At 40.9% G+C, this 144,179-nt stretch overlaps 2 protein-coding genes across 4 annotated transcripts; both read right to left on the reverse strand.

Annotated features, from left to right (window-relative positions):
* Positions 1 to 270: 270 nt before the first annotated feature.
* Positions 271 to 64,381, reverse strand: LOC115129312 (protein FAM13B-like). 3 transcript variants are annotated; one of them, XM_029659522.2, is made up of 20 exons: positions 64,157 to 64,381; positions 44,575 to 44,736; positions 43,611 to 43,791; positions 40,338 to 40,550; positions 39,951 to 40,128; positions 37,322 to 37,466; positions 25,238 to 25,365; positions 16,714 to 16,834; positions 15,710 to 15,810; positions 15,023 to 15,074; positions 14,867 to 14,948; positions 14,353 to 14,418; positions 11,369 to 11,579; positions 11,046 to 11,187; positions 7,544 to 7,625; positions 6,971 to 7,123; positions 6,077 to 6,288; positions 5,441 to 5,937; positions 2,566 to 2,667; positions 271 to 1,014 (listed from the first exon to the last, which is right to left on the reverse strand). In XM_029659522.2, the coding sequence occupies exons 3-20, from the start codon at positions 43,759 to 43,761 to the stop codon at positions 891 to 893; spliced, it is 2,760 nt and encodes a 919-aa protein (XP_029515382.2). In that variant the 5' UTR covers positions 43,762 to 43,791; positions 44,575 to 44,736; positions 64,157 to 64,381; the 3' UTR covers positions 271 to 890. The 3 variants fall into 3 exon arrangements, with proteins under 3 accessions (XP_029515382.2, XP_064874577.1, XP_064874578.1); XM_065018505.1 differs by lacking the exon at positions 14,353 to 14,418; XM_065018506.1 differs by lacking the exon at positions 6,971 to 7,123.
* Positions 64,382 to 66,254: 1,873 nt separating this feature from the next.
* On the reverse strand, positions 66,255 to 70,579 carry LOC115129313 (C-X-C motif chemokine 14-like). Its single transcript, XM_029659523.2, has 4 exons — positions 70,254 to 70,579; positions 69,132 to 69,237; positions 67,511 to 67,624; positions 66,255 to 67,041 (listed from the first exon to the last, which is right to left on the reverse strand). Exons 1-4 carry the CDS (start codon positions 70,318 to 70,320, stop codon positions 67,026 to 67,028), a joined length of 303 nt encoding a protein of 100 aa, XP_029515383.1. The 5' UTR covers positions 70,321 to 70,579; the 3' UTR covers positions 66,255 to 67,025.
* Positions 70,580 to 144,179: the final 73,600 nt, after the last annotated feature.

Consider the following 144,179-nt stretch of genomic DNA (forward strand, 5'->3'; position numbering starts at 1 on the left):
TATTGCCAAAATGCAGACGGTTAAGGTAACAATGCTAAGTGATGAACCTAACTGGCTGTCCTGCCCACCTGGTGTCAAACTCCTTTCAGTGATGACTGAATATTAAAACAGAAAGGATGAGCACAACCAGTCCCAACTGATAAAACTCGCTCAGTTTCCATAGTGGCAATTGTGTAATAATAGAACAATTGGAATAGCATAAGACACTTAAAACTAAGTTCGTTTTCAAACTTGAGAGAATCTCTTCATTAAAGAAAAATGACATACAAACACGTGTAAATATTTATGTACAAGAAAACATACATTAATTACTTTTTCCAAAAAGATCTCACTCAAGACGACACAAAAAACATCCTAGTGTTGAATGATGACAGTGGAGTTGGTTAACTGAATCAATATCGGAAATAGAATGAGCAGTGTCCTTGCTCTGGGGGAGGGAGAGTTAATTTTGTGGCCAGGCGACTACAACACACTACACGCTCCTGTTAAATAGGATTTCTCAGTATGAGAAACTAACATACATGAAGTTAATGAAAAAACTTAAGTTTAAACAAACACTAAACTCTAAAGAGGAAGAGGGAATTCCTCTGAATGAAACAGGTAGAAAGAAATCAAAAGGGTGTGTAGAGTCTTGACTGGTGGGATGAAGAGGTCTCTTCATCAGAGTCCTTAGAAAGGAGCCTACACTGAACATTAGCTGGGGATGGCAGAATCTGATGGGTGGTTTTGGGGAGACAGTAGTGAGATACGGTGGATGCTGTGCCGTCTCTCGGGTGCAGGTAGGAGGATGGTTGATAATGGAGGGGTGACATGTCAGTCCGTGGTGAGATGGGGGACCTTCAGTCAGGTGGATGGAGGGAAGCAGGGTGGCCTCCCTCCGTCTTCTCGCTCTAGATAGACTTCGAGGAATCCTGCTTGCTGATGAGCACCTCCAGCAGGCGCAGTTTGGCTTTGAGCCGTTTATACTCTTTGTACTCGTCCATCATGGGTAGCCTGTCCTCCTTCTGGACGTTCCTGTCGAGGGAAAGGGAGAAGGCCTGAGACACCAGTTTGATACGTGCCGGTTGTCTAATGCGTCGGAAGGCTGAACAATCATAAACAAAGAAACTGTTGTAGTAAATAAGACAGGAGCACTGTCTGAGACAACTCAACTAGTCATCCCAAGCGCTTCATCTGTCACGGTGGGGGGTTGACACAGGTACTAAAGCTTCAGCATCCCTGTAGAGTGCATTCCTAAAGCATTCAGACCCCTTTACTTTTTCCACACTACAGCCTTATTCTAAAATAGTTTCAATTATTTTCCCTCATCAATTTACACATAATACCCCATAATGACAAAGCAAACAGGTTTTTAAGAAATGTTTGCAAATGTATAAAAAAAAACTACTGAAATATCACATTTACATAAGTATTCAGACCCTTTACTCAGTACTCTGTTGAAGCACCTTTGGCAGAGATGACAGCCTCAAGTCTTCTTAGGTGTGAAGCTACAAGCTTGGCACACCTGTGTTTGGTGAGTTTCTCTGCAGATCCTCTCAAGGGATGGGGAGCATCGCTGCATAGCTATTTTCAGGTCTCTCCAGAGACGTTAGATCAGGTTCAAGTCCGGGCTCTGGCTGGGCCACTCAAGGACATTCAGAGACTTGTCCCAAATCCACTCCTGTGTTGTCTTGGCTATGTGCTTTGGGTCGTTGTTCTGTTGGAATGTGAACCTTCGCCCCCAGTATGAGGTCCTAAGCGCTCGGGAGCAGGTTTTCATCAAGGATCCCTCTGTACTTTGCTCTGTTCATCTTTCCCTCGATCCTGAGTAGTCTCCCAGTCTCTACAGCTGAAAAATATCCCCACAGCATGAAGCTGCCACCACCATGCTTCACTGTAGGAATGGTGCCAGGATTCCTCCAGACGTGACACTTGGCATTCAGGCCAAAGAGCTGATCTTGGTTTTATCAGACCAGACAATCTTTTTTCTCATGGTCAGAGTCCTTTAGGTGCCATTTGGAAAACTGGAGCTCTGTCAGAGTGACCATCGAGTTATTGGTCACCTCCCTGATCAAAGCCCTTCTTCCCTGATTGCTCAGTTATGCCGGGCGGCCAGCACTAGGAAGAGTCTTGGTGGTTCCAAACTTCTTCCATTTAAGAATGATGGAGACCACTGTGTTCTTGGGGACCTTCAATGCTGCAGACATTTTTTGTGCTTTGACAATCCTGTCTAGGAGCTCTACAATTACTTCAACCTCATGGCTTGGTTTTTGCTCTGACATGCACTATCAACTGTGGGACCTTATATTATATAAATTATATTAATATAATTTACCACAATTTCGAGTCTCATAGAAAAGGATCTGAATACTTATGTAAATAAGGTAATTCTGTTTTAATGTTTAATACATTTGCAAACATTTATAAAAACCTGTTTTCGCTTTGTCATTATGGGGTATCGTGTGTAGATTGATGAGGGACAAACATTTAAATATGGATAAAAGTAAGGCTAACAAAATGTGGAAAATGTCAAGGGGTCTAAATAATTTCCGAATGCACTGTATGTAGGTGTGTGTGTGTACCGACCTGCCGTTCTGCTGGTAGAACTCATCCTCAAACTGCCGGATGGTGTTCCTTAGCTTCTTCTTTTCAGCCCGGGCCTTCCACAGCTGCTCCAGGAGCTCAGGCCTGTACAGGAGGGGTCATCATGACAATCTCAACCAGGGGTTTCATCACAGAATGAAATGCAGAACACAGTGTGTGTGTGTGTGTGTAACAGTCAAACAGACACCTACTCATTCAAGGGTTTTTATTTTTATTTTTTACATTGTAGAATAATAATGAAGACATCAAAACTATGAAATAACACACGTGGAATCATGTAGTAACCAAAAAAAAAAGAAAAAAAAAAAGGTGTTAAACACATCAATTTTGAGATTATTCAAAGTAGCCAGCCACCCTTTTCCTTGATGACAGCTTTGCACACTCTTGGCATTCTCTCAACCAGCTTCATGAAGTAGTCACCTGGAATGCATTTCAATTAACAGGTGTGCCTTGTTAAAAGTTAATTTGTGGAATTTCTTTCCTTAATGCGTTTGAGCCAATCAGTGACAAGGTAGGGGTGGTATACAGAAGATGGCCCTATTTGGTAAAAGAACAGCTCAAATAAACAAAGAGAAACAACAGTCCATCATTACTTTAAGACATGAAGGTGAGTCAATCCGGAAAATGTCAAGAAATTTAAACGTTTCTTCAAGTGCAGTCACAAAAACCATCAAGCGCTATGATGAAACTGGCTCTCATGAGGACCGCCACAGGAAAGGAAGACCCAGAGTTACCTCTGCTGCAGAGGATAAATTCATTATCGTTAACTGCACCTCAGATTGCAGCCCAAATAAATGCTAACTACTACAGAACACCAATAAGAAGAAGAGACTTGTTTGGGCCAAGAAACACGAGCAAAGGACATTAGACCGGTGGAAACTTTGGTTCCAACCGCCGTGTCTTTATGAGACGCAGAGGAGATGAACAGATGATCTCTGCATGTGTGGTCACACCATGAAGCAGGTGGTGTGATGGTGCTTTGCTGGGGACACTGATTTATTTAAAACTCAAGGCACACTTAACCAGCATGGCTACCACAGCATTCTGCAGTGAAACACCATCCCATCTGGTTTGCGCTTGCGCTTAGTGGTACTATCATTTGTTTTTCAACAGGACAATGACCCAAAACACACCCCCACGCTGTTTAAGGGCTATTTGACCAAGAAGGAGAGTGATGGAGTGCTACATCAGATGACCTGGTGTCCACAATCCACAGACCTCAACCCAGTTGCAATGGTTTGGGATGAGTTGGACAGCAGAGTGAAGGAAAAGCAGGGAACTCGTTCAAGACTGTTGGAAAAGCATTCCTCATGAAGCTGGTTGAGAGAATGCCAAAAGTGTGCAAAGTTGTCAAGGCAAGGCTACTTTGAAAAATAAATTTGAAAATGTTTTAGATTTAACACTTTTTTGGTTCCTACATGATTCTATATGTGTCATTTCATAGTTTTGATGTAATGTAGAAAATAGTAAAAATAAAGAAAAACCCTTGAATGAGTAGGTGTGTCAACTTTTGACTGGTACTGTATAGATATCTATCTATATGTAGTCGACCGATTAATCGGCAGGGCCTATTTCAAGTTTTCATAATCGGTAATCTGCATTTTTTGGACTCCACGAGGAAACTGCATGGCAGGCTGACCACCTGTTACGCGAGTGCAGCAAGGAGCCAAGGTAAGTTGCTAGTTAACATTAAACTTATTTTATAAAAAAACAATCAAATCTTAACATAATCACACATTGTCGATGATATTACTAGGTCATCTAGCTTGTCCTGCGTTGCATATAATCTATGCGGTGCCTGTTAATTTATCATCGAATCGCAGCCTACTTCGCCAAACGGGTGATGATTTAACAAGCGCATTCGCAAAGAAAACACTGTTGTTGCACCAAAGTGTACCTAACCATAAACATCAATGCCTTAAAATCAATACACAAGTGTATTTAAAAAAATCAATACACAAGTATATTTTTTAAAAATCTGCATATTTAGTCAACATTGCCTGCTAACATGAATTTCTTTTAACTAGGGAAATTGTGTCACTTCTCTTGCGTTCAGTGCAAGCAGAGTCAGGGTATATGCAGCAGTTTGGGCCGCTTGGCTCGTTGCGAACTGTGTGAAGACCATTTCTTCCTAACAAAGATCGTAATTAATTTGCCAGAATTTTACATAATTATGAAATAACATTGAAGGTTGTGCAATGTAACAGCAATATTCAGACTTAGGGATGCCACTCGTTAGATAAAATCCGGAACAGTTCAGTATTTCACTGAAAGAATAAACGTTTGGTTTTAGAAATGATAGTTCCCAGATTTGACCATATTAATGACCCACGGCTCATAATTCTGTGTTTATTATATTATAATTAAGTCTATGATTTGATATTTGACAGAGCAGACTAAATTGATTCTATTTATGTATGGGTTAACTGCCTTGTTCAGGGGCAGAACGAATGATTTTTACCTTGTCAGCTTGGGGATTCGATCCAGCAACCTTTCGCTTACTGGCCCAACGCCCTAACCACTAGGCTACCCTGCCGGCCGGGGCTATGTGCTCCCTCACGCCCCTAGCTAGATTTACTGCCTTATCCAGTTTACACTCCTCAGACCAGCTCCTCTAATAGCCATCAACCCTGTTCCAGGTGCTTTAAATACACGTCATATGACAGCCAGAGCTGGAGCCCATTTAACCTCCACGGCCGACGTTTTCGGAATTGGATGTGCAGTTGTGTGTAGTAAACTACATGGCATTACACTGGTGACTGTACCAGATTATTGAGGAATGAGGAGGCTGTTGTGAATGGAGTGTAGTGGCATGCAGATGTGATGTGTGTGTGCGCGTGTAGGTGTGCATGCTCACATTGACGAGGCATTGGCGCTGGACAGGCGCAGGTCCAGGGCCAGTTTCCCGGAAGTTTCCTCCATCTTGGGCATGAGCAGGCTGTCTCTGTGTCTCTGGGAGCTGGTCTGGGGCTGGAACACTGGGTCTAGAGCCATGATCACCTCTGACCCCAAGCTCTGGAGCTCCACACTGCTCTCTTCCTCCTCCTTGGATGTGGCCTCCTCTTCCTCCACTTCACCCTCCTCCTCCTCTTTGATCTCGTCACAGAAGTGGGCAGTCTCTCCCTCGATGATGGGTTGCAGGGTGTGGTTGCGTCGCTTGCTGGAGGGGGAAGCGATGATGGGGGTGATGCTGGCGCGGGTGAGCATCTGCTTGACCAGACGGTAGCGGTCGTACAGCGGTTTGACCACCAGCCTCTCCTCTCTGGTCACAGGTCGACCATGGAGTCCCTCATAGTGCAGGAGGTTCTTCTGTAGGACCGTCTTCTCACACGACAGCTGCTCCTTGGTCATTTTCTACAGGGAAAGAACCATTTTTTACATTCATTCCATAAATTGTCTGCTATGGCTTTCCAGCTATCACAGGGACCATTACGTTTTAGGACAGAACTGTTCACTATCTGGTTGTAGACAGTGTATTTTTCCCCTGTCTCACCTTGGTGTCCTCTGGCCAGCCGTCGTCCTCTCTCTTGCCTTTGACGCGGCTCTGGATGAGGTTCAGGGTCTCCTCTCTGGTGGGTTGGTGGCCCTTGGCCTCTCCACCAACATCGTGGCCTGCCTGGTCCAGGGTGGAACCAAAGCTCTTGGGCAAGGTGTTGCTGCGTGGCCGCGTCTGAGGGGTCAGCTCAGCCTCCTTGTGTTTGGCATCTGAGTGGGAGAGAGAGGTAAAGAGAAGAAACGTGAGGGTGACTGAGGAACAGAGGGGTTAATTAACATTAGTAACAGTGGACATACAGGAGCTTGATGGGCTGTTATTGCAGCTACCATGAGTCCTCCTGTCTGTCAACCAGAGACAGAGAAAGAGGATAGCCCTGACAATCAACCATATGTCCACAGACACAAACACACCAGACTAGCCACTGCTAAAGGTCTGTCTAAAGCCACAGGAGCATACGGATGAATGAGCAGCAAATCAAATAAACCAGTCAGTCTGCACTAAATTAATTTTACAATGTTCCAAAAGGCATGTTCTCAAGGACCATATCCATTCAAAATAATAACTGTTGGAATCCAGCTTCCACACTCTGGCTAGAGACTCCCACCCTGTTCGCCGCAGGATTTACACCCAAATTACTCCACTACATGACATACTGCCAAACCCCAGACTGGGGGATGTGCTTGTGTTACGTTACCAGTGGATTTTGTCACTTTTGTTTATTTCACTTGCGTTGCAATTTAAACATATGTTTCCCATGCCAATAAAGCCCTTTGAATTTAATTGAGAGGGAGAGCAAGCGAGAGAGAGAGAGCTAAGAGAAGAGAGAAAGAACAGAGAGTCTACCTTCAGTTGGAAGTATTGGTTTCTACTTACTGCTGTTAATGTACTTACATAGGTAGGGTGTCTGTTTAGAGGCAGTGAGGGGACGTGCAAGTGTAAAATGGGGTGTGTTCGGGGCGGAGGTGGAGGAGGTTTGGTGGCGTCTGTATGACTGAAGCACCGCCTGGTGCCTCAGGGACCCTTTGAGAAAGAGATGCTGTCTTCCTGCAGTTGGGGGACGTCCGGTTTTAGAATTTTAAAGAAGAGAGAGACACTTATTCGGCTTTGCATCTCCCGATTGGGGGGGGGGGGGGGGGTGTTCAAATGGAATTGATATAGATGGATGAGGGGGGACTTTCACAATGGACCAACACAGTGAGGGAAGGCCATTATGTTAGAGCCACAGTTGGTGTGCACTGTAATACCCATGCATTGATGAGACTGACCCAGCTCCGCCACCACTGGACTGGGCAGTCAGGCAGGCGGGTCAGGGCAGGACCAGGTTGCCCAGGGGAGGAACAGGATGGCACACAAAAGTTTACCCGCCAAGCTGAGTCCAACCCAACCAACCCCACACCCCTGCCATGGAACCAAGCACCCTCCCACTCCCCCCAACACAACCATGCAGACAGAGACTGCTCTCACCTTTTAACTGTTTGCGGATTTTGGTGAGGTCGGTCATCCACTTGAGGACCTTTGGGTTAGCTGCACTATCACCATGGGACGGCTGTGGGGAGAACAGTGAATACTGATGAATGGCATCCTGCCAGCTGATTGCATACTGTGCATTTATTCGAAGCATGAACTTGTTCCTCATATTGCAATACACACACACACACTTGTATTTTCACTCTCTCAAACTGTTCCTCATATCACAGTATCTACTGTGCATTTGGAAAGAATTCAGCCCAGTTGACTTTTTCCACATTTTGTTACGTTAGCCTTTTTCTAAAATTGATAAAATGGTTTCCCCTCAATCTACACCCCATAATGACAAAGTGAAAACAGGTTTTCATAATTTGTTGCACATAAATAAAACATTTAGAACAAACTTTATTTACATACAGTACCTGTCAAAAATGTGGACACACCTACTCATTCAAGGGTTTCTTTATTTGTACTACTTTCTACATGAACACTATGAAATAACACATGGAATCATGTAGTAACCAAAAAAGTGATTATTCAAAGTAGCCACCCTTTGCCTTGATGACAGATTTGCACATTCTTGGCATTCTCTCAAACAGCTTCACCTGGAATGCTATTTCAACAGCCTTGATGGAGTTCCCAGATATGCTGAGCAATAGGCTGCTTTTCATTCACTCTGCGGTTCAACTCATCCCAAACCATCACAAATTGGGTTGAGGTCAGGTCATTGTGTAGGCCAGGTCATCTGATGCAGCACGCCATCACTCTCCTTCTTGGTCAAATAGCCCTTACACAGCCTGGAGGTGTGTTGGCAAACCAGATGGGATATCGCTGCAGAATGCTGTGGTAGCCACGCTTGCTAAGAGTGCCTTGAATTCTAAATAAATCAGAGTGTCACCAGCAAAGCACCCCCACACCACCTCCATGCTTCACAGTGGGAACACCACATGCGTAGATCATCCGTTCACCTACTCTGCGTCTCAAAAAAACATTGCGGTTGGAACCAAAAATCCCCCGGTCTATTGTCCATTGCTCGTGTTACTTGGCAAAAGCAAGGCTCTTCTTATTATCAGTGTCCTTCAGTAGTAGACCGTGGAAATCTGTGTAGGCCTTCATTGTTAATAAGAATTTGTTCTTAACTGACTTACCAAGTTCAATAAATGTTAAATAAAAAGTAGTGGTTTCTTTTCAGCAATTTGACCATGAAGGCCTGACCATTCGACCTCTGAACAGTTCATGTTGAGATGTGTCTGTTGCTTGAACTCTGAAGCATTTATTTGGGCTGCAATTTCTGAGGCTGGTAACTAATGAACTTATCCTCTGCAGCAGAGGTAACTCTGGGCCATCTCAACTGGGTTGAGGCCGGTGGATTGTGGACGCCAGGTCATCTGATGTAGCACTCCACCACTCTCCTTCTTGGTCAAATAGCCCTTACACAGCCTGTAGGTGTGTTGGGTCATTGTCCTGTTGAAAAACAAATGACAGTACCACTAAGAACAAACCAGATGGGATGGTGTATCGCTGCAGAGTGCTGTGGTAGCCATGCTGGTTAAGTGTGCCTTGAATTCTAAATAAATCAGTGTCCCCAGCAAAGCACCATCACACCACCTCCTCCATGCTTCATGGTGGGATCACACATGCAGAGATCATCCGTTCATTTACTCTGTGTCTCAAAGACACGGCGGTTGGAACCAAAATTTCCACCGGTCTAATGTCCATTGCTCGTGTTTCTTAGCCCAAACAAGTCTCTTCTTATTATTGGTGTTCTGTAGTAGTTAGCATTTATTTGGGCTCCAATCTGAGGTGCAGTTAACGCTAATGAATTTATCTTCTGCAGCAGAGGTAACTCCGGTCTTCATGAGAGACAGTTTCATCATAGCGCTTGATGGTTTTTGCAACTGCACTTGAAGAAACTTTCAAAGTTCTTGAAATTTTCCGGATTGACTGACCATGTCTTAAAGTAATGGACTGTCGTTTCTCTTTGTTTATTTGAGCTGTTCTTTTACCAAATAGGGCCATCTTCTGTATACCAACCCTACCATGTCACAACACAACTGATTGGCTCAAACGCATTAAGGAAAGAAATTCCACAAATTAACTTTTAACAAGGCACACCTGTTAATTGAAATGCATTCCAAGTGACTAACTTATGAAGCTGGTTGAGAGAATGCCAAGAGCGTGAAAAGTTGTCAAGGGAAATGGTGGCTACTTTAAGGAATCAAATATAGAAAATATTTGGATTTGTTTAACACGTTTTTGGTTACTACATGATTCCATAGGTGTTATTTCATAGTTTTGATGTCTTCACTATTATTTTGTGGAAAAGGCACACCTGTCTATTTAAGGTCCCACAGTTGACAATGCATGTCAGAGCAAAAACCAAGCCATGAGGTTGAAGGAACTGTCCGTAGAGCTCCGAGACAGGATTGTGTCAAGACTCAGATCTGCGGAAGGGTACCAAAACATTTCTGCAGCATTGAAGGTCCCCAAGAACACAGTTGCCTCTATTATTCTTAAATTGAAGCAGTTTGGATCCACCAAGATCCTAGAGCTGGCTCCCCAGCCAAACTGAGCAATTGGGGAGAAGGGCCTTGGTCAGGGTGGTGACCAAGAACCTGATGGTCACTCTGAAAGAGCACCAGAGTTCATCTGTGGAGTGGAAGAACCTTCCAGAAGGACAACCATCTTTGCAGCACTCCACCAAGCAGGCCTTTATGGTAGAGTGGCCAGATGGAAAAGGCACATGACAGCCTGCTTGGAGTTTGCCAAAAGGCACTTAAACCTGGCACCCTCTTTACGGTAAAGCATGGTTTTGGCAGCGTCATGCTGTGGGGATGCTTTTCAGCAGCAGGTACTGGGCGACTAGTCAGGATTGAGGGAAAGATGAACAGAGCAAAGTACAGAAAGATTATTGATGAAAACCTGCTTCAGTGTGCTCAGGACCTCAGGCTGGGGTGAAGGTTCACCTCCCACAAGGACAATTACTGTAAGCACACAGCCAAGACAATGCAGGAGTGGCTTCGTGACAAGTCTATGCATGTCCTTGAGTGGCCCAGCCAGAGTCCGGACTTGAATCCAATCGAACATCTCTGGAGAGACCTGAAAATAGCTGTGCAGTGACACTCCCCATCCAACCTGACAGAGCTTGAGAGGATTTGCAGAAGAGAATGGGAGAAACTCCCCAAATTATGGTGTGCCAAGCTTGTAGCGTCATACCCAAGAAGACTTGAGGCTGTAATCGCTGCTAAAGGTGCTTCAACAAAGTACTGAGTAAAGGGTCTGAATACTTATGTAACTGTGATATTTATGTTTTTTTTTTTTTTTTTATACATTTGCAAAAATTTCTAAAAACATGTTTTTTCTTTGTCATTATGGAGTATTGTGTGTAAATTGACGAGGGATAAAAACAATTTAATCAATTTTATAATAAGGCTGTAACGTAACAAAATGTGGAAAAAGTCAAGGGGTCTGAATACTTTCCGAATGCACTGTATCTAACCTTGTAGTTCCTCTCTTTCTCAAACTGTTCCTCAAATTGTTTGATCTTCTTCTTGAGGTTCTGAAGCTTTTTGGTGAGCTGGTGGGGGACTGAGTCGTTCCTCACAGCACTCTCTTTGGAAGTGAAGGAGGCACGGTGAGGCCTAGATGAGACAAGTGAGTGAGAGTGTGAGAGGCGGTGACCATGCACCTGAAGCCTCAATGCAAAATCCTGGCTTGCAAACACGGTTTATAAGATCGAATAACTAAACAGGAAAACATCAAAGTCGCCCATCATGTCTATAGAAATAACCATTCCTGATGAGTGAGCCAGTGTGTTCTCACCTCCCCAGGGCCTGGTGGGCTTTAGTAGGCGAGGTTGCGTCGGGGTGCTGCAGGAAGTGTTGGCTGTGGCCAAAGTCCAGGAAGCGACGGGCCATGAGGGGATGGGAGTCCTCCTCGTGGGGCAGGGGCACCATGCGCCCGGCCAGGGGGGACAGCTGGGCCTCACCAGAGTCACTCTCATCCTGCCATGACTTGAAGGCTGGCACGGGGTCTGGGTGGGACAAAAAGAAACGCACAGATGAGTCTCAGTGTGTAACAAGGGTCATCTACAGCACTGCAGTTCAAGGACCTACTGAGACAGGACACCAACACATTGGTGTCCTAGTCTCCTCCTGTAAAGTGAACTAAAATCAATCACTGCCATTTTTGTTGAGTGCTCAAACTCCTTTCTGCCTCTAATAAGTCCTTTGTCTTTTAGCACCCCTCCTTTCCTTTGGTTGCTGAAGGGCTAAGAGTCACCTGAACTATTGATAAAGTATATTTTGGAGCCTATTCCTCTCTGGTGGAGCTGTGGCACTAAAGACATGTGTAGTTGTCTAGGATGTGTGGGCATGTCTGTGCCGAAGCGTGCAGATGAATCGAGTGACAGTCAACGAGAATCATCATGGGCTGCAGAGCAACTCTGCTGTCCTCAGAACTGGGTCATTATAAATGATTAGCCGAGGCTACTATGTGTTGAATCTAGGTTGCACAACGCTAGAATAATATGAAAATAGGCCTAGGACAACTACACATGGTTCTTTCCTCAGCTTTCTTTAGACCTCTCATTAGATTTTTCCATCTTGGTATTGTTTGCTCAATTTCACACTTTGTGGCCTGAAATAAATACTGTACAAAAATATCAACGCATCATGCAACAATTTCTAAGCTTTTACTGAGTTACAGTTCATAAGGAAATCAGTCAACTGAAATAAATTCATTAGGCCCTAATCAATGGATTTCACATGAGAATACAGATATGATATCTGTTGGTCACAGATACCTTAAAAAAAGGAAGGGGCCGTGGATCAGAAAACCAGTCAGTATCTGGTGTGACCATTTGCCTCATGCAGCGCGACACATCTCCTTCGCATAAAGTTGATCAGGCTGTTGATTGTAGCCTGTGAAATGTTGTCCCACTTCTCTTCGATGGCTGTGCGAAGTTGCTGGATCTTGGCAGGAACTGGAACAAGCTGTTGTACACAGCGATCCAGATCATCCCAAACTTGCTCAATGGGTGACATGTCTGGTGAGTATGTAGGCCATGGAAAACTGGGAAATGTTCAGCTTCCAGGAATTGTGTACAGATCCTTGCGATATGGGGCTGTGCATTATCATGCTAAAACATAAGGTGATGGCAGCGAATGAAATGCACGACAATGGGCCTCAGGTTCACGTGATGGTATCTTTGTGCATTCAAGTTGCCATTTATAAAATGCAAGTGTCCATTGTCCGTAGCTTATGCCTGCCCATACCATAACCCTACCGCCACCATGTGGCACTCTGTTCACAACAGCAAACCGCTCGCCCACACAACACCATACACGTGGTCTGCAGTCGTGAGGCTGGTTGGACATCCTGACAAATTCTTGAAAACAAGGTTGGATGCACTTTAAGGTAGAGAAATTAAAATTCCATTCTCTGTAAACAGCTCTGGTGGACATTCCTGCAATCAGCATGCCAATCGCACGCACCCTCAAATTTTAACATCTGTGGCATTGTGTTGTGTGAAAAAACTGCATATTTTAGAGTGGCCTTTTATGGTTCCCAGCACAAAGTGCACCTGTGTAACAATCATGCTGTGGCCTCCATCATTCTTAAATGGAAGAAGCTTGGAATCACCAAGACTCTTCCTAGAGCTGTCCGCCTGGCCAAACTGAGCAATCGGGGGAGGGAGGTGACCAAGAACGCGACAGAGCTCCAGAGTTCCTCTGTGGAGATGGGAGAACCTTCCAGAAGGACAACCAACTCTGCAGCACTCCACCAAATCAGCCACTCCTGATGGAAGCCACTCCTCAGTAAAAGGCACATGACAGCCCGCTTTGAGTTTGCCAAAAGGCACCTAAAGGACTCTGACCATGAAAAACAAGATTCTCGGGTCTGATGAAACAAAGATTGAACTCTTTGGCCTAAATGCAAAGTGTCACATCTGGAGGAAACCTGGCACCATCCCTATGGTGAAGCATGGTGGTGGCAGCATCATGCTGTGGGGATGCTTTTCAGAGGCAGAGACTGGGAGACTAGTGCAGAGAGAGATCCTTGATGAAAACATGCTCCCGAGCGCTCAGGACCTCAGACTGTGGCGAAGGTTCACCTTCCAACAGGACAACAACCCTAAGCACACAGCCAAGACAACGCAGGAGTGGCTTTGGGACAAATCTATGTATGTCCTTGAGTGGCCTAGCCAGAGCCCGGACTTGAACCCGTTCGAACATCTCTGGAGACCTGAAAATAGCTGTGCAGCAACGCTCCTCATCCAACCTGATCAAGCTTGAGAGGATCTGCAGAGAAGAATGGGAGAAACTCCCCAAATACAGGTGTGCCAAGCTTGTAGCTTCATACCCAAGAAGACTCGAGGCTGTAATCACTGCCAAAGGTGCGTCAACAAAGTACTGAGTGAAGGGTCTGAATACTTGTGGTATTTCAGTTTTTAGCAACAAAAAAACCCAACCTGTTTTTGCTGTGTCATTATGGGGTATTGTGTGTAGATGGAGGTAAAAAAAAACTATAATACATTTTAGAGTCGTAACAAAATGTGGAAAAAGTAAAGGGGTCTGCCGTTGACTCTTCTCTATGACTCTTAGATACTGAGGAGTAACCATTAGGAGAGGTGTGAGAATGAACTTGCTGAGTGAGCCCTAAGCTGGTCGCCCAGAAGAGACAAGAGAGAGCGAGAGAGGTGAAGGACAAAGAACTCTGGATTAGGCTCACTGACAGGGACCCAGTCCAACAAGGCCTAGGATGATGAGGGAGGAAGTATGGATGGATGGAGAGCTCCTACTTACCATGACCTCTCCCCTGCAGGTGCATACATGTGAAGTCTATGAGGGGGAGATGGTTTGGGGATGGTGCTAAGGGAGGAGGGAGAGAGAGATGGCAGAGAACACCGCGTGAGCTGACGTTTCAGGCAACCAGCTTGAGCAAGCATTCTAAGGTGCTTTCATACCTAGCTAGCACAATACATAATCACTTGCATCCATGTTTACTTGGATATGCATTTTGGTTGGTCTCCGCTGACTTTTTATTTTTAATTTTTATTTAACTAGGCAAGTCAGTTAAGAACAAATTCTTATTTTCAATGATGGCCTAGGAACAGTGGGTTAACTGCCTTGTTCAGGGACAGAACGACAGATTTTTACCATGTCAGCTCGGGGATTCGATCTAGCAACCTTTCGGTTACTGGCCCAATGCTCTAACCACTAGGCTACCTGCCTCCCCCACTTCACTCCATCACTATCCTAACTGTCCCTTAGGGAACATTGTGTATTAAACACACAACAACCATGGTGAGAAAGTTACCTTCCCACTGGCTGTGGAGGTGCTGGGCGCTGGGGCAGCTGGCGTCTGTGTTGGCATTCTGGTCACACTCACACACAGAGACCTGGATGGAGAGACAGGGTTAAACAGTGTACAGTAGACCCTAGTCGTGAAGAAGGCATTGACATAGACACTTACACAGGCGATGAGATCAGCCTGGTCCATCTTCTCACAGGCTTGGTTTTCTTGCCTACAACAAGAGAGAGACACATGAATAATGGTCCATTTGAACTACAGAAAGGCACGTATGATGGTTGACCTCATTGGTGATGCAAATGTTTTAATTTGTTACTGTGGCTATTTTTGCCATTGACTATTGAACTCAATGCCTTATGCACAATGTATTAGAGTGACCGTTGATCAGCTGACAATAACCGAGGACTACCGTCATGGACAGGCGTGTGTGTGTCTGTATGCTTGCTTTATGTTGAGTGGAGGAAGGATCACACTGTATCCAACTGCTTAGAATAGACAGTGACGAGTCGAGTGTCCTCCACTCCGCAGCACAAGACAGACAACATGACAGTCTCATGTCTGTCTATTTACAGTAGAACGTCTCCCTCCAGTCTATTCACAGCGGATGGCTCACATCACATCAGTCTTTTCAAAACCTTCTTAGGGCTGTTTGTTTTCTACGTAATAACTAAACAAAACACTCATACAAATCCCCAAAATCCAGATTAGCATACAACTTGTTTGATTGAATGCCAGCCATCAGCCTTCTCTGGGAAGGCAGGAAGTAAAGTAGACAGCAAAGCCTTGGTGTTTTAAGCCGTTGAGGTAATTGTGGATTTTAGCAATACAATTAAATGCTTCAAAGCCAACCTGGCCGTGTTGATATTGTTCTCTGTGTCTACGAGAGCCTCGGCGTGGTCCAGGTTCAATCCAGAACTCTCCTCCAGGGCACCGTTATGGGAGTCACAATCCTGGGAGAAAACAAAAACAATGTCTCGAGAATTAGACTTCATTTCTCACACACGCACACGCAGGCTCTCTGTCAAACAGAGGCACCATTAACAGCAAACTGTGAGGTTATATTGATGAGATGCTATAGCTTGAATTCCTGGAATGTGGCCTCCTTTCCTTTCTATTAAGTGGGTGAAGATGGCCCTGTATGTATAAATGTATAGAGAGGGGAGGAGTGTGTGGTCTGAACAGGTGTTGTGGTTATTCTTTGGGGGGGCAGGCAGACTATTTAAAGAGGGTGACCCAATCCATGGAGAGAGTCCCACATCTGGGCTGAGGAGCCCAGCCAGCAGCCATCTCTGTGGTGATGGTGGAGAGAGGGAGAAGTTGGGTAGACATCAGCGTAAACGAGCTGCCATTTTATCTAGGCCTCTATCCAAGGCCAGTAGCCAGGAGAGCTAAAATGGTGCCCAGGAACACTGATGGACCAATGACTGCCATTTCAGAAGACGACGAGTCATCTACAAAGATTTCTTCAGATGTCTCCCCCCAAATCCAGGACATCATCTTATGCTATACAGGCGAAATCTGATTCTGTGTAGGATATCTAAAGTGCATCGAATTGGCAGTTCTATAGTGTGTGTGATGGTGATTGTCAGGCAGGACTGGCTGTGCTTGGCAAGAACAGAACAGTATATGTATCTGACAAACCTCATCTCCCAGCACCCCAGTCCTCCCAGGAGAATTACATATTTGTTATGGGCTACACAAAAGGCCATGCTTATAGCAACAAGCATCAACCTTGTAATGAATTGATAGCGACAGGGCTCAGTATGGTAAATATTCTGCTGACAGCCAGAGCATGTGGAGTTGTTTGTCTGCGGTGTGTGTGTTTGAGTGACTGACTCCACAGTATGACTGACCTGTTGGGCCTCAGGGCTGCGCTCTGTCTCTGGGGCTGACAGGGGACTGCTTGTGGGGCCCTCTTCACTCTCACACAGGCCCTCGTATGGCCCCGGCCCTGGCCTCTCACTGGGGCCCGCCCTGTGGGAACCAAAGTCATTAGCCATAATAAGCCCCATGGAGCAACAATCAGCATTGCTGGCTGTCAGCTGTGGTAACACAACCTTTCTGGAGGTGCCTACCACCCAGTTCTGTCCAGAATGTACAGTATGGGTGAACAGGGTGACAGAGGAATGCATGTTAGAGTGAATGGCTAAGTGTGCATGCTTTGATACATGTCATTCTGTACGTGTCGAAATAGTTGCATCATGTATGTTGACATTTTATTTATTTAACTAGGCAAGTCAGTTAAGAACAAATTCTTATTTACATTAACTGCCTACCCTGGCCAAACCCGGATGAGCCAATTGTGCGGCGCCCCTATGGGACTCCCAATCATGGCCGGATGTGATACAGCCTGGATTCATACCAGGGACTTTTGTGACGTCTCATGCACTGAGATGCAGTGCCTTAAACCGCTGACCCACTCGGGAGCCCAATGTGCATTTGTATGTGTGTGAAGTGCAATATATTATGAGTAAGTGTAAGTGTGTGTGTGTTCACTGATCACACTTGGCTCTCATAGATCTCATTGTCGATAGAGCTCTTGAGGTAAGAGAAGTGCTGTCCCACTGCAGCATGGATGGTCCTCTTTATAATGCTGCAGAAACACCACAAGCCTAAAGTATTCACTTCTGTTGCCACAGTACTAACCCTCTGAATCCATCTAATTAGGAGCATGAAAAGCTGAGTTGAACCCTCCACGACCCATTTCCGGATCTCTGGCAGGTATAATAAAGTTAACCAGGGACAAGTCCTGTGATATATAATACAGCACTACATTAACTAAGTACCAAACTCCCTGCTCATTAAGCTGTACTGAACTCTGCTGTATTCCTGACTTCAGAAGTGTGCATAGATGGATAAAGGGTTAGCTTTAGCATAGCCATCTACGAAGGGGCCAGTGGTTGGTCAAGCCCAAGCACCCCCTGGCAAGAACCCAATCCAAGACTGCATAGAGTCCTGGTCACCATTTAGTGGTAGAGTTAAGCCCAATAGATTGGCTGTGCCCAGCTCTGCAACAAACCCTTATCTGTTTTCAGAGGACATTTTGTTTACGTACAGTGCACTTGGAAAGTATTCAAACCCTTTTGTTACCTTACAGCCTAATTCTAAAATATATTATAGTTTTTCCCCTCAATCTACACACAATACCCCATAATGACAAAGAAAAAAGCAGTTCTTTAGAAATGTTTGCAAAAGTTAAAGACAACCCATTAACCCATTAAAAAAAGACATAACCCATTTAAGACATAACCCATTAAATAAGACATAACCCATTAAATAAGACATAACCCATTAAATAAGACATAACCCATTAAATAAGACATAACCCATTAAATAAGACATAACCCATTAAATAAGACATAACCCATTTACAGAGTACAGAGTACATTTACAGAGTACATTTACAGAGTACAGAGTACTCTGTTGAAGCACCTTTGGCAGTGATTACAGCCTCAAGTCTTCTTGGGTGTGATGCTACAAGCTTGGCACACCTGTATTTGGGGGTGTTTCTCCCATTCTTCTCTACAGATCCTCTCAAGCCCTGTCAGGTTGGATGGGGAGCGTTGCTGCACGGCTATTTTCAGGTCTCTTCAGAGATGTTCGATCACGTTCAAGTCCGGGCTCTGGCTGGGCCACCTGCGTGTGCATGGTGTGAGTGTAGCTGTGCATGACGTGAGTGTGTGTGTGTGTGTAGCTGTTTAGCTGTGCGAGACGTGGGTGACGTGAGTGTGTGTGACGCGAGTGTAGGTGTGGGTGTGAGTGACGTGATTGTGCGTGTGAGTGCGAGTATGCGTGACGCGATTGGGCGTGTGGGTATGCGTGACGCGAGTGTGCGTGACGCGAGTGTGTAGTTGTGAGCGTGTGAGTAGCTGTGAGCGTGTGAGTAGCTGTGAGTGTGTGTGACGTGACTAGGTGTGCGCGTGGTGTGCGTGACGTGATTGTGTGTGACGTGATTGTGCGTGTGGGTGTGCGTGACGTGATTGTGCGTGTGAGCGATGTGATTGTGCGTGTGATTGTGCGTGACGTGATTGTGCATGTGGGTGTGCGTGACGTGATTGTGCGTGTGCGTGACGTGATTGTGCGTGTGCTTGACGTGAGTGTGCTTGACGTGGGTGAGCGTATGAGTGTGTGTGTGATTGTTCATGTGCTCCAGTGGAAACTGCAGTGAAGTAACCCATAGGTTACGGATTTATTTCACCTGGGTCCAACTCCACTGAGGGAGGGAAGTACATCCAGAGGACCAGGTATCAAGGCAGTTATCACACCTCTGTGGAGCGCTGCATGAGAGCGCTGCATGTCCTTTCCTTATGTCATTAATTTCACTCTCAATCGCCACTCCCAGAAGCACCAAGGATGGGCAGAGGGCAGGAAGGACGTGCGGACAGGACGTGCGGGCGGGTGGTCAGAGGCCTTTTTACTGTACATAGCAACCCCTTCCTGATGCCACACAAATACGGGGTCCATTCCAATGATGTGGGTAAATGTCAAACAGTACACCGCCTGCCTCTCTGCTCATCAGGCAGTGTTGGGGCAGCTGACAGGAAGAAGGGGCCGGGTTGATTCAGCAGTATGCGCCCTCTGGCTCATAAACAAAGTGTTGCATGCCAGGAATCTGTGCTTGCATAACATCCGCCACTGTTAGCGCCAGTGTCGGGTTGAGCCGGAGTTTCCCTTTTTGGGGGGCAACGAAAGGGGCACCCCAGGGGAAAAGACTCTAAAGTTTGATATTGACAGGGTGGGTCAACTCCTTAAGCATGCATTGCAGAAAAACAGGCAAAGGTTAACAGTAGAATGGTGTTACTATCCTGTCCTGACCTATCCTAGCCTGACCTATCCTAGCCTGACCTATCCTAGCCTATCCTTAGGCTAGATCTGTGAAACCACTGACAGTGGAGACTCTGACCCACCACAGAATATTAAAGGGGTTCACCATCTCCATTATCACTTTTCACAGCCAACAGGACCTCCATATGTCAATAGGATTCAGTGCTCTTTCTCTAGTGTTGAAAATATAACCCCTTGGCTCTCACTTCAGTCTCTGCCCAGCTGCTCAAATATATTCAATAACACCTTAATTATTAACACAAGAGTCACCTGTCACCCCCCCCCCCCCTTTTGTTTACTGAGAAAAAAAGCTGCACTCTGATTCCACACTGACTGTGCAGTAAGAGGCATAAACACTGAAGCCACAAGCTGTCAGAGACTAAACAGGCCAGACACTCAGTCGCCCACCACCGCACCGCACCTCCCCTTCTGACACGTTACGTACAAATTTCAGCACACCTAGACAATGATGCCTTCATTTGGACTTTGGCCAGCGAAGCAGCCAGTATGGCTCAAGAGAGAAAGAGAGAGTATAGTTGAGTATTGGTTTACTGAGTTCAGATGACATAACCAGCACCATTCCATCTCTCTGAATCCCAAGGTAGATCTTATTTTGCAGTCCGCAATGAGAGCGCTGTTGGACAGGGCCAGACACAGGCCAGAGCGCACAGCACTGAGAGATCTGTTTGTGCATCTCCCACTCTGAATCAGATGAGACTGCCTCTCATCAGTCCTGTTTCCCAGACTGTGGAGAAATCAGCATGTGTGACTAGATGGAACACAGGCCAAGGTTTTTGGAGTCAAAGACACAAAGCTTTACTAGCTTTAGAAAGGCCTGGAGCGCCTCATGCATTTGGCTAACGTAATGAGGTGAAATAAGCTCGCCAGCTTTGCCAAAGTGATTTGGGTAAGGAGGACGACTGCCATATCATCGGCCACATAGCTCTTTGACAAAGTAGATTGCTGACCTCCTGATCACAGGGAAAAGGGCTCCAAGTGGTAGGTCAGAACAATCTTCTTCCAAAATACAGGTAGCCTAGGCTTTGACTCTTAAACTCTTCCAGGAGCCAAATGCTAAAATAGTGATGTATGACAGCAGGTACTTCAAGAAAAGCACCCCCCCCACACACACTCTCCCAGGCTTGACCTTTCAGCTCGTAAACACCTCTTTTCCTTATGAAAACTAAACACGTCTGTCAATCGGACCTGCAACCTTGCTGTGGGGGTAGTAGTGGAGGTGTAGAATTAGTCCTCTGATTAACAAGTTCATCATTAACTACCTGTGCAAGACCTCTGTGACATCATGGGGCTGTATTAATCTATCATACACTACAAATCTCAAAACTGTATGTGACAATACACACACGCTGTCACAATCCTCCTCCCCCTCATCCTTCCCACCGGGACTTTACCTGTGCAGCAGAATTTCACACGCCATTTTCACTGGTTCTTGGTTCTGCTTGGTTAGTCGAGTAGTTTTTTTGTGGGTTATCTGGACTGAGCCTTTATTGGTGATAAATTCTGTATGAGCAACTCAAAGAGCAAACCCTGACTATCTGGATACATATTGTGGAGCTTGTCCTTGGCTGGCTGGCTGGCTGCATAGTGTTGGGTTCAGCTGCAGTAAACAATCCAAAACCCTGCTCAAATACAGGGCTGCCTGACACAACCAGGGAACCTGACCCGCTGGCCAATTACCTGGCCTGAGGGGGGCGGGCTTCCCCAACCGACACCCAGTAAACACATAATACAACACAGCAGCCCCCCAAATCACTAAACACACACAAGTACACCCATCACCCTGGCTTTTATATAACGTGCACATTACCCCATGTCCGCTTGGCACCCATATCCTATTTAATCATATCCCACTGGCAGGGCTGGCCCACTTATAGCTTCTGACTGGAGCTCAGCTAGGGGGACAGGATGGCCACACCCAGGCTCTCTTTAGCAATTACCTCATCTGTTTGTCTCGGGAGTGATAAGGAACAAACACACAGAGATACACTCTCCATACATCCTGAGCCAGGTCACCGGCCCGCCTGAACTAACCATGATGGAATCAGTTCAGAGTTCAATGTGTTCTGACAATGCTTCATCATTTTCCACTTGCAGCAAAAGGGTCAGGTTTGTTGTTGTTAACATATGTTATATTTGTTATGTAGGTGGTGTGGATACTATATTCCAAGCCAGGTAGTGCATATCAGAGCCATATATTCTAAACATACGGCTCTGATGCCTATAGCCTTGACATAATCAGGTAGTGAGACAAGGTAAGCTGGGAAAGGACGGTAGTAGGAAGTAACTAAGAGGTGAAGGGGGTGGGATGTACCTGGACATGATGCCCGCAGAGGAACAGCAGTGGACATAAATGATCAGCTACTTAAAAAAACCCAGGAGCAGACCAACACCAGGAGCAGACCAACACCAGGAGCAGACCAACACCAGGAGCAGACCAACACCAGGAGCAGACCAACACCAGGAGCAGACCAACACCAGGAGTGGGTATATGGAATACATTCAGTAGGAGGAACTTGTTTTGATGGGCCCAGGCCACGAGTGGAGCAGGAGTCCACCTTTGGGGTGCTGCTAACCATGTAAACACCTCTCAATGAGTCTACGATGAGTTACTCATCTGTCCTCATGAAAGAGACAGCAAGTGCTCTGTTGACACAGATAAGAACGGCAGGTTTCTGTGGCATGCAGTGGCCTCGGAGCCCTCATAAATAATGTCCACAGGGTCCTCAGGACAGGTCTGGCTGGAGAAAGTAGACCATGAGGAGGAGTTTGGCCCAGGGGCTGTTGATCCTCTGGCTTGGACACTGCCCAAGTCTCAAATGACACTATTATGGGCCCTGGTCAAAAGTGGTGGACAATGTAGGTAATAGGGTGCCATTTCAGATGCAACCACTGGCTTTACAAGCGAGTGGTGTTGGTGTCGTGAAGGAAGGCATGCAGGCAGGCACTGAGTTGGAGAGGTGGAAAGGGTGAGGGAGGTCTGTGACCCTACCACCTCACGCAGACAGTCACTATGGTGCAAACAGCTGTTCCCACATTCCCCTGTCTCGCACCTCAGCCAACAGCATGTCTCAAGAACGCTGTTCCTCATTACCAGAGTTTATTTCTGTGCCCCATAAAAAAAAAATGGAACAGGGAACGGATAGTGGACGGTCCAATGGGCTTATATTTAGATTTGATGGGAGCTGTCGCTGAGATGTTGTCAGGGCACAATGGGGACAAGCTTAATGTCTGTCAGGGCTCGGCACAAACAAGTCAGCAAAGCCTGCAGTTTTTCCCTCCATGACTGAACGACATCTGACATGATCGGTCAAGTTTTACTGTTGATCCATGACCACCATCATAAGCAAAACTTGCCTATCAAGACATTTAAGACAACATTCTTCTTGTTGAGGATGGTGGTCAATTGTCTTGAATAAAAATATGAAAAATGTGGTTAAGACTATGTAATTGCAATTGCATTGCAGTGTTAGAGGAGTCACTTCAGACCCGGGTTTGATCCTGTATCACAACCGGCCGTAATCGGGAGTTTCATAGGGTGGCGCACAATTGGCCCAGCGTCGTGCGGGTTAGGGGAGGGTTTGGCCGGGGGGACTTTACAAGTAGCCCGTCACTGTAAATAAAAGTTTTTTCTTAACGGACTTGCCTAGTTAAATAACGAGGTAAAAAAATTGCAATGCTTGCCCCAACTCCACCATTCCATCTAGCGTCTTCAGAAGGTATTCACACCATGACTTTTCCTGCATTTTGTTGTGTTACAGCCTGAACTTCAAATTGATTACACTAGACACTGGGAGATTAATTCATCTTTCAGCAGCACAATTACCTAAAACACAAGGCCAAATATACACTGGAGTTGCTTACCAAGAAGACAGTGAAAGTTCCTGACTGCATTTATTGTAGCTGGGGATTTTAACAAAGCAAATTTGAGAACAAGGCTACCAAAATTCTATCAGCTTATTGATTGCACGACAAGTAGGGTTAATACTCTCGACCACTGCTACTCTAACTTCCGCGATGCATACAAAGCCCTCGCCCACCCTCCCTTCGGAAAAGCCGACCAAGATGCCATCTTGCTCATTCTGTCTTAAAGGCAGAAACTCTAAATGGATGTACCAGTGACGAGAACCATTCAACGCTGATCTGACCAATCGGAAGCCACGCCATTTGGAGATGTTGTACTCACTGTGACTATTAAAACCTACCCTAACCAGAAACCGGATGGATGGCGGAATTCGAGCAAAACTGAAAGCGCGATCCACCGCATTTAACCATGGAAAGAGGTCTGGAAATATGGCTAAATATAAACAGTGTAGTTATTCCCTCGACAAGGCAATCAAACAAGCGAAATGCCAGTCCAGGGACAAGGTGGAGTAGCAATTCAACGGCCCAGACACGAGACGTATGTGGCAGGGTCAACAGGACTCTCTGTCGTCACTTTAATAACTACCTACATGTACATACTACCTCCAATAACCGGTGCCCCCGCACATTGACTATCGGTACCCCCCTATATATAGTCTCGCTATTGTCATTTTACTGCTGCTCTTCAATTGTTGCTTTTATCTCGTTTTTTATTTTTTAACTGCATTGTTGGTTAGGGGCTCGTAAGTAAGCATTTCACAGTAGGGTCTAAACCTGTTGTATTCGGCCCATGTGACTAATACAATTTGATTTGATTAATATAAATGAACCGGCCTGTCATTCCAGACCAGCCTGACATTTAGCTGCTGTATGGTGGCCCTGTGGTGGAGCTCTCAACAGCCCTGTTGGCGCTTCGCTCAGATCAAAGTCGGTGGAGGTGCACTGGAACTAAACAGAGAGAGGAGATCAGCACAAATACTTCCAAGGAAGAGGAATTTCTCTCAGAACTAGACGTCAGGACTTTTGAAAGGAGACACACATCCATTTAGCACTGTGGAGACTTGAGATCACAGCAGCTTTGACCTGGCAGAGACGCTGCTACCCCGGTTCTGGGAAAAGTCTGTTGTTTGGACTAGCACTATAATGCTCCATGCATTGAATGAGAAAAATGTGATAATGATCTAAGTCACTACTTTTCTCAGTGTATTGAAGCTTGGGGTCAGGAGCCCATGTGGGGTCACATGATTGAAAAATGGGATCACGATTCCAATTATGTAAGACTGCATCATGTGGGAGCTGAGCTGACCCTTTAACATTATGCTTTAAGAGCTCTTTATGGCTTCCCCCACCAGATTCAAGAACATAGCTGTGGTGAAGCAGGCAGCTGGACTGGAATGTGACACCACGCTCATATACAGCCTGAACATGTCCACACACACACACTGAAACATGAGGTGGGTGCATGTATACCAGGGAGGCTACAAGAGTACACGGAGGGGTCTATGTGTTTATACAGTGTAGATGTGTATAGTGTACAGATTAATCATAAGAGTTAGAGACACTTTTCTATTCTCAGTGTATTTATGGTCTGTAATTGTCCAGGTCCTTTGTCTACGATTGATATGTTTGTAATATATACACAAAGCCAAGTCATTATTTATCTGATCTTACCTTGAAGAGGGGGTGACCTGGGTGTTACTGTGTTGGGGGGATTCAGAGGCGGAAGGGGGGCCATCCTCGCCATCTTGGGGCAGCTCCTCAAACGCCTCTAATTTGTCATCGTCCAGGAGTTCTGTGATCTGCAGGAGAGAGAAGGGTAGGGGGACATTTTAGACAGAGGCACTCCAACAGATGGCATCTTATTGAAGTAGGTGAGAAGGTTTAAGTATCATCATACATAACACCTCTGACGGAGCTGTACCACAACAAACTTTCAGCCAGACATTATGCAGGTTACAGGGGGCTGGGAAATATGGCCAAAATATAATTTCACAATATTTTTCTCATTTCTGATGGCAATGTTTTCCACTAGTGATGGCTGTTGGCTATACAGCCGACTACAGCATAATGTTCAGCCAAGTACTTCCCCACTTAAATTAACTAAAGTCAGCCGAACCCTCTCCAGGTAGAATGAATGATATGTATCTTCTAGTGATCTATTGATAGGACAAAGTGAGCAGTGACAGGGAAACCCTGCTGGTTTGACAGTCTGCTGTCGGTGCCGATTCTCGGTACCTCGAGTGTGTGCGCTGTGGTTGCAGTCTAATTTCTACACGGCGGGAGAGAGCATGAATTTGCTTTCACCATTCAGAATGTTTTATACTCAACCAAAATAAGACAAATCTACTTTTTATTTAGCGGTATCAAAATATTGTTAGACGGTATTGTAAAAATCCATACTGGTACCTACCCCATTATTGACCTCCTAATGAATCAATATGCAATTTGCACCACTATCAACAAATAACATACATATAGACAGGCTGCAAACAAAGCATCTCCCATACAGGGCCGGTCATGTGGGCTCCAATGTTTTCTGTGTACAGTTCACAACATAGAACGACTAGAAACACAAAGCGAACATCTGTTACCAATTAGTGATTGCTGCTGTACATTTTCAGCCAGGCTTGGCTGTTTAGTGATTGCTGCTGTACATTTTCAGCCAGGCTTGGCTGTTTAGTGATTGCTGCTGTACATTTTCAGCCAGGCTTGGCTGTTTAGTGATTGCTGCTGTACATTTTCAGCCAGGCTTGGCTGTTTAGTGATTGCTGCTGTACATTTTCAGCCAGGCTTGGCTGTTCCTTAAATAGGTCCTGACTGACTCGGTGAGGTTGACATCTCTTGAAATGTACCTAGATAATGACACTGCAGTCGGTGCAGTGAGTGTAGAGCCTGCTGCTAATATGGGCAGTACATTACATTGTACAATATGTTCCATAAAGATACTATAGATCATACCACTCACCACCTTAGGGCACGGAACAATTTACAGCTATATTTAATCTCATTGCAAGGAGAGAGACTTGTTGGGGTAACCTAACTGAGAATAGGAATTACTAATAGACATGTCTTTGCATCTATGTCTGTGTTTACACAGACAGTAAAATTCAGATATTTTGCAAATAATTGGTATTTTGACCAATCAAATTAAAGGGCAAGGCCTGGCCAGACTGATCCGTGGAGAATTGATACATTCTGGTCCGTGGTCTGTGTGGCGTTTTAAATGCTTGAATGTGTGGGTAAATTGGCTAAACGGATTGTTACGTATCCATCAGCCCATCAAAAGTTCAACTCATCAGAACTTTTGGTGCCTTCAAGACAACTGGTAACTCGGAGGGAAAAAAACTAGGTCAAATCATGACGTCAGTGATCTTCAGGTCAGAAAGTCTGAGGTCTAGAAAGATGTCTGCGTTTCTGACATGGAAAGTTGGATGACTGTTCAAAAATAATTGACCCTGTCGGAGTTAGTTCTCCCCCCAGAGTTGCCAGTTGTTTTGAACGCAGCATTTTTGTCTGTGAAAATGGATGAACATTTTATGGATATAGTCACGTCATCCCTGATGACCGTCAACATTCCACTCCCATTGACAAACTATTGGAAATTAAAATATTGATCAAAATCAATGGTCCAGTCTGGCCTCGCCCTTAAATCAGCTGATACTGTTACATAATATGAACGCATTACTGCCTCCTTACTCATTTAGCAGATAGATGGACGCCATTGACTACCCTATCACTTAATATTTTGGATGAAAAATTACATGTCCATATTTTGAGAAAACAATCAACAGAAATTGAGCAAAATTAAGAATTTATACATCTGATTTTGACGGGAAATTGTTTTAGGTCATTCTCAATGTTTAATTCTCAGTGTCCACACCGGGCAGTTTATGAACTGCATTCCCCCAATGACGGGGAATGTTCAATGGTCTCTCTGTAGTGGGCATTTCCAGCTGTCAGTGCTGTCAGGACCTGGTGTTGTAAAATGTGAAGGTTACTTTGACTCCCCATCCATCCACTAGAGACCTTTTTAGGTGTTTGAGCGCTTTCTCTATTAAGATCTTTTGTTGTCTCCCCCGTCAGCATATTTAAATGCGCAATGTTCTGGTCTTTGTTGAGGTGGATAAACAGGTTTAATCAGGTGGAACAGTGAGAATTCTCGCCCCTCTGGGCCCGGTTTGTTTTTCTGCTGCTACACTACAGCCAACGGCTAGACACCGCTGCCATGAAAACACAAGCATGAGTCATAACCATCTGCATACACGATGAGGGAGGAGGCCCTGAAATCCAATCAGAGGTGTCAGATAGCTGTTACCTTGACAATGCAGCTGTGACACGGCAGCAGATCACAGTTGGCATGGAGGTAGGGAGGGGGAGAGATGTCGAGACACCGAGTATGGTTTCTGAGATATCTCAGAATAGTAGGGGAATGCTCGGTCTTCTAGACTGCAGTCAACCAATTATTGGCAAAATATCAGAATTGTACTGCCTCTGTAAACACAGATGCAAACTGAATATCTATTAGTCACTCCCAATCTGTTAGACCGACTCAGTGGGGTAACCTCTCTCCTTGCAATGAGATTAAACATGGTGCGTGGAACAATTTGTAGCTAAGGTGGTGAATGGTGTGATTTATAGTATCTTTAGATCTTTATGGAACATCTTGTACAATGTAATGTACCTCGTTACAAACTTCACCCGCTTGTCCATTTCAGCAAACAGGCAGTACCTGCTCTATATAAGCAAGGTAAAGCTGAAGTTGCCAACGAATTGGCCAATGCACCCTGTGTTGTGCGCTTACTACCAATGGATGGACCTCCAGGGCTACTTTACAGTGACAGTCATATCACATTACCCCGGACTGGGAAATGACACGCCCCTTTACAGTGCCTTCAGAAAGTACTCACACCCCTTGACTTTTTCCACATTTAATTATGTTACAGTGGGATTCAATTCATTTTTTTGTCAACAATCTACACATCTATACTCATGCTAGAAACAAAAGGTATCTGTACCAAATATTAAGTTTGGCTTTTCTGATGAATCAAATACTTATGTCATGCAATAAAATGCAAATTAATTACTTAAAAATCATACGTGATTTTCTGGATTTTTGTTTTAGATTCTGTCTCTCACAGTTGAAGTGTACCTATGATAAAAAATTACAGACCTCTACATGCTTTGTAAGTAGGAAAACCTGCAAAATCGGCAGTCTATCAAATACTTGTTCTCCCCACTGTATATGGAATTAGGAATACCAACACCTTGGATTTTCATAAACAAAAAAGTAACTGTTGGCATTTAATTTTCCTGCTGTACCGAAATATCACCCAAAACCGCAATACATACCGAACAGTGGGTTTGGTGAACCATTACACCCCTAGTTTCTGACTAGTGAACGTGATAGCCAATATCCCAGGCTGTCACCACGAGTCCAAGTCAAACACAGTGAACCAGCCACAAGCTGACTCTGTATCCCACACCATCAGAGAAACAGAATAGGCCCTCAGTCAGTGGAAAGTTCCAGACCCAACATGCTAGCTAATGGATGACGTTTCAGAAAGAGGGCTCAGTGTGGGTCAGTGGTCAGAGACAAGAATGTGAGGAACTAAAGAGGGCATAACCTTGATTTCTCTGTGTGTGTGAGTATGTGTGTCAGGGTTTCCATTAGCTGGCAATTGACAGATTTTGCCCCCCTAAAAATTATGAAAAGCCAATAAATCAAAAACTGTTGGCGGCCAAAATTACCGGGAAAAAAAATCCCATTGATAAATAATACTTTTTATTCATTGATGGAATGGTTCATTTGACAATTTAGTGGAATTAAATTGGCCTGTGTGTATTTTCATTGGTCATCATGCCTCTTTTTTTCACAACACAACTATCATGCGCACACAGCATATAGAGACTATTTTGAGCTGGACTTCTCCTGCAGCTCCTCAGCTGTTGCTGCTGGAGTAAAACATGCTTTTATACATTCATTTCCATTTACTTCCCTATTGGACCCAGCACTATGCCATTTCTCTCCTGTTCTATTAGTTTTCAAATTTACGTTTTTTTCATTTGTCCAGAAGCCAAAGGCCATGTAATATTAGCAACCCATCCTAGTTGTTGCATCTTTAAATTCCCTCTAAGTTTCTAACATTCTCATCTCTGTCGCATATGGAACCTCTATCAGGTGCACTGTTTTGAATGGTGTTCTCTCACTAATGGCATTTTGGCAAATGTTTGAAAATGACGTTTTACTGGCTGCTTCATCACGAGTTACACGTTCTTTTAAGATGTATTACCGTAACCTAAATGTGGTTTCGGTCATTCTGAGCACCGTGGGTAGATGCCCTAATGGGGTATGCACCCAATGCATATGGGTCCGTAAAATGTATCAAATTGCCAGTAAAGTAAAAATCTTCCCGGTCACATTGTCTGGCACCACATTTTTCTAACGGAAACCCTGGTGTATGTGGCCTCCTTCAGGACATCACAGCTCTGACCACTGAAAGCTCAGCCTGATAAATAGAACATTCATGAGTGAGGCCATAAGGGCGTGTTGAGGAGGAGTGCAGTCAGAGAGAGAGAGAGCTCATAAGGGAGTTCAGAGAGAGAGAGAGCTCATAAGGGAGTTGAGGAGGAGGAGTGCAGTCTCATAGGGAGTTGAGGAGGAGGAGTGCAGTCAGAGTGAGAGAGCTCATAAGGGAGTTGAGGAGGAGGAGTGCAGTCAGAGAGAGAGAGAGAGAGAGCGAGCTCATAAGGGAGTTGAGGAGGAGGAGTGCAGTCAGAGAGAGAGAGCTCATAAGGGAGTTGAGGAGGAGGAGTGCAGTCAGAGAGAGAGAGAGAGCTCATAAGGAGGTTGAAGGAGGAGGAGTGCAGTCAGAGAGAGAGCGAGCTCATAAGGAGGTTGAGGAGGAGGAGTGCAGTCAGAGAGAGAGAGCTCATAAGGGAGTTGAGGAGGAGGAGTGCAGTCAGAGAGAGAGAGAGCTCATAAGGGAGTTGAGGAGGAGGAGTGCAGTCAGATCAGGAGCCAGGGCCTAAAATTAAAATGCCAGCCAGAGACATTTTACCAGCCACGTTGGCAGGTGGTCAGGGCTCCACAGTGCGAGCTTTTCATAATAATAATAATAATAATAATAATAATAATAATGAAGTATGACGACATTTATAGTAAAATAAATTCTGCAGTAGATGTTTTCAAAGTATTTATGCCGTTTTGTTTCATAGCAGGTAAATTAAAATTGCACAAAGAACTATATATATATATATATAGCCTATTCCACCTTGCGCTGCAAGACTGCCTAGCTGGTGACAGACATAAAAGTTGGTCTAATTTACTTGAAACAAAAAAAGTCTACTGAAGTGAGATTTTGTCCTTATGTTTCTTGGCTATTTACATTGTTTTGTTCACAAGCTAGGTTTTCCTATGTTTGAGTTTCAACTGCTGGGGAAGTGAAGACAACGCCTCTACTTGTCAGACTCAATCTGAGGCACAAACATGACGAGTCGTGTTTATGTGGTAACCTCCCACCCTTAAAGGGGTAGGTGAAAATGTTTGGCTCATCTGTGATACTTTGATTAAAAGTAAAATATACCACAATGTTTAAGAAACATTACAAAGCATGCTCATCGTTTTGTGGAGCTGGTAGATGATTAAATCCACCTGCCAGTGGCTGAAGGACCAAAAAGTGCATTTTATGCCCCCCAGAGAGCACATATGAGAGTGTTGAGGAGGAGGGCCCTATCAAATCAAAGTTGATTTGTCACGTGCAGCGAATACAACAGGTGTAGTAGACCTTACAGTGAAATGCTTACTTACAGGCTCTAACCAATAGTGGAGGAAAAAAAGTGTGCGTGTGTGTGAGAAGAAATAAAACAGTAAAAAGACGTTTGAAAATAAGAGTAGCAAGGCTATATACAAGACACCGGTTAGTCAGGCTTATTGATGTGGGTATGGTTAAAGTGACTATGCATATAAGATAAACAGAGGGTAGCAGCAGCGTAAGAGGGGTTGGGGGGGCACACAATGCAAATAGTCCGGGTAACCATTTGGTTACCTGTTCAGGAGTCTTATGGCTTGGGGGTAAAAACTGTTGAGAAGCCTTTTTGTCCTAGACTTGGCACTCCGGTACCGCTTGCCATGCGGTAGTAGAGACAAGTCTATGACTGGGCTGGCTGGGGTCTGGCAATTTTCAGGGCCTTCCTCTGACACCGCCTGGTGTAGAGGTCCTGGATGGTAGGCAACTTTGCCCCAGTGATGTACTGGGCCGTACGCACTACCCTCAAGTGCCTTGCAGTCGGAGGCCGAGCAATTGCCGTACCAGGCAGTGATGCAACCGGTCAGGATGCTCTCGATGTTTCAGCTGTAGAACCTTTTGAGGATCTCAGGACCCATGCCAAATCTTTTTATAGTTAGTTTCCTGAGGGGGAATCAACTCTTGGTGTGTTTGGACCATTCTAGTTTGTTGTTGTGGACACCAAGGAATTTGAAGCTCTCAACCTGCTCCACTACAGCCCCGTCGATGAGAATGGTGATGTGCTCGGTGCTCCTTTTCCTGTAGCACCACAAAGCATTTCAGAGTAGAAGTGCTAATCTAGGATCTGTACCTAATCTTATTCATTATAATCTAAAAGACAAAACTGATCCTAGATCAAATCAAACTCTGTCACATGCGCCAAATACAACAAGTGTAGACCGTGAAATGCTACACTTGCCCCAACAGTGCAGTTTAAGAAGAGTTAAGAAAATATTGACCAAATAAACTAAAGTAAAAAATAAAAAGTAACAATCAAATAACAATATTGAGGCTATATACAGGGGGTAATTTGTACATGTAGATAGGGCTGAAGTGACTATGCATAGATAAACAGCGAGTAGCAGCAGTGTACAAAACAAATGGAGGGGGGGTTTCAATGTAAATAGTCCAGTGGCCATTTGATTAATTGTTCAGCAGTCTAATGGCTTGGGGGTAGAAGCTGTTAAAGGAGCCTTTTGGTCCTAGACTTGGCACTCCGGTATCACTTACCGTGTGGTAGCAGAGAAAACAGTCTATGACTTGGGTGACTGGAGTCTCTGAATTTTATGGGTTTTCCACTGACATTGCCAATTATATAGGTCCTGGATGACAGGAAGCTTGGCCCCAGTGATGTACTGGGCTGTACACACTACCCTCTGTAGTGCCTTACGGTCAGATGCCGAGCAGTTGCCATACCAGGCGGTGATGCAACCGGTCAGGATGCTCCCAATGGTGCAGCTGTAGAACTTTGAGGATCTGGGGACAATTGCCAAATCTTTTCAGTCTCCCGAGGGGGAAAATGTTTTGTCGTGCCCTCTTCACGACTGTCTTGGTGTGTTTGGACCATGATAGTTTGTTGGTGATGTGGACACCAAATAACTTGAAACTCTCGACCCACTCCACTACAGCCCTGTTGATGTAAATGGGGGCGTGTTCGGCCCACCTTTTCCTGTAGTCCATGACCAGCTCCTTTGTCTTGCTCACATTGAGGGAGAGGTTGCTGTCCTGGCACCACACTGCCAGTTCTCTGACCTCCTCCATATAGGCTGTCTCATTGTTGTCGGCCATGACTAGCCCAGCCAGGACTAGCCCAGCCAGGACTAGCCCAGTCCAGCCCCAAGGCTGAAATGCAGTGAAACTAAAGGCAGCACTTCCCACTCCAACCCATGGTCTCTGGCCAGACAGGATGGAATAAGCACTACTGTCTGCCTGTGCTGTGCGAGTTAGCCTGGCCTGGATAGACGGTCTTAATACTCCTTAAGGTCCATTAGGAAACGGAGATGTCCCCAGAGACTGCCGCAGGTGTCAGTTCCACCGTTACATCACCGTGGTTTTGTAAGCACAGCAGTTAAACATTTTCCTTCAGAGAACAGAGGGCCATTTCTGAACAGCCTAATCCTGGGCTACTCAGTCACAATACAGGGGGGGAGAAAGGAGTCACATGGAAGGACTTTGTTGCTTATCATTGTCAGCTTCCTGTGTAAGAGAGCGTCTGCCTCAAATGCAAATATGCTGCTGTTGCCGAGGATTAGATCAAGATTTAGCGGCACATATACAGTACCAGTCAAAAGCATTTTTTTGTTATTGTTTTCATACCATTTTCTACATTGTAGAATTATAGCAAAGACATAAAAACAAACACATGGAATCATGTAGTAACCAAAAAAAAAAAGTTGTTAAAGAAATCAAAATATATTTTATATTCTTCAAAGTAGCCACCCTTTGCCTTGATGACAGCTTTGCACAGTTGGCGTTCTCTCAACCAGCTTCACCTGGAATGCTTTTTCAACAGAGTTGGGAGTTCCCACATATGCTGAGCACTTGTTGGCTGCTTTTCCTTCACTCTGTGGTCCAACTCATCCAAAACCATCTCAATTGGGTTGAGGTCAGGTGATTGTGGAGGCCAGGTCATCTGATGAAACACTCCATCACTCTCCTCCTCGGTCAAATTCCCCTTACACAGCCTGGAGTTGTTGAAAAACAAATGATAGGACCACTAAGCCCAAACCAGATGGGTTGGCATATCGCTGCAGAATGCTGTGGTAGCCATGCTGGTTAAGTGTGCCTTGAATTCAATTTTAAATATATATATTTTTTAAATAAAATCAATCACTGACAGTGTCACCAGCAAAGCACCTCGACACCATCACACCTCCATGCTTCACGGTGGGAACCACACATGCAGAGATGATCCGTTCACCTACTCCGCGTCTCAAAGACACGGCGGTTGACTCAGACTATCGTCCAGATTTCCATCGGTATAATGTCCACTGCTCGTGTTTCTTGGCCCAAGCAAGTCTCTTCTTCTTATTGGTGTCCTTTGGTAGTGGTTTCTTTGCAGCAATTCAACCACGAAGGCCTGACTTATGCAGTCTCCTCTGAATAGTTGATGTTGAGATGTGTCTTGTTACTCTGTGAAGCATTTATTTGGGCTGCAATTTCTGAGGCTGGTTACTCCAATGAACTTATCCTCTTGCAGCAGAGGTAACTGAGTCTTCCTTTCCTGTGGCGGTCCTCATGAGAGCCAGTTTCATCACAGCGCTTGATGGTTTTTGAAACTGCACTTGAAGAAACTTTCAAAGTTCTTGACATTTTCAGAACTGACTGACCTTCAAGTCTTAAAGTAATGATGGACTGTCGTTTCTATTTGCTCATTTGAGCTGTTCTTGCCATAATATGGACTTGGTCTTTTACCAAATAGGGCCGTCTCCTGTATACCACACCTACCTTGTCACAACAACTGATAGGCTCAAACACATTAAGAAGGAAAGAAATTCCACAAATGAACTTAACAAGACACACCTGTTAATTGAAATGCATTCCAGGTGACTACCTCATGAAGCTGATTAAGAGAATGCCAAGAGTGTGCAAAGCTGTCAGCAAAGAAAAAATGAGGCTATTTTGAAGAACCTCAAATATAAAATATATTTTTTGATTTGTTTAACACTTTTTTTGGTTACTACAGTCGTGGCCAAAAGTTGAGAATGACACAAATATACATTTTCACAAAGTCTGCTGCCTCAGTTTGTATGATGGCAATTTGAATATACTCCAGAATGTTATGAAGAGTGATCAGATCAACTGCAATTAATTGCAAAGTCCCTCTTTGCCATGCAAATGAACGGAATCCCCAAAAAAACATTTCTACTGCATTTCAGCCCTGCCACAAATAGACCAGCTGACATGTCAATGATTCTCTCGTTAACACAGGTGTGAATGTTGACGAGGACAAGGCTGGAGATCCCTCTGTCATGCTGATTGAGTTCAAATAACAGACTGGAAGCTTCAAAAGGAGGGTGGTGCTTGGAATCATTGTTCTTCCTCTGTCGACCATGGTTACCTGCAAGAAAACATGTGCCATCATCATTGCTTTGCACAAAAAGTGCTTCGCAGACAAGGATATTGCTGCCAGTAAGATTGCACCTAAATCAACCATTTATCGGATCATCAAGAACTTCAAGGACAGTGGTTCAATTGTGAAGAAGGCTTCAGGGCGTCCAAGAAAGTCCAGCAAGTGCCAGGACCGTCTCCCAAAGTTGATTCAGCTGTGGGATCGGGGCACCACCAGTACAGAGCTTGCTCAGGAATGGCAGCAGGCAGGTGCGAGTGCGTCGGCATGCACAGTGAGGCAAAGACTTTTGGAGGATGGCCTGGTGTCAAGAAGGGCAGCAAAGAAGCCACTTCTCCCCAGGAAAAACATCAGGGACAGACTGATATTCTGCAAAAAGGTACAGGGATTGGACTGTTGAGGACTGTGGTAAAGTCATTTTCTCTGATGAATCCCCTTTCCGATTGTTTGGGGCATCCGGAAAAAAGCTTGTCCGGAGAAGACAAGGTGAGCGCTACCATCAGTCCTGTGTCATGCCAACAGTAAAGCATCCTGAGACCATTCATGTGTGGGGTTGCTTCTCAGCCAAGGGAGTGGGCTCACTCACAATTTTGCCTAAGAACACAGCCATGAATAAAGAATGGTACCAACACATCCTCCGAAAGCAACTTCTCCCAACCATCCAGGATCAGTTTGGTGACAATGCCTTTTCCAGCATGATTGGAGCACTTTGCCATAAGGAAAAAAGTGAAAACTAAGTGGCTCAGGGAACAAAACATCAATATTTTGAGTCCATGGCCAGGAAACTCCCCAGACCTTAATCCTGTTGAGAACTCGTGGTCAATCCTCAAGAGGCGAGTGGACAAACAAAAACCCACAAATTCTGACAAGCTCCAAGCATTGATTATGCAAGAATGGGCTGCCATTAGTCAGGATGTGGCCCAGAAGTTAATTGACAGCATGGCAGGGCGGATTAAAGAAGTCTTGAAAAAGGGTCAACACTGCAAATATTGACTCTTGCATCAACTTCATGTAATTGTCAATAAAAGCCTTGTAATTATACTTCAGTATTCCATAGTAACATCTGACAAAAATATCTAAAAGACACTGAAGCAGCAAACTTTGTGAAAATTAATATTTGTGTCATTCTCAATTTTTGGCCACGACTGTACATGATTCCATGTGTTATTTCATAGTTTTGATGTTTTCACTATTATTCTACAATGTAGAAAATAGTAAAAAGAAAATGAAAAACTCGAATGAGTAGGTGTCCAAACTTTTGACTGGTACTGTCCTCAACGCTGATCTGAAGACTGAGGTGTGTGTGTTCTGTGGATGCTAGGGAGACATGGCCGAGAGGAACTCCTGAACACCCATTTTACCACTAAATGCTGGCTACTTCGAGCAACCATCCCTATTATACAAAGACAGACAGACAGACAGACATGCAGACAGACAGGCATGCAGACAGGCATGCAGACAGGCATGCAGACAGGCATGCAGACAGAACTCCTCAACACCTCTTTACTTTCTCTATTCTCTCATGTTGTCTTTGGCTTGGGGCCAAGAAAAAAATATTCAACATTTAGACTGCCTTCAAAAGCAACACTGCAGTAATCCCAGAATCTGTTTCATAATCTCTCCTTTTCCATGGTAGTGCCAGACTCAAGAGTGGCTGGAATAACGTTAAACCCTTCTACTTCCTCATTACTGAAATACAACAGAACATATTTTCAGCTCAACACATGCAGGGCAGAAGGGAGTTACCCAATTAGGTAATAACAACCAAAGACCATTATGCCTTGACATACGGGCTCCCTACCTCCAAGCTTTTAGCCGTTAACCCATGCAATAGGGTGAGTGAGGTTGAATATTAGTCTCAGAATAGAAGACATTTCGAGCGGAAAACGGAAAGGGCCTTACCTGTTCGTTGATGGAACTGTAGTCGTTGGTGGTAGAAACGTCATCGTCCTCTGAGTCAAAGAACTCCTCCTGATTCTCCAGCAGCTCCGCCAGGATGCGGCTCACTGACTCCTGCTCCTTCAGGTCCTCTACATCTGTGTCTAAACTAGAGTTACAGAAAATATGACCTCAGATCAGCCGTTATCATAAACACACAGTGTCTAAACTACAGTACAGGCAAGAAATGACTTCAGATCAGCTGTGATCAACCTTCATAACTGAAAGGACTTCTACGTCCATGTGTAAACTACAGTACAGAGGGGAAATGACCTCAGATCAGCTGTTATCCCAACCATCACACCGTACAAAAATACAGTAGCTTATTGCATCATTATGTTTGATGTGAAGTCAGATGACTAAGAAATACATGTTAGTAAGTACACAATGATAAAGCTTCGTTATTGTTACTTTTATTTTTTACATTAGTTTATTTAGTAAATATTTTCTTAACTCCATTTCTTGAACTGCATTGCTGGTTGAGGGCTTGTAAGTTAAGCATTTCATGGTAAGGTCTACACCTGCTGTATTCGGCGCATGTGACAAATAACATTTGATTTGGATTTGAAATATGCATTTCAAACACGTATACGACTAGTGGTATTATAATTAGATTCTGGCATTGACAGAACAGCTGTTATCTCCCTGAAGTCAAATCAAATTGTATTTGTCACATACACATGGTTAGCAGATGTTAATGGGAGTGTAGCGAAATGCTTGTGCTTCTAGTTCCGACAATGCAGTAATAACCAACTACTAATAAAAACTACTGTCTTATACACACAAGTGTAGGGGGATAAAGAATATGTACATAAAGATATATGAATGAGTGATGGTACAGAGCGGCATAGGCAAGATACAGTAGATGGTATTGAGTGCAGTATATATATATATATATATATATATATATATATATGAGATGAGATGAGTATGTAAACAAAGTGGCATAGTTTAAAGTGGCTAGTGATACATGTATTACATAAGGATGCAGTAGATGAGTACAGTATATACGTATACATATGAGATGAATAATGTAGGGTATGTAAACATTATATTAGGTAGCATTGTTTAAAGTGGCTAGTGATATATTTTACATCATTTCCCATCAATTCCCATTATTAAAGTGGCTGGAGTTGAGTCAGTGTGTTGGCAGCAGCCACTCAATGTTAGTGGTGGCTGTTTTTCAGTCTCTCGGTCCCAGCTTTGATGCACCTGTACTGACCTCGCCTTCTGGATGATAGCGGGGTGAACAGGCAGTGGCTCGGGTGGTTGTTGTCCTTGATGATCTTTATGGCCCTCTTGTAACATTGGGTGGTGTAGGTGTCCTGGAGGACAGGTAGTTTGCCCCCGGTGATGCGTTGTGCAGACCTCACTACCCTCTGGAGAGCCTTACGGTTGTGGGCGGAGCAGTTGCCGTACCAGGCGGTGATACAGCCCGCCAGGATGCTCTCGATTGTGCATCTGTAGAAGTTTGTGAGTGCTTTTGGTGACAAGCCGAATTTCTTCAACCTCCTGAGGTTGAAGAGGCGCTGCTGCGCCTTCTTCACGATGCTGTCTGTGTGGATGGACCAATTCAGTTTGTCTGTGATGTGTATGCCGAGGAACTTAAAACTTACTACCCTCTCCACTACTGTTCCATCGATGTGGATAGGGGGGTGTTCCCTCTGCTGTTTCCTGAAGTCCACAATCATCTCCTTAGTTTTGTTGACGTTGAGTGTGAGGTTATTTTCCTGACACCACACTCGAGGGCCCTCACCTCCTCCCTGTAGGCAGTCTCGTCATTGTTGGTAATTCAAGCCTACCACTTGTGTCGTCCGCAAACTTGATGATTGAGTTGGAGGCGTGCGTGGCCACGCAGTCGTGGGTGAACAGAACACGGCCGTTTTCAGAACATTGGCTACAGATGATCTCGAGTCTAGAAGATTATTTTATTATTTTGCAGAGCAACTCCTCACGTGTCTCCAAAACATGTCTGGGTGTCATCTGGGTTTGGTTATTTATTTCAGAATGTAAATTAACGTTATGGGTGTGGTATATTGTCAATATACCACGGCTAAGGGCTGTTCTTTTGCTCAACGCAACGCACAGTGCCTGGATACAGACCTTAGCCGTGGTATATTGGCCATACTGTATACCACAAACCCCCGAGGTGCCTTATTGTCATTATTTTTTATTTTACCTTTATTTAACTAGGCAAGTCAGTTAAGAACAAATTCATATTTTCAATGACGGCCTAGGAATAGTGAACTGCCTGTTCACTGTTTGTACCTTGTCAGCTCAGGGGATTTGAACTTGCAACCTTTCAGTTACTAGTCCAACGCTCTAACCACTAGGCTGGTTACAAACATAATTAGAGCAGTAAAACTATTTGTGTCATACGGTCTCATACCACGGCATTCAGCAAATCAGCATTCAGGGCTCGCACCACCCAGTTTATAATTAAATATAATTTGTGCTCTATAACCACTTCTGAGCAAAAGTGGCAGCAAAGTGAAAGAGCCATGGATTTGCAGGTATGAACAAGTACTACAGGCCTTAGGTATGAGGTATTTAGGATGGCTAGTTGATGTGCTGTCACTATTGTTGGTCGTACTGGAAGACGTCGGGTCCGAAGACGGCGGCGAGGGCTCCAACGCTCCAGCTCTCCTCCTGGAGCGAGGCCACGCTGGACAGGAAGCGGCACAGGAAGCGCAGCAGGCTGTAGTTGACCTGAGGCAGCTGCTGGAGGAAGTACTTCATGTTGCGGGCGAGCTCCTCCTCACTGCTGTAGTCTGGACAACACACATCAACAACAAGGGTTTATAGATGATGCTGCCAAGGGAAGAAAGTAAGGTGAGAGGGCAGGTGGAAAACTAGAGAAGGAATAATGTGCATCACCTTTATCGGGAGTACAGGTCAGATCCACAGAACATCAACAGGAGGATGAAGAGGTAGGGGACAGTAGAGAGGTGAATGATGAAGAGGACTAAGATTAACATACCTTGGTAGAGCTGCAGGATGTGGGCCTGCATGCCTGCAGGGATGATGGGTTCTGGGAGCTCCTGCAGGAAGAGACGGAGCAGGCTGACGGCCGAGGCCAGGTCAGCCTCTTTCTCCAGGTCCACCTCCTCCCCAGAGTCATAGCGCTGCCGTAGCCACTCCACCCGCTCCGCATTACCGTTGACCAGGAACAGCCCCTCCAGATCCAGACGCCCTGAGAGCAACACAGAGGCACAGAGGATAGTAGTCAATCACTGGCTCACTCCGCTTAACAGTTCTTGATGAATGAATCCTCTATGGACCATTTCAATGAGGACTGAATACAGCATTAATTTGCTTTGAATGAGTAGAATGGCCTCTTGACTATTTCAAACAGATCCCACAGTGATTTAATTACACAAATAAACTTCTCAACTTGTCATTTCTCAAATGGGTGAAATTGCACCATTTCCTAGATTTGTAGTGGTACTACAATTTGTGCAGATGTACTTCCAGCTCAATCACAGAGCGTATTAATGTTGGGGAGGAAGGAATTTTATTTTACCAACAATCCCTTTCAGTGAGTGTTGGTGGTTGTGTTAGTGGCTTCCTCTGTTTCCAGATGCAGCAGCCAGATGACATCATGGTCTGTCCGTTGAATCAATTACCACTATTGAAGCAGGGGGTGTACACAAGGAAGTCCACAACCAGGAAACAAAGAACGCAATCATTACACTGTCATGTCATTCCACAACTCTGGGTTGTTCCACCACAGTGAATGAGGAGATCTGCCACTAGGCTTTGTTCATAGTGAGCTGCCTGGTTAAAGAAAACAGTGGGCGGTAACTGTAAGGGATAGCGCTCTGGTAGGTGACCTGGCACAGACCAGGCCCCCTGCCCACCTCCCCTCCATACCCAGCCTATAAAACCCCACTGGGACTCCAGCAGCAGGCCACTTGCTCACCTCCCTGCCCAGCCTATAAAACCCCACTGGGACTCCAGCAGCAGGCTCCTTGCTCACCTCCCCTTCCAGCCTATAAAACCCCACTGGGACTCCAGCAGCAGGCCACATGCTCACCTCCCTGCCCAGCCTATAAAACCCCACTGGGACGCCAGCAGCAGGCCCCTTGCTCACCTCCCCTTCCAGCCTATAAAACCCCACTGGGACTCCAGCAGCAGGCCCCTTGCTCACCTCCCCTTTCAGCCTATAAAACCCCACTGGGACTCCAGCAGCAGGCCCCTTGCTCACCTCCCCTTTCAGCCTATAAAACCCCACTGGGACTCCAGCAGCAGGCCCCTTGCTCACCTCCCCTCCCAGCCTATGAAACACCACTGGGACTCCAGCAGCAGGCCCCTTGCTCACCTCCCCTCCCAGCCTATAAAACCCCACTGGGACTCCAGCAGCAGGCTCCTTGCTCACCTCCCCTTCCAGCCTATAAAACCCCACTGGGAGTCCAGCAGCAGGCTCCTTGCTCACCTCCACTTCCAGCCTTTAAAACCCCACTGGGACTCCAGCAGCAGGCCCCTTGCTCACCTCCCTGCCCAGCCTAGAAAACCCCACTGGGACTCCAGCAGCAGGCTCCTTGCTCACCTCCCCTTCCAGCCTATAAAACCCCACTGGGACTCCAGCAGCAGGCTCCTTGCTCACCTCCCCTCCCAGCCTATAAAACACCACTGGGACTCCAGCAGCAGACTCCTTGCTCACCTCCCCTCCCAGCCTATAAAACCCCACTGGGACTCCAGCAGCAGGCTCCTTGCTCACCTCCCCTCCCAGCCTATAAAACCCCACTAGGGCTCCAGCAGCATTTCACTGGCCTGGTCTCCTGACGCTCACAGAGGTCTTACGTTACAGTGATGGCATCCCGTTGTGAGTGCAAACAGACATTCATTTCTGGACTGCACAAGTATCATTAATATGGCGACTGGCAGGTGAATGAAAGGTGTGTGTGATGTATTACACCTGATGTCAAATGGAATTTAGTTGACTGATAAGCTACCTGGAGATAAAACAAGTTGAAATGCATAGGAGGAAGTGAGAATCCCAGTCATGGTAATAGGAACTGAATGGATGTTTATGCCTGTAGAGTTGCAGCAGTATGCCTGCATTGGCTTGACTAGCTCATTTTTTCCCCAACGCCCATCTTTCATAGTTTAAAAGGAGTCGAGGTTGGTAAAATAAAAGCTATGCAAGGGAAGAAGCATGTGAGAAGAGAAGCTCTCTCAACTACATGTTTGGTTTATCGTGTTGCAAGGAGGACAGTCATGACTAAATGTTTATTTTTCAGCCAGTAGTTCGGCTAGGCTATATGGAACATGAGCAGATTCTTCCTAAATAATAAATACACAGATGATAGGGTGCAGGTTATGTCAATCAAGTAGAAGCGTTGCCAGTGGGGATTGATTACAGAAGTTTAAATAACGACAGGTCGAAGTGTCGCTGGTGGGGATTGATTACAGAAGCTGAAATAACGACAGGTCGAAGTGTCGCTGGTGGGGATTGATTACAGAAGCTGAAATGACGACAGGTCGAAGTGTCGCCAATGGGGATTGATTACAGAAGCTGAAATGACAACAGGTCGAAGTGTCGCCAGTGGGATTGATTGAAATTACAGAAGCAGTGGGGATTGATAATGAAAACGACAGGTCGAAGTGTCGCCGGTGGGGATTGATTACAGAGGCTGAAATGACGACAGGTCGAAGTGTCGCCAGTGGGGATTGATTACAGAGGCTGAAATGACAACAGGTCGAAGTGTCGCCAGTGGGGATTGATAGAGGCTGAAATGATAACAGGTCGAAGTGTCGCCAGTGGGGATTGATAGAGGCTGAAATGACAACAGGTCGAAGTGTCGCCAGTGGGGATTGATAGAGGCTGAAATGACGACAGGTCGAAGTGTCGCCAGTGGGGATTGATTACAGAAGCTGAAATAACGACAGGTCGAAGTGTCGCCAGTGGGGATTGATAGAGGCTGAAATGACAACAGGTACATGTTCATCTAAAGTACCGGAGAGAATTGTCAAAACAATCCCCGACGATATAAAACAAGACAGTGGCAGAATAATGGGATTTACAGTGCACATAGAAATATACATTAAGGTAAATGTGATGCTCAATGAGGTGATTCATTTGCCAGAGAGAGAGCATGTATTTTGGAGGTCCAATCTGTGCAGCTCTCTTGTGTTGCTCTCGGTCGATAGACAACCAGGAAATAAACTACTGGACAAAGTACTGGCTCCCGTTTGATGCCTGAGGAATGAGTCTCTAGTTAGAAATACAGCTTGTGAATGTTCCACTCACCATGCTCTTCGACGTACTCTACGATGTGCTTGACCAGTAGGGGGACCTCCTGGCCTGGCTGGCCGCTCTGCTGCACCTCATCTAGGGGAACCCCAAAAACCCTGGCTGGTGTCAGGGAGTTGCTGGGGGAAGGAGAGAGGCTCTTCCTCATCGCTTCCACAGCCGAGCTGCTTCCGAAGGTCTGGATGTCCGCCACCGCCAAACACACCGGAGAGAGAGACAGAGGGAGAGACACTGTCACGGGCTGTGTTCTCCATCCAACATACATATCTAAACACACAGGGCAGCCAGTGTGGTTATCAGACCCAGCTAGCGCTGAGCCAGTGTAGTCGTTATCAGGTTCCAGCTAGCTCGGAGTGAGTGGGTTATTAATTAGTGTCATGTGCATGTGTCTGACAGCCATCAGAACAAGCATAGACAGTTACAATGTTAATGGGAGCAGGTGCTTGGGCTTGGAGCGCTAGCTAGGCCACATTTCAGTGATGGTTTCAGTGTTCTGTGCCCTATTAAACAAACACACACTACCCAGGCCAGCGACCTCCCTAAAGAATGGCTCTACTTAAGCAATAAGGCTCGGGGGTGCGGTATACAGCCAAAATACCACGGCTAAGGGCTGTTCTTACGCACAGTGCCTGGATACAGAACTTAAACGCCAGAGTTGCATATTTGCTATTATAAACTGATTACCAACATAATTACAGCTGTAAAAATAAGTGTTGTCATACCCGTGGTATACGATCAGCGAATCAGCATTCAGGGATCGAACCACCCAGTTTATAATACAGGTCAGCCTAGGGCATATTAGTCTGAAAACAAATCCAGATCTGACCCATTCACACATCAATGACTGACTGCAGCCTCTATTCAACCACATCAGTGTGTTGTGGCTCTCCATTTGTTCTAAACATGTGGACAAAAATGTTAGCTCAATGCTCACACAAACCTATAATGTTGTTGTACTCACCGTTCAGCACTTACAACACCCAGTAGTTCACCTTATCTTCAGCACCACTCACTAGCAGTGAATCGAATGGTCATCTATGGCTGCTTCAGGTTATGGCAAAAGATGAGCCTGTAGTTCCTCATTGACAGACCGCGAATCCTGATCAGGACTTCAGTAGCTAAGCTGCAGGAGAAAATGGAGATTAAAAAATAAAGTGTTTGAAAGAAGCTGCTTCGTTAGGTCCAAGACGTTCTATTATATTGAGAAGATAGTCGAATGGTCGCTCGAACAATGAAAATACATGTCCTCAAAGATGGAAGGCAGGTAGGAGGCAAGATCATGTGGGACCATTATAGGGTTGTCTAGATGGGATACAACTTATGTTAAAATTGAAATTTCCTATCAGGTTAGGAGAATTTACGCAGCAGGTTAGGAGCTTTCATACCCATCAAGCCCACTTTCATATTTGGATTCAAATTTTTAAAAGTACGGACATTTTCTGCTTGTTTGTTTCAACTAATTAATCTAGTCGTTATATCCATAAGCTTTTTATTAAGACAATCAGATGTTTTATTGTTTGTTTTAAGTTGTTGACAATTGTGTAAGTTCCACATTTCAAAGGCTACCCTCATATAAACACATTTCATTTTTTTACCTAAGATAAGTGATAATCTTTTATCTAAAATGAAGAGATGTGCTGATATATGCACAGCATATTTTATGAACATTCATGACTATTTCTTGCCAACATAAAACATGGGTTTTTCATGCCATCAGTCATGCCTGTATGTCACAGTCTCACAGTAGCAACATCATTTGGTTAACAACAACAAGATAATTGATTTCAGGCATTCACAGATTACATATTTAAACAGTCTTATTTTTTTTTTTTACCCCTTTCTCTCCCCAATTGTGGTCTCCAATTAGTGGTAGTTACTGTCTTGTCTCATCGCTGCAACTTTTTAAAACATTTTTTATTTCACCTTTATTTAATCAGGTAGGCTAGTTGAGAACAAGTTCTCATTTGCAACTGCGACCTGGCCAAGATAAAGCATAGCAGTTCGACACATACAACACAGAGTTACACATTGAAAGAACAAAACATAGTCAATAATACAGTAGAAAAAAAAGAAAAAGTCTATATACAGTGAGTGCAAATAAGGTCAAATAAGGGAGTTAAGGCAATAAATAGGCCATGGTGGCGAAGTAAATACAATATGGCAATTAAACACTGGAATGGTAGATGTGCAAAAGATGGATGTGCAAGTAGAGATACTGTGGTGCAAAAGGAGCAAAATAAATAAATACAGTATGGGAATGAGGTAGATAGATGGGCTGTTTACAGATGGGCTATGAACAGGTGCAGTGATCTGTGAGGTGCTGTGACAGCTGGTTCTTAAAGCTAGCGAGGGAGATGGGAATCTCCAGCTTCAGAGATTTTTGCAATTCATTTCAGTCATGGGCAGCAGAGAACTGGAAGGAAAGATGACCAAAGGAGGAATTGGCTTTGGGGGTGACCAGTGAGATATATCTGCTGGAGCGCGTGCTACGAGTGGGTGCTGCTATGGTGACCAGTGAGCTGAGATAAGGCGGGGCTTTACCTAGCAGAGACTTGTAGATAACCTGTAGCCAGTGGGTTTGGCGATGAGTATGAAGCCAGGGCCAGCCAACGAGAGCGTACAGGTCGTAATGGTGGGTAGTGTATGGGGCTTTGGTGACAAAACGGATGGCACTGTGATAGACTGCATCCAGTTTGTTGAGTAGAGTGTTGGAGGCTATTCTATAGATGACATCACCGAAGTCGAGGATCGCTAGGATGGTCAGTTTTACGAGGGTATGTTTGGCAGCATGAGTGAAGGATGCTTTGTTGCGATATAGGAAGCCGATTCTAGATTTAATTTTGGATTGGAGATGCTTAATGTGAGTCTGGAAGGAGAGTTTACAGTCTAACCAGACACCTAGGTATTTGTAGTTGTCCACGTATTCTAAGTCAGAGCCGTCCAGAGTAGTGATGCTGGACGGGCGAGCAGGTGCGGGCAGTGATCGATTGAATAGCATGCATTTAGTTTTACTTGCGTTTAAGAGCAGTTGGAGGCCACGGAAGGAGAGTTGTATGGCATTGAAGCTCGTCTGGAGGTTAGTTAACAGTGTCCAAAGAAGGGCCAGAAGTATACAGAATGGTGTCTTCTGCGTAGAGGTGGATCAGAGAATCACCAGCAGCAAAAGCAACATTGATGTATACAGAAAAGAGAAATCGGCCCGAGAATTGAACCCTGTGGCACACCCATAGAGACTGTCAGAGGTCCAGACAATAGGCCCTCCGATTTGATACACTGAACTCTATCAGAGACGTAGTTGGTAAACCAGGCGAGGCAATCATTTGAAAAACCAAGGCTGTTGAGTCTGCCAATAAGAATGTTGTGATTGACAGAGTCGAAAGCCTTGGCCAGGTCGTTGAATATGGCTGCACAGTCATATCTCTTATCGATGGCGGTTATAATGTCGTTTAGAACCTTGAGCGTGGCTGAGGTGCACCCATGACCAGCTCTGAAACCAGATTGCATAGCGGAGAAGGTATGGTGGGATTCTAAATGGTCAGTAATCTGTTTGTTAACTTGGCTTTCGAAGACCTTAGAAAGACAGGGTAGGATAGATATAGGTCTGTAGCAGGTCTAGAGTGTCACCCCCTTTGAAGAGGGGGATGACCGCGGCAGCTTTCCAATCTTTGGGAATCTCAGACGATATGAAAGAGAGGTTGAACAGGCTAGTAATAGGAGTTGCAACAATTTCGGCAGATAATTTAAGCAAGAGAGGGTCCAGATCGTCTAGCCTGGCTGATTTGTAGGGGTCCAGATTTTGCAGCTCTTTCAGAACATCAGCTACCTGGATTTGGGTCAAGGAGAAATGGTGGGGGCTTTGGAGAGTTGCTGTGGAGGGTGCTGGGCAGTTGACCGGGGTAGGGGTAGCCATGTGGAAAGCATGGCCAGCCATAGAGAAATGCTTATTGAAATTCTCAATTATAGTGGATTTATCGGTGGTGACAGTGTTTCCTAGCCTCAGAGAAGTGGGCAGCTGGGAGAAGGTGCTCTTATTCTCCATGGACTTTACAGTGTCCCAGAACTTTTTTGAGTTAGTACTACAGGATGCAAATTTCTGTTTGAAAAAACGTGCCTTAGCTTTTCTAACTGCCTGTGTATATTTGTTCCTAACTTCCCTGAAAAGTTGCATATCACGGGGGCTATTCGATGCTACTTAATTTGAACTTAATCTGCTGAAATCCTGGGAGTGTGACAGGTTATGGTCATTTGAGAAGCTCACGACTCCATTGAGACTCGAGTTCCAATCCATTACACTATCAATACCTTATTCAAACACCAACATGTGATTTTCTCTTATCTGATCTCCAGAAGTGATGAAGGGGTTGTGTTGAAAACAAGTAGAGAGCACAACGGAGACGAGGTATGATGACTAAAACACACCCAAGTCATTGACTTCCACCTCGCCAGATTACTATTGTAGGGCTGAGGTGACCACAAAGTACTGCCTCACCTAACCTCTCAGTGGTACTGGCATTGAAAGAGAACAGGAGACGTTGACAGAGGTTTCACAACAGGGCAGTGTGGTATTGACTGGAGGGAAGATGGGAGAAGGATATAGGTTAGGAGGACTTTGACAGAGAGACCCTGTCTGCAATGTCAACACTACAAGTTGACCCGAATGCTCTTCCTGAGGTTGAACTCTTATTGCCAATGGACTACTACTTTCTAATTGAGTGTCAATAATATAGGTAGAGCGAGAGATACAACAGGGGGTAGTAGGGATGGGCCAGGGAGACTATGCTACTGTTGCCTGATCCTCCCATAGCGTTAATAACTAGATACTTTAACCTGTTGAGTGTAGGGGGCAGTATTTTGATGTTTGGATGAAAAACGTACCCAAATGAAACTGCCTATTTCTCAGGCCCAGAATATGCATATAATTGTCAGATTAGGATAGAAAACTCTAAAGTTTCCAAAACTGTCAAAATATTGTCTGAGTATAACAGAAATGATCTAAGCAGGAAGTTCTGTTTTTCCTGAATCCTCTATTTATTGTAAAAACAACCTGAGGATTGATTATAAAAACGTTTGACATGCTTCTACGAACTTTACGGATACTATTTGGAATTTTAGTTTGGCAAACGAAAATCCTGTGGATTTCTGGACAAAATACGCCAACCAAATGGAGGTGTTTGGATATAAAAATAATCTTTATCGAACAAAAGGAACATTTGTGTAACTGGGAGTCTCGTGAGTGCAAACATCCGAAGATCAAAGGTAAGCGATTCATTTTATTGCTTTTCTGACTTTCGTGACCAATCTACTTGGCTGCTAGCTGTTTAATATTGTGTGCTGAGAGAGATGTCCTAACATAAACACTTGGATAGCTTTTGCTGTAAAGCTTTTTTGAAATCTGACATGCCAGGTGGATTAACAACAAGCTAACCTGTGTTTTGCTATATTGTACTTGAGATTTCATGAAAATGTAATATTTTTAGTAATTTAATTTGAATTTGGCGCTCTGCAATTCAGCGGATGTTGACGAAAATGATCCCGCTAACGGGATGGGTGCGCCAAGAAGTTAAGGGATAGGAATGAGAAGGGCTTGTTATTTAAACCAGAGGCCATGGTGGCAGAGGCTGCATTTACACAGGCAGCCCAATTCTTATCTTTTTTCCACAAATTGCTCTTTTGACCATTCACATAGTTTCATAGAAGAGCTGATCTGAATGGTCAAAGTACCAATTAGTGAAAAAAAAAGATCAGAATTGGGCTGCCTGTACATAAGTTTCAGGTTACAGTGCTTATATACATGTATACAGGTTGGCAATAGATTGTTCTGTAGATCTTACTGAGTAAGCATATGGAAACAGACAACTGGTTAGAACTAGAGGTCGACAGATTACGATTTTTCAACGCCGAACACCAAAAAAACACAATACCGATTAAAATCGTAATAATGACAATTACAACAATACTGAATGAACACTTATTTTAACTTAATATAACACATCAATAAAATCAATTTAGCCTCAAGTAAATAATGAACCATATTCAATTTGGTTTAAATAATGCAAAAACTAAGTGTTTGGGGAAGAAAGTAAAAGTGCAATATGTGCTATGTAAGAAAGCTAATGTTTAAGTTCCTTGCTCAGAACATGAGAACATATGAAAGCTGGTGGTTCCTTTTAACATGAGTCTTCAATATTCCCAGGTAAGAAGTTTTAGGTTGTAGTTATTATAGGAATTATAGGACTATTTCCCTCTATACCATTTGTATTTCATTAACCTTTGACTATTGGATGTTCTAATAGGCACTTTAGTATTGCCAGTGGAACAGTATGAAACGCTATTAGCACACGCTAACTAGCTAGCCATTTCACTTCGGTTACACCAGCCTCATCTCAGGAGTTGATAGGCTTGAAGTCATAAACAGCGCAATGCTTGAGGCACAACGAAGAGCTGCTGGCAAAACGCACTAAAGTGCTGTTTGAATGAATGTTTATGCGCCTGCTTCTGCCACCACCGATACTTAGATACGTGTATGCTCAGTCAGATTATATGCAACACAGGACACGCTAGATAATATCTAGTAATATCAACCATGTGTAGTTAACTAATGATTATGATTGATTATTTTTTTACAAGATAAGTTTAATGCTAGCAACTTACCTTGGCATACTGCATTCGCGTAACAGGCAGTCTCCTTGTGGAGTGCAACGAGAGAAAGGCAGGTCGTTATTGCGTTGGCTAGTTAACTGTAAGATTGCAAGTTTGGATCCCCCGAGCTGACAAGGTGAAAATCTGTCGTTCTGCCCTTGAACGAGGCAGTTAACCCACCGTTCCTATGCCATCATGGAAAATAAGAATGTGTTCTTAACTGACTTGCCTAGTTAAATAAAGGTGTGTATGTATATATATATATATATTTTAAAAAATTAAATTAAAAATTAAAAAAATATTGGCAAATCGGCGCACAAAAATACAGATTTCTGATTGTTATGAAAACTTGAAAATCGGCCCTAATTAAATCGTCCATTCCGATTAATCGGTCGACCTCTAGTTGGTACCTAGTGTGCCTTCCCGCTACTGCAGTGTCTCATACAGTCACAATGCCATCTTACTGTCTGAGCATGGGCAGAGCGAATCATATTGTTGAATTTGCATACAAATTCCATCTTTGATACGGATGTCAGCCATCTGTGAAGGCTTGAGGTGTGGGTGTAGACATGAAATGCCTGCGCCTTAGCCGTGTTGGTCTGCTTGCCTTAAAACAATGACATTCTGACTATTGATTAAGCATCGACTTTATCACCTCTTGTGCAAATAAAATAAAATCAGCATAAAAAAAACACCATTGTCAAATCAATGATATGGAAAAAGCTTCTGGTGTGCTTGTCTGGGACTACAATAAAACATGTACTGTTGGGGGTACAAGAGGACTGGAGTTGGAAACCACTGCCTTAAAACATAGGCAAAGCTTTTTCAAAACAACAGCTGGATATTTGTGGGTGTGAATTTAATACCTAACGCAAAATGACCCTAACCTCACCTGAACCTACTAAAATCAAGACAATGACAAAACTATACAGAATGACGTTGCAGACAGAAGCTCCCTTTGCCATCTTGCCGAGAGGGCTCAAAGGAAGTAACAACTGAATTGTAATAATGGTAAGTGCCTCACCAAGGCATGAGTCATTGTGACAAGAGGCAGTTAACATAACACTAGGCAGATCAAAGTCTGGAATGTTACAACAGAATCCATCTCCATGAGCAGTAGTGGGATCATTCCATTTTAAATACACTAACTCAAGATAGAACAGGATAATCATTTGAAACAAACTGTAAATACATACAGAATTTTCCAGATGGAACATTTTTAAAGTAATTTCCTGAATTGACAAAACATTTAAATTGAAGTCGCCCTCTAAGAGCATCAAAGAAGCATCCAAAGCTTTGAATCCTACTGGTACAGAAGGCTTGGAAGTCTGCTGTGCTTCATACATAGTGGGATCAAATACAGACTTACATAAGTGAAATGCTTAAATACAAGCCCTTAAACAACAACGCTTTAAGAAGTTAAGAAAAATCCTGTGCCTTCAACTCCACTGCTCTCTCCACTCAATCAACAGGAAAACAAAATGGCCTCAATGTAGCAGTTGTCAGATGGTGCTTCATCCCAACATGTTAATCTTCTGCTGTCAAACACTTCCCTGCCTACAGACAGACTATATCAGGTTCTAACATTTCACTTATAAAGCTAAACAAGTCTAGTTATCACAACAAGATATAAGCCTAAAGACATAGGAACACTTTCACTCAATACAAAGTGATATACAGTCACAACAGCTACAGTATGTGGAGGGGATAATTCATACCGGTGACACCACCTGGTTCACGACTGTCCATCTACGCTGCCAGGGACAGTGATGGAAAGGAGTGGCAAACCAAGACCAGGAGGAGAGCTCAAACCAAGCAGAGAAATCCCCTGGCCTGATAGACAGCTGATTTAGGCTGTGGTCAAAGCAAGGACTGATTTCAAGGTTTTAATGCTAACCTACAAAGCATTACATGGGCTTGCTCCTACCTATCTCTCTGATTTGGTCCTGCCGTACATACCTACACGTACGCTATGGTCACAAGACGCAGGCCTCCCAATTGTCCCTAGAATTTCTAAGCAAACAGCTGGAGGCAGGGCTTTCTCCTATAGAGCTCAATTTTTATGAAACGGTCTGCCTACCCATGTCAGAGACGCAAACTCGGTCTCAACCTTTAAGTCTTTACTGAAGACTCATCTCTTCAGTGGGTCATATGATTGAGTGTAGTCTGGCCCAGGAGTGGGAAGGTGAATGGAAAGGCTCTGGAGCAACGAACCGCCCTTGCTGTCGCTGCCTGGCCGGTTCCCCTCTTTCCACTGGGATTCTCTGCCTCTAACCCTATTACAGGGGCTGAGTCACTGGCTTACTGGGGCTCTCCCATGCCGTCCCTGGAAGGGGTGCGTCACCTGAGTGGGTTGATTCACTGATGTGGTCATCCTGTCTGGGTTGGCGCCCCCCCTTGGGTTGTGCCATGGCGTAGATCTTTGTGGGCTATACTCAGCCTTGTCTCAGGATGGTAAGTTGGTGGTTGATATCCCTCTAGTGGTGTGGGGGCTGTGCTTTGGCAAAGTGGGTGGGGTTATATCCTTCCTGTTTGGCCCTGTCCGGGGGTGTCCTCGGATGGGGCCACAGTGTCTCCTGACCCCTCCTGTCTCAGCCTCCAGTATTTATGCTGCAGTAGTTTATGTGTCGGGGGGCTAGGGTCAGTTTGTTATATCTGGAGTACTTCTCCTGTCCTATTCGGTGTCCTGTGTGAATCTAAGTGTGCGTTCTCTAATTCTCTCCTTCTCTCTCTCGGAGGACCTGAGCCCTAGGACCATGCCCCAGGACTACCTGACATGATGACTCCTTGCTGTCCCCAGTCCACCTGGCCGTGCTGCTGCTCCAGTTTCAACTGTTCTGCCTTATTATTATTCGACCATGCTGGTCATTTATGAACATTTGAACATCTTGGCCATGTTCTGTTATAATCTCCACCCGGCACAGCCAGAAGAGGACTGGCCACCCCACATAGCCTGGTTCCTCTAGGTTTCTTCCTAGGTTTTGGCCTTTCTAGGGAGTTTTTCCTAGCCACCGTGCTTCTACACCTGCATTGCTTGCTGTTTGGAGTTTTAGGCTGATTTTCTGTACAGCACTTTGAGATATCAGCTGATGTACGAAGGGCTATATATAAAAATGTAAAAAATAAATGATAAAAAAAAAAAAATCTGAACAGAGACATTCAGCAGGTTTAAAGTACAGGACACCTCAACGCATCTTCTACAAGCATCTGATCACAAGATAGGCCTGTACCCCTTTGGATATAGGCCTACCCAGGCAAGGGTAGTTATTCTAAGGCTCACCTTTTTCTGTTGAGAGAACCTCTTGGGTTAGCAGGTTAGTTTCACACTCATCGGTTTCAGGCTTTTTGGATGTCCTGTCCTAGGCTCGACAGGGAATCTGACCAGATTTGGTTATGCTTGGCCCGTTTCCATTACAAAACAATCCTCTAGCAACAACAATCTCACATGGCAGGAGGTTGTGCACTTAGTGACTTGATGTTCCTGTCCTGCCATTCTAAAATTTATGGGCGGCAGGTAGCCTAGTGGTTAGAGCGTTGGACCAGTAACCGAAAGATTGCAAGATCGAATCCCCGAGCTGACAAGATAAAAATCTGTTGTTCTGCCCCTGAACAAGGCAGTTAACCCACTATTCCTAAGCAGTCATTGAAAATAAGAATTTGCTCTTAACCGACTTGCCTAGTTAAATAAAAGGTGAATCCAGGTGAAAGCTATGATCCCTTATTGATTGAAACCTCTTAAGGATCCGCCCGTTTAATTTTTTTTTTTGGGGGGGGGGGGGGGGGGGGGGCCTAAAATGACATACCCAAATCTAACTGCCTGTAGCCCAGGACCTGAAGCAAGGATATAAGGATATTCTTCATACCATTTGAAAGGAAACACTGAAGTTTGTGGAAATGGGAAATTAATGTTGGGGAATATAACACATCGGATCTGGTAAAACATAATACAAAGAAGAAAAGAAAAAAAACGTTTTTTTTTTGGTACCATCTTTGAAATGCAAGAGAAAAGCCATAATGTATTATTCCAGCCCAGGGGGGGGATTTCGATTTTGGTCACTAGATGGCAGCAGTGTATGGACATAATTTTAGACTGATCCAATGAACCATTGCATTTCGGATCAAACTTTTGTAAAGACGACTGCCCAAATGTGCCTAATTGGTTTATTAACCTGTTGCTTCTACTCGGGACGCTTGCGTCCCAACTAGAGCTCTGGAAATGCAAATGCGCTACGCTAAATGCTAATAGTATTAGTTAAAACTCAAAAGTTCATTAAAATACACATGCAGGGTATCGAATTAAAGCTACACTCGTTGTGAATCCAGGCAACAAGTCAGATTTTTAAAATGCTTTTCGGCGAAAGCATGAGAAGCTATTATCTGATAGCATGCAACACCCCAAAAGACCCACAGGGGACGTAAACAAAATAATTAGCATTTCGGCGTTACACAAACCGCACAATAAAATAGAAAACATTCATTACCTTTCACCATCTTCTTTGTTGGCACTCCTAGATGTCGGTCCATATAAAGCCTAGATATCGTTATATGTAGACTGTGTGATAAACGAAAAAAACATTGTTTCAAAACGTAACGTCATTTTTTAAAATTCAAAAAGTCGACGATAAACTTTCACAAAACACTTCGAAATACGTTTGTAATGCAACTTTAGGTATTAGTAAACGTTAATAAGCGATAAAATTCATCAGGAGGCGATGTAAAGATCATTAGCTGTCCGTCTGGAAAAATGTCCGGCTAGAAACTCAACGAAAATATCCGGTCCTAGACCGGAGGAGATACGGTGTCCTGTATGTGTTTGACCAAGAAAAAACTCGAAGGGAAATGACAAGACTCTAGACACCGTGTGGAAGCTGTAGGTACTGCAACCTCAGTCAATTAATTGTGGTTCACGTTTATCAATGGGTTCAAGTAGCGCATGGATATATTTTCCCATTTTCAGTGATCAGTTTTTCCTGTGCTTTTCGATGTAAATGCCGTTCTGGTAAAGCCACAGCAGTGATTTAACCAGTTTTTTAAACGTCTGAGTGTTTTCTATCCACACAGACTAAGCAAATGCATATACTATATTCCTGGCATGAGTAGCAGGGCGCTGAAATGTTGCGCGATTTTTAACAGAATGTTCAAAAAAGTAGAGGGTCGACTTAAGAGGTTAACAACTGGAAGTTCATAACTTTGTGCACACTCCCTAAATCCACTTCCATCAGTGTAGATAAAGGGGAGAAGACCGGTTAAATTAGGATTTTTAAGCATTGAGACAAATTGTGTATGTGTGCCCTTCAGAGGGTGAATGGGCAAGACAAAAGAACAGAGGACATGAAAACTTTGCATTTGAAGCAAGAAATTGTTGGATGGGGAGACCTGGCATTGATTACTCTAAAGAAAATGTAATTGCAGAGCACATGACAACAAAGCTTTTTAAGCTAAATATTATTGTTGATGTGGGAGACTTGCCTATGTACTGCAGACTATTCTGAGTGACCATTCCATCATATTTCAGGCATCAACCGTACAATAAAAAATATAAAAAAGTATTTGTGAGGAAACTAAAATGCACGTTGGGGTCATGTCATAGCTATGTCTAATATTAACATTAATACTAAACCAAAATTCAAACGTAGCTAGCGATCTCTTGGAGGGCTGATGGTAGCTTGCTGGTTAGTAGATTTGTGACTTAGGTTGTTAAAGGGTAATGGAAACACTTCAGGAAGTAGATCTAAGCAAAGAAATGTTTTCAATCCACTAATACTAAACATGTGCTTGTAACAGAAAGATCTCTATATTTAGTATTTTGATCTTGAACAATGTTTATTATAAGTCTGGGTAGCGCCATCTTGAATTTCCATACTAACGACTGACGCCAATGCCTCGCTGGTAGGAGTGAGCAAAATGTGAGTTTTAGCGTGGATACTGAAAGTGAATGCTGCCACTGGCAGGCACCTTTCCTCTACTGGACCTGAAAAATTTCTCACAACTGACAGCTCAGTTACTGAGATCAGGTAATCAATAAAGGTGAGAAACAATTTGTTTTTACTTTATTTTTTCAGATTGATTAGTCTGTGAAATGAAATTGATAACAAGGCGAGTAGACAAGCTATAGTAATTATCTAGCTAGCTAACTACATAAAAACAACATAATATATCAAGTTCTGTGATAGGAATCCTTGCTAACAATAGTAAGCCTGCTGGATGTTCATTGCAAGAATGTATGTAGCCTGAAGCAAAACCCTTATGACAGGGGTCCCCAATTACACTTAGCCATGGGACAATTTGTCCTTGAGCGGCTGAATCCCTAACAGATATAGAATTAGACAAAAACAGAATAATTTCAAACCTAGTTTACAATGGGATATGATCACAAATGTGCCTCTATTTATGCATGGGAATACTTGGGAACAGATTTTCCAACAACCATAAAGCTGATTTCTTGGTGATTCTAGTGTTATGTCCAACAACAAAAAGCATATACCCATCTATAACGACTTCTGAAATCTAATGCTGGTAGTCAGCTTTGTAACTAAACTATCCTGGTGTAGCTGGTTCATGACAGCTACTTACATGCGTACATCACATTATTTCAGTTATGGACTATCAGATTACATTGTTATGTTCTCAAATGAAAACCTTTGGATAATAAAATGTAACTTTGCCGCCTTGCAAGCCGATTGATAACTTGTACAATTCCCTTCCATTCATGATTCCCTTTATGTGCTACTTGGGGAAGATGAAGACAAAGAGGATGAGATTGAAATGGAGGAGCTGGAGGAAGTTAGAGCCACCACGTGGTCCCTCTCAGCTCAGCTTTTTGACTAGAAAGTAACTGAATGTACTATTAGGCAGATTATATATATATAAATTTTGTTTTTACTTTTTTATTTTAAATACTCACTCTGTCTGTAGGACCCTGTGATGGATGTCAGCTCCCAGACCTTTGTGAGGAGGACGACACTATAGACATGTCTCCTGTGAGCCAGGCAGTCAATAGCTGCCCCCATGGTGAAAAGGATAGGCAGGGGCTGGAGAGACTGGACAACATGCTGCTGTGGCTGCAAACAGGGCTGAGGGACAATCACACCCTCACATGACACAGACATACATACCATACATAGCTACGAGCAAAGATAAATCCTAGTCTTCACGCAGTAGCTCAGGTTCTCACTGGTCTTTCCCCTTTTCTTGCAAGCTTTTAATTTGTTCCCATTCGGACTGTTCCTGTATTCAAATCAGTTTATTGGTCCATTCACAGTTTAGCAGATTTTATAGCGGGCACAGCCAAATGCTTATTAGGCTATAGACTTAGTGGAATGTATGCAAGAAGAATTGAAGTTGTAAAAGCCAATTGTCTTATTTAAAAAAAAAAATAAATTGTAATTACAGTTGAATTTTGATGACATACCTTAATGAACGTTGTATGTACAGTTGAAGTCGGAAGTTTACATACACTTAGGTTGGGGTCATTAAAACTTATTTTTCAACCACTCCACAATTTTTTTGTTAACAAACTATAGTTTTGGCAAGTCGGTTAGGACATCTACTTTGTGCATGACACAAGTCATTTTTCCAACAATTGTTTACAGACACATTATTTCACTGTATGACAATTCCAGTGGGTCAGAAGTTGACATATACTAAGTTGACTGTTCCTTTAAACAGCTTGGAAAATTCCAGAAAATGTCATGGCATTAGAAGCTTTTGATTGACTAAAATGATGTCAATTAGCCTATTGGAGGTGTACCTGTAGATGTATTTCAAGGCCTACCTTCAAACTCTTTGCTTGACATCATAGGAAAATCAAAAGAAATCAGCAAAGACTTCAGAAAAAGAAATTGTCGACCTCCACAAGTCTGGTTCATCCTTGGGAGTAATTTGCAAATGTCTGGAGGTACCACGTTCATCTGTACAAACAATAGTAAGCAAGTATAAACACCATGGGACCACGCAGCAGTCATACTGCTCAGGAAGGAGACGTGTTCTGTCTCCTAGAGATGAACGTACTTTAGTGCGAAAAGTGCAAATCAATCCCAGAACAACAGCAAAGGACCTTGTGAAGATGCTGGAGGAAACAGGTACAAAATGATCTATATCCACAGTAAAACAAGTCCTATATCGACATAACCTGAAAGGCCGCTCAGCAAGGAAGAAGCCACTGCTCCAAATCCCCCATAAAAAAGCCAGACTACGGTTTGCAACTGCACATGGGGACGAAGATCGTACTTTTTGGAGAAATGTCCTCTGGTCTGATGAAACAAAAATACAACTGTTTGGCCATAATGACCATCGTTATGTTTGGAGGAAAAAGGGGGATGCTTGCAAGCCGAAGAACACCATCCCAACCGTGAAGTGCGAGGGTGGCAGCATCATGTTGTGGGGGTGCTTTGCAATTCACAAAATAGATGGCATCATGAGGAACTATGTGGATATGTTAAAGCAACATATCAAGATATCAGTCAGGAAGTTGGAGCTTGGTCACAATTGAGTCTTCCAAATGGACAATGACCCCAAGCATACTTCCAAAGTTGTGAAAAAAATGGCTTAAGGACAACAAAGTCAAGGTATTGGAGTGGCCCATCACAAAGCCCTGACCTCAATCCTATAGAAAATTTGTGGCAGAACTGAAAAAGCGTGTGCGAGCAAGGAGGCCTACAAACCTAACTTAGTTACACCAGCTGTCAGGGGAAATGGGCCAAAATTCACCCAACTTATTGTGGGAAGCTTGTGGAAGGCTACCCAAAACATTAAACAATTTAAAGGCAATGCTACCAAGTACTAATTGAGTGTATGTAAACTTCTGACCCACTGGGAATGTGACGAAAGAAATAAAAGCTGAAATAAATCATTCTACTATTACTCTGACATTTCACATTCTTAAAATTAAGTGGTGATCCTAACTGACCTAAGACATGGAATTGTTACTAGGATTACATGTCAGGAATTGTTAAAAACTGAGTTTAAATGTATTTGGCTATTTGACTTCAACTGTAGGTTGTTATGGTTATGATAGCATGATGTAACTTTGTTTTCAGGTGTGAATGAATTCCCCTAACCTTATTCATTCAATAAAGTTATTTTATTCTAGTTATATTACTTGTGTATGTCTTTCCTTATCAATGTAAGACTACATTTGTAATATGTTTTGGTGCATATGTGTTTAATATGCTAGCCAGATAACAGCGTGTCAGATCACAGAACATAGCATAGTAGTACATTCCACCAGTCATTAAAACATCTGTACCTCATTCACAGTAAAAGCTAATACCATTCTGATTTCAGATGATCAATCTTTACAAAATAAGGATGACTCAATATGCTCTAAGAGTTTATATATCTTCATTAGGCTGGGGTTCTCAAACTTTTTGTGATAGCAAATACATCAGGGACCCCTCGTGATCAGAACATTAAAAAGAAATCTGACTCGAGTTTATGTCTACAAGGAGTTTTAGTATGACGTCTGCAGTGCATGGCTGGACGAACCAAGTCTCAGGCCCAGGGAAAGACCATTTAAAAAGGCCCGCCTCTTAGAGAAACTTTCAAGCTAAATTCCTGCAATTCTAAATATTTTGTCATGGGGCAGAGAGAAAAAAGCTTTAAAACAGCAAAGTTATGTGCTTTTAAGTACATACGTTTTCAGTTGAAAGTACTGTGGATACCAATATCCCTGTGAGCCTCCCAGGCCCTTGGTTCCCAGGGTTGAGAACAAACTGTAGATTAATAATATTACATTGTATTGTAAACTGAACAAAAAATATAAACACAACATGTAAAGTGTTGGTTCCATGAGCTGAAATAAAAGATCCCAAAAATTCTCAATACGCACAAAAATCTTAATTCTCTCAAATTGTGCACAAATGTGTTTACATCCCTGTTAGTTAGCATTTCTCCTTTGCCAAGATAATCCATCCACCTGACAAGCTTATTAAACAGCATGATCATTACAAAATAAAAAGGCCACTAAAATGTGCAGATTTGTCACACAACACAATGTCACAGATGTCTCAAGTTTTGAGGGAACATGCAATTGGTATGCTGACTGCAGGAATGTTCACCAGAGCTGTTACCAGAAACTTGTTAATTTCTCTACCATAAGCAGACACCAAAGTTGTTTTCGAGAATTTGACAGTACGTCCAACCAGCCTCACAACCGCAGACAATGTGTATGGTGTTGTGTGTGCGAGCGGTTTGCTGATGTCAACGTTGTGAATAGAGTGCCCCATGGTGGCGGTGGGGCTACGGTATGGGCAAGCATACAGCACATTCAGAAAGAATTCAGACCCCTTGATGTTTTCCACATTTTGTTACGTTACTGCCTTATTCTAAAATTGATTTAATCCCTCTACACACAATACCACATAATGACAAAGCAAAAACAGGGTTAGATATGTATATTATTATATATACACACACACACACGTATTCAGACCCTTTACTCAGACCTGTATTTGGAGAGTTTCTCCCATTCTTCTTGCAGATCCTCTCAAGCTCTGTCAGGTCGGATGGGGAGCATCGCTGCATAGCTTTTTTCAGGTCTCGCCAGAGATGTTCGATCCGGTTCAAGTCCGGGCTCTGGCTGGGCCACTCAAGGACATTCAAAGACTTGTCCCAAAGCCACTTCTTTGTTGTCTTGGCTGTGTGCTTAGGGTCATTGTCCTGTTGGAAGATGAACCTTTGCCAGAGTCTGAGTTCCTGTGCACTCTGCAGCAGGTTTTCATCAAGGATCTCTACGTACTTTGCGCCGTTCATCTTTCCCTCGATCCTGACAAGTCTCCCAGTCCCTGCCGCTGAGAAACATCAACACAGCATGATACAGCCATCACCACGCTTCACCGTAGGGAAGGTTTTCTCCAGGTGTGACGCTTGGCATTCATGCCAAAGAGTTCCATCTTGGTTTCATCAGACCAAAGAATATTGTTTCTCATGGTCAGAGTCCTTTAGGTACCTTTTGGCAAACTCCAAGTGGGCTATCCCTAGATCTGTGCCTCGACACAATCCTGTCTCTGAGCTCTAAGGACAATTCCTTTGACCTCAAGGCTTGGTTTTTGCTCTGGCATGCAGTCAACTTTGGGATCTTATATAGACAGGTGTGCGCCTTTCTATATCCCATCCAATCAAGTGCATTTACCACAGGTGGACTCCAATCAAGATGTAGAAACATCTCAAGGATGATCAACAAAAACAGGATGCACCTGAGCTCAATTTGAGTCTCATAGCAAATGGTCTGAATACTTATGTAGAGACGGTATCTATTTTTAATTTATTTGCAAAAATTTATAAAACTAATTTTAGTTGTCATTATGGGATATTGTGTGTAGATTGACAAGTATTTTTTATTCATTTAATCAATTTTAGAATAAGGCTGTAACATAAAATGTTGAAAAAGTCAAGGGGTCCAAATACTTCCCGAATGCACTGTAAGTTAGACAATGAACGCAATTGCATTTTATCGATGGCAATTTCAATGCACAGTGATACCATGACAAGATCCTGAGGCCCATTGTTGTGCCATTCATCCACCGCCATCACCTCATGTTGCATGATAATACACGGCCCCATGTCACAAGGATCTGTACACAATTCCTGGAAGCTGAAAATGTCAAAGTTCTTCCACGGCCTGTATGCTCAGACATGTCACCCGTTGAGCATGTTTGGGATCCTCTGGATTGAAGTGTATGACAGCGTCTTCCAGTTCACACCAATATCCAGCAACGTCGCACAGCCATTGAAGAGGAATGGGACAACATTCCACAATCAACAGCCTGATTATGCAAAGGAGATGTGTCACACCAGATATTGACTGGTTTCCTGATATTTTTTATTTAAGGTATCTGTGACCAACAGATGCATGTGTATTCCCAGTCATGTCAAATCCATAGATTAGGGCCTAATGAATTTAAAATTGACTGATTTCCTAATATGATCTGTAACTCAGTAAAATCTTTTTAATTGTTGCATTTAGATTTTTGTTCAGTATACTGCACATGTTAAACTTATTCCACTGATAGCTTGGCCAAAAGTTGTTTAATCTCTTAGTAATATTCATTTAAAAAAAGGTTATAGATTTTTTAAATCTGGCTGCGGACCCCGTGCACTACCTCGGATCCCACTTTGACAACCCCTGCATTAGAAAGTTGTGTATTTAGGAGTTGTTTGGCGTATAAGACATTTTCACAGGTGTTTTTTCTTCACTGATTACCATTTGATTGATGTGGTGCTATTGTCAGTGTGTGACTTGGGCCAGAGTGTTGTACGGGCCCTTCTAATTTTTGGGGAATTGCGTACCGGTTCCTCTTTAAAACAAACAAACAGTAGCCTATCGCCGGCTACAGATGCAAAAAAGGTTGATCAAAACGGAATTACGGCAGGATCTACATTGAATAACAATGGAAAGTGGGAATTAATTTTCCGATTCTGCTTTGCTCAAGTTTATTTGCCACTAGTCTGTGAATCTGTGCGTGACAGTAGGCTGTTTGAGATTGCGCAGATTGAAAATGTATGTGCATAATGCGCTGTTACAAACCTCATTTGACAACTTGGAAGGTCATGAAAAGTCATGGAAATTAGTTTCATAATTTCTGTTAATGTCATTCATGAAGGAACACTTAAATATTATCAATCGCTTAAAAATCTACAGTATCAGCCATTTTCAGAAACACCCTTGTGCTGCATGTGTGCCAGTGCCCGATGATATTTCAGCAGCAGGTATAAAATAATGACAGGCTAACTATATAGCCAATTTAAAATATAACTTAGAGCAGTTCTTGCTAGTTAACCATAGTTAAGCATTAATGGAGCCTTTCTACAAGCACTGAAACTTTGGAAAGATTGGATTTCCCTATTAAATAGCAGCAATGTAATTGCGACAACATTAAAAATATTCTAATAGTCTAATTGACAAATAACTTACTGTGCATAGACCTCCACCGAAACATGAATATTTGAGCCATAAGATATATATATATATACACATGTCTAGTTAGATACCTTGCTCTGAAGTAGCCTACCTTATTCATTTGATCCCTGATTTATTAATCTAATAAAAGACAAAAGTATTTGGTTGTAAAGTTGCCTGCACAACCAGGAGCTCCCCAGATGGAGGGTTGACCAGATGTTGACAAGCTGTAATTAACAGTACAGTTCTACTTTGTGGGGGGTTAAGTGCCTTGATCAAGGGCACAATGGCAGGTCTACATGGGATCAGACACAGCAGCCTTCCAGTGTCAATAATCTTAACTTTTTCTATGGAGGCTATAATAAGTCATGAAAATGTGGTCAAAATTCATAGAGAAGTCAGTAACAGTGAATAATCAGAGGTCTCTATAGCATAATGTAATTTGTGAATTTCGGTGAACATAGTCTAATGGACGGACTTGGAAAGATGAAAGCTCCTGCACTGTCATCATTTGAAAGGGCCGTTTCTCATCTTTCAAAACATGTATCATGTTTTCATTTATGGTTTGACACCAGCAAAGTATGTTCATTAATGTACGCAGAGGTCATGGTCTCAGTAAATTCAGGAATTCCAAAACTCTCCTAGCGATGATGCAACAATGCCAATATGGCGATTTACAGTTAGCTGGTGTTCTAAAGCCAAACGTTAGTGTTTCAATTCCCCTTTAAGTTAGCAAGCTAACTAGCAAACGCTGCTTTTCCAAGCTTGCCAACGTTTGCTAGCTAGCATGCAATTATTGGCAATGGTTTAAATGAAAACAATGAACATCTTTAGCAAGACGTTTTGCCAAGTTCATAACCATCACACAGCCTGTGAATGTGTCTACAGGACAATGCAATTATTTAGTCAAACAAACAGCAAAAAATACATGTACACATAATTAGGAAATGTAAGCTAGCATGCTAACGATGTTAGCTAAACTGGCTTGCAAATGTTGTGCACCTACCAGGTCAAATCCAGCAGGAACGGAGAGCAAAAACCATCAATTCTCGTTTTGAGTCTTTAATTAACGTGTTAACGGACGACAAATTTGATCAAAATGAAACAGATATTAGCAAACAAACAATGTCGAAAATACAGCTAGCTATTTGAAAACAATTCGGTTCCTGTTTGTTAAAATTCAGATGCCGTTCGCAGCTCACACCCACAAGAAATGAAGCTACCAAATGTTATCCCCGCCTCTCCCATCGAACAGGTTTGTATTCATAAGGCACCAAACGATTTTGTTTTACCAAAACAGGAAGGGACTACATGAACTTGTCCAATAATAACAGCTTGTTTTCGTTTTATAATGCACATTTTATTTAACGTTTTTCTACGTTGTGCTCTAATGAATATTACCCAGATGCACCACCAGACAACCAAATTGAAAACTTCCTCATTCATCCACATCGCATCTCACATCAGTAGCAGCAGGCAAACACCACCATCTGAATGTCAGATACACTAACAGCATTGCAGCCGACTCAAATGCAGAATATATAATATCTAGCTATATTTTGGCATTACACATTTTGAAGAGACAGTCACAGTTTAGACAATCTGAATGTTTACCAGGTGTTTTTCAGGTAAACGTACATACAGTAATGCTGCCTACAAAAATAATTGACCATATGAATAAATATGCAAGTGTCAAATTGTCTATACATACAATTGCACTCGTTCACATATCATTTTTAACAAATTAAATGATATGGCCTGAAAATAATAATTACAACATATAACTAGCTACTGCTTGAACATGCACTGGTCACGGCGGGCTAAAAGGTTTTACTTTTCAGACTGTCCCAACCTGAATATATTCGATCAATAGATTCGACATGATTACAAACCAAAGATACAGACTGTGTATCTTGGATTTGAAATGTAATAATTTGGGACTCTCCACAATGATCAGATAGAAAGAGTTATTGCGCCATCTACTGGGGAAAATACTAGATCGTTTTTGCTGTTGTTGCCCTGCTCAATAAAACAACAACCATAATCTCAATGCGTTCTTCATCAGTGTCCCTACCAGATTTAAATCGCAAACTTGTTCCATTGTTTGTTTATTATTTTAGATTAGTAGCCACACAATTCAATTTTCGAAAACAGTGTTTGAGATGCAGACATCTCTGCATTTCTAGAAAGGCAAATGCAAAATTGCAGTGTGATATAATCGCGTGTGCTGTCTGTGTGTTCGGTCCTGTCTGAGATACACTGAAAATAAGGAAAGACTAATTGTTTCTAATCTGTGTAGTGTCTTTGTTGCTCTGCCAGAGGGTTGGCTCAGTGACCAGTTCATTAAGTACCACAGCATCGTCTAGCGATAACAAATGGACTGATGTTTTGATATTTGGGCTGTGTGAACGCTCATAGATGTGTGGAGTGAAAATACAACGTTGATTTAGCAACTAACATACAATATCAAGGAAACAATAAAAGGGATGTTTTAGACAGTGCTTTTGAAATGTTTTATATAGCTGTGCTTGTTGACATACACTCCTTAGAATGTTTTTAATGTGTGCTTGGTGGGTCAGTCCAAACAGATACTCCAAAATTCTCTTACCGAATGAACATTTAAATAGCAAAACAACAAAAACTCAATAATACAATACATTACACTAGAAAGTCTGAGATGAATTCATTCTCACTAACATAGGCTATTGGTCTATTTACAAAATGTTTCTTGATATATGTATATATAAAATGAGGATGCACCTTCTTTGAAGAAAATGTATATTGAGCATTCTGTTTGGTGAAATAAAAATGTAACCGTCATTGTAACAATGTATATCAATGGCTTACAAAATAACCACACCTTCCTGAAGGTTATCATTCAGAAAGGTATTGGATAATATCACGAAAATGCTTTATAATCAACCACGTGTTAAGTAACAATTTCATGATTCAATGTCTTGATTCTTATGATGTACAATTAGATATATCTTGATAAGATTACTTTTCCATAAGAGTTTCTTCTACAATGGAACATATTGATGAACTCCAGTCTTTGTAAAATACAGCAGAAGAACAACTGAAGACATCAGGAAAATGATACAAAATACGACAAAATGGACAATTTATTATACAATAGCTGTTTACAATAGTTCCTACCAGGTACAGAAAATATATGTCTTACAAGATGTAAATGAACAGGCTGACTTTACATACCCCTCATAATAACCTACAACTGATTTATTGCATAATGGGAATGGCAGCAAGGACATTTAAAATCACATTGACCTAGTCATCTGAATGTGTTTCTTTCTCTTCTACACTATTCTCTTTCAATGGACTCAAATGTACAAAATGAATGATATACATAGTTGTTGTTTTTAAATAATTATCTTCATCACATTCACTAGACACGTATACAGTGTGCTATGTTTGACACTTCTGGAGTGCACAGCAAGATACAGCAGGATTACTCCCAGTTGGTACAATAACAAGAACCCTATGCTCCTTTCATCTTACAAGACATCCACATACTGTAGTCACCAGAATAAACAAATGGTTCAAGGGCGTACAAAACACATTGGGCCAGATTAATGAAGGACCTCTTCCATAGCATTTCCTCCTGTATCATCGTTCACAGCCTTGAACGTTGGCATTGGAGAAATATGACCATTATTACAGTTGAAATGACTTAAGTGAGTAACAATAATTAGCCTGATGGCCAACTTAAACGGTACCAGAAAACTAGACATCACTGCTTGATAAATCTCACTCCAAGACCAAGTACTGATTGCTGGGAGATAATGTCTTGTTCTTCACAAAAACAGTCTTAATGTTTTTTTCCCCCACTTGTTCCCTTTGTATACATCATCTATATGTTAAGCTTCATACACCCTACAAAGGAGACAAGAAAAAAAGTGTTAAATACAGCCAAATATCATACAAAATTACACAGCTATACAGATTCCTATAACCAAACTTTCAATAGCACTATAATACACTATAGTTCGTATTATGAACAATAGGTGCCAGTTCTGTTCCTATAAAGCAGTGTGTAACATAACCGTCTGCAAAATGCTAAATGTGTTTCAACTGCAGTACAGATGTAGGATCTTCATTTGAGCCAGTTTGCTACAGCAGGAAAATGATCCTGCAGCAACAGGAAATGTGAATTATTATGTAGATTATAATTAATGATGAAAACTTCAGAAGCCTTATTAAATCTCAAATAAACGACAAGTTTTACATTTCCTGCCTTGCAGTAAAGTTCTCCTGCAACAGGGTGATTAAAATAAGATCATATATCTGTATGCAACAGCAGTACTCTTACAACTTTAGTTCATGGAGTGGGATGACCTCTCACCTATGCTTATCCTTCCAGATCCGGAACCACTTGACCAGGTTTTTGGTGCTTTGCAGTTTGGGGTGCAGACAGTACTCCTGCCCCTTGAAGCGTGACACATTCTCCATGGTGACACTGACAAACAAAGAAGCGAGGAAAAGTGTAAGAGAAAATAGCTAATCCACCTTACTGCTTTAGAATCATAAGCGATGTTGGTTAATGTTAGCTGCAAAGTAATTATAACAACCCAAGCAATGTGGTAAGAATACTGCAATAACTTTAATACATTCTATCTCTGACATCTTAATTTAAACACTCATGGAGGGGTTCTATGAACAGGTTTTAGAAACAGCACTGGGTGGGCAGGCCTATACATGATCTCTGAGCATGGTCAGATGAACCCATTGATATTCAGAGCAGCAGTTAGAGATACTAGTCTGTCTTTATGGCATATTTCGGCCGGTCATGACATGTGCTGTGTGTTGTGCCCAGAGCTATGCAGGGGCTTCTCAAATCAATCTCTTATTAGTGTGTCTGCTTCTTAGTGAAGGATTAACCTGCCCAGCCAAAAGAGGTCTTGGTTAATTTGGTTAACTCCTAAATTGGAGTTGGAAGCGCTGCTGTGACAGTTTGGGTGCCCCACCCCCCCAGAATGTTAAATTCTGAGATGTGACCCAATGCCAGCCAACAAAGGAGAGAAGACGCACTCTTTCTGGAGCCTGCTGAGTCTCAATTTACACTGAGGTCAGTGGCCCCACCATCTTATGCAAGCAGGCCTGCTTTAACTGGTTGGCATTAATCTGCCTGAATATGAAGTTTATCACATTGACCCCAGGACAGCAGTAAATTAAGCAGTAAATAGCAGTTTAATAGTCCAAGGGCCAACACAACTCTTTGTTGGACGGACTCTAAAGTCTTAAGATCATATTGAGAGCAATGTACTGTACTCCATAACAGCAGGATAAAACAACATTTGTTTTCAAGGTATTTCTATGCTGTTGATGGGAACACATTTATGTGTGATACCTCAAGTGAACAGCAGATGGCGAAAGAGTATGTGACCTTTTGCAAAAGTAAGGTCTGCTTCCACCGAAAATGACTCAAATGTAAGATCAGTGTCTATTTGACAATGGGGTCTGATGCATGCAGTAGTATAGGGCAATACAATTCCCTTTGGACCCCTCAAAAAGAGGTAAACAGTCACTCTTATCTGGAGAGGGAAAGTCCCTATTGGATGCCAAGGCCACTCACACCGACAACAGTAGCTGTCTGTGCCTTGGTCCAGTTGAGCAAGCAATGCTTTAAAAGTAATAGATCAAATGATAGGGAATAATAGGCGACTGGATGGTGCATGTGGACAAAGACCATCATTTACTGTCTAATTTAAGCTAATAGGTTTTCTCAAGAATGTCTAGATTGAAGAGTTATCAGATTCCATTCCAGAGCAATATATTCATAGGTCAATCAGCTGGTAGGAGATTAGAACATCAGAGTGACTATTTAGACAAGACACTGCATTTGGCAAACAAACAGAATAGCACACAATGACATCTCTGAAACAAACAGAACATCGGATTGACAATGGCAATGCAGAAAGAGAGAGAGAGCAAGAGAGAGATAAATGATTCAAAGGAAGACTCACAATATCATCTTCTCTTGGCAGAAAGGATGTTTGGGTTTAATCTCCAGCTTTTGCACATCCTTGTAGCGAATCTTTGGCCCTTTTCTTGTGCACCTGCACTTGTAGGCTGTGAAGAAAATAGATGTATTTTATAAAAGCTTTCAAATAAACACTTTGGTCTGAACGTTTTCAGCCATCTGTAGACTAGCTCTCTGGTATGATTTCCTGACTTCACACAGATTGCCAGGTGCAGCATAGGCCTAGTACTCACTAAACCTGTATGGAATAAAACAAAGAGAACGATTTAAGAGGGCTCAGTAACGGCAGTGTAAAACAGAAAAACGTCATTATTATCTCCACTGTAAATCAAGGCGCGCTGTTTCCCGCGCATGCATGTGGCCAGGCTCGTGCTCACTATGGAACTTGTGACCCACATCTTCAAGGCGACCTCATCAACCATCTCCAATTCCTCAATGCATTACAATTCTCATCATCAACCAGGATCACTGACCAAGACTAATCAGAAAAAAACGATTGCAGTCAGAGTGCAGTATGACTGCAGTACACTGTAGTATAACTTCAGTATGCTACAAATACTTAATTTTAATTTTTTTATTTTGCAGTGTAACTACAGTTACAGTGCAGTATAACTGCAGTTCAACTGCGTACACTGCAGTTATTCTTCAATTACTGCATCCAAAATACAACAGTTGACTGCAGTTACTGCACTTTTACTGCAGTTTCAAAACTGTAATATGTTTTGTTAGGTGAAGACCAGCACCGGCTAACCACCATGAATTGGATAAATGTAAAACTATGAAGAATAAAATTGATACAAAGTAACCTGGCTACAGACTGTGGGTGAGTGGTGAACACAACAAACGAACAAAGCCAACATTTTACAAAACAACCCAAGAAGTACAACACAGTAATAACTCAATGGTTATAAACAACAATAGCCTACTGTTGCCAAAAGTGAGCAAGCAGATTTGGAGATGGTAAATGAATGACAATGGTCAAACATTACAGGTGCAATTTGGCTGCCAAACCAACCAATTGTTTTTAAAAACTCATTACCATCAGTTTAACATGTAAAATGCTTAAAACACGTTTTTCATTACTCAAATAGTAATAGATAATTACCTTCTGCTTGAAGGGAATATAAAGCAATAATTAACAAAAGCAACGCTGCTGTTGTACAACGATGCATCTTGTCTGCTGATGATGAACCTCAGATTCGGACCTCCCGACTGGTTTCGCTTAGTAAAAATCACTCAAACAACACTTTCCTTGTATTCGCTCCTTAACTTTAGAGATGACAGGAGGAACAGTATTTGATCTCTATTCTTCCGAATACTCTCGAGTTTTGACGAACTCTTTAGGTCCCGAGCGCTCAGATCAGATGAAATGTAATCCGCATTTGACCGCACTCGCGTTTCTTGCCTTTTATCCCTACATGTTGTTGAGCAGCTGCTTTTAAAAACCAGCTCTGTCCCATCTCATTAATATGCACAGCCAGCCAACGAATCAAACACTTGAAAAAGAGAAGTGGAATACATAAAAGAGAGTGGAATAGTTATGAAAAAACACTAAAGAAGGAGCGGAAAATGGAAAGTTTAGAATTAGATTAGCCTACTAATTATATATTTGATTGAAGTTATTATGCTGATTTTCAAAGTTGCCTGGGACAGCTAGAGCAACTTTCCACAAACTATTCTAACAGTGTAGGATCATTTGTGCATGGCCCACACTGCCTCTCCATTACAAATATTTATTTTCAGGCTGATTGAATCTACTGACACATGTTTCTAAGGCAAACATGTCTTATAATCACAGTAGTGGTGAAATAGTACTTTGGTGCCGTCTCAAGACTTTTCCAGCAATTTAGAGACGTCAAAGACGTTCCAAAGGGATTCTCCTGTTTAAATTCCAGAGAAAGATTGAAACACTGACACATCTGGAAGTAATTAGATGATCATTGATAAAGGGACGGACATACAGTATAATTGCAATTGATGAGAAAACATTTGTACTCAATTAATTGTCCCCATTCCTTGATCATATACCATAGAACAACAGAGTGCTATTTTATTTGAAAAGGTATCAAAACCAAATAAAAGTTCAAAATAGCAATTTATAGTCAGCCAACTGAAGTCATGCTTCTTATAACATCCTATTGAAAAGTAATTGACTGTAGACGTGTTGGCATATTGTGTCTTCGTCATAATAAAACAGTTATTTGGAACATTTGTGGATGAACAATGTAAATAGGGGTACATGGGAATACATGTACCCATTGTTTCTTAGCAGATTACCATGCAGAGTTGTTCCGTGTAAAAGAAAAACCTTTTGACCCTCCCATTTGCGCTACAATAATTTGGTGAACAGAAAGCCTTCACCAGAATATACCCTTCTTTTCCTGGCTTGGATTTTCAGCCAATCCTCTTATCCCATCTGTCATCACTCACTCATACCAGCCTCCATGAAATGTCTCTTTCTGCAGCCTCTCAGAAGCTGTGTGGAAAATGAAAAGTGAGCTAATTAAATTTGAAGCTAAGCATAAGTCATTCTTTGCCATCCAACTGTAACATTTGCCCTGTTTGACTTGAAGCTATTCACAACGAGAAGAGATTGATGAAGCTGGATTCCAGTCAATTGGATCAGTGCAAATCAATGATAGTTTATGTTTGTTGACCTGGTTTATACATACCCACAGAAGGCAGTGATACCTTCTTCATCCATTCAGGATTTTAAGAGAAAATTAGGACCTAGTTTGGTTGGTTGGTTGTTATGCAGTTCAAGCATTGGAAACTTTTAATGCTATCCAAAAAGTGTACAATTGTATAACAAAGTTTAACATTCAGCAGATCATCAGTTGAGCACTTTAGTTCATTTAACCTGAAGTATTTATATTTAAAAAAAATAGCTGTGCTTACGTTTATGGGTTAGACAACGTGCACAACTGTTTATGAAATGATAAACTCCCCATCTCTTAGGACACACCTGTATTGTGTCTGTGTGCTTTTAGTTCCCTTGACAATGGTCTATCACAGAACTACTTCACAGCCCAAAGTAAATTTTATCCCTAAGTCAAACATTGTATTCTATTCTTTGTCTTCCACTGGATGCGATAATGTCACTGATGGAGGGGCCCTGCCAGAGTTGGTGGAAATGCAGCCTTTCTTCTGCCAAAAGATGGTCTTGCTATGAAACCCAAACAGATCAGCTAAGCTACGTTTCAACTCTCTGGGTTCTCAGTAGCAAATGGCACCATATTCGCTACATATTCCCTACCATATTCCCTACAGAGCCCTATGGGCCCTGGTCAAAATAGGGCTTCGGGAAAAGTAGTGCACTATATACGGAATAGGATACCATTTGGGACGCATACAGAGTGGGATGGGGAGATGGGTCTCTCCAAACATTAGTTGTTCCAGTGAAGGCGATGATTAATCAAGTCCACACAGTCCATCTCCGCCAAAGACGCCTGTTTGCTGACCGTAAAAACGACATTGATTCACATTCACCTTTCAGGATGCTGCTGGGACACCACCAAGGCCTACATGTGTGCATTCATATGTGCTTGTGACCTTCTGAGTCATTTTGAGGAAACCCAACCAACTTCTGAAGAGGAGCGCTGCTTTCTGATCCTCATCATGTCTGATGCTGGTGATGGACCTTCACTTATATATAGTGTCTGAATCCTGCCGGTCCAATCAAAGGTGGCAACATGGGTTGAGCTGTCTTTAACAACATTGAGTTGATATATGTATGTGACATATGCTGGCTCACTCCCAGGGACGACTTCAAATCAAATCACATTTTATTAGTCACATGCGCCGAATACAGCAGTGTACAGTGAAATGCTTACTTACAAGCCCCTAACCAACAATGCAGTACAAATAAGAATAAGACATAAAAGTAACAAGTAATTCAAGAGCAGCAGTAAAATAACAATAGCGAGACTATATACAGGGGGTACAGGTACAGAGTCAATGTGCGGGGGCACCGGTTAGTCAAGGTAATTTAGGTAATATGTACATGTAGGTAGTTATTAAAGTGACTATGCATAGATGATAACAACAGAGAGTAGCAGCAGTGTACGGGGGGGGGGGGGGGGGGTGCAAATAGTCTATGTAGCCATTTGATTAGATGTCCGTGATGGCTGTTAGCTTACATAGGAATTTATAAGGTCCAGTAGGTGTGCAGTATGACTGGGAGATATGAGTGAAATCAACAGCAGGGCTGTGCCACTGTTGACGTTGTCAGGCAAATAAAGACCTTGGCATCCTAATTGGCCTGAGCCTGGGGGGGCCATAGATCATCATGTCTACCTCCCAAATGGCACCCTAATCCATTCATAGTGCACTACTTTTTGACCAGGGCCCACAGGGCTAAAGAGGGGATGATTGTCTGTTTAAATATAACACAACCCGGTATTATATTCTACATGACATTATATTAGGACAGGATACAATTCCATTTATTTTTATTTTTATGGTCCACAAATAGTTTAATCCCATTTTGATTATATATAGTGATGTTTTATTTATTGAGTTACATGAATAATTCACATCAAACTCAATCAAGCCATTACAAGTTCTAGTGGATGCTTGAGTGAATCACTGTCAGTCTGAGAAACTGAACTGAAGGCAGGAATATTTGAAATGACAGGCAGCTATTGAAAGTTAACTGTTGGTGTCAGATTCTCTCCACGTTTCACCACGTGAGTCATCCTACTACCAGAGAAAATAAATTATTTCAGAAATGCGTAGAAGAACTCTCAACATTGAGCAGACCATTGTTTTATTGACGATAGAAAAAGCATTCTTTGTATTCAAGTGTCTTTCAACTGTCCAACAAGAGTGTGCGCAACAATCTCAAAGATACAGTTTCTTAATATTAAAATCCTGGAAATAACCTTTATTAACCTGAAACAGTTTGAGTAGTATATAGATTTCTCGTGAGCATATAGAGTGACTGGCTATCGGAACCAGGTCAGGGAACAGTGGAAAGAACTAAACCAGACCACAATGTCCTTTGTCTATGATTTGTACCGCCACCTAATAAACTCTCTCAACTCTCTAACAAAACTGTTTATCTAAGACAGGACCATTTAAAATCATTTGAACCAAATGCTCCCACATCTCATTCAACACATAAACAGAAGGAGGCATTAGCACATGCCAGGAACCCACAGCAGTGTTGATCTGTTCCATGCTTCAGTACATGTTGTGCCTTATGCCTCAGCAAATTTACATACATCATTCTCATCTGATTTTTGGTGAGTCATGTGAAGGACACTCACAGACAAGGTTATGTAAGTTATAGCTTTAGCCGCTCCTGGTGGAAGCAGTGCATTTTAGCCAAGGATTTGTACTATTTTGAGGTATTTCACAGAGAGGGCAGGTTTGTTGTTGATGTTATATAAGTTACCTTGATTATATAAAAGGCACTTCTAAAAACTAACAGTGCAGTCCACATTTTTCAGCTGACATTTGACATTTGAAATGCATCAAATGTATACTTCCTGGATCTCTGTGGTCACTGTTTACTTGAATTACATCAACTTTAAATAAAGTTCACGAAGCAATTGATGTGCTTTTTTAATTTCAGTCAGAGTCAGTCAGAGTGGCTTGGGGTGAAAAGACAAGTTTTCATCAGGCTCCAGATTTGCTCATATAAGTAAAGGAATCCAAGGCTGTACCAGGCTGGTACAGTTTCAGACAGCAGGAAGAACATTCTGTACTATGTGCATACTGCATAGGGGAACATACAGTATGGAACATCTCTCTGGTATTTTCATAGGGATTTGGCCTTATCTCTTAGGATACTTAGGATCTCTTTATACCTTCTAATGGTGTTTGGGGATTTCATTCTGTGATGCATTCCAGAATCATGTCGATGAGAGCACTCCCTTTGGTCCTCTACTATATAAGAAACACCAGTAAGCCAGTAAGTTGTTTGTGCTAGGAAGGAAGACATCTTTGTCCACTGATCCTCCAAAACACATTCAGCTGATTAATGGTGAACCTTTTCTCACAGGATCCATATTTCCTTGTTTTTTCTGAACATGATTAATCTGTAAGTGTCTGTGTCGGTCCAGAGAGAGAGATGGTTTATTTGAATGTTGTAGTGTGGGATTGATGTAATCTAGTGGTGCGATAAACCCATCTGCATCGAAAACCTGATGTCCAAACAGAGAGCTCTGGGCTCGTCAAAAAAGATGAAGGGAACAGAGTAATTGTAGGAGCGGAGAACACAGACGAACACTCCTGGCCAATGGGATAGAAGGACTGGGGGAATGGAGGCAGGGTGTCTGATTCTCTGTGGGAGAATGCTAAACTGGAGTGCAGCCCAACAATAATCCACATTGCATGAGATTAGTGGGGGTGGATTGTGGGAAAATAAAGCCCTGCAGGTTTTAGCTGTCACTGAGGTTGCTAGGCAAGAACCAGCACATTATCCCACCACAATGTAAATAAACAGCAGTAAAATAAGCTGATTAGCCCCACAAGGCCCAATGCCTCCCACCATTATCTCCACACCACTGATGCTTTCAGGCGGTCTCAAATGACACCCCATAGAGCTCTGGTCAAAGGTAGAGCACCAAATAAGGAATAGGGTTTCATTTGGGACGCAACCTCAGTCTGCAATAGGATTTCTGCACCCCTGTCCAAACAACATCTAGCTATCACTCCCCTCACTCAATAAGCCCCATGTGTAGTCTATCTGTCTGTATCTTCTCTGGCACAGAGTATGCTTTTGAACCATTTAGAACAGAGTCATTTTGGAGCTATTATTTCATCGGGTGAATCACTTATATTGGGTGTTCATCAAATAATAAACCGTTCAAAGAGCAGCTGTGTCAATGTGTCTGAGGGATGATTCATTGTCAGAATACGAAAAGGGATGAATAATACTCAGAAACGATTTGCTTTGACATGATGAGGCTTCATAGAGAAATAGGGAAGAGTATTTGTGAAGAGATGTCAACTGATTGATATTGGAACTGGAACTGGTATGTTTACAGCATCATGTGATGTGATTAAGATCGAGTGTTTCACATAATTCACCAAATTCAACCTATTTGCATTTAGGCAGTCCCATGTCTGACAACACATGTGTAGTATAATTACAGGACATTTTTCTAAAAACAGCTTACAGTGCCATCACATCTCTTATTGGTTTAACCTAAAACAATAGTTTCAGCTGGTCTGCGTAGTGTGTCCTCTGTGACATTGACAGAGAAATTGGAGCGCTTTAATCCAGCCAATCTGAAGTATTTGTAAGAACAGCAGGCCTGGGGGTAGTAAGTGCTACCTTCAAGTTGATAAAAGGCCCCACCTGAGACATAATATGTACATCCACACAAATCTCTGTTATAACAACTGTCTGAAAAGTGTTTGCACAGATACATCTCTCCGCACAGAGCGCTGAGTCATAATCAGGATTTATGTGTTATTGGCGGGTAGTGGCAGGTTGTGCACTCTTGCATACTGTTTACTGTGAATACGACATGGCTCATTGAGCTAAAGCCGGGCTCAAGACAGCTATCCCCAAAGTGTTTAATTGTTACAGTGACATGTAAAGGGATATCCCAGAGATGTCTCACTACTTACATCCGTCAGGATATACATCTTAAAGAAGTTCAGGCCATTCTAAGGAGATCCTCAAGCCATTCTAAAGAGATGCTCAGGGCATTCTAAAGAGATGTTCAGGCCATTCTAAGGAGATCCTCAGGCCATTCTTAGGAGATGCTCATGCCATTCTTAGGAGATGCTCAGGGCATTCTAATGAGATTCTCAGGGCATTCTAAAGAGATGTTCAGGCCATTCTAAGGAGATCCTCAGGCCATTCTTAGGAGATGCTCATGCCATTCTTAGGAGATGCTCAGGGCATTCTAATGAGATGCTCAGGGCATTCTAAGGAGAAACTCAGGCCTTTGCATTCAGTTTATTATCATTGGATATTCATGAACCTTTTGCATTTTTAATGTCTGTCACTTATCTCCATCTACTTTAACCTTAAACTATATGTGGCAGGCGTCAGAGACACTATCACCTGGATATTTGGTCACCGGATTCTCCCTGCAAGGTTTAGATTTCTTTGACTTTACTAATAGCTTAGGCCATGTGTCCAGTCACTATATACGTTCACTGTAAGCCCTGCAATCACAAACAGTCAACAGTCTCAACATACCTTCTTTTTCATGTGGACCTTCCCATCTTTGGCCAACAACAAAGCAGAATACTATTAGTCGGTATAATTTTGGTTCTTGAGTTTCCTGCTGTTGCATTGCTAAATTAATAAAGCTGTGTTGTTCATCACAAACAACAATGTAATCAGCCCAAATCCCTACAAAAGGTTGTAGAGAAGTCATTCCTAACCTGCAGTTGTTCTGATCCTTTATCAATAGAATTATATATAATGTCAGCTTACACCTTCTGAATTCTAGAACGTTCAGCAGACCAAGAGCAAGGACCTGAATTGAAATACCTGCAATAATATTGTCTTAAAACAAACAAATACTGCTCGGAGTGCAGATTTTGTCTCAGGCATAAAAAGCAGGCACCTTCCTCATTGATTTAAGCTCAACCTTGGCAAGATCTCGGTGACCAACCCAGCATCCAAGCAACTGCTATTGACCTGCTTCTGCGGAAACTATTTGTGAATGAGACACAAGGTCTGAGACAAGCCGGCACTCAGTGGGTAGGGTATTTTTTCATTGGTCATAATGGCTTCTTTGTGCACACATTATCTGCTGGCTTGGGGAACCCTACTTGGAATGGCAGGCACGGTGGAAAGCAGATGCCTGTCGGAGTAACTGCACCAACATCAGCATGCTGCAGTCTCAGACTGGACAGCGTCACTACTGTTGCACAGGAGAAACAGGCTATTTTACTTTTCAGAGCGGGCGACGGATTCTCTGTCTTTACATTAACATTTTAGTCATTTAGCAGACACTCTTATCCAGAGCGACTTACAGTCAGACTCCATCTCCATCCTGCCATTAAACAGACACAGATAGCAGAGATGTCATCAAATGAGTCAACTGAGTAGAATCTCTTTTGTGAGATAAAGGAGAAAATGATGGTAACCCTATTTTTTGGAGTACATTGTTGCACTCAATTCTTAGTTTGTGACTCTCACTGTTCATGCCCTTCATGTACAGGAATCACCAGTTTGTTTGAGTTTGGATATGAAACAAAGCTAAATCAAACAGAGTCCTTTTGTCCCCCATTTCAGAGAAAAATACTATGACGTACTTTATATGCGACTGTCCCACTCAAATGCATATTTCTTTATGACACACTTGTGGAGCACGTCTGATCTGATGAGGGACATTTAGATACCTTCGTCATTAAACTTCTCCACATGAATATTTGGAAGCAGACAATGAGGGGCTTCTAGAAAAGATCACAGGATGTCATCTCACAAGCGCTTCAGGAAATTTGCTCTCTGAGAAATGAGGGAATGATGGAGGGATTCTGGTGGGTAGATAGTCTTGTATTCCCAGAGGCTAAGCCAATAATTACCTTTACTATAATGTAATCCGCTTACCAACGGAACTGGGATTTATTTCCCTGAGATGACCAGAAATGAGCTTTTATTATGTCTGTCTTCCCTAGAATCAGAGAAAACACAAGACTACTGGCACATGGATCTGAAATGTCAGCCTGCAATTAATTTTTATTGTCATCTCCTGAAAAGATGACAATAATTAGTATGTTTATGCATCGTTTTTATATTGACTGGAAATCACTGGCTTGAAACACTTTTTGAGTCACTGCGGTGAGAGTTGTCCCGAAGGAAAGGTTCAGTTTGAACAGAAGCCTGAAGCACATACAGTACCTTTAGATTAAAACATGATGTTTAGTATAAAGTTTAAGTGGTTTTGAATAAAGTTTTGTCTGTAGAATCACAAAGACTGCTGGTTGTACAACATGTTTTCAAAAGTCTGTACAGCAGGAGTTCATAACTCCAAATTAACCAAATGTTTTAACTCTGTGAAAAGGATAAATAATACTATTGACAGATCCCACTAGGTACAGACGTCAGTTCAACAGACAGATTGCACTGAGCATAGACATTAGTTGTTGTGCTGCTACCATGTTGTGCTGCTACTATGTTATGCTTCTGCCATGTTGTGCCATGTTGTTTTGCTACCATGTTGTTGTCATGTTGTGTTGCTACCATGCTGTGTTTTCATGTGGTGCTGCTATGCTATGTTGTTGTCTTAGGTGTTGTGGTGTCTCTTTTGTCGTGATGTGTGTTTTGTCCTATATTGTTATTTAATAAAAACAATTGAATCCCAGCCCAATAAATAAAATAAAAGACAGATCCCACTGGGCACAGACGTCAGTTCAACAGACAGATCCCACTGGGCACAGACGTCAGTTCAACAGACAGATCCCACTAGGCACAGACGTCAGTTCAACAGACAGATCCCACTAGGCACATACGTCAGTTCAACAGACAGATCCCACTGGGCACAGACTTCAGTTAAACAGACAGATCCCACTGGGCACAGACGTCAATTCAACAGACATATCCCACTAGGCACAGACGTCAGTTCAACAGACAGATCCCACTAGGCACTGATATCAGTTCAACAGACAGATCCTACTAGGCACAGACATCAGTTCAACAGACAGATCCCACTAGGCACTGATATCAGTTCAACAGACAGATCCCACTGGGCACAGACATCAGTTCAACAGACAGATCCCACTAGGCACAGACGTCAGTTCAACAGACAGATCCCACTAGGCACAGACGTCAGTTCAACAGACAGATCCCACTAGGCACAGACGTCAGTTCAACAGACAGATCCCACTGGGCACAGACTTCAGTTAAACAGACAGATCCCACTGGGCACAGACGTCAATTCAACAGACAGATCCCACTAGGCACAGACGTCAGTTCAACAGACAGATCCCACTAGGCACTGATATCAGTTCAACAGACAGATCCTACTAGGCACAGACATCAGTTCAACAGACAGATCCCACTAGGCACTGATATCAGTTCAACAGACAGATCCCACTGGGCACAGACATCAGTTCAACAGACAGATCCCACTAGGCACAGACGTCAGTTCAACAGACAGATCCCACTAGGCACAGACGTCAGTTCAACAGACAGATCCCACTAGGCACAGACGTCAGTTCAACAGACAGATCCCACTGGGCACAGACTTCAGTTAAACAGACAGATCCCACTGGGCACAGACGTCAATTCAACAGACAGATCCCACTAGGCACAGCCGTCAGTTCAACAGACAGATCCCACTAGGCACTGATATCAGTTCAACAGACAGATCCTACTAGGCACAGACATCAGTTCAACAGACAGATCCCACTAGGCACTGATATCAGTTCAACAGACAGATCCCACTGGGCACAGACATCAGTTCAACAGACAGATCCCACTAGGCACAGACGTCAGTTCAACAGATAGATCCCACTAGGCACAGACGTCAGTTCAATAGACAGATCCCACTGGGCACAGACTTCAGTTCAACAGACAGATCCCACTAGGCACAGACGTCAGTTCAACAGACAGATCCCACTGGGCACAGACGTCAGTTCAACAGACAGATCCCACTAGGCACAGACGTCAGTTCAACAGACAGATCCCACTGGGCACTGATATCAGTTCCACAGACAGATCCCACTAGGCACAGACGTCAGTTCAACAGACAGATCCCACTGGGCACAGACGTCAGTTTAACAGACAGATCCCACTAGGCACTGATATCAGTTCAACGTCTAGTTTTGATGTATATTTGGTTGAGTTGCCAACTAACGTTTATCCAACTAAATTAACCAAAGCTCACAAAAGACTGTGAATATTGGGAATATGTGTTTGTCTATAGCTATAACTCTGAATACATAATGTGACATGCAAAGCCACCAGAAGCACCAGTTTGATCTTTATTGTTGTCTGCCTGTGTTAAGCAGCATTTGACAGAGCAGGTCAACGAGGCCCTTCACCAGAAGCATTGAGTCCAGCATAGCTATCATCACAAGACAAACAGGGGGGATGCCACTGCTCCACTTCATATAGATCTTATCACAGCTGTGGATAGGGCTATTGTTCCAAGGAGCCCAGCCATAGAGGAAAACAGTTTCTACTGTACAAAGATACAGGTTGTGGGGCAAGCCAGAGAGGTTGGGATGGAACCAAAAAGTCCCTTCTCTTTGTCTGGGATAGTGTCCCTGTTGTCTTATTATAAATCATGTACTCTGTCTGAACTCCAATTCCTACATGAGAACATGTACAATTAGTGGACTCAGTGTTTGTGCTTATTGTTGTGCAACATAATTGTTTCCACCTCTCTTGGATTGAAGAATCCCAACATTGTAAACCAGGGGCTACAGACGAGACCACGAGCCATGACTTTAGTTCGTTTGCCTTTCATCTTCAAAAATGGCTGTACTTAGCCAAAGTGAACTCAGCGTGGGATGTTGTTTTGCTACTGAGTTAGTCAGGCAATGCATTTTCCAAATTGAAAACACATTTGAAAACTGTATTGCACAAGCTTCACAGCTGTATCAGCTGACACTACCTTTATGTTACGTAAAAAGACACTTCCACATTTATTTTTCCCATAGTAACACTGTTTACCATAAACATGCTTAAATATGCCTCTGAATATATTGCAACACAGTAATGTAGGACAAACACTGACAACACAATAACAGTGAGTGGGACCGGGCCATTCCATTAATGTAGAGAGGGGTGATGATGGTGGTGGAGTTGAGTTGAAGGAGGGTGGTGGTGGTGATGGTGTGTGAATCCACCCCCTCCTCAGCCTGGTCTCAGAGGCATACGGAATATACTTTACATATTTGTGAGCACATCCAAGACAAAAAATAGCTAAAAGGGTTCCAAAAGGGTTCTTTGGCTGTCCCTATAGGAGAACCATTTTTGGTGGAAAGGGTTCTACATGGAACTCAAAAGAGTTCAACCCAGAATAAAAAAGGGTTCTTAAAAGGGTTCTCCTATGGGGAAACCCGGAGAACCCTTTAAGGTTGAAGATAGAACCTTTTCTACGAGTGTACTAATGGTGTAGTTACTTGAGACAGGGAGGGAGGATGGTTACGGAGGATGAGGATGATTAGGGAGGATGGTTAGGGAGGATGGTTAGGGAGGATGATTAGGGAGGATGATTAGGGAGTATGATTAGGGAGGATGGTTAGGGAGTGTAATTATGGAGTATGGTTAGGGAGGATGGTTTGGGAGGATGATTAGGGAGGATGGTTAGGGAGTATAATTAGGGAGGATGGTTAGGGAGGATGGTTAGGGAGTATAATTAGGGAGTATAATTAGGGAGTATGATTAGGGGGTATGATTAGGGAGGATGGTTAGGGAAGATGGTTAGGGAGCATGATTAGGGAGGATGGTTAGGGAGGATGGTTAGCGAGGACGGTTAGGGAGGACGGTTAGGGAGGATGATTAGGGAGTTTGATTAGGGAGGATGGTTAGGGAGGATGGTTAGGGAGGAAGATTAGGGAGGATGATTAGGGAGGATGGTTAGGGAGGATGGTTAGGGAGGATGATTAGGTAGGATGTTTAGGGACGATGATTAGGGAGGATGGTTAGGGAGGATGGTTAGGGAGGATGATTAGGGAGGATGAGTAGGGAGGATGATTAGGGAGGATGGTTTGGGAGGATGATTAGGGAGTATGATTAAGGAGGAGGGTTAGGGAGTATGATTAGGGAGAATGGTTAGGGAGGAAGATTAGGGAGGATGGATAGGGAGGATGATTAGGGAGTATGATTGGGGAGGATGGTTAGGGAGGATGGTTCGGGAGGATGATTAGGGAGTATGATTAGGGAAGATGATTAGGGAGGATGGTTAGGGAGGATGGTCAGGGAGGATGATTTAGGAGGATGGTTAGGGAGGATGATTCGGGAGGATGTTAGGGAGGATGGGTAGGGAGGATGATTAGGGAGGATGATTAGGGAGGATGGTTGATGATTAGGAGGATGGTTAGGAGGATGGTTAGGGAGGATGAAGATTAGGAGGATGATTAGGAGGATGGTTAGGGAGGATGGTTAGGGAGGATGGTTAGGAGGATGGTTAGGGAGGATGGTTAGAGAGGATGGTTAGGGAGGATGTTTAGGGAGGATGATTAGGGAGTTTGATTGGGTAGGATGGTTAGGGAGGATGGTTAGGGAGGATGATTAGGGAGGATAAGTAGGGAGGATAATTAGGGAGGATGGTTTGGGAGGATGATTAGGGAGTATGATTAAGGAGGAGGGTTAGGGAGTATGATTAGGGAGGATGATTAGGGAGGATGAGTAGGGAGGATAATTAGGGAGGATGGTTTGGGAGGATGATTAGGGAGTATGATTAAGGAGGAGGGTTAGGGAGTATGATTAGGGAGGATGGTTAGGGAGGATGGTTAGGGAGGATGTTCAGGGAGGAAGATTAGGGAGGATGATTAGGGAGGATGGTTAGAGAGGATGGTTAGGGAGGATGATTAGGGAGGATGGTTAGGGAGGATGGTTAGAGAGGATGGTTAGGGAGGATGTTTAGGGAGGATGATTAGGGAGTTTGATTGGGTAGGATGGTTAGGGAGGATGGTTAGGGAGGATGGTTAGGGAGGATGATTAGGGAGGATGAGTAGGGAGGATAATTAGGGAGGATGGTTTGGGAGGATGATTAGGGAGTATGATTAAGGAGGAGGGTTAGGGAGTATGATTAGGGAGAATGGTTAGGGAGGAAGATTAGGGAGGATGATTAGGGAGTATGATTAGGGAGGATGATTAGGGAGGATGATTAGGGAGAATGGTTAGGGAGGAAGATTAGGGAGGATGGATAGGGAGGATGATTAGGGAGTATGATTAGGGAGGATGGTTAGGGAGTATGGTTAGGGAGGATGTTTAGGGAGGATGATTAGGGAGTTTGATTGGGTAGGATGGTTAGGGAGGATGGTTAGGGAGGATGGTTAGGGAGAATGATTAGGGAGGATGAGTAGGGAGGATGATTAGGGAGGATGGTTAGGGAGGATGATTAGGGAGGATGATTAGGGAAGAGGATTAGGGAGGATGGTTAGGGAGGATGGTTAGGGAGGATGATTAGGGAGGATGGTTAGGGAGGATGGTTAGGGAGGATGAAAAGGGAGGATGGTTAGGGAGGATGATTTAGGAGGATGGTTAGGGAGGATGATTCGGGAGGATGTTAGGGAGGATGGGTAGGGAGGATGATTAGGGAGGATGATTAGGGAGGATGGTTAGGGAGGATGATTAGGGAGGATGGTTAGGGAGCATAATTAGGGAGGATGTTTAGGGAGGATGATTAGGGTGTATGATTAGGGAGGATGGTTAGGGAGGATGGTTAGGGAGGATCGTTAGGGAGGATGGTTAGGGAGGATAATTAGGGAGGATGGTTAGGGAGGATGATTAGGAAGGATGGTTATGGAGGATGGTTAGGGAGGATGTTTAGGGAGGATGGTTAGGGAGGATGGTTAGGGAAGATGATTAGGGAGGATGGTTAGGGAGGATGATTAGGGAGGATGGTTAGGGAGGATGGTTAGGGATGATGATTAGGGAAGATGGTTAGGGAGTATGATTAGGGAGGATGGTTAGAGAGGATTATTAGGGAGTATGATTAGGGAGTATGGTTAGGGAGAATGTTTAGGGAGTATAATTAGGGAGGATGGTTAGGGAGTATAATTAGGGAGTATGATTAGGGAGAATGGTTAGGGAGGATGATTAGGGAGGATGGTTTTGGAGGATGGTTAGGGAGGATGGTTAGGGAGTATGATTAGGGAGGATGGTTTTGGAGGATGGTTAGGGAGGATGTTAGGGAGGATGGTTAGGGAGTATAATTAGGGAGTATGATTAGGGAGAATGGTTAGGGAGGATGGTTAGCAATGATGATTAGAGAGTATGATTAAGGAGGATGGTTCGGGAGGATGGTTAGGGAGGATGGTTAGGGAGAATGATTAGGGAGGATGTTAGGGAGGATGTTTAGGGAGGATGATTAGGGAGGATGATTAGGGAGGATGATTAGGGAGGATGGTTAGGGAGGATGGTTAGGGAGGATGATTAGGTAGTATGATTAGGGAGGACGGTTAAGGATGATGATTAGGGAAGATGGTTAGGGAGCATGATAAGGGAGTATGATTAGGGAGATTAGTTAGGGAGGATGGTTACGGAAGATGGTTAGGGAGGATGATTAGGGAGGATGGTTCGGGAGGATGGTTAAGGGAGGATGGTTAGGGAGGATGATTAGGGAGGATGGTTAGAGAGGATGATTAGGGAGGATGGTTAGGTGAGGATGGTTAGGGAGGATGGTTAGGGAGATTTATTAGGGAGGATGGTTAGAGAGGATGATTAGGGAGGATGATTAGGGAGGATGGTTAGGGAGGATGGTTAGGGAGGATGGTTTAGGAGGATGATTAGGGAGGATGGTTAAGGAGGATGGTTAGGGAGGATGATTAGGAGGGAGGATGGATTAGGGAGGATGGTTGGATGGATTAGGGAGGATAGGAGGATGGTTAAGGAGGATGATTAGGGAGGATGGTTAGGGAGGATGGTTAGGGAGGATGTTTAGGGAGTATGATTAGGGAGGATGGTTAGGGAGGATAATTCGGGAGGATGGTTAGGGAGGATGATTAGGGAAGATGGTTAAGGAGGATGATTAGGGAGGATGGTTAGGGAGAATGGTTAGGGAGGATGGTTAGGGAGGATGATTAGGGAGTATGGTTAGGGAGGATGATTTGGGAGGATGTTAAGAGGATGGGTAGGGAGGATGGTTAGGGGGTATAATTAGGGAGTATAATTAGGGAGTATAATTAGGGAGTATGATTAGGGTGTATGATTAGGATGATTTGATTTGTTTTATGATTAGGGAGGCTGGTTTTGGAGGATGGTTAGGGAGGATGATTAGGGAGTATGATTAAGGAGGATGGTTAGGGAGAATGATTAGGGAGGACGTTATGGAGGATGGTTAGGGAGGATAGTTAGGGAGGATGTTTAGGGAGAATGTTTAGGGAGTATAATTAGGGAGGATGGTTAGGGAGTATAATTAGGGAGCATGATTAGGGAGAATGGTTAGGGAGGATGGTTAGGGAGGATGGTTAGGGAGAATGATTAGGGAGGACGTTAGGGAGGATGGTTAGGGAGGATAGTTAGGGAGGATGTTAGGGAGGATATTTAGGGAGTATGAATAGGGAGGATGATTAGGGAGGATGGTTAGGGAGGATGGTTAGGGAGGATGATTAGGTAGTATGATTAGGGAGGATGGTTAGGGATGATGATTAGGGAGGATGGTTAGGGAGGATGATTAGGGAGGATGGTTAGGGAGGACGGTTAGGGATGATGATTAGGGATGATGGTTAGGGAGCATGATAAGGAGTATGATTAGGAGATTGGTTAGGAGGATGGTTACGGAAGATGGTTAGGGAGGATGATTAGGGAGGATGGTTCGGGAGGATGGTTAAGGGAGAATGGTTAGGGAGGATGATTAGGGAGGATGGTTAGAGAGGATGATTAGGGAGGATGGTTAGGTGAGGATGGTTAGGGAGGATGGTTAGGGAGATTTATTAGGGAGGATGGTTAGAGAGGATGATTAGGGAGGATGATTAGGGAGGATGGTTAGGGAGGATGGTTAAGGAGGATGATTAGGGAGGATGGTTAAGGAGGATGATTAGGGAGGATGGTTAGGGAGGATGGTTAGGGAGGATGTTTAGGGAGTATGATTAGGGAGGATGGTTAGGGAGGATGATTAGGGAGGATGGTTAAGGAGGATGGTTAGGGAGGATAATTAGGGAGGATGGTTAGGGAGGATGATTAGGGAGGATGGTTAAGGAGGATGATTAGGGAGGATGATTAGGGAGGATGGTTAGGGAGAATGGTTAGGGAGGATGATTAGGGAGTATGGTTAGGGAGGATGATTTGGGAGGATGTTAAGAGGATGGTTAGGGAGGATGGTTAGGGAGGTTGGTTAAGGGAGAATGGTTAGGGAGGATGGTTAGGGAGGATCATTAGGGAGGATGATTAGGGAGTACGATTAGGGAGGATGGTTAGGGAGAATGGTTAGGGAGGATGGTTAGGGAGGATATTTAGGGAGTATGAATAGGGAGGATGATTAGGGAGGATGGTTAGGGAGGATGGTTAGGGAGGATGATTAGGTAGTATGATTAGGGAGGATGGTTAGGGATGATGATTAGGGAGGATGGTTAGGGAGGATGATTAGGGAGGATGGTTAGGGAGGACGGTTAGGGATGATGATTAGGGATGATGGTTAGGGAGCATGATAAGGGAGTATGATTAGGGAGATTGGTTAGGGAGGATGGTTACGGAAGATGGTTAGGGAGGATGATTAGGGAGGATGGTTCGGGAGGATGGTTAAGGGAGAATGGTTAGGGAGGATGATTAGGGAGGATGGTTAGAGAGGATGATTAGGGAGGATGGTTAGGTGAGGATGGTTAGGGAGGATGGTTAGGGAGATTTATTAGGGAGGATGGTTAGAGAGGATGATTAGGAGGATGATTAGGAGGATGGTTAGGGAGGATGGTTAAGGTTGGTTAGGGAGGATGATTAGGGAGGATGATTAGGAGGATGATTAGGAGGATGATTAGGGAGGATGGTTAGGAGGATGTTTAGGAGTATGATTAGGGAGGATGGTTAGGGAGGATGATTAGGGAGGATGGTTAAGGAGGATGGTTAGGGAGGATAATTAGGGAGGATGGTTAGGGAGGATGATTAGGGAGGATGGTTAAGGAGGATGATTAGGGAGGATGATTAGGGAGGATGGTTAGGGAGAATGGTTAGGGAGGATGATTAGGGAGTATGGTTAGGGAGGATGATTTGGGAGGATGTTAAGAGGATGGTTAGGGAGGATGGTTAGGGAGGTTGGTTAAGGGAGGATGGTTAGGGAGGATGGTTAGGGAGGATCATTAGGGAGGATGATTAGGGAGTACGATTAGGGAGGATGGTTAGGGAGTATAATTCGGGAGTATGGTTAGGGAGGATGGTTATGGTGGATGGTTAGGGAGGATGATTAGGGAGGATGGTTAGGGAGGATGATTAGGGAGAATGGTTAGGGAGGATGTTAGGGAGGATGGTTAGGGAGGATGATTAGGGAGTATGATTACGGAGGATGATTAGGGAGTATGATTAGGTAGGATGGTTAGGGAGGATGGTTAGGGAGGATGATTAGGGAGGATGGTTATGGAGGATGATTAGGGAGGATGATTAGGGAGTATAATTAGGGAGGATGGTTAGGGAGGATGGTTAGGGAGGATGGTTAGGGAGGATGATTAGGGAGTATAATTAGGGAGGATGGTTATGGAGGATGATTAGGGAGGAGTTCTCCCATCTCCACAGAGGAACACCCTGTAGCTCTGTCAGAGTGACCATCGGGTTCTTGGCCACCTCCCTGACCAAGGCCCTTCTCCCCCGATTGTTCAGTTTGGCCTGGTGGACAAATTTGCAAAAATGTCTAAAAACCTATTTTGGCTTTGTCTTTTTGGGGTATTCTGTGTAGGTTGATGAGGAAAATGATTTATTTAATCAATTTTAGAATAAGGCTATAACGTAAGAAAATCTGGAAAAAATCAAGGGGTCTGAATACCAAATGCACTGTATGTTTACATTACCGAAGCAAGTGAAATGTTTCTCTCTGGTGTCTCTGTGGTCTCTCCTCTGTCTGGTCTCTCTCTCTGGTCTCTCTCTCTGGTCTCTCTCTCTGGGTCTCTCTCTCTGGCCTCTCTCTCTCTCTCTCTCTCTCTCTCTCAGGAATCAGGAGCCCAGCTCATCAGCCCTACTCATCCACATTTACCCAACACATCCACATCCACTGCCTTCTCTTTCCCCTCTCCTTCTCCCCAAAGGCCCCACCTCCTCTCCCCTTTCATCTGAAGCTACAGCAGTGGGTCCCACAGGACACAGTCACAACTCACATGATGTTGATAGAATCTATGTAGAATTCTGTAAGCCCTGTGGAGATTGATAGCAATAGCGTTCATTCGCAGGGTGTTGGGTGTTTGTTTTGAGATTCCTGGCGTTCCTACAGTATTATTGTCTAATTGCAAGGCCCCATGGGTGGATGGAGGATTATTGTTTGTTAATAGCTGCAGCTACAGTTGGTCCTGTGTTTCTGCTATTAGTTTGTGAACCATGGATCTAGATACTAGCCACTGACGAAGGGCTGTAGTGGCTCTGTCAAGAACAGAGTAGTGTCCTTGCTGAAGTGTTGACAGTAAAGTGTTTGATGCCCCCTTTCAACTGCCAAATCAGTTGGCTTGGAAAAGGAAATATTGAAACAATGGCACTTTACGCTGTCAAAGGTAATAACATTTACATTTGATTCATTTAGCAGAGTAATTAGGGTTAAGTGCCTTGCTCAAGGATACATCAACAGATTTTCAAGTCCGGGCTCTGGCTGAGCTGCTCAAGGACATTCAGAGACTTGTCCCGAAGCCACTCCAGCATTGTCTTGGCTGTGTGCTTGGGGTCGTTGTCCTGTTGGAAGGTGAACCGTCGCCCCAGTCTGAGGTCGTGAGCACTCTGGAGCAGGGTTTCATCAAGGATCTCTCTGTACGCTCTGTACTTTTCATCAAGGATCTCTCTGTACTTTTCCTTGATCCTGACTACTCCCAGTCCCTACTCCCAGTCCCACCACCACACTTCACCGTAGAGATGGTGCCAGGTTTCCACCAGACGTGATGCTTGGCATTCAGGCCAAAGAGTTCAATCTTGGTTTCATCAGACCAGAGAATCTTGTTTCTCATGGTCTGAGAGTCTTTAGGTGCCTCTTGGCAAACTTGAAGTTGGCTGTCATGTGCCTTTTACTGAGGAGTGGCTTCCGTCTGGACACTCCACCAAAAAGACTTATTGGTGGAGTGTTGCAGAGATGGTTGTCCTTCTGGAAAGATCTCCCATCTCCACAGAGAAACTCTAGAGCTCTGTCAGAGTGACTCCCTGACCAAGGACCTTCTCGCCCGATTGCTCAGTAATAACCTGTTTTCACTTTCTCATTATAGGGTATTGTGTGTAGATTTCTGAGGATTTTATGTATTTAATCCATTTTAGAATAAGGCTGAAACGTAACAAAAATTTGGAAAAAGTCAAGGGGTCTGAATACATTCCGAAGGCACTGTATTAATTTAAATGCCCCTTAATATAGACCACATGGAGAATTAAATAAATCTTGTGACTTCTAGGAAGTTTTTAACCCACTTAATCCCAAACTTTCTCCAAGTTTTCACCATCATTGCAAGCCATAGTAATTGTATTGCTTTGACAAAGTCATTTTTGAACATTATTATTTATTTCATTTGTTTAGTAATTCATTTACGTCAGTCCTTCATTTTAAAGTCAACCCTGTCACTTAAACTGAACTAAAGTCTAATAATCAAACCATAGAATAAAACTACTCTTTTTCAACATGTTCTGGTGTTTTGTGATGTAAAAGTCAGTGGGTCGAACATAACATGTAAACACTATTACCCATAGATAGACAGGCTCAAATTATTTTTACAATACATTGTTTGGGATGAAGCTTACTTTTAATTTCCCCTCCCTGTTGTGCACAACAAATGTCCATTCCCCCTGTCACAAGTGGATTTATGGCTGTTTTAAAATTAAATCCTCAACCCTGTTACAGTCAACTCTGTTACTTTATTTGGCACTTAAAAGCCCAGTGCAGTACTAAACGTGATTTTCCAGTGTTTTATATATCTCCACAATAATACTGTGAAATTGTGAAAATGATGATAATTCCCTTAGTGTAAGAGCTGTATGAAAAGACCACCTGAAATTTCAACCTGTTTTGGTGGGATGGAGTTTTGGCCTGCCTTGTGACATCACCAGGCGAAACATTAGGTGGTGGTAAATCACCAGGTGGAAAATCTCTGCCAATAACAGCTAGCTTTCAGTTTTCCACTCAGCCCACTCTCAGACAGTCCTAGCTAAAATCTTGTGTGAAAAATTGCTCTTTTCTAAGAAGCAACCTTTGTGACTTTTTGGCCATTTTAATTGAAAACAATCACAGTTAGGTGTGTAATTGTTACCCAGTATTTTTTTTGAGATGGTAAAACATGTTTTTCATGAAGTTCAACATGTCCTCTCTATAACAGAACGATAGAATTAGGTGAAATCAAAGTCCCCCCCCCCCCACTAAGTTACACAACTCAAAAGGCACCCAATTGATGGAACATTAGACTGATTGCTGTCTGTGCTGCAGTCATTCTTCAGAACATGAAATGGGACATTTCAGCATGTTTGGAGGAAAAGGAATGTTGTTTATTGGACTAAGAGGTAGTTGTGCAACATGTCATGCCAGTAAACCAGGCTAACCAGAGGTTTTTTGACGTAGGCAGGAGATGGAGGTTGAGTCTGTGAACAGGAAACTTAGGGGAGTTGCATACTGTACTCAGCAGTAGGGTGGGGCTACAGACCCTGGGTATAAGCTTTCCTCTCAACCCTCCAATCTAGTTAAAACACACTTTAATTGCTGGCAGCACGCTATGAGGATAAATTCTTTAGAATATGGAAGACAATTTATTATCCGTTTCTTGCCTACTGGCACACAAGCCAAGAGACAAGACCACTCCAACAGTCCAAATGTTTTGCAGCTTACCTTCAATTTACCTTCAACCTAGTTCCAATTCTACTGTTCTTCTCCAAGTTGTTTTGGGGTGTCCATGTTTACACCTTCCTTCTATAGTCCACCTAAGTACTGTTGTGAAAAACACACTGAATTACATTTGGCTAAAAGCTCTGTGTTTGCCTTGTCATTTAGTATATAATCTGGGAGCAGCAAGAGCAGGAGTACTTTTATACCAGACAGTACAGTAGCTCTGATGCTAATCATGATCATACCTGTGTGGCAAGGAGCATGTGATGCAAAACACATCAGACAATAAAGTCAAATCTAATTTAATCTCATCCCATCATTTGGCGGCAGGGTAGCCTAGTGGTTAGAGCGTTGGACTAGTAACCGGAAGGTTGCAAGTTCAAACCCCCGAGCTGACAAGGTACAAATCTGTCGTTCTTCCCCTGAACAGGCAGTTAACCCACAGTTCCTAGGCCGTCATTGAAAATAAGAATTTGTTCTTAACTGACTTGCCTGGTTAAATAAAGGTAAAATTAAAAAAACATTTTTTTATGGGTGGTGATTATGGTTATAAAACCCTCACTGTAGAATAGTGCATAGAGCATGAGAAGGTCACAACACCTACCCCCTCCCTCTGGTCTGGGTTCTGTTTGACCTCATTAGTCCACCAAGCAGGCCTCCCCAGGTAGGAGTGACATTTACCAAAGAGCACAGAGCACTCCTGTCATAACCCCCCCCTACACTTATGGGAACAGTGCCTCCAAGGAGCCAGGGCATGAGGGAGTCTTTAGGGCACTGATGTACGTAAAAACGAATGCATTCCAGTTTCGCATGAGAAAGTGGGCCCATCTCAACACTCTGCGGCTGTGATTAAGCTGTGGGGTTTCAGAAACATGATACACATCCCTGTGTGATTAAAGACCGACCATGTGGGAAGAAAAACATGTACCACCCAAGGTATCTGATATCACTGAGCACAGAGAAAAACAATCATGTTTTTAGGAACAATATCCCAATCATGTATTATTAGATATCAAAGTACATGAGTCAGAAAAATACCAGACTTATAGATAGGTCACGTTGTTACGATGTTGGTTATTTATTAAGCTGGCTTTCTTTTTCTAGAACCATGCTGTGTATCAGATGACCAAGACCCTATTCTCTCACATGAAAGAGGGTTGTGAACACCTGGCTGTCATTTGGGCTGGTCAAAAACCTGTGACCAATGTATGAACGTACTCTTTTTTTCTCCTGGTAATAACTTTTGCCGTTCGTTTTATGACAAAGAACAAGGCCTTGTTGTAAATGAGCCTATAGACTTACTAGAGGACACTGGCACCAGGACAGGCCAGGTGTGCAGGAACCAGACACCTGTGTAATACTCTAATCAGGTTAACAGCAGCTCTTCACACCTGCTGGATGCCCTCATTAATATGGAACAACCAACCAGGGGACAATTGATGGGGGTGCTCTGGGGTGCTGGCCAGCTGCCTGCGCACTCCCTCCAACAACACACCAGGGCACCCCCTGTCAGTGTTGGAATACTAATGTAGCTGAGGACACCCCCGGAATTGTTGAAGAGTTCAAAGTTGGTTCTGTCCACTGCTTTGCCCACTTCCCCAAGAATCCTAACGTAAGTGGTGTGTTCAGTCTAGAATATTGCAGGACTGTTGACCAATGACAGTTGAAAAGCGACTGTGTATAATCACAACTTAATGTGGTCAGTTATAACTGGAGCAGGCCCAACTGTTGATACAATATTGCATATTATATTGTTGCCAATACAACAGATGTGCCATTATTTCCACAGCCCTTCACTGTCCCTACTGATATACTGAGCATGATTGTTACAATTTGCACAGTAGATTATGTGAAAAATGACAAGGTAGCAAGAAATGGCACTACTCAGACATTGCTAAGGGATCCTCACTAGTGAACCCTACTTGACCTTAGCATGTTAACCTCCTTACACAGTAAAAAGCTATTTTACCAAAGCTATGAACAAGACATGTTTTAATGAAGCATCATCAAAGGAGAAGTCATGTTTTCTTCCCAGAGGTTGTAAAGTAAACAGCCTCTTATTGGAGAGGTTTATGTGGGTTGGTTATGTCAGGGCGAGGTTCTTCACCCCCTAATATGAGTCCCATGCCAGACTCCCAAGAAAAAGACGTGGAGAACTCATTAATACATTTACACCCTGAGATACAGACCATCTGGTGTGAGATTGAAAGGAGAGAGAATGAGAGAGAATGAGAGCGAAGGAAAAGGGAGGGAGAGAGGGAGGGAGAGAGGGAGGGAGGGAGAGAAGGTTAAAGGAGGAATTAGTAAATCTGTGCTAACATGGGAGTTTTTCCTTGTAAGAAGCTGAGACCACAAGTATGATTCTGCTGCTTGGTGAAAATCTTCCTTCCTCCTCCGCTCCAGAGAGCGACAGGTTTACAACATGACAGGACAGATGGCAAACTCTGCAAATACCACCAGGGAAGACAGCCAAAGACAAAACCAACCAGCCAGACACACAAAATCCAACACTTTTACCATACACACAAGAATACTATTTCGCCTCTTTAAACCCCCACAGAAGGACGTCTGAAACCAAATGTACTTTTGTATAGGATAAAAGAACACAAGACTCATGTAACTAATATAACCATCCACCCACCTCTGGCCCCTTAAAGGGCAAGTGCATAACCATCCACCCACCCACCTCTGGCCCCTTAAAGGGCAAGTGCACTCTACACTTCCCAACCCCCTTTTCATCCTTTTTGTTAACATTCTCATCTCGGCTTTTGGCAAAAGCCTGACTACTAGGCAGTTGCTGTTGTGTAAGTAGAACTAATGGCACTCCTTTGACATTAATCTGGTCTTGTTTAATGTTCTTGCCTGGTTAATTATCCCCTGGTATGGAGTTTATTAGGTGATTTGTTCTCTGTGTGTTTCCCTGATAAATGCACTGGAGGGGCTTTCAGTGGGCTGCAGCCAGATGGCTCTGCCTGGGGGCACATAGAGACCTCTTAGAGAGCTCTGTGTCTCTGTGTCTCTGTCTCTCTGTCTCTCTGTCTCTGTGACTCTGTGTCTCTGTCTCTCTGTGTCTCTGTCTATGTGTCTCTGTGTCTCTGTCTGTCTGTGTCTCTGTGTCTCTGTCTCTGTGTATCTGTGTCTCTGTGTCTCTGTCTCTGTGTCTCTGTGTCTCTGTGTCTCTGTGTCTCTGTGTCTCTGTGTCTGTGTCTCTGTCTGTCTGTCTGTCTGTCTGTCTGTCTGTCTGTCTGTCTGTCTGTCTGTCTGTCTGTCTGTCTGTCTGTCTGTCTGTCTTTCTCTCTCAATTTAATTTCAATTCAATTTCAATACAATTTCAATTTAAGTGGCTTTATTGACATGGGAAACACATGATAACATTGCCAAAGAAAGTGAAATAGATCATAAACAAATGTGAAATAAACAGTAAATAATTAACAGTAAACATTACACTCGCAGAAGTTCCAAAAGAATAACGACATTTCAAATGTCATATTGTGTCTGTGTACAGTTTTGTAATGATGTGCAAATAGTTAAAGTACAAAAGGGAAAAGAAATAAACATACAGTGGGGAGAACAAGTATTTGATGCACTGCTGTCTGTGAGAGCATGAATTCTTACTGGTTGGTAGGTGATCAAATACTTATATCATGCAATAAAAATGCAAATTAATTCATTAAAAATCATACAATGTGATTTTCTGGATTTTTGTTTTAGCTTCTGTTTCTCACTATTGAAGTGTACCTATGATAAAAATTACAGACCTCTACATGCTTTGTAAGTAGGAAAACCTGCAAAATCAGCAGTGTATCAAATACTTGTTCTCCCCACTGTAAATATTGGTTGTATTGACAATGGTGTTTGTTCTTCACTGGTTGCCCTTTTCTTGTGGCGACAGGTCACAAATCTTGCTGCTGTGATGGCACACTGTGGTATTTCACCCAATAGATATGGGAGTTTATCAAACTTGGATTTGTTTTTGAATTCTTTGTGGATCTGTGTAATCTGAGGGAAATATGTGTCTCTAATATGGTCATACATTTGGCAGGAGGTTAGGAAGTGCAGCTCAGTTTCCATCTCATTTTGTGGGCAGTATGCACATATCCTGTCTTCTCTTGATAGCCAGGTCTGCCTTCAGCGGCCTTTCTCAGTAGCAAGGCTATGCTCACTGAGTCTGTACATAATCAAAGATTTCCTTAATTTTGGGTCAGTCACAGTGGTCAGGTATTCTGCAATTGTGTACTCTCTGTTTAGGGCCAAATGCATTCTTGTTTGTTCAGATTTTTTGTAAATTCTTTCCAATGTGTCAAGTAATTATCTTTTTGTTTTCTCATGATTTGGTTGGATCTAATTGTGTTGCTGTCCAGCTTGCTTTAGGGCTCTTTTCCAGGTTAATTTCTCTGTAGGTCATGGCTTTGTTATGGAATGTTTGGGAATCGCTTCCTTTTAGGTGGTTGTAGAATTGAACTAACAGCTGTTTTCTGGATTTTGATCATTAGTGAGTATCAGCCTAATTCTGCTCTGCATGCATTATTCTGTGTTTTACGTTGTACAGGAAGGACAGTTTTGCAGAATTCTGCGTGCCTAGTCTCAATTTGGTCTTTGTCCCGTTTTGTGAATTCTTGGTTGGTGAGCGGACCCCAGACTTCACAACCTTGAAGGGCAATGGGTTCTATAACTGATTCAAGTATTTTTAGCCAGATCCTAATTGGTATGTCAAATTTGATGTTCCTTTTGATGGCATAGAAGGCCCTTCTTGCCTTGTCTCTCAGATCGTTCCCAGCTTTGTGAACCTGTGGCACGGATGTTTAGTGTGCTCTAGGGCAGCACTTTTTGTGTGCTCTAGGGCAACGGTGTCTAGATGGAATTTGTATTTGTGGTCGTGGCAACTGGACGTTATTTGTAACACCATTATTTTTGTCTTACTGAGATCTACTGTCAGGGCCCAGGTCTGACAGAATCTGTGCAGAAGATCTAGGTGCTGCTGTAGGCCCTCCCTTGGGTGGGGACAGAAGCACCAGATCATCAGCAAACAGTAGACATTTGACTTCAGATTCTAGTAGGGTGAGGCCGGGTGCTGCAGACTGTTCTAGTGCCCTCGCCAATTCGTATGTTGAAGAGGGTGGGGCATAAGCTGCATCCCTGTCTCACCCCCTGGCACCGTGGAAAGAAATGTTTTTTGCCAAGTCTTAACACACAGTTGTGGTTTGTGTACATGGATTTTATAATGTCGTATTTCCCCCAACACCACTTACCATTAATTTGTAGAGCAGACCCTCATGCCAAATTGAGTCGAAAGCTTTAGAAGACGCTGCCTTTGTTTTGGTTTGTTTGCTTGTCAATTAGGGTGTGCAGGGTGAATACGTGGTCTGTTGTACGGTCATTTGGTAAGAAGCCATTTTTGACATTTGCTCACTACATTGTTTTCGGATTATGAAATGTACGAGTCTGCTGTTAATGATAATGCAGAGTATTTTCCCAAGGTTGCTTTTGATGCATATCCCCTGGCAGTTATTGGGGTCAAATTTGTCTCCACTTTTGTGGATTGGGGTGATCAGTCCTTGGTTCCAAATATTGGGGAATATGCAAGAGCTGAGGAGGATGCTAAAGAGTTTAGTAAAGCCAATTGGAATTTGTGATCAGTATATTTGATCATTTAATTTAGGATACCATCAACACCACAAGCCTTTTTGGGTTGGAGGTTTTGTATTTTGTCCTGTAGTTCATTCATTGTAATTGGAGAATACCGTGGGTTAGGGTTAGTTGATTCTAATATTTGTATTTGAACATGAATATGTTTTTGCTGTTTGTTCTTTGTTATAGGGCCAAAAAGAATGGAGAAGTGGTTTGTCCATTTTGGATATACTGTATAACTCGAGTTTTCCAATTTTCCCAGAAGTGGTTGGATTCTTCAATTACACTGAGCTGATATCTGTGTTTTTGGTTGGATCTTTCCTCAATTTATTTCTTAAGGTTTTAGTGCATTTATCATAGTCTCTCTCATACTTTCACTCTCTCTCTCTATCTATGTTTCTGGTTGGATCTCTCTCTCAATTTCTTTCTCTAGGTTTGTGCATTCTCTCTCTCTCTCACTCTCTCTTTTGCTCCATCTCCTCCTCTTCCACACTGCTCTCTCTTTTCATCTCCTCCTCTTCCACACCGCTCTCTCTTTTTATCTCTTCCTCTTCCACACCTCTCTCTCTTTTCATCTCCTCCTCTTCCACACAGCTCTCTCTTTTGATCTCTTCCTCTTCCATCACCTCTTTCTCTTTTTCATCTCCTCCTCTTCCACACTGCTCTTGCCTTCACCTCCTCTCCTCACTTATGCCTCTAACCCAGCTCCACACTCCTCTCTCTTCCAGGTCTTATCTCCTCCACTTCCTCTCCTCACTTATGTCTCTAACCCAGCTCCACACTCCTCTCTCTTCCAGGTCTTATCTCCTTCACTTCCTCTCCTCACTTATGTCTCTAACCCAGCTCCACACTCCTCTCTCTTCCAGGTCTTATCTCCTTCACTTCCTCTCCTCACTTATGTCTCTAACCCAGCTCCACACTCCTCTCTCTTCCAGGTCTTATCTCCTCCAGCTCCTCTCTTGTCACAGCACCAATCTCCTCTAATCTCTAACCTCTCTCCTCTCTATCTCCTGTCTCCTCCACCCTGTCTCCTTTCCCCTGTCTCCTCTCTCCTCTCTATCTCTCCTGTCTCCTCCCTCCTCTATATATCCTCCCTCCTCTATATCTCCTCCCTCCTCTCTATCTCCTGTCTCCTCTCTATCTCCTCCCTCCTCCCTCCTCTATATCTCCTCCCTCCTCTCTATCTCCTGTCTCCTCTCTATCTCCTGTCTCCTCCCTCCTCTATCTCATCTCATCCTATCTCCCTCTCTATTTCATCTCCTGTCTCCTCTCTATGTCTTGTCTCTATCTCCTCTCTCCTGTCTCCTCTCTATTTCATGTCTCCTCTCTCCTGTCTCCTCTCTATGTCTTGTCTCCTATCTCCTCTCTCATGTCTCCTCTTTCCTGTCTCCTATCTCCTGTCTCTTATCTCCTGCCTCCTCTCTATGTCCTGTCTCCTATCTCCTCTCTCCTGTCTCCTCTTTATCTCCTGTCTCCTCTTTCCTCCTACTCTTGACTGCTTTCCTCTTCACTTTTGATCTATTTTCATCAAAGCTCCTTTCTCCTTCAGGTTCTCTCTCCTCCATCTCCACAGCTCCTCTCTCTTTCAGGTTCTCACTCCTCTCACCCCTGAATGAGAACTGTCAGGGAACATATTGCGTAACCGAATTAATCATGAGGACCTTTGACACACATTTGGCAATTTCTGCAACCCATTGATTCAAAGCAAGCGCTGCTCTTTAAATTACTTGTGTTACGTCATAGACAGTCATGAAATTATTCCATTGGTGTGTCCTTGAGTGTCCAAGTACCACACCTTCCTTTAATTCTCCCTTGACAACAAACAATAACACCCTTTTTTGAAATTGTAAACAAACCACAGGACTTGAAAAGTATACTCTTCATACTCTGACACAAACACATTCTCCTTTTAGTGTTGCTGTCTTTTGTTTTTTTACAATATTGGGGTTGTTTTCATCAAAAACCATGCCAAAGTTAAAATGCACAACACTTTATGGTCTGCAAACACTCTCAATAGCTGTTATTTGTATAGGCTAACAATTCAGGGAACTTGAAAGATACAGGTAACAGGCCGTGACACATTGGGCGTTGGTTAAATGAAAGGTTGGCGGTGGCTCCTTCATGAGTAGAGGGAAGGTAGGAAAGAGGGAAGGAGAGGGAAGAGGGAGGGAAGGAGTGAAGGAGGGAAGCCCACATGTTCTCAGTGAGGCAGGACCATGGCCAGGAGGACACAGCAGATGAAGGGGTGCTGAGTCACAGACAGATGACGAGGGATAATTGGTGGTCTAATGAGGGCCAAACTCAGCCTGCTGGACCACAGATGGATAGGGAAGGTCATATGATAATACATAACCTATGAGCAGAATAAAATATATATTTTTTGTTGAAAGACATTGAAAAGACGTGTTTTTAACGTCTTGTGCTCATTGGGACGAAAAACAATAGATATAGAAAGAGTGAAAGTGGATTTTGCTAAGGAGTGAGGAAGGAGTCAGTGACCATGATGGAACTTCCGGGGCCGAAAGAGATGGCTGCCTCACTTCGCGTTCCTAGGAAACTATGCAGTATTTAGTTTTTTTCTGTGTTATTTATTACATTGGTACCCCAGGTAATCTTAGGTTTTATTACATACAGTCGGGAGGAACTACTGGATATAAGAGCAACGTCAACTCACCATCATTACGACCAGGAATACGACTTTCCCGAAGCAGATCCTGTGTTTTGCCCACCATCCGGGACAATGGATCAGATCCCAGCCAGCGAACCAAAACAACGATACCGTAAAAGGGGCAGACGAAGCGGTCTTCTGGTCAGGCTCCAGAGACGGGCACATCGCGCACCGCTATCGGGCATACTACTCACCAATGTCCAGTCTCTTCACAACAAGGTTGATGAAATCCCAGCATACTACTCACCAATGTCCAGTCTCTTCACAACAAGGTTGATGAAATCCCAGCATACTACTCACCAATGTCCAGTCTCTTCACAACAAGGTTGATGAAATCCCAGCATACTACTCGCCAATGTCCAGTCTCTTCACAACAAGGTTGATGAAATCCAAGCATACTACTCACCAATGTCCAGTCTCTTCACAACAAGGTTGATGAAATCCAAGCATACTACTCGCCAATGTCCAGTCTCTTCACAACAAGGTTGATGAAATCCAAGCATACTACTCACCAATGTCCAGTCTCTTCACAACAAGGTTGATGAAATCCGAGCAAGGGTAGCATTCCAGAGAGACATCAGAGACTGTAACATTCTTTGCTTCACGGAAACATGGCTCACCCGAGACACGCTATCGGAGTTGGTACAGCCAGCTGGTTTCTTCACGCATCTCGCCGACAGAAACAAACATCTTTCGGAGTACACATCACGGACAAACTGAATTGGTCCACCCACACAGACAGCGTGGTGAAGAAGGCTCAGCAGCGCCTCTTCAACCTCAGGAGGCTGAGGAAATTCGGCTTGTCACCAAAAGCACTCACAAACTTTTACAGATGCACAATTGAGAGCATCCTGTCGGGCTGTATCACCGCCTGGTACGGCAACTGCTCCGCCCACAACTGTAAGGCTCTCCAGAGGGTAGTGAGGTCTGCACAACGCATCACCGGGGGCAAACTACCTCCCCTCCAGGACACCTACACCACCCGATGTCACAGGAAGGCCATAAAGATCATCAAGGACAACAACCACCCACTGCCTGTTCACCCTGCTATCATCCAGAAGGTGAGGTCAGTACAGGTGCATCAAAGCAGGGACCGAGAGACTGAAAAACAGCTTCTATCTCAAGGCCATCAGACTGTTAAACAGCCACCACTAACATTGAGTGGCTGCTGCCATACATGTAAAAAATGTATCACTAGTCACTTTAACCTGTTGCTTCTACTAGCCCCAACTAGAAAGCTCTGGAAATGCAAATGCGCCACGCTAAATGCTAATAGTATTAGTTAAAACTCAAAAGTTCATTAAAATACACATGCAGGGTATCGAATTAAAGCTACACTCGTTGTGAATCAGGCAACAAGTCAGATTTTTAAAATGCTTTTCGGTATAAAGCATGAAGCTATTATCTGATAGCATGCAACACCCCAAAAAGACCCACAGGGGACGTAAACAAAATAATTAGCATTTCGGCGTTACACAAACCGCACAATAAAATAGAAAACATTCATTACCTTTCACCATCTTCTTTGTTGGCACTCCTAGATGTCCCATAAACACTATTTGGGTCTTTATTTCGATTAAATCGGTCCATATAAAGCCTAGATATCGTTATATGTAGACTGTGTGATAAACGAAAAAAACATTGTTTCAAAACGTAACGTCATTTTTTAAAATTCAAAAAGTCGACGATAAACTTTCACAAAACACTTCGAAATACGTTTGTAATGCAACTTTAGGTATTAGTAAAGCGTTAATAAGCGATAAAATTCATCAGGAGGCGATGTAAAGATCATTAGCTGTCCGTCTGGAAAAATGTCCGGCTAGAAACTCAACGAAAATATCCGGTCCTAGACCGGATTAGATACGGTGTCCTGCATGTGTTTGACCAAGAAAAAACTTGAAGGGAAATGACAAGACTCTAGACACCGTGTGGAAGCTGTAGGTACTGCAACCTCAGTCAATTAATTGTGGTTCACCTTTATCAATAGGATCAAGTAGCGCATGGATATATTTTCCCATTTTCAGTGATCAGTTTTTCCTGTGCTTTTCGATGTAAATGCCGTTCTGGTAAAGCCACAGCAGTGATTTAACCAGTTTTTTAAACGTCTGAGTGTTTTCTATCCACACAGACTAAGCAAATGCATATACTATATTCCTGGCATGAGTAGCAGGGCGCTGAAATGTTGCGCGATTTTTAACAGAATGTTCAAAAAAGTAGAGGGTCGACTGAAGAGGTTAAACAATACCACTTAATATAATGTTTACATACCCTACATTACTCATCTCATATGTATATACTGTACTCGATACCATCTACTGCATCTTGCCTATGCCGTTCTGTACCATCACTCATTCATATATATTTATGTACATATTCTTCATCCCTTTACACTTGTGTGTATAAGGTAGCCGTTGTGAAATTGTTAGGTTAGATTACTCGTTGGTTATTACTGCATTGTCGGAACTAGAAGCACAAGCATTTCGCTACACTCGCATTAACATCTGCTAACCATGTGTATGTGACAAATAAAATTGGATTTGATATCTTAATAGTGTTTTAAGTCCATAGTATAGCTTTTGACTGAAGCAAAAATTTTGCTAGGACTGTCTGGGAGTGGTCTGAGTGGGGAGGAGATACACTGAAAACTAGCTGTGATTGGCAGAGAGGTTCGGAACGGTCTTTCTTATTGGTCTATTAGCTAATTTACATCCTGGTGTTTTCAAACAGCTCTTCCACTAAAAGGGAATTACCGTCATTTTCACAATTTCAGAGTATTGTGCCAACCTCATAGTATATAAATATATGCTGAACAAAAATAGAAATGTAGGTTTTGAGGGAGCATGCAATTGGCATGCTGACTGCAGGAATGTCCACCTGTTGCCAGAGAATTGAATGTTAATTTCTCTACCAGAAGCTGCCTCCAACGTCATTTTAGAGAATTTGGCAGTGTGTCCAACCGGCCTCACAACCGCATACCACGTGTAACCATGCCAGCCCAGGACCTCCACATCCGGCTTCCTCAACTGTGTGATCGTCTGAGACCAGCCACCCGGATAGCTGATGAAACTGTGGGTTTGCACAAAAAATACAAATAACTTCACAGATCTTCATTATAAAGGGTTTAAACACTGAGATCACACTTCCGGCGCCGACAGAGATGGCCGCCTCGCTTCGCGTTCCTAGGAAACTATGCAGTTTTTTGTTTTTTTAGGTGTTATTTCTTACATTAGTACCCCAGGTCATCTTAGGTTTCATTACATACAGTCGAGAAGAACTACTGAATATAAGATCAGCGTCAACTCACCATCAGTACGACCAAGAATATGTTTTTCGCGACGCGGATCCTGTGTTCTGCATTTCAAACAGGACAACAGAATGGATCCCAGGCAGCGACCCAATAAAACAACTCCGAAAGAGAGGGAAACGAGGCGGTTTTCTGGTCAGACTCCGGACAAGGGCACACCGTGCACCACTCCCTAGCATTCTTCTTGCCAATGTCCAGTCTCTTGACAACAAGGTTGATGAAATCCGAGCAAGGGTAGCATTCCAGAGGGACATCAGAGACTGTAACGTTCTTTGCTTCACGGAAACATGGCTCACTGGAGAGACGCTATCCGAGGCGGTGCAGCCAACGGGTTTCTCCACGCATCGCGCCGACAGAAACAAACATCTTTCTGGTAAGAAGAGGGGCGGGGGCGTATGCCTTATGGCGAACGAGACATGGTGTGATGAAAGAAACATACAGGAACTCAAATCCTTCTGTTCACCTGATTTAGAATTCCTCACAATCAAATGTAGACCGCATTATCTACCAAGAGAATTCTCTTCGATTATAATCACAGCCGTATATATCCCCCCCCAAGCAGACACATCGATGGCTCTGAACAAAGTTTATTTAACTCTTTGCAAACTGGAAACCATTTATCCGGAGGCTGCATTCATTGTAGCTGGGGATTTTAACAAGGCTAATCTGAAAACAAGACTCCCTAAATTTTATCAGCATATCGATTGCGCAACCAGGGGTGGAAAAACCTTGGATCATTGTTACTCTAACTTCCGCGACGCATATAAGGCCCTGCCCCGCCCCCCTTTCGGAAAAGCTGACCACGACTCCATTTTGTTGATCCCTGCCTACAGACAGAAACTAAAACAAGAGGCTCCCACGCTGAGGTCTGTCCAACGCTGGTCCGACCAAGCTGACTCCACACTCCAAGACTGCTTCAATCACGTGGACTGGGATATGTTTCGTATCGCGTCAGATAACAATATTGACGAATATGCTGATTCAGTGTGCGAGTTCATTAGAACGTGCGTTGAAGATGTCGTTCCCATAGCAACGATTAAAACATTCCCTAACCAGAAACCGTGGATTGATGGCAGCATTTGCGTGGAACTGAAAGCGCGAACCACTGCTTTTAATCAGGGCAAGGTATCTGGTAACATGACCGAATACAAACAGTGCAGAAATTCCCTCCGCAAGGCTATCAAACAAGCTAAGCGTCAGTACAGAGACAAAGTAGAATCTCAATTCAACGGCTCAGACACAAGAGGCATGTGGCAGGGTCTACAGTCAATCACGGACTACAAGAAGAAATCCAGCCCAGTCACGGACCAGGATGTCTTGCTCCCAGGCAGATTAAATAACTTTTTTGCCCGCTTTGAGGACAATACAGTGCCACTGACACGGCCTGCAACGAAAACATGCAGTTTCTCCTTCACTGCAGCCGAGGTGAGTAAGACATTTAAACGTGTTAACCCTCGCAAGGCTGCAGGCCCAGACGGCATCCCCAGCCGCGCCCTCAGAGCATGCGCAGACCAGCTGGCCGGTGTGTTTACGGACATATTCAATCAATCCCTATACCAGTCTGCTGTTCCCACATGCTTCAAGAGGGCCACCATTGTTCCTGTTCCCAAGAAAGCCAAGGTAACTGAGCTAAACGACTACCGCCCCGTAGCACTCACTTCCGTCATCATGAAGTGCTTTGAGAGACTAGTCAAGGACCATATCACCTCCACCCTACCTGACACCCTTGACCCACTCCAATTTGCTTACCGCCCAAATAGGTCCACAGACGATGCAATCTCAACCACACTGCACACTGCCCTAACCCATCTGGACAAGAGGAATACCTATGTGAGAATGCTGTTCATCGACTACAGCTCGGCATTCAACACCATAGTACCCTCCAAGCTCGTCATCAAGCTTGAGACCCTGGGTCTCGACCCCGCCCTGTGCAACTGGGTACTGGACTTCCTGACGGGCCGCCCCCAGGTGGTGAGGGTAGGCAACAACATCTCCTCCCCACTGATCCTCAACACTGGGGCCCCACAAGGGTGCGTTCTGAGCCCTCTCCTGTACTCCCTGTTCACCCACGACTGCGTGGCCACGCACGTCTCCAACTCAATCATCAAGTTTGCGGACGACACAACAGTGGTAGGCTTGATTACCAACAACGACGAGACGGCCTACAGGGAGGAGGTGAGGGCCCTCGGAGTGTGGTGTCAGGAAAATAACCTCACACTCAACGTCAACAAAACTAAGGAGATGATTGTGGACTTCAGGAAACAGCAGAGGGAACACCCCTATCCACATCGATGGAACAGTAGTGGAGAGGGTAGCAAGTTTTAAGTTCCTCGGCATAGACATCACAGACAAACTGAACGGGTCCACTCACACAGACAGCATCGTGAAGAAGGCGCAGCAGCGCCTCTTCAACCTCAGGAGGCTGAAGAAATTCGGCTTGTCACCAAAAGCACTCACAAACTTCTACAGATGCACAATCGAGAGCATCCTGGCGGGCTGTATCACCGCCTGGTACGGCAACTGCTCCACCCTCAACCGTAAGGCTCTCCAGAGGGTAGTGAGGTCTGCACAACGCATCACCGGGGGCAAACTACCTGCCCTCCAGGACACCTACACCACCCGATGTTACAGGAAGGCCATAAAGATTATCAAGGACAACAACCACCCGAGCCATTGCCTGTTCACCCCGCTATCATCCAGAAGGCGAGGTCAGTACAGGTGCATCAAAGCTGGGACCGAGAGACTGAAAAACAGCTTCTATCTCAAGGCCATCAGACTGTTAAACAGCCACCACTAACATTGAGTGGCTGCTGCCAACACACTTACACTGACACTGACTCAACTCCAGCCACTTTAATAATGGGAATCGAAGGGAAATGATGTAAATATATCACTAGCCACTTTAAACAATGCTACCTTATATAATGTTACTTACCCTACATTATTCATCTCATATGCATACGTATATACTGTACCCTATATCATCGACTGCATCCTTATGTAATACATGTATCACTAGCCACTTTAACTATGCCACTTTGTTTACATACTCATCTCATATGTATATACTGTACTCGATACCATCTACTGTATCTTGCCTATGCTGCTCTGTACCATCACTCATTCATATATCCTTATGTACATATTCCTTATCCCCTTACACTGTGTATAAGACAGTAGTTTTGGAATTGTTAGTTAGATGACTTGTTGGTTATTACTGCATTGTCGGAACTAGAAGCACAAGCATTTCGCTACACTCGCATTAACATCTGCTAACCATGTGTATGTGACAAATAAATTTGATTTGATTTGATTTGATTTACACCAGGAACGCACAATCCCTCCATCAGTGCTCAGACTGTCTGCAATAGGCTGAGAGAAGCTGGACTGAGGGCTTGTAGGCCTGTTGTAAGGCAGGTCCTCACCAGACATCACCGGCAACAACATTGCCTATGGGCACAAACCCACTGTCGCTGGACCAGGCAGGACTGGCAAAATGTGCTCTTCACTGACGAGTCGCGGTTTTGTCTCACCAGGGGTAATGGTCGGATTCTTGTTTATCGTCGAAGGAATGAAAGTTTCTTAGTAGCTAGCTAACTTTTTAGTTTGGATCCCGTGATGCATTTGACATCATATGCTGGGACTGCTACTCTCTGTCCAGAGATCCTGCCAACCAAGGCTGGGTCTGAGGAGCTATTTGGCGTAGCATCTAGCCTAGCTGCTAGCCAGCTGCCTATTAATTAATAAATCTTGTTAGGGCTAGGGTCTATTTTTCTCCATTTCCGCCTGGCTGAAGTGTCCAAAGTAAACTGCCTGTTTCTCAAGCCCTGAAGCCAGGATATGCATATAATTGGTATCATTGGAAAGAAAACACTCTGAAGTTTGTAGAAATGTTAAGATAATGTAGAAGACTATACCACAATAGATCTGGTAGGAAAACAGGACACCACCAGAAAAAATAATAATTTGAGAGCACATGCTCTTCCGTTAGAACGTATAGGGAAAAGATAATCCAGCTCCCAGTATGCAATTCCTATGGCTTCCACTGGATGTCAGTAGTCTTTCTTCAAGGTTTCAGGCTTGTTTCTTCCCAAACGAGGAAGAATTTTGAGTTTTAGTACTGGGACTCACTACTGGGACAAAATCAGTCTGTGCGCGCGTGATGAAGAGGATGCGCACCTTCTAATATCGCTTTCCTATTCAACATAGTTCTTTCTGTATGAAATGTTATAGTTTAATTACATTTTAGGGTACCTGAGGATTAGACAGAAACTAATTTTGACTTGTTTTTAACAAAGTTTAGTGGTAGCTTTTTGGATTCCTTTCTCTGTATGTTGAACGAGTGGATTACACAAATCGATGGCGCCAACTAAACTGACTTTTTGGGATATAAAGAAGGATTTTATCTACGTTGTCGACAGGTGTCCCGCTAGCGGGACGCCTATCCCCAAGATTAAGCTAGCAGGGTTTCTTGAGGGCTTGAATGCAGGCCGATACCGCGGATTTGGGTTTGTGGCTGTCTAGATCCCTGCTGTTTGTTGTGTTCAATCTTCCCTGTGACCTACCCTGACTGGAACTGCGAGGGGTAACAGTGTAACCTATGTTGCTAGCTACCATGACAAAGACCAAAGCTGGCGGGAGAACCGTTGAGGACAGTGGTGTCTCTCTGGTGTCTCTCTATCACAGGTGAAGGATCTTTTAAACAAACAAAAATAGTTCCACAAGCAGTTGTTACAACAACAAGAAAATAGCTTCAAATGGATCAATTAGACTACCTTGAGGGACTATCAAGGTGGAACAACATGGTTGTGGACGGAATTGCAGAATCACCACATGAGACCTGGACAGAGTCTGAGGACAACGTGAGGGAAATGATCTCTGAGAAATTGAAGATGGACCACCAGAAGATTGAGGTGGAGTGCGCCCACAGGACTGGAAAACCCAACACCTTCCCAGGTGTTGGTAAACCCAACACCTTCCCGATAGTGGTCAAGTTCCTGAGCTTCAAGGACAAGGTAGCTGTTCTGGAAAGAGACAAGAACTTGAGAGGAAAGTATATCTTTCTCAACGAGGACTACCCTGAAGCTGTGCGCCAGAAGAGGAAATAATTTATCCCAGCCATGAAAGCTGCCAGATTGCGTGAGGACATTACTTACATCTGCTATGACAGGCTCAATGTCCACCCTCCCTTCAAGAAGCTTGGACGGGATGAGAGAGCCAAGCCTATGGGTTTGTAGCTTCGACCCCGCAGCACACCACACACATACACCAATTGATTAATGGACTGCTGAATGTATATATTTTTTCTCTTGCTTTGTTTGCTCTTTTCTATATTATGTCTCTCTCTGATAAGCTACCCAGGAAAGGGCTGACATCAGATAACATTCATATATTAGCTATTTCTACTTAGATAATTAATTTGATGATACAACAGTAGCAATACAAGGATATAACATCTATAGAAGAGACAGAAATGCTTATGGGTGAGGTGTTGCTGTATATATTCAGAGTCATATCCCTGTAATGCTTAGAGCATAAGTTATGTCAATTGAAGTGTAATGTCAATTTATGTTATTGAAGTGTTGTGGTTGCAGGTTAACTTGGCACATCTAAAGCCTTTTATTGTGTGGTGTTGCTATAGGCCACCAAATGCTAACAGTCAGTATGTAAATAATATGTGTGGAATGCTTGCTAGTGTATGTGATGTAAACAGAGAGGTCTACTTTCTTGGGGACCTGAATATTGACTGGTTTTCATCAAGCTGTCCGCTCAAGAGGAAGCTTCTCACTGTAACCAGTGCCTGTAATCTGGCTATTAGCTTATTAATCAATAATTAATAACCTAATAGCCAGATTACCCTGGTAGAGTATTAATCAACCTACCAGGGTTTACAAACACTACAGGGACAAGATTATCCACATTTATCAATCACAATTTTACTAATACTGTAGGACATTGTTCTAAAGCTGTACCCATTGGATGCAGTGATCACAATATTGTGGTTATATCCAGCAAGGCCAATGTTCCAAAAGCTGGGCCTAAAATAGTGTATAAGAGATCATACAAAAGATTTAGCTGTGTCTCTTATGTTGATGATGTAAAACATATAAAACAATAGACTTTCAGCATGCTTATAGAGAAGGACACTCAACATGTACTGCACTGACACAAATGACTGATGATTGGTTGAAATAAATTGATAATAAGAAGATTGTAGGAGCTGTACTGTTAGATTTCAGTGCAGCCAATTGACCATAACATGTTGTTGAAAAAATGTATGTGTTATGGCTTTTCAACCTCTGCCATATCATGGATTCAGAGCTATCTATTAATAGAACTCAAATGGTTTTCTTTAACGGAAGCTTCTCTAATGTCAAACATGTAAAGTGTGGTCTACCGCAGTGCAGCTCTCTAGGCCCTCTACTCTTTTCTATTTTTTTTTTTTACCAATGACCTGCCACTGGTATTAAACAAAGCATGTTTGTCCATGTATGCTGATGATTCAACCACCTGAACATCTCCAAAACTAAGAGCATTGTATTTGGTACAAATCATTTCTTAAATTCTAGACATCAGCTGAATCTGGTAATGAATGGTGAGGATGTTGAACAAGTTGAGGAGACTAAATTACTTGGCGTTTCCTTAGATTGTAAACTGTCATAGTCAAAACATATAGATTCAACGGTTGTAAAGATGGGGAGAGGTCTGTCCGTAAGAAAGAGATGCTCTGATTTTTTGACACCACATTCCAAAAAGCAAGTCCTGCAGGTTCTAGTTTTGTCTTATCTTGATTATTGTCCAGTCGTGTGGTTGAGTGCTGCAAGGAAAGACCTAGTTAAGCTGCAGCTGGCCCAGAACAGAGTGGCACGTCTTGCTCTTCATTGTAATCAGAGGGCTGATATAAATACTCTGCATGTAAGTCTCTCTTGGCTAAGAGTTGAGGAGAGTCTGTGTTGAAAATCCCAAATTATATGGATAGTCAATTTACACACAGCTCTGACACACATACTTACCCCACCGACATGTCACCAGGGGTCTTTTTACAGTCCCCAAATCCAGAACAAATTCAAGAATGCTTACAGTATTATAAAGAGCCATTATTGCATGGAACTACGTCCCATCTAATATTGCTCAAATGAACAGCATCTAACGGCACAATGCCTCTCCCCTTTAACCTATATAGTTTGTGTGCATGTATTGTGTATTGGTATTGATATGTAGGCTACGTGTGCCATTATTTTTTATTTGAAACAATTATTAATTTATGTAGTTCTGTCCCTGAGCTGTTCTTGTCTATTAATGTTCAGTATTATGTCATGTTTCATGTTTTGTGTGGACCCCAGGAAGAGGAGCTGTTGCTTATGCAACAGTTAATGGGGATCCTAATAAAATACAAAAAAAATACCAAAATCAATAAATACATACAGATAATTGTTAAACGTGAAAAATGGGTCAGTTGTTATTAGTGAGCTTTATGTGGTTTTGTTTTGATTAGCTAATGTTATGTAGCTAGCTAGCCAGCAGCTGTAACATTAGCTAACTAGTTAAGTAACCTTATACCACAGATACAATAAGTTACCAGTCAGATGAGAGCTAACATTAGCTGGCTAGCTATCTAACAAGTGAGGACAGCTAGCTGCCAATATTTTGCCAAGGAAGGTTTTTTATATAAGGCTGATGTGATCTGTGTAAAAAAACAAAGAGCTTCTGGAACATGTGAACTTTCACAACGAACTTGTATGCCATCTGTAAATACAAATAAAATTGTTAAGTTACGAGCCTAGTTGGTTTAGTCACGGAAAAAGGTAGGAACCTTCCCGCTAGCCATGATTGGCTGAGATATGGATGGGCTGGACATGCCGAGAGAAGAGTTTGAATGGTCTGCTATGTAGCAAGCTTCTGTCTATAACATGACCTGGTCAATATGTGTAGGTAATTGTTTCTAATGCAGCTTTTTTGAAAGATGAAAGGTTGAACTGCAAAAGTGTTGTTTCCACTTTCTGGAGGACTGAGTTGTGAAATCAGTGGAATGCCCAGTGGAATCAGAGTATGAAAGCTAAGGAAATTCTGGTGTTTGATTGCAAAAAATGCAGATTGAGTCGAAAAGGCAACACGCTGTTGTATATAACACCTGTCTCCGGATTACATCATCAAACTAAGGGCAACCATGGCACCCGTGACAGAGAGGGAGAAGCGTCCATCCATGTATATATATATATAACCGCACCCGTGGCTTCTTATGAGCGGCGACCCTCGCTGCCGACCTCGGACTTGGGACCCTCGCCACGGGTCCCGAATGGACGAGAGATTCCGGCAGCACCGGACAGGCGGGAGACTCCGGCAGCTTCGGAGTGAAGGACGATTCTGGCATCGCCTGGCTGACTGACGGCTCTGGCGGCTCCTGGCTGACTGACAGCTCTGGCGGCTCCTGGCTGACTGACGGCTCTGGCGGCTCCTGGCTGACTGACGGCTCTGGCGGCTCCTGGCTGGCTGACGTCTCTGGCGGCTCCTGGCTGGCAGCTCTGGCTGCTCCTGGCTGACTGGCGGCTCTGGCGGCTCCTGGCTGACTGGCGGCTCTGGCGGCTCCTTGCTGACTGGCGGCTCTGGCGGCTCCTGGCTGACTGGCGGCTCTGGCAGCTCAGGACAGACTGGCGACTCTGGCGGCTCAGGACAGACGGGAAACTCTGGCGGCTCAGGACAGACGGGAGACTCTGGCGGCTCAGGACAGACGGGAGACTCTGGCGGCTCAGGACAGACGGGAGACTCTGGCAGCTCAGGACAGACGGGAGACTCTGGCAGCGCCGGACAGGAGGAAGGCTCTGGCAGCGCTGGGCAGGAGGAAGGCTCTGGCAGCGCTGGACAGGCGGGAGAACCTGTAGGGAGAAGACGGAGAGACAGCCTGGTGCGGGGGGCTGCCACCGGAGGGCTGGTGCGTGGAGGTTGCACCGGATAGACCGGATCGTGCAGGCGCACTGGAGCTCTTGAGCACCGAGCCTGCCCAACCTTACCTGGTTGAATGCTCCCCGTAGCCAGGCCAGTGCGGTGAGGTGGAATAGCCCGCACTGGGCTGTGCTGGCGAACCGGGGACACCATGCGTAAGGCTGGTGCCATGTACACCGGCCCGAGGAGACGCACTGGAGACCAGATGCGCTGAGCCGGCTTCATGGCACCTGGCTCGATGCCCACTCTAGCCCGGCCGATATGAGGAGCTGGAATGTCCTGCACCGGGCTATGCACACGCACCGGAGACACCGTGCGCTCCACCGCATAACACAGTGCCTGCCCGGTCCCTCTCTCTCTCCGGTAAGCACAGGAAGTTGGCGCAGGTCTCCTACCTGACTTCGCCACACTCCCCGTGTGCCCCCCCAATACATTTTTGGGGCTGCCTATCGGGCTTCCTTCCGCGCCGCCGTGCTGACTCCATTCGCCGGTATCCCTCCTCACACTGCTCCAGAGAATCTCGACCGACCACTTGTCTATCTCCTCCCAAGTAGTGACATAGTCCAGATCTCGTTCCCATGTCCAGGAGTCCTGTGATCGCTGCTGCTGCCCATTACCACGCTGCTTGGTCTATTTGTGGTGGGTGTTTCTGTAACGGCATTCTTCATACCTCTTCTGAGGAGGAGTAGCGAGAAGGATCGGAGGACCAATGCGCAGCGTGGTAAGTGCCCATAACGTTTATTTTAAGACATAAACTGAACACTATGAAATACAAAACAATAAATGTTAACCTCAACGAAAACCGAAACAGTACCGTGTGGCAGCAAACACTCACACGGAAAAAACACCCACAAACCAAAAGTGAAACACAGGCTACCTAAGTATGATTCTCAAACATAGACTGCCCACCCCAACTCACGCAAAGACCATACTAAAATAAAGAATAAAATAACAGAACTATGGTCAGAACGTGACACACAGCAATTGATAAAACAGGACCATGTTTAAAATACAAGCGGTTCTAAGCTTAATTCAATATTACACAGGTAAGCTTACCGTTACAGAAATCAGGAATGAGGTCTTGCTTTATTTATCTGAGCTACTGTGTCCAACACACCACCACCTGTTGTTATGCTGGGCACATAATGACAAAAAAAGGAGGTTATTATGAGGAAAATTTATAAAGGTTTAAGGAAATACAGGCAGGCACCACATTACCACAAGACAAAACAGCTGACTAAATCAAGCCTGATGGCCTTGTAAGTATAAAAGCAAAGCCTGCTTTCGTTTAATACAAATAGCTTGTAAAGGTAGCGTAATGGGATAATGTCTTAAATCTTCTTCAGGATTGGTGGGTCCCCTGCGGGATAGTTGAGCTAACCTAGGTTGTAAGTAACAAGAACGTTTCCCAGGAAATAGACATATCTGATATTGACAGAAATCTTAAATTCTTCACTGTCCAATTTACATTAGCTACTACAGTGAATGAATACCATGCTATTGTTTGAGGAGAGTGCACAGTTTTGAACATGAAAAATTATTAATAAACAAACTAGGCACATTTGGGCAGTCATGACACAAAATTGTGAACAGAAATGCAATGGTTCATTGGATCACACTAAAACTTTGCACATACACTGCTGCCATCTTGTGGTCAATATCTAAATATCACCTTGGCTGGAATAATATATTATGGCCTTTCACTTGCATTTCAATGATGATGGTACAAAAAAATACAAAAAACTGTTGGTTTTGTCTTTGTATTATCTTTTACCAGATCTATTGTGTTATATTCTCCAACATTCCTTTCACATTTCCACAAACTTCAAAGTGTTTCCTTTCAAATGGTACCAAGAAAATGCACATCTTTGCTTCAGGGCCTGAGCTACAGGCAGTTAGATTTGGGTATGTCATTTTAGGTGAATATTTTTAAAAAGAGGCTGATCCTTAAGATGTAGTGTGTGAAGAATCCAATACTTTACCTTGTATGCGGTACAAATCACATTTTTGTGGATGCTCATCCTCTAATATTATGAATAAGGCTGCTTGAGAAGGTTTGAATCCCATGCAACCTGCCTACACATAGTTTAGAGTACAATACCAACATAGCTACTGTTGCGCTCATATGAATGTCCTTTCTTTTTCGGCTTCTTACCAATGCCTATTCGCATTTAAAACATTGTGTTTTATTTTTTATTGTCATTAAGCATGACGCTGCAGTAGTTGTGCTGTGAAATTGGGTTGGCACTGATGAGAAAATCTGCCGCAACAATTAGCTGGAGTGATGCCTACATAACAGAGTTTTGCAAGTTAAATACGGTCTTCTCTAGAAACAATGAGAATGTACTCTCCTGAGGCCTCACCTGCACCTGACCTGCTCTCAAATTTCTCATCAATTATTTGTCAACTGCTTACGTGGAGAGTTAATAAAAAAAATAGAGGATCAACTGGGGAATGTGTTGATAATTGGGACTATTTTTCTCTCTCTCAATGACAGGTTTAGTCCTCTACTTGTAAAAAATAGATGCCTTGGCACTGTGGTTGTCCTCATTTCCCCACAACAGCCTGGGTTGTTCCAGTGCCCAGGTTTCCAATGTGCTGCTGGCCACACAGCCATCCGTATAATGACTATGACTCTGAACTATGCTCCAAATGCCCATCCGATGACTCCCTGAGACACCCTTGAAACACTGAAGGAAACATACAACATGTTTGACATTGAAAATCTGACAAAAGGGGGAAAAGAGCAGAAGAAAGGTTGGAGGGTCAGCTTTAATAGTTTTCTTCCTCATCTCTGTGAGCAGCTGGACGGAAGGCGGGTGGAACTCCTTGGGATTAGGCGATAAATCAGAATGTATGATGTGGGAACCAATGACCTGCTAGGAGACGTGTGCTGTGGCAGTGGAGTCGCACACACAGAGAGGTCAGCCTGTCCTTGAGTTGGATGGTGGGGTGGGTTGGGCTGTGGGTAGGTTCAGGGGGGCTCTTCCTGTCTTCCCCCACTAATATTCATACAGACAACCAGGACGTTTGACCCTCTCTGTTCCCCACTCTTAGCCTGTTAGGGGAATATACATGTTACTGGATCATGTAACAAAAGGAAAACTGAACAGTGCTTTATCGGTCAAAGACAATCAGTTGTGACCATAGATGATAAAAAGAAATTGGCATTTTATGCAAGGAAAGATTCTGCCACATCACTTACATTATAGCTAGATTTAAATGAAACTTTGTTGCAGGTCAGGGGATATAGTTTGTTTGCCTTGATACTGGAATTCTTTCAACCAATGCTGGTTAGATTGACTCCTCTCAGTCCACTCCTGACAAAGGTCAAATGAAGAGTCTTTATCCCCCTCCTCTTCTCCAAAGTCACGGCCCCTGTCCTGTCCCTGACCCTGCCCTGTCCTGTCCTGTCCTGTCCTGTCCTGTCCTGTCCCTGTCCCTTCCTGTTCTAGTCCTGTCCCTGTCTTGTCCTTGTCTTGTCCCTGTCCTGTCCTGTCTTGTCCTGTCCTGTCCTGTCCCTGTCCCTGTCCCTGTCCTGTCCTGGCCCTGTCCCTTCCTGTCCTGGTCCTGTCCTTGTCTTGTCCCTGTCCTGTCCTGTCCCTGTCCCTGTCCTGTCCCTGTCCTGTCCCTGTCCTGTCCCTGTCCTGTCCTTGTCCTGCCCCTGTCCTTTCCCTGTGCGTCTTCAAGGAGCTGCGTAAAACACTCTGTATAAATAATCTGACAAGACAACGATCAGAGGGACAGAGAAGAAGCCTCTTGGCAGCTCAGATTATACAAAACAGTGAGGGATTAGAAGACCCATAAAAACCTATTTTACCCAGACTGCTTTAGATGACTGATATAGACAGGGATTGCAGCCATCCCAGGAAAATACACTCACTCACATGTCGTTGGGAATTAAGATGAAGAAAGAGAATGAGAGGAGGAGGAGGAAGAGGTGGAGGAGGAGGGAATAAAACTTTTGGCCGGGGTTAGCAGCTGTAAGGGGCGTGGTGGAGGAATGTGATCAGTGCTATGTAATCAGACCCACTAATTACTGTACATGTCATAAAGCGCTTGCTTCAGGCTAGCTAGGTACCAGCTGAGACCCAGGTGCTATCTACTGCACGGTTAGAACCTTCCCCTTTAATGTTATTGTCCATAATCACCTTTTACCAGGGACCAAATTAATAATGTGGACTCAATCTAAAACAGTACCATTTTTCCTGAGAACAGCATCATAAGACACAGTTGAGGCATAAGCACATACGCCTATCTATGTATATCCATCCATTTATTGCTGTTGGTTATCAGAGGCAGAATTACAATGTGCAGCAGATACTGTATAAGGACTCGTTGACTAAATCAATCTCAACCCAAGGTCATGTTTGATAGTGTATTTTTATATAGTACACCTAACCTAATGCCAGTCTCTCATTGCCTCTCAGGGCTCAAACCAAGAACTGGACAATGCATCTACTAGAATAACTGACAGCATGACCGGTGTGTCAATCATCTTTCTCTGTCTATGTCTCTCTCTCTCTCTCTCTCTCTCTCTCTCTCTCTCTCTCTCTCTCGCTCTCTCTCTCTCTCTCTCTCTCTCTCTCTCTCTCTTGCGCTCTCTCTCTCTCTCTCTCTCTCTCTCTCTCTCTCGCTCTCTCTCTCTCTCTCTCTCTCTCTCTCTCTCTCTCTCGCTCTCTCGCTCTCTCTCTCTCTCTCGCTCTCTCTCTCTCTCTCTCGCTCTCTCTCTCTCTCTCTCTCTCTCTCTCTCTCTCTCTCTCTCTCTCTCTCTCTCTCTCTCTCTCTCCACACCAAATGGGTTATCTGGCATAGTTGTCAGAACCCTCCATCCATGTAACATAAACAAGCAGGCTCTTTAGCAGTAACAGACAAGCAGGTTTTTGTTGATGATGGGAACCCAGCAGATGCAGCATCTACTCTGGCCACCTGGTGACCTTTATTCTACTCAGAAGACTGACGGTCTCATCCTGCAGGCCACAGGTCTGTCTCAGATGTCAGGCTGACGCTGACCAAGGTTACTTTGCATGGCATGCTGGCACTGGAAAATGACCAGTGGACATCTGCCTGGCTTGGTGCTGCATAGGAAGCAGATGTACACATCCCGGAAAGGATGTTCTTTCAAATTCTTCCTGAAATTTAAGCCTTGGATGTACAACAATAGTGGATATTTTAACAAATGTAGAGAATATACTGTATAAACAGTGGCCTCTGAAATTATTGGCAACCTTAAAAAGTGAGAAAAATGATTGTATGAAATAAATAATTCAAATACTGAGCTATATTGTATACTCAAAAATATTGGGAAATTCTATTATTTTATACTAATACAATCGCTCAGAGAAAGAGATTTTGTTGAAAAAGTAATACTTTTTTATGTGTCAAAATGATTGACATCCCTGTTTCCAACCATTTTCAATACCTCACTTTGCGAGGATAACGGCACTGAGACTTTTTCTAAAATGCTTTATGAGAATGGAGAAGCCATTGATGATGGAATTTTATTTCATTTGTATTTTTTATTTCACCATTATTTACCTAGGAAACTCAGTTAAGAACACATTTTTATTTACAAAGACGGCCTACCCTGGCCAAACCCTAACCCGGGGGATGCTGGAAAATTTTGCGTCGCCCTATGGCACTCCCAATCACGGCCGGTTGTGATACAGCCTGAAATCGAACCAGAGTCTGTAGTGACGCCTCTAGCACTGCGGATATATGATATTAGTGTTGATATGCTGTGTATATTGTGGATACATTTCAGAAGTCAGCATTAGGTTTATGTTGCTGTCTTTTTAACTGTGTGAAAAATGAGCCCTATATCCATCAGATTTGTAAGGGTTTTTCTGTTGTGTTTGCTCTTTGTTAACATGATAAGCCTGTACAAACAGTATTGAAACCGATTGGCTGCTACAGAACAAATATTTGACTAGAGAGCTGCACATGTACCCAGAGTTCATGTTTGGTCTCTGAGTGTGGTGGATGACAATAACATCAAAAACACTGCCTCAGCCTTCATGTTCATATTCTCTATTGTGAGACTGTGCCCTCTCCACTGGGATCAAAGCATTACTATTTTAATTCCGCCTTTGAACACCAACACACCATTTTGATATTTGACGAATGAATGACAACCTGTTTTCCAGAATAATGAATGATGAATGACGACAACCCGTTTACCAGAATAATAAATGATAAATGACGACAACCCATTTACCAGAATAATGAATGATAAATGACAACAACCTGTTTTCCAGAATAATGAATGATAAATGACAACAACCTGTTTACCAGAATAATGAATGATAAATGACAACAACCGGTTTACCAGAATAATGAATGATAAATGACAACAACCCGTTTACCAGAATAATGAATGATAAATGACAACAACCTGTTTACCAGAATAATGAATGATAAATGACAACAACCTATTTACCAGAATAATGAATGATAAATGACAACAACCTGTTTACCAGAATAATGAATGATAAATGACAACAACCCGTTTACCAGAATAATGAATGATAAATGACAACAACCTGTTTACCAGAATAATGAATGATAAATGACAACAACCTATTTACCAGAATAATGAATGATAAATGACAACAACCTGTTTACCAGAATAATGAATGATAAATGATAAATGACGACAACCTGTTTACCAGAATGATAAATGATAAATGACGACAACCTGTTTACCAGAATAATGAATGATAAATGACAACAACCTGTTTACCAGAATAATGAATGATAAATGAAAACAACCTGTTTACCAGAATAATGAATGATAAATGATAAATGACGACAACCTGTTTACCAGAATAATGAATGATAAATGAAAACAACCTGTTTACCAGAATAATGAATGATAGATGATAAATGACGACAACCTGTTTACCAGAATAATGAATGATAAATGACAACAACCTGTTTTCCAGAATTATGAATGATAAATGACAACAACCTGTTTACCAGAATAATGAATGATAAATGATAAATGACGACAACCTGTTTACCAGAATAATGAATGATAAATGAAAACAACCTGTTTACCAGAATAATGAATGATAAATGATAAATGACGACAACCTGTTTACCAGAATAATGAATGATAAATGACAACAACCTGTTTTCCAGAATAATGAATGATAAATGAAAACAACCTGTTTACCAGAATGATAAATGATAAATGATAAATGACGACAACCTGTTTAGCAGAATAATGAATGATAAATGACAACAACCTGTTTACCAGAATAATGAATGATAAATGAAAACAACCTGTTTACCAGAATAATGAATGATAAATGACAACAACCTATTTACCAGAATAATGAATGATAAATGACAACAACCTGTTTACCAGAATAATGAATGATAAATGACAACAACCTATTTACCAGAATAATGAATAATGAATGACAACAACCTGTTTACCAGAATAATGAATGATAAATGACGACAACCCGTTTACCAGAATAATGAATGATAAATGAAAACAACCTGTTTACCAGAATGATAAATGATAAATGACAACCACCTGTTTACCAGAATAATGAATGATAAATGACAACAACCTATTTACCAGAATGATAAATGACGACAACCTGTTTACCAGAATGATAAATGATAAATGACAACAACCTATTTACCAGAATGATAAATGACGACAACCTGTTTACCAGAATAATGAATGATAAATGACAACAACCTATTTACCAGAATGAAAAATGACGACAATCTGTTTACCAGAATAATGAATGACAAATGAAAACAACCTGTTTACCAGAATGATAAATGATAAATGACAACAACCTATTTACCAGAATGATAAATGACGACAACCTGTTTACCAGAATAATGAATGATAAATGACAACAACCTATTTACCAGAATGAAAAATGACGACAACCTGTTTACCAGAATAATGAATGACAAATGAAAACAACCTGTTTACCAGAATGATAAATGATAAATGACAACAACCTATTTACCAGAATGATAAATGACGACAACCTGTTTACCAGAATAATGAATGATCAATGACAACAACATGTTTTCCAGAATAATGAATGATAAATTACAACAACCTGTTTTCCAGAATAATGAATGATAAATGACGACAACCCATTTACAAGAATAATGAATGATAAATGACAACAACCTGTTTTCCAGAATAATGAATGATAAATGACAACAACCTGTTTACCAGAATAATGAATGATAAATGACAACAACCGGTTTACCAGAATAATGAATGATAAATGACAACAACCCGTTTACCAGAATAATGAATGATAAATGACAACAACCTGTTTACCAGAATAATGAATGATAAATGACAACAACCTGTTTACCAGAATAATGAATGATAAATGACAACAACCTGTTTACCAGAATAATGAATGATAAATGAAAACAACCTGTTTACCAGAATGATAAATGATAAATGATAAATGACGACAACCTGTTTACCAGAATGATAAATGATAAATGACAACAACCTATTTACCAGAATGATAAATGACGACAACCTGTTTACCAGAATAATGAATGATAAATGACAACAACCTATTTACCAGAATGAAAAATGACGACAATCTGTTTACCAGAATAATGAATGACAAATGAAAACAACCTGTTTACCAGAATGATAAATGATAAATGACAACAACCTATTTACCAGAATGATAAATGACGACAACCTGTTTACCAGAATAATGAATGATAAATGACAACAACCTATTTACCAGAATGAAAAATGACGACAACCTGTTTACCAGAATAATGAATGACAAATGAAAACAACCTGTTTACCAGAATGATAAATGATAAATGACAACAACCTATTTACCAGAATGATAAATGACGACAACCTGTTTACCAGAATAATGAATGATAAATGACAACAACATGTTTTCCAGAATAATGAATGATAAATGACAACAACCTGTTTTCCAGAATAATGAATGATAAATGACGACAACCCATTTACCAGAATAATGAATGATAAATGACAACAACCTGTTTTCCAGAATAATGAATGATAAATGACAACAACCTGTTTACCAGAATAATGAATGATAAATGACAACAACCTGTTTACCAGAATAATGAATGATAAATGACAACAACCGGTTTACCAGAATAATGAATGATAAATGACAACAACCCGTTTACCAGAATAATGAATGATAAATGACAACAACCTGTTTACCAGAATAATGAATGATAAATGACAACAACCTATTTACCAGAATAATGAATGATAAATGACAACAACCTGTTTACCAGAATAATGAATGATAAAATGACAACAACCTGTTTACCAGAATGATAAATGATAAATGATAAATGACGACAACCTGTTTACCAGAATGATAAATGATAAATGATAAATGACGACAACCTGTTTACCAGAATAATGAATGATAAATGACAACAACCTGTTTACCAGAATAATGAATGATAAATGAAAACAACCTGTTTACCAGAATAATGAATGATAAATGATAAATGACGACAACCTGTTTACCAGAATAATGAATGATAAATGAAACAACCTGTTTACCAGAATAATGAATGATAATGATAAATGAACAACCTGTTTACCAGAATAATGAATGATAAATGACAACAACCTGTTTTCCAGAATAATGAATGATAAATGACAACAACCTGTTTACCAGAATAATGAATGATAAATGATAAATGACGACAACCTGTTTACCAGAATAATGAATGATAAATGAAAACAACCTGTTTACCAGAATAATGAATGATAAATGATAAATGACGACAACCTGTTTACCAGAATAATGAATGATAAATGACAACAACCTGTTTTCCAGAATAATGAATGATAAATGAAAACAACCTGTTTACCAGAATGATAAATGATAAATGATAAATGACGACAACCTGTTTACCAGAATAATGAATGATAAATGACAACAACCTGTTTACCAGAATAATGAATGATAAATGAAAACAACCTGTTTACCAGAATAATGAATGATAAATGACAACAACCTATTTACCAGAATAATGAATGATAAATGACAACAACCCGTTTACCAGAATAATGAATGATAAATGACAACAACCTATTTACCAGAATAATGAATAATGAATGACAAAATACCAGAATAATGAATGATAAATGACGACAACCCGTTTACCAGAATAATGAATGATAAATGACAACAACCTGTTTACCAGAATAATGAATGATAAATGACAACAACCTGTTTACCAGAATAATGAATGATAAATGACAACAACCTGTTTACCAGAATAATGAATGATAAATGACAACAACCTGTTTACCAGAATAATGAATGATAAATGACAACCCATTTACCAGAATAAAATGATAAATGACACAACCTGTTTACCAGAATAATGAATGATAAATGACAACAACCTGTTTACCAGAATAATGAATGATAAATGAAAACAACCTGTTTACCAGAATAATGAATGATAAATGAAAACAACCTGTTTACCAGAATAATGAATGATAAATGATAAATGACGACAACCTGTTTACCAGAATAATGAATGATAAATGACAACAACCTGTTTACCAGAATAATGAATGATAAATGACAACAACCTGTTTTCCAGAATAATGAATGATAAATGAAAACAACCTGTTTACCAGAATAATGAATGATAAATGATAAATGACGACAACCTGTTTACCAGAATAATGAATGATAAATGAAAACAACCTGTTTACCAGAATAATGAATGATAAATGATAAATGACAACAACCTGTTTACCAGAATAATGAATGATAAATGACAACAACCTGTTTACCAGAATAATGAATGATAAATGACAACAACCTGTTTACCAGAATAATGAATGATAAATGACAACAACCTGTTTACCAGAATAATGAATGATAAATGACAACAACCTGTTTACCAGAATAATGAATGATAAATGACAACAACCTATTTACCAGAATGATAAATGACGACAAGCTGTTTACCAGAATGATAAATGATAAATGACAACAACCTATTTACCAGAATGATAAATGACGACAACCTGTTTACCAGAATAATGAATGATAAATGACAACAACCTGTTTACCAGAATGATAAATGACGACAACCTGTTTACCAGAATAATGAATGACAAATGAAAACAACCTGTTTACCAGAATAATGAATAATGAATGACAACAACCTGTTTACCAGAATAATGAATGATAAATGACGACAACCCGTTTACCAGAATAATGAATGATAAATGACAACAACCTGTTTACCAGAAGAATCTGTTTACCAGAATAATGAATGATAAATGAAAACAACCTGTTTACCAGAATGATAAATGATAAATGACAACAAATTTACCAGAATGATAAATGACAACAACCTGTTTACCAGAATAATGAATGATAAATGACAACAACCTATTTACCAGAATAAAAATGACAATGTTTACCAGAATAATGAATGACAAATGAAAACAACCTGTTTACCAGAATGATAAATGATAAATGACAACAACCTATTTACCAGAATGATAAATGAATACCAGAATAAAATGACAAACAACCTGTTTACCAGAATAATGAATGATAAATGACAACAACCTGTTTTCCAGAATAATGAATGATAAATGACAACAACCTGTTTACCAGAATAATGAATGATAAATGACAACAACCTGTTTACCAGAATAATGAATGATAAATGACAACAACCTGTTTACCAGAATAATGAATGATAAATGACAACAACCTGTTTACCAGAATAATGAATGATAAATGACGACAACCCGTTTACCAGAATAATGAATGATAAATGACAACAACCTGTTTACCAGAATAATGAATGATAAATGACAACAACCTGTTTACCAGAATAATGAATGATAAATGACAACAACCTGTTTACCAGAATAATGAATGATAAATGATAAAGACAACAACCTGTTTACCAGAAATAAATGATAAATGATAAATGACGACAACCTGTTTACCAGAATGATAAATGATAAATGATAAATGACGACAACCTGTTTACCAGAATAATGAATGATAAATGACAACAACCTGTTTACCAGAATAATGAATGATAAATGAAAACAACCTGTTTACCAGAATAATGAATGATGATAAATGACAACAACCTGTTTACCAGAATAATGAATGATAAATGAAACAACCTGTTTACCAGAATAATGAATGATAATGATAAATGACAACAACCTGTTTACCAGAATAATGAATGATAAATGACAACAACCTGTTTACCAGAATAATGAATGATAAATGACAACAACCTGTTTACCAGAATAATGAATGATAAATGATAAATGACAACAACCTGTTTACCAGAATAATGAATGATAAATGAAACAACCTGTTTACCAGAATAATGAATGATAAATGATAAATGACAACAACCTGTTTACCAGAATAATGAATGATAAATGACAACAACCTGTTTTCCAGAATAATGAATGATAAATGAAAACAACCTGTTTACCAGAATGATAATGATAAATGATAAATGACAACAACCTGTTTACCAGAATAATGAATGATAAATGACAACAACCTGTTTACCAGAATAAAATGATAAATGAAAACAACCTGTTTACCAGAATAATGAATGATAAATGACAACAACCTGTTTACCAGAATAATGAATGATAAATGACAACAACCTGTTTACCAGAATAATGAATGATAAATGACAACAACCTGTTTACCAGAATAATGAATGATAAATGACAACAACCTGTTTACCAGAATAATGAATGATAAATGACAACAACCTGTTTACCAGAATAATGAATGATAAATGACAACAACCTGTTTACCAGAATAATGAATGATAAATGACAACAACCTGTTTACCAGAATAATGAATGATAAATGACAACAACCTGTTTACCAGAATAATGAATGATAAATGACAACAACCTGTTTACCAGAATAATGAATGATAAATGACAACAACCTGTTTACCAGAATAATGAATGATAAATGACAACAACCTGTTTACCAGAATAATGAATGATAAATGACAACAACCTGTTTACCAGAATAATGAATGATAAATGAAAACAACCTGTTTACCAGAATAATGAATGATAAATGATAAATGACGACAACCTGTTTACCAGAATAATGAATGATAAATGAAAACAACCTGTTTACCAGAATAATGAATGATAAATGATAAATGACGACAACCTGTTTACCAGAATAATGAATGATAAATGACAACAACCTGTTTTCCAGAATAATGAATGATAAATGACAACAACCTGTTTACCAGAATAATGAATGATAAATGACAACAACCTGTTTACCAGAATAATGAATGATAAATGACAACAACCTGTTTACCAGAATAATGAATGATAAATGACAACAACCTATTTACCAGAATGATAAATGACGACAAGCTGTTTACCAGAATGATAAATGATAAATGATTTACCAAATGATAAATGAACAACCTGTTTACCAGAATAATGAATGATAAATGATAAATGACGACAACCTGTTTACCAGAATAATGAATGACAAATGAAAACAACCTGTTTACCAGAATAATGAATAATGAATGACAACAACCTGTTTACCAGAATAATGAATGATAAATGACAACAACCTGTTTACCAGAATAATGAATAATGAATGACAACAACCTGTTTACCAGAATAATGAATGATAAATGACGACAACCTGTTTACCAGAATAATGAATGATAAATGACAACAACCTGTTTACCAGAATAATGAATGATAAATGACAACAACCTGTTTACCAGAATAATGAATGATAAATGATAAATGACGACAACCTGTTTACCAGAATAATGAATGATAAATGACAACAACCTGTTTACCAGAATAATGAATGATAAATGACAACAACCTGTTTACCAGAATAATGAATGATAAATGACAACAACCTGTTTACCAGAATAATGAATGATAAATGACAACAACCTGTTTACCAGAATAATGAATGATAAATGAAAACAACCTGTTTACCAGAATAATGATAAATGATAAATGACAACAACCTGTTTACCAGAATAATGAATGATAAATGACAACAACCTGTTTACCAGAATAATGAATGATAAATGACAACAACCTGTTTACCAGAATAATGAATGATAAAGGAAAACAACCTGTTTACCAGAATGATAAATGATAAATGACAACAACCTGTTTACCAGAATAATGAATGATAAATGAATGATAAAACAACCTGTTTACCAGAATAATAAATGATAAATGACAACAACCTATTTACCAGAATGATAAATGACAACAACCTGTTTACCAGAATAATGAATGATAAATGACAACAACCTATGAATGATAAATGACGACAACCTGTTTACCAGAATAATGAATGACAAATGAAAACAACCTGTTTACCAGAATAATGAATAATGAATGACAACAACCTGTTTACCAGAATAATGAATGATAAATGACAACAACCTGTTTACCAGAATAATGAATGATAAATGACAACAACCTGTTTACCAGAATAATGAATGATAAATGACAACAACCTGTTTACCAGAATAATGAATGATAAATGACAACAACCTGTTTACCAGAATGATAAATGAAAACAACCTGTTTACCAGAATAATGAATGATAAATGATTTACCAAATGACAACAACCTGTTTACCAGAAATAAATGATAAATGATTTACCAGAATGATAAATGACGACAACCTGTTTACCAGAATAATGAATGATAAATGACAACAACCTATTTACCAGAATGATAAATGACGACAACCTGTTTACCAGAATAATGAATGACAAATGAAAACAACCTGTTTACCAGAATGATAAATGATAAATGACAACAACCTGTTTACCAGAATAATGAAATAATGAATGATAAATGAAAACAACCTGTTTACCAGAATAATGAATGATAAATGACAACAACCTGTTTACCAGAATGATAAATGATGACAACCTGTTTACCAGAATAATGAATGATAAATGACAACAACTGTTTTCCAGAATAATGAATGATAAATGACAACAACCTGTTTACCAGAATAATGAATGATAAATGACAACAACCTGTTTACCAGAATAATGAATGATAAATGACAACAACCTGTTTACCAGAATAATGAATGATAAATGACAACAACCTGTTTACCAGAATAATGAATGATAAATGACAACAACCTGTTTACCAGAATAATGAATGATAAATGACAACAACCTGTTTACCAGAATAATGAATGATAAATGACAACAACCTGTTTACCAGAATAATGAATGATAAATGACAACAACCTGTTTACCAGAATAATGAATGATAAATGACAACAACCTGTTTACCAGAATAATGAATGATAAATGATAAAACAACCTGTTTACCAGAAATAATGAATGATAAATGACAACAACCTGTTTACCAGAATAATGAATGATAAATGATAAAACAACCTGTTTACCAGAATAATGAATGATAAATGACAACAACCTGTTTACCAGAATAATGAATGATAAATGAAAACAACCTGTTTACCAGAATAATGAATGATAAATGATAAATGACAACAACCTGTTTACCAGAATAATGAATGATAAATGACAACAAAATGACAACAACCTGTTTACCAGAATAATGAATGACAAATGATAACAACCTGTTTACCAGAATGATAAATGATAAATGACAACAATATTTACCAGAATGATAAATGACGACAACCTGTTTACCAGAATAATGAATGATAAATGACAACAACCTGTTTACCAGAATAATGAATGATAAATGACAACAACCTGTTTACCAGAATAATGAATGATAAATGACAACAACCTGTTTACCAGAATAATGAATGATAAATGACAACAACCTGTTTACCAGAATAATGAATGATAAATGACAACAACCTGTTTACCAGAATAATGAATGATAAATGACAACAACCTGTTTACCAGAATAATGAATGATAAATGACAACAACCTGTTTACCAGAATAATGAATGATAAATGACAACAACCTGTTTACCAGAATAATGAATGATAAATGACAACAACCTATTTACCAGAATAATGAATGATAAATGACAAACAACCTGTTTACCAGAATAATGAATGATAAATGATAAATGACGACAACCTGTTTACCAGAATGATAAATGATAAATGATAAATGACGACAACCTGTTTACCAGAATAATGAATGATAAATGACAACAACCTGTTTACCAGAATAATGAATGATAAATGAAAACAACCTGTTTACCAGAATAATGAATGATAAATGATAAATGACGACAACCTGTTTACCAGAATAATGAATGATAAATGAAAACAACCTGTTTACCAGAATAATGAATGATAAATGATAAATGACGACAACCTGTTTACCAGAATAATGAATGATAAATGACATCAACCTGTTTTCCAGAATAATGAATGATAAATGAAAACAACCTGTTTACCAGAATGATAAATGATAAATGATAAATGACGACAACCTGTTTACCAGAATAATGAATGATAAATGACAACAACCTGTTTACCAGAATAATGAATGATAAATGACAACAACCCATTTACCAGAATAATGAATGATAAATGACAACAACCTGTTTACCAGAATAATGAATGATAAATGACAACAACCTGTTTACCAGAATAATGAATGATAAATGATAAATGAAAACAACCTGTTTACCAGAATAATGAATGATAAATGAAAACAACCTGTTTACCAGAATAATGAATGATAATGATAAATGACGACAACCTGTTTACCAGAATAATGAATGATAAATGACACAACCTGTTTTCCAGAATAATGAATGATAAATGAAAACAACCTGTTTACCAGAATAATAATGAATGATAAATGACAACAACCTGTTTACCAGAATAATGAATGATAAATGACAACAACCTGTTTACCAGAATAATGAATGATAAATGACAACAACCTGTTTACCAGAATAATGAATGATAAATGACAACAACCTGTTTACCAGAATAATGAATGATAAATGACAACAACCTGTTTACCAGAATAATGAATGATAAATGACGACAACCCGTTTACCAGAATAATGAATGATAAATGACGACAACCTGTATACCAGAATAATGAATGATAAATGACGACAACCTGTTTACCAGAATAATGAATGATAATTGACGACAACCTGTTTACCAGAATAATGAATGATAAATGACGACAACCTGTTTACCAGAATAATGAATGATAAATGACAACAACCTGTTTACCAGAATAATGAATGATAAATGACGACAACCCATTTACCAGAATAATGAATGATAAATGACGACAACCTGTTTACCAGAATAATGAATGATAAATGACAACAACCTGTTTACCAGAATAATGAATGATAAATGAAAACAACCTGTTTACCAGAATAATGAATGATAAATGATAAATGACAACAACCTGTTTACCAGAATAATGAATGATAAATGAAAACAACCTGTTTACCAGAATAATGAATGATAAATGATAAATGACGACAACCTGTTTACCAGAATAATGAATGATAAATGACAACAACCTGTTTTCCAGAATAATGAATGATAAATGAAAACAACCTGTTTACCAGAATAATGAATGATAAATGATAAATGACGACAACCTGTTTACCAGAATAATGAATGATAAATGAAAACAACCTGTTTACCAGAATAATGAATGATAAATGATAAATGACGACAACCTGTTTACCAGAATAATGAATGATAAATGACAACAACCTGTTTACCAGAATAATGAATGATAAATGACAACAACCTGTTTACCAGAATAATGAAGAATAATGAATGATAAATGATAAACAACCTGTTTACCAGAATAATGAATGATAAATGACAACAACCTATTTACCAGAATGATTGACGACAAGCTGTTTACCAGAATGATAAATGATAAATGACAACAACCTATTTACCAGAATGATAAATGACAACAACCTGTTTACCAGAATAATGATAAATGACAACAACCTATTTACCAAATGATAAAACGACAACCTGTTTACCAGAATAATGAATGATAAATGACAACAACCTATTTACCAGAATGAAAAATGACGACAACCTGTTTACCAGAATAATGAATGACAAATGAAAACAACCTGTTTACCAGAATAATAAATGATAAATGACAACAACCTATTTACCAACAACCTGTTTACCAGAATAATGAATGATAAATGACAACAACCAGAATAATGAATGATAAATGACGACAACCCATTTACCAGAATAATGAATGATAAATGACAACAACCTGTTTTCCAGAATAATGAATGATAAATGACAACAACCTGTTTACCAGAATAATGAATGATAAATGACAACAACCGGTTTACCAGAATAATGAATGATAAATGTTTACCAGAATAATGAATGATAAATGACAACAACCTGTTTACCAGAATAATGAATGATAAATGACAACAACCTGTTTACCAGAATAATGAATGATAAATGATAAATGACGACAACCTGTTTACCAGAATAATGAATGATAAATGACAACAACCTGTTTACCAGAATAATGAATGATAAATGACAACAACCTGTTTTCCAGAATAATGAATGATAAATGAAAACAACCTGTTTACCAGAATAATGAATGATAAATGATAAATGACGACAACCTGTTTACCAGAATAATGAATGATAAATGAAAACAACCTGTTTACCAGAATAATGAATGATAAATGATAAATGACGACAACCTGTTTACCAGAATAATGAATGATAAATGTCAACAACCTGTTTTCCAGAATAATGAATGATAAATGACAACAACCTGTTTACCAGAATAATGAATGATAAATGAAAACAACCTGTTTACCAGAATAATGAATGATAAATGACAACAACCTGTTTACCAGAATAATGAATGATAAATGACAACAACCTGTTTACCAGAATGATAAATGACAAACCAGAATGATAAATGATAAATGACAACAACCTATTTACCAACAACCTGTTTACCAGAATAATGAATGATAAATGACAACAACCTATTTACCAGAATGATAAATGAACAACCTGTTTACCAGAATAATGAAATAAATGACAACAACCTATTTACCAGAATGAAAAATGACGACAACCTGTTTACCAGAATAATGAATGATAAATGAAAACAACCTGTTTACCAGAATGATAATGAATGATAAATGATAAATGACGACAACCTGTTTACCAGAATAATGAATGATAAATGACAACAAATTTACCAGAATGAAAAATGACGACAACCTGTTTACCAGAATAATGAATGACAAATGAAAACAACCTGTTTACCAGAATGATAAATGATAAATGACAACAACCTATTTAAGAATGATAAATGATGACAACCTGTTTACCAGAATAATGAATGATAAATGACAACAACCTGTTTTCCAGAATAATGAATGATAAATGACAACAACCTGTTTTCCAGAATAATGAATGATAAAATGATAAATGACAACAACCTGTTTACCAGAATAATGAATGATAAATGACAACAACCTGTTTACCAGAATAATGAATGATAAATGACAACAACCTGTTTACCAGAATAATGAATGATAAATGACAACAACCTGTTTACCAGAATAATGAATGATAAATGACAACAACCTGTTTACCAGAATAATGAATGATAAATGAAAATGTTTACCAGAATAATGAATGATAAATGAAAACAACCTGTTTACCAGAATAATGAATGATAAATGACAACAACCTGTTTACCAGAATAATGAATGATAAATGACCTAACAACCTGTTTACCAGAATGATAAATGATAAATGACCAGAATGATAAATGACGACAACCTGTTTACCAGAATAATGAATGATAAATGACAACAACCTATTTACCAGAATGATAAATGACGACAACCTGTTTACCAGAATAATGAATGATAAATGACAACAACCTATTTACCAGAATGAAAAATGACGACAACCTGTTTACCAGAATAATGAATGACAAATGAAAACAACCTGTTTACCAGAATGATAAATGAATATTTACCAGAATGATAAATGACAACAACCTGTTTACCAGAATAATGAATGATAAATGACAACAACCTGTTTTCCAGAATAATGAATGATAAATGACAACAACCTGTTTACCAGAATAATGAATGATAAATGACAACAACCTGTTTACCAGAATAATGAATGATAAATGACAACAACCTGTTTACCAGAATAATGAATGATAAATGACAACAACCTGTTTACCAGAATAATGAATGATAAATGACAACAACCCGTTTACCAGAATAATGAATGATAAATGACAACAACCGGTTTACCAGAATAATGAATGATAAATGACAACAACCTGTTTACCAGAATAATGAATGATAAATGATAAATGACGACAACCTGTTTACCAGAATAATGAATGATAAATGACAACAACCTGTTTACCAGAATAATGAATGATAAATGACAACAACCTGTTTTCCAGAATAATGAATGATAAATGAAAACAACCTGTTTACCAGAATAATGAATGATAAATGATAAATGACGACAACCTGTTTACCAGAATAATGAATGATAAATGAAAACAACCTGTTTACCAGAATAATGAATGATAAATGATAAATGACGACAACCTGTTTACCAGAATAATGAATGATAAATGTCAACAACCTGTTTTCCAGAATAATGAATGATAAATGACAACAACCTGTTTACCAGAATAATGAATGATAAATGAAAACAACCTGTTTACCAGAATGATAAATGATAAATGACAACAACCTGTTTACCAGAATAATGAATGATAAATGACAACAACCTATTTACCAGTTTACCAGAATAATGATAAATGATAAATGACAACAACCTGTTTACCAGAATAATGAAGAATGATAAATGACGACAACCTGTTTACCAGAATAATGAATGATAAATGACAACAACCTATTTACCAGAATGATAAATGACGACAACCTGTTTACCAGAATAATGAATGATAAATGACAACAACCTGTTTACCAGAATAATGAACCTGTTTGAATAATGAATGACAAATGAAAACAACCTGTTTACCAGAATAATAAATGATAAATGACAACAAACCAGAATGATAAATGACGACAACCTGTTTACCAGAATAATGAATGATAAATGAGAATGAAAAATGACGACAACCTGTTTACCAGAATAATGAATGATAAATGAAAACAACCTGTTTACCAGAATAATAAATGATAAATGATAAATTTACCAGAATGATAAATGACGACAACCTGTTTACCAGAATAATGAATGATAAATGACAACAACCTGTTTACCAGAATAATGAATGATAAATGACAACAACCTGTTTTCCAGAATAATGAATGATAAATGACAACAACCCATTTACAAGAATAATGAATGATAAATGACAACAACCTGTTTTCCAGAATAATGAATGATAAATGACAACAACCTGTTTACCAGAATAATGAATGATAAATGACAACAACCGGTTTACCAGAATAATGAATGATAAATGACAACAACCCGTTTACCAGAATAATGAATGATAAATGACAACAACCTGTTTACCAGAATAATGAATGATAAATGACAACAACCTATTTACCAGAATAATGAATGATAAATGACAACAACCTGTTTACCAGAATAATGAATGATAAATGATAAATGACGACAACCTGTTTACCAGAATGATAAATGATAAATGATAAATGACGACAACCTGTTTACCAGAATGATAAATGATAAATGATAAATGACGACAACCTGTTTACCAGAATAATGAATGATAAATGACAACAACCTGTTTACCAGAATAATGAATGATAAATGAAAACAACCTGTTTACCAGAATAATGAATGATAAATGATAAATGACGACAACCTGTTTACCAGAATAATGAATGATAAATGAAAACAACCTGTTTACCAGAATAATGAATGATAGATGATAAATGACGACAACCTGTTTACCAGAATAATGAATGATAAATGACAACAACCTGTTTACCAGAATAATGAATGATAAATGACAACAACCTGTTTACCAGAATAATGAATGATAAATGATAAATGACGACAACCTGTTTACCAGAATAATGAATGATAAATGAAAACAACCTGTTTACCAGAATAATGAATGATAAATGATAAATGACGACAACCTGTTTACCAGAATAATGAATGATAAATGACAACAACCTGTTTACCAGAATAATGAATGATAAATGACAACAACCTGTTTACCAGAATAATGAATGATAAATGACAACAACCCGTTTACCAGAATAATGAATGATAAATGACAACAACCTGTTTACCAGAATAATGAATGATAAATGACAACAAATTTACCAGAATAATGAATGATAAATGACAACAACCTGTTTACCAGAATAATGAATGATAAATGATAAATGACAACCTGTTTACCAGAATGATAAATGATAAATGACAACAACCTGTTTACCAGAATAATGAATGATAAATGACAACAACCTGTTTACCAGAATAATGAATGATAAATGAAAACAACCTGTTTACCAGAATAATGAATAAATGATAAATGACGACAACCTGTTTACCAGAATAATGAATGATAAATGAAAACAACCTGTTTACCAGAATAATGAATGATAAATGATAAAACCAACCTGTTTACCAGAATAATGAATGATAAATGAAAACAACCTGTTTACCAGAATAATGAATGATAAATGATAAATGACGACAACCTGTTTACCAGAATAATGAATGATAAATGACAACAACCTGTTTACCAGAATAATGAATGATAAATGAAAACAACCTGTTTACCAGAATAATGAATGATAAATGATAAATGACAACAACCTGTTTACCAGAATAATGAATGATAAATGAAAACAACCTGTTTACCAGAATAATGAATGATAAATGATAAATGACGACAACCTGTTTACCAGAATAATGAATGATAAATGAAAACAACCTGTTTACCAGAATAATGAATGATAAATGATAAATGACAACAACCTGTTTACCAGAATAATGAATGATAAATGACAACAACCTGTTTACCAGAATAATGAATGATAAATGAAAACAACCTGTTTACCAGAATGATAAATGATAAATGATAAATGACGACAACCTGTTTAGCAGAATAATGAATGATAAATGACAACAACCTGTTTACCAGAATAATGAATGATAAATGAAAACAACCTGTTTACCAGAATAATGAATGATAAATGACAACAACCTATTTACCAGAATAATGAATGATAAATGACAACAACCTGTTTACCAGAATAATGAATGATAAATGACAACAACCTGTTTACCAGAATAATGAATAATGAATGACAACAACCTGTTTACCAGAATAATGAATGATAAATGACAACAACCCGTTTACCAGAATAATGAATGATAAATGAAAACAACCTGTTTACCAGAATGATAAATGATAAATGACAACAACCTGTTTACCAGAATAATGAATGATAAATGATTTACCAGAATGATAAATGACGACAACCTGTTTACCAGAATGATAAATGATAAATGATTTACCAGAATGATAAATGACAACAACCTGTTTACCAGAATAATGAATGATAAATGACAACAACCTATTTACCAGAATGAAAAATGACAATCTGTTTACCAGAATAATGAATGACAAATGAAAACAACCTGTTTACCAGAATGATAAATGAATAATGAATGATAAATGAAAACAACCTGTTTACCAGAATAATGAATGATAAATGACAACAACCTGTTTACCAGAATAATGAATGATAAATGACAACAACCTGTTTACCAGAATAATGAATGATAAATGAAAACAACCTGTTTACCAGAATGATAAATGATAAATGACAACAAATTTACCAGAATGATAAATGACAACAACCTGTTTACCAGAATAATGAATGATAAATGACAACAAATGTTTTCCAGAATAATGAATGATAAATGACAACAACCTGTTTACCAGAATAATGAATGATAAATGACAACAACCTGTTTACCAGAATAATGAATGATAAATGACAACAACCTGTTTACCAGAATAATGAATGATAAATGACAACAACCTGTTTACCAGAATAATGAATGATAAATGACAACAACCTGTTTACAGGAATGATAAATGACAACAACCCGTTTAGCAGAATAATGAATGATAAATGACAACAACCTGTTTACCAGAATAATGAATGATAAATGACAACAACCTGTTTACCAGAATAATGAATGATAAATGACAACAACCTGTTTACCAGAATAATGAATGATAAATGATAAATGACAACAACCTGTTTACCAGAATAATATGAATGATAAATGACAACAACCTGTTTACCAGAAATAAATGATAAATGATAAATGACGACAACCTGTTTACCAGAATAATGAATGATAAATGACAACAACCTGTTTACCAGAATAATGAATGATAAATGAAAACAACCTGTTTACCAGAATAATGAATGATAAATGATAAATGACGACAACCTGTTTACCAGAATAATGAATGATAAATGAAAACAACCTGTTTACCAGAATAATGAATGATAAATAAATGAACAACCTGTTTACCAGAATAATGAATGATAAATGACATCAACCTGTTTTCCAGAATAATGAATGATAAATGAAAACAACCTGTTTACCAGAATAATAATGATAAATGACAACAACCTGTTTAACAGAATAAAATGATAAATGACAACAACCTGTTTACCAGAATAATGAATGATAAATGACAACAACCTGTTTACCAGAATAATGAATGATAAATGACAAACAACCTGTTTACCAGAATAATGAATGATAAATGAAACAACCTGTTTACCAGAATGATAAATGATAAATGATAAATGACAACAACCTGTTTACCAGAATAATGAATGATAAATGACAACAACCTGTTTACCAGAATAATGAATGATAAATGAAAACAACCTGTTTACCAGAATAATGAATGATAAATGATAAATGACGACAACCTGTTTACCAGAATAATGAATGATAAATGAAAACAACCTGTTTACCAGAATAATGAAATAATGATAAATGACGACAACCTGTTTACCAGAATAATGAATGATAAATGACACAACCTGTTTACCAGAATAATGAATGATAAATGAAAACAACCTGTTTACCAGAATGATAAATGATAAATGATAAATGACAACAACCTGTTTACCAGAATAATGAATGATAAATGACAACAACCTGTTTACCAGAATAATGAATGATAAATGAAAACAACCTGTTTACCAGAATAATGAATGATAAATGAAAACAACCTGTTTACCAGAATAATGAATGATAAATGATAAATGACAACAACCTGTTTACCAGAATAATGAATGATAAATGAAAACAACCTGTTTACCAGAATAATGAATGATAAATGAAAACAACCTGTTTACCAGAATAAAATGATAAATGAAAACAACCTGTTTACCAGAATAATGAATGATAAATGACAACAACCTGTTTACCAGAATAATGAATGATAAATGACAACAACCTGTTTACCAGAATAATGAATGATAAATGACAACAACCTGTTTACCATGAATGATAAATGACAAATACCAGAATAATGAATGATAAATGACAACAACCTGTTTACCAGAATAATGAATGATAAATACAACCTGTTTACCAGAATAATGAATGATAAATGACGACAACCTGTTTACCAGAATAATGAATGATAAATGACAACAACCTGTTTACCAGAATAATGAATGATAAATGACAACAACCCATTTACCAGAATAATGAATGATAAATGACAACAACCTGTTTACCAGAATAATGAATGATAAATGACAACAACCTGTTTACCAGAATAATGAATGATAAATGAAAACAACCTGTTTACCAGAATAATGAATGATAAATGATAAATGACGACAACCTGTTTACCAGAATAATGAATGATAAATGAAAACAACCTGTTTACCAGAATAATGAATGATAAATGATAAATGACGACAACCTGTTTACCAGAATAATGAATGATAAATGACAACAACCTGTTTACCAGAATAATGAATGATAAATGAAAACAACCTGTTTACCAGAATAATGAATGATAAATGATAAATGACGACAACCTGTTTACCAGAATAATGAATGATAAATGAAAACAACCTGTTTACCAGAATAATGAATGATAAATGATAAATGACGACAACCTGTTTACCAGAATAATGAATGATAAATGAAAACAACCTGTTTACCAGAATAATAAATGATAAATGACAACAACCTGTTTACCAGAATAATGAATGATAAATGACAACAACCTATTTACCAGAATGATAAATGAACAACCTGTTTACCAGAATGATAAATGATAAATGACAACAAATTTACCAGAATGATAAATGACAACAACCTGTTTACCAGAATAATGAATGATAAATGACAACAACCTATTTACCAGAATGATAAATGAACAACCTGTTTACCAGAATAATGAATGATAAATGACAACAACCTGTTTACCAGAATGAAAAATGACCAGAATAATGAATAAATGAAAACAACCTGTTTACCAGAAGATAAAATGAATGATAAATGATAAATGACAACAACCTGTTTACCAGAATAATGAATGATAAATGACAACAACCTGTTTACCAGAATAATGAATGATAAATGACGACAACCTGTTTACCAGAATAATGAATGATAAATGACAACAACCTGTTTACCAGAATAATGAATGATAAATGACAACAACCTGTTTACCAGAATAATGAATGATAAATGACAACAACCTGTTTACCAGAATAATGAATGATAAATGACGACAACCCGTTTACCAGAATAATGAATGATAAATGACAACAACCTGTTTACCAGAATAATGAATGATAAATGACAACAACCTGTTTACCAGAATAATGAATGATAAATGATAAATGACAACAACCTGTTTACCAGAATAATGAATGATAAATGACAACAACCTGTTTACCAGAATAATGAATGATAAATGACAACAACCTGTTTACCAGAATAATGAATGATAAATGAAAACAACCTGTTTACCAGAATAATGAATGATAAATGATAAATGACGACAACCTGTTTACCAGAATAATGAATGATAAATGAAAACAACCTGTTTACCAGAATAATGAATGATAAATGATAAATGACGACAACCTGTTTACCAGAATAATGAATGATAAATGACAACAACCTGTTTACCAGAATAATGAATGATAAATGACAACAACCTGTTTACCAGAATAATGAATGATAAATGAAACAACCTGTTTACCAGAATGATAAATGATAAATGACAACAACCTGTTTACCAGAATAATGAATGATAAATAAATGATAAATGACAACAACCTGTTTACCAGAATAATGAATGATAAATGATAAATGAACAACCTGTTTACCAGAATGATGAATGATACCAGAATGATAAATGACGACAACCTGTTTACCAGAATAATGAATGATAAATGACAACAAATTTACCAGAATGAAAATGACGACAACCTGTTTACCAGAATAATGAATGACAAATGAAAACAACCTGTTTACCAGAATGATAAATGATAAATGATAAATGATAAATGACGACAACCTGTTTACCAGAATAATGAATGATAAATGACAACAACCTATTTACCAGAATGAAAAATGACGACAACCTGTTTACCAGAATAATGAATGACAAATGAAAACAACCTGTTTACCAGAATAATAAATGATAAATGACAACAACCTGTTTACCAGAATAATGAATGATAAATGACAACAACCTGTTTACCAGAATAATGAATGATAAATGACAACAACCTGTTTACCAGAATAATGAATGATAAATGACAACAACCTGTTTACCAGAATAATGAATGATAAATGACAACAACCTGTTTACCAGAATAATGAATGATAAATGACAACAACCCGTTTACCAGAATAATGAATGATAAATGACAACAACCTGTTTACCAGAATAATGAATGATAAATGACAACAACCTATTTACCAGAATAATGAATGATAAATGACAACAACCTGTTTACCAGAATAATGAATGATAAATGATAAATGACAACAACCTGTTTACCAGAATAATGATAAATGATAAATGAAACAACCTGTTTACCAGAATGATAAATGATAAATGACAACCTGTTTACCAGAATAATGAATGATAAATGACAACAACCTGTTTACCAGAATAATGAATGATAAATGAAAACAACCTGTTTACCAGAATAATGAATGATAAATGATAAATGACGACAACCTGTTTACCAGAATAATGAATGATAAATGAAAACAACCTGTTTACCAGAATAATGAATGATAAATGATAAAACAACCTGTTTACCAGAATAATGAATGATAAATGACAACAACCTGTTTTCCAGAATAATGAATGATAAATGAAAACAACCTGTTTACCAGAATGATAAATGATAAATGATAAATGACGACAACCTGTTTACCAGAATAATGAATGATAAATGACAACAACCTGTTTACCAGAATAATGAATGATAAATGACAACAACCTGTTTACCAGAATAATGAATGATAAATGATAAAACAACCTGTTTACCAGAATGACGACAAACCAGAATGATAAATGATAAATGATAAATGACGACAACCTGTTTACCAGAATAATGAATGATAAATGACAACAACCTGTTTACCAGAATAATGAATGATAAATGAAAACAACCTGTTTACCAGAATAATGAATGATAAATGATAAATGACGACAACCTGTTTACCAGAATAATGAATGATAAATGAAAACAACCTGTTTACCAGAATAATGAATGATAAATAAATGAACAACCTGTTTACCAGAATAATGAATGATAAATGACAACAACCTGTTTTCCAGAATAATGAATGATAAATGAAAACAACCTGTTTACCAGAATGATAAATGATAAATGATAAATGACGACAACCTGTTTACCAGAATAATGAATGATAAATGACAACAACCTGTTTACCAGAATAATGAATGATAAATGAAAACAACCTGTTTACCAGAATAATGAATGATAAATGAAAACAACCTGTTTACCAGAATAATGAATGATAAATGATAAATGACGACAACCTGTTTACCAGAATAATGAATGATAAATGAAAACAACCTGTTTACCAGAATAATGAATGATAGATGATAAATGAAAACAACCTGTTTACCAGAATAATGAATGATAAATGAAAACAACCTGTTTACCAGAATAATGAATGATAAATGACAACAACCTGTTTACCAGAATAATGAATAATGAATGACAACAACCTGTTTACCAGAATAATGAATGATAAATGACAACAACCGTTTACCAGAATAATGAATGATAAATGACAACAACCTGTTTACCAGAATAATGAATGATAAATGAAACAACCTGTTTACCAGAATAATGAATGATAAATGACAACCTGTTTACCAGAATAATGAATGATAAATGACAACAACCTGTTTACCAGAATAATGAATGATAAATGACAACAACCTGTTTACCAGAATAATGAATGATAAATGACAACAAATTTACCAGAATAATGAATGATAAATGACAACAACCTGTTTACCAGAATAATGAATGAATGACAACAACCTGTTTTCCAGAATAATGAATGATAAATGAAAACAACCTGTTTACCAGAATAATGAATGATAAATGATAAATGACAACAACCTGTTTACCAGAATAATGAATGATAAATGAAAACAACCTGTTTACCAGAATAATGAATGATAAATGATAAATGACGACAACCTGTTTACCAGAATAATGAATGATAAATGACAACAACCTGTTTTCCAGAATAATGAATGATAAATGAAAACAACCTGTTTACCAGAATAATGAATGATAAATGATAAATGACGACAACCTGTTTACCAGAATAATGAATGATAAATGAAAACAACCTGTTTACCAGAATAATGAATGATAAATGATAAATGACGACAACCTGTTTACCAGAATAATGAATGATAAATGAAACAACCTGTTTACCAGAATAATGAATGATAAATGACAACAACCTGTTTACCAGAATAATGAATGATAAATGACAACAACCTGTTTACCAGAAATAATGACAAGCTGTTTACCAGAATGATAAATGATAAATGACAACAACCTATTTACCAAATGATAAATGAACAACCTGTTTACCAGAATAATGAATGATACCAGAATGATAAATGACAACAACCTGTTTACCAGAATAATGAATGATAAATGACAACAACCCAGAATTTACCAGAATAATGAATGATAAATGAAAACAACCTGTTTACCAGAATGATAAATGATAAATGACAACAAATACCAGAATGATAAATGACAACAACCTGTTTACCAGAATAATGAATGATAAATGACAACAACCTGTTTTCCAGAATAATGAATGATAAATGACGACAACCCATTTACCAGAATAATGAATGATAAATGACAACAACCTGTTTACCAGAATAATGAATGATAAATGACAACAACCTGTTTACCAGAATAATGAATGATAAATGACAACAACCTGTTTACCAGAATAATGAATGATAAATGACAACAACCTGTTTACCAGAATAATGAATGATAAATGACAACAACCTGTTTACCAGAATAATGAATGATAAATGACAACAACCTGTTTACCAGAATAATGAATGATAAATGATAAATGACGACAACCTGTTTACCAGAATAATGAATGATAAATAAACCTGTTTACCAGAATAATGAATGATAAATGACAACAACCTGTTTTCCAGAATAATGAATGATAAATGAAAACAACCTGTTTACCAGAATAATGAATGATAAATGATAAATGACGACAACCTGTTTACCAGAATAATGAATGATAAATGAAAACAACCTGTTTACCAGAATAATGAATGATAAATGATAAATGACGACAACCTGTTTACCAGAATAATGAATGATAAATGACAACAACCTGTTTTCCAGAATAATGAATGATAAATGACAACAACCTGTTTACCAGAATAATGAATGATAAATGACAACAACCTGTTTACCAGACTAATGAATGATAAATGACAACAACCTGTTTACCAGAATAATGAATGATAAATGACAACAACCTATTTACCAGAATGATAAATGAACAACCTGTTTACCAGAATAAATGATAAATGATAAATGATAAATGAACAACCTGTTTACCAGAATAATGAATGATAAATGACAACAACCTATTTACCAGAATGATAAATGACGACAACCTGTTTACCAGAATAATGAATGATAAATGACAACAACCTGTTTACCAGAATGAAAATGACAACCTGTTTACCAGAATAATGAATGATAAATGAAACAACCTGTTTACCAGAATGATAAATGATAAATGAATGATAAATGACAACAACCTGTTTACCAGAATAATGAATGATAAATGACAACAACCTGTTTACCAGAATAATGAATGATAAATGACAACAACCTGATTTACCAGAATAATGAATGATAAATGACAACAACCTGTTTACCAGAATAATGAATGATAAATGACAACAACCTGTTTACCAGAATAATGAATGATAAATGACAACAACCTGTTTACCAGAATAATGAATGATAAATGACGACAACCCGTTTACCAGAATAATGAATGATAAATGACAACAACCTGTTTACCAGAATAATGAATGATAAATGACAACAACCTGTTTACCAGAATAATGAATGATAAATGATAAAACAACCTGTTTACCAGAATAATGAATGATAAATGACAACAACCTGTTTACCAGAATAATGAATGATAAATGACAACAACCTGTTTTCCAGAATAATGAA

Source organism: Oncorhynchus nerka, linkage group LG5 (genome assembly GCF_034236695.1).
Source record: "Oncorhynchus nerka isolate Pitt River linkage group LG5, Oner_Uvic_2.0, whole genome shotgun sequence".
Lineage (NCBI taxonomy): Eukaryota > Metazoa > Chordata > Actinopteri > Salmoniformes > Salmonidae > Oncorhynchus > Oncorhynchus nerka.

Excerpts from the sequence above, each read along its gene's own strand:
- LOC115129313 (XM_029659523.2), bottom strand. The coding sequence starts at position 70,320 with ATGCATCGTTGTACAACAGCAGCGTTGCTTTTGTTAATTATTGCTTTA. Across the intron at positions 69,238-70,253 it reads ATATTCCCTTCAAGCAGAAG|CCTACAAGTGCAGGTGCACA; the intron begins GTAATTATCTAT and ends TTTTCTTCACAG. Across the intron at positions 67,625-69,131 it reads TGCCAAGAGAAGATGATATT|TGTCACCATGGAGAATGTGT; the intron begins GTGAGTCTTCCT and ends TTTGTTTGTCAG.
- LOC115129312 (XM_029659522.2), bottom strand. The coding sequence starts at position 43,761 with ATGAGGAAGAGCCTCTCTCCTTCCCCCAGCAACTCCCTGACACCAGCC. Across the intron at positions 15,811-16,713 it reads GCAGCCCTGAGGCCCAACAG|GATTGTGACTCCCATAACGG; the intron begins GTCAGTCATACT and ends GTTTTCTCCCAG. Across the intron at positions 14,949-15,022 it reads AGGCTGATCTCATCGCCTGT|GTCTCTGTGTGTGAGTGTGA; the intron begins GTAAGTGTCTAT and ends CTCTCCATCCAG.